Raw genomic sequence first — 144,179 nt, forward strand, 5'->3', positions numbered from 1 at the left:
ATGTCGACTTAAGTACAAGAGGACTGAAACTCTCACTTTCTATGATTTGTACCTCTCCTGGGAGTCCAGTTTTAGATTCCGATGCTTCACTTCTGGTTTACTGTATCCCTTGGACTTTCTTATTGTCGATGAAACACAGAAATTGCGTCCGAGTTTAATACAAATGGCACAATACCGACTTAATACAAGAGGAGTGACACTCTAACTTTCTATGATTTGAACCTGTGAGTCCAGTTTTAGATTCCGATGCTTCACTTCAGGTTTACTGTATATCTTGGACCTTCTTATTGACGATGAAACACAAAAATTGCATCCGAGTTTAATACAAATGGCACAATACCGACTTAAGTACAAGAGGAGTGAACTCAAACTTTCAATTATTTGAACCTCTCCTGTGAGTCCAGTTTTAGATGCCGATGCTTCACTTCAGGGTTACTGTATATCTTGGACCTTCTTATTGACGATGAAACACAGAAATTGCATCCGAATTTAATACAAATGGCACAATGCCGACTTAAGTCCAAGAGGACTGACACTCTCACTTTCTATGATTTGAATCCCTCCTGTGAGTCCAGTTTTAGATTCCGAAGCTTCACTTCGGGTTTTCTGTATACCTTGCACCTTCTGATTGACGATGTAACACAGAAATTGCATCGGAATTAAATTCAAAAGGCACAATGCCTACTTAAGTAAAAGAGGACAGACACTCTCACTTTCTATGATTTGAACCATCCTGTGAGTCCAGTTTTAGATTCCGATGCTTCACTTCAGGTTTACTGTATACCTTAGACCTTCTTACTGACGATGAAACACAGAAATTGCATCTGAATTAAATTCAAAAGGCACAATGCCGACTTAAGTACAACAGGACTGACACTCTAACCTCTTACGATTTCAACCTCTCCTGTAGGTCCAGTTTTAGATTCCGATGCTTCACTTCAGGTTTACTGTATCCCTTGGAACTTCTGATTGACGATGAAACACAGAGTTTGCATCCGAATTTAATACAAAAGGCACAATGCCGACGTAATTACAAGAGGGCAGACACTCTAACTTTCTATGATTTGAACCTCTCCTGTGACTCCAGTTTTAGATTCCGATGCTTCACTTCAGGTTTACTGTGTCCCTTGGACCTTATTATTGACGAAGAAACACAGAAATTGCATCCGAATTTAATACAAAAGGCACACTACCGACTTAAGTACAAGAGGAGTGACACTCTAACTTTCTATGATTTGAACCCCTCCTGTGAGTCCAGTTTTAGATTCCGATGCTTCACTTCAGGGTTACTGTATATCTTGGACCTTCTTATTGACGATGAAACACAGAAATTGCATCCGAATTTAATACAAATGGCACAATGCCGACTTAAGTCCAAGAGGACTGACACTCTCACTTTCTATGATTTGAATCCCTCCTGTGAGTCCAGTTTTAGATTCCGAAGCTTCACTTCGGGTTTTCTGTATACCTTGCACCTTCTGATTGACGATGTAACACAGAAATTGCATCGGAATTTAATACAAAAGGCACAATGCCGACTTAAGTAAAAGAGGACAGACCCTCTAACTTTCTATGATTCGAACCTCTCCTGTGAGTCCAGTTTTAGATTCTGATGCTTCACTTAAGGTTTCCTGTATCCCTTGTACCTTCTTATTGTCGATGAAACACAGAAATTGCATCCGAGTTTAATACAAATGGCACAATACCGACTTAAGTACAAGAGGAGTGACACTCTGACTTTCTATGATTTGAACCTGTGAGTCCAGTTTTAGATTCCGATGCTTCACTTCAGGTTTACTGTATATCTTGGACCTTCTTATTGACGATGAAACACAAAAATTGCATCCGAGTTTAATACAAATGGCACAATACCGACTTAAGTACAAGAGGACTGACACTCTAACTTTCTCTGATTTGAACCTCTCCTGTGAGTCCAGTTTTAAATACCGATGCTTCACTTCAGGTTTACTGTATACCTTGCACCTTCTTATTGAAAATTGAAACATAGAAATTGCTTCGGAATGTAATACAAAAGTCACAATGCCGACGTAAGTAAAAGAGGTCTGACACTCTAACTTTCTATGATTTGAACCTCTCCTGTGAGTGCAGTTTTACATTCCGATGCTTCACTTCAGGTAACAGTATCCCTTGGAATTTCTTATTAACGATGAAACACAGAAATTGCATCCGAATTTAATACAAATGGCACAATGTCGACTTAAGTACAAGAGGACTGACACTCTCACTTTCTATGATTTGTACCTCTCCTGTGAGGCCAGTTTCAGATTCCGATGCTTCACTTCAGGTTTCCTGTATACCTTGCACCTTCTCATTGACGATGAAACACAGAAATTTTATCCGAATTTAATACAAGAGGCTCAATGCCGACTTAAGTACATGAGGACTGACATTCTAACTTTCTATGATTTGAACCACTCCTGAGAGTCCAGTTTTAGATTCCGATGCTTCACTTCTGGTTTACTGTATCCCTTGGACTCTCTTATTGTCGATGAAACACAGAAATTGCATCCGAGTTTAATACAAATGGCACAATACCGACTTAAGTACAAGAGGAGTGAAACTCTAACTTTCTATGATTTGAACCTCTCCTGTGAGTCCAGTTTTAGATTCCGATGTTTCACTTCAGGTTTAGAGTATCCCTTGGACCTTCTTATTGACTATGAAACACAGGAATTGCATCCGAATTTAATACAAATGCCACAATGCCGACCTAAGTACAAGAGGACTGACACTCTAACTTTCTATGATTTGTACCTCTCCTGTGAATCCAGTATTAAATACCGATGCTTCACTTCAGGTTTACTGTATACCTTGCACCTTCTTATTGACGATGAAACATAGAAAATGCATCGGAATTTAATACAAAAGCCACAATGCCGACGTAAGTAAAAGAGGCCTGACAATCTAACATACTATGATTTGAACCTTTACTGTGAGTCCAGTTTCAGATTCTGATGCTTCACATCAGGTATACTGTATCCCTTGGACCTTCTTATTAACGATGAAACACAGAAATAGCATCCGAATTTATACAAATGGCACAATGTCGACTTAAGTACAAGAGGACTGAAACTCTCACTTTCTATGATTTGTACCTCTCCTGGGAGTCCAGTTTTAGATTCCGATGCTTCACTTCTGGTTTACTGTATCCCTTGGACTTTCTTATTGTCGATGAAACACAGAAATTGCGTCCGAGTTTAATACAAATGGCACAATACCGACTTAATACAAGAGGAGTGACACTCTAACTTTCTATGATTTGAACCTGTGAGTCCAGTTTTAGATTCCGATGCTTCACTTCAGGTTTACTGTATATCTTGGACCTTCTTATTGACGATGAAACACAAAAATTGCATCCGAGTTTAATACAAATGGCACAATACCGACTTAAGTACAAGAGGAGTGAACTCAAACTTTCAATTATTTGAACCTCTCCTGTGAGTCCAGTTTTAGATGCCGATGCTTCACTTCAGGGTTACTGTATATCTTGGACCTTCTTATTGACGATGAAACACAGAAATTGCATCCGAATTTAATACAAATGGCACAATGCCGACTTAAGTCCAAGAGGACTGACACTCTCACTTTCTATGATTTGAATCCCTCCTGTGAGTCCAGTTTTAGATTCCGAAGCTTCACTTCGGGTTTTCTGTATACCTTGCACCTTCTGATTGACGATGTAACACAGAAATTGCATCGGAATTTATTACAAAAGGCACAATGCCGACTTAAGTAAAAGAGGACAGATCCTCTAACTTTCTATGATTCGAACCTCTCCTGTGAGTCCAGTTTTAGATTCTGATGCTTCACTTCAGGTTTCCTGTATCCCTTGTACCTTCTTATTGTCGATGAAACACAGAAATTGCATCCGAGTTTAATACAAATGGCACAATACCGACTTAAGTACAAGAGGAGTGACACTCTAACTTTCTATGATTTGAACCTGTGAGTCCAGTTTTAGATTCCGATGCTTCACTTCAGGTTTACTGTATATCTTGGACCTTCTTATTGACGATGAAACACAGAAATTGCATCCGAATTTAATACAAAAGGCACAATGCCGACTGAAGTACAAGAGGACTGACACTCTCACTTTCTATGATTTGAACCTCTCCTGTAAGTCCAGTTATAGTTTCCGATGCTTCACTTCAGGTTTACTGTATACCTTGCACCTTCTTATTGACGATGAAACACAGAAATTGTATCCGAATTTAATACAAAAGTCTCAATGCCGACTTAAGTACAAGAGGACTGACATTCTAACTTTCTATGATTTGAACCTCTACTGTGAGTCCAGTTTTAGATTCTGATGCTTCACTTCAGGTTTACTGTATCCCTTGGACCTTCTTATTGACTATGAAACACAGAAATTGCATCCGAATTTAATACAAAAGGCACAATGCCGACTGAAGTACAAGAGGACTGACACTCTCACTTTCTATGATTTGAACCTCTCCTGTAAGTCCAGTTATAGTTTCCGATGCTTCACTTCAGGTTTACTGTATACCTTGCACCTTCTTATTGACGATGAAACACAGAAATTGCATCGGAATTAAATTCAAAAGGCACAATGCCTACTTAAGCAAAAGAGGACAGACACTCTCACTTTCTATGATTTGAACCATCCTGTGAGTCCAGTTTTAGATTCCGATGCTTCACTTCAGGTATACTGTATCCCTTGGAATTTCTTATTAACGATGAAACACAGAAATTGCATCCGAATTTAATAGAAATGGCACAATGTCGACTTAAGTACAAGAGGACTGACACTCTCACTTTCTATGATTTGTACCTCTCCTGTGAGGCCAGTTTCAGATTCCGATGCTTCACTTCAGGTTTCCTGTATACCTTGCACCTTCTTATTGACGATGAAACACAGAAATTTTATCCGAATTTAATACAAAAGGCTCAATGCCGACTTAAGTACAAGAGGACTGACATTCTAACTTTCTATGATTTGAACCACTCCTGAGAGTCCAGTTTTAGATTCCGATGCTTCACTTCTGGTTTACTGTATCCCTTGGACTCTCTTATTGTCGATGAAACACAGAAATTGCATCCGAGTTTAATACAAATGGCACAATACCGACTTAAGTACAAGAGGAGTGAAACTCTAACTTTCTATGATTTGAACCTCTCCTGTGAGTCCAGTTTTAGATTCCGATGTTTCACTTCAGGTTTAGAGTATCCCTTGGACCTTCTTATTGACTATGAAACACAGGAATTGCATCCGAATTTAATACAAATGCCACAATGCCGACCTAAGTACAAGAGGACTGACAATCTAACATTCTATGATTTGAACCTTTACTGTGAGTCCAGTTTCAGATTCTGATGCTTCACATCAGGTATACTGTATCCCTTGGACCTTCTTATTAACGATGAAACACAGAAATTGCATCCGAATTTATACAAATGGCACAATGTCGACTTAAGTACAAGAGGACTGAAACTCTCACTTTCTATGATTTGTACCTCTCCTGGGAGTCCAGTTTTAGATTCCGATGCTTCACTTCTGGTATACTGTATCCCTTGGACTTTCTTATTGTCGATGAAACACAGAAATTGCGTCCGAGTTTAATACAAATGGCACAATACCGACTTAATACAAGAGGAGTGACACTCTAACTTTCTTTGATTTGAACCTGTGAGTCCAGTTTTAGATTCCGATGCTTCACTTCAGGTTTACTGTATTTCTTGGACCTTCTTATTGACGATGAAACACAAAAATTGCATCCGAGTTTAATACAAATGGCACAATACCGACTTAAGTACAAGAGGAGTGAACTCAAACTTTCAATTATTTGAACCTCTCCTGTGAGTCCAGTTTTAGATGCCGATGCTTCACTTCAGGGTTACTGTATGTCTTGGACCTTCTTATTGACGATGTAACACAGAAATTGCATCCGAATTTAATACAAATGGCACAATGCCGACTTAAGTCCAAGAGGACTGACACTCTCACTTTCTATGATTTGAATCCCTCCTGTGAGTCCAGTTTTAGATTCCGAAGCTTCACTTCGGGTTTTCTGTATACCTTGCACCTTCTGATTGACGATGTAACACAGAAATTGCATCGGATTATAATACAAAAGGCACAATGCTGACTTAAGTAAAAGAGGACAGACCCTCTAACTTTCTATGATTCGAACCTCTCCTGTGAGCCCAGTTTTAGATTCTGATGCTTCACTTCAGGTTTCCTGTATCCCTTGGACTTTCTTATTGTCGATGAAACACAGAAATTTCATCCGAGTTTAATACAAATGGCACAATACCGACATAAGTACAAGTGGAGTGACACTCTAACTTTCTATGATTTGAACCTCTCCTGTGAGTCCAGTTTTAGATTCCGATGCTTCACATCAGGTATACTGTATATCTTGGACCTTCTTATTGCCGATGAAACACAGAAATTGCATCCGAATTTAATACAAATGGCACAATGACGACTTAAGTACAAGAGGACTGACACTCTCACTTTCTATGATTTGAATCCCTCCTGTGAGTCCAGTTTTAGATTCCGATGTTTCACTTCTGGTTTAGAGTATCCCTTGGACCTTCTTATTGACTATGAAACACAGGAATTGCATCCGAATTTAATACAAATGCCACAATGCCGACTTAAGTACAAGAGGACTGACACTCTAACTTTCTATGATTTGTACCTCTCCTGTGAGTCCAGTTTTAAATACCGATGCTTCACTTCAGGTTTACTGTATACCTTGCACCTTCTTATTGACGATGAAACATAGAAATTGCGTCGGAATTTAAAACAAAAGCCACAATGCCGACGTAAGTAAAAGAGGCCTGACACTCTAACATTCTATGATTTGAACCTTTCCTGTGAGTCCAGTTTCAGATTCCGATGCTTCACTTCAGGTATACTGTATCCCTTGGACCTTCTTATTAACGATGAAACACAGTAATTGCATCCGAATTTAATACAAATGGCACAATGTCGACTTAAGTACAAGAGGACTGACACTCTCACTTTCTATGATTTGTACCTCTCCTGGGAGTCCAGTTTTAGATTCCGATGCTTCACTTCAGGTTTCCTGTATACCTTGCACCTTCTTATTGACGAGGAAACACAGAAATTGTATCCGAATTTAATACAAAAGTCTCAATGCCGACTTAAGTACAAGAGGACTGACATTCTAACTTTCTATGATTTGAACCTCTCCTGAGAGTCCAGTTTTAGATTCCGATGCTTCACTTCTGGTTTACTGTATCCCTTGGACTTTCTTATTGACTATGAAACACAGAAATTGCATCCGAATTAAATACAAAAGGCACAATGCCGACTTAAGTACAAGAGGACTGACACTCTCACTTTCTATGATTTGAACCTCTCCTGTAAGTCCAGTTATAGTTTCTGATGCTTCACTTCAGGTTTTTCTGTATACCTTGCACCTTCTTATTGACGATGAAACACAGAAATTGCATCGGAATTAAATTCAAAAGGCACAATGCCTACTTAAGTAAAAGAGGACAGACACTCTCACTTTTTATGATGTGAACCATCCTGTGAGTCCAGTTTTAGATTCCGATGCTTCACTTCAGGTTTACTGTATACCTTAGACCTTCTTACTGACGATGAAACACAGAAATTGCATCTGAATTAAATTCAAAAGGCACAATGCCGACTTAAGTACAACAGGACTGACACTCTAACCTCTTACGATTTCAACCTCTCCTGTCGGTCCAGTTTTAGATTCCGATGCTTCACTTCAGGTTTACTGTATCCCTTGGAACTTCTGATTGACGATGAAACACAGAGTTTGCATCCGAATTTAATACAAAAGGCACAATGCCGACGTCAGTACAAGAGGACAGACACTCTAACTTTCTATGATTTGAACCTCTCCTGTGACTCCAGTTTTAGATTCCGATGCTTCACTTCAGGTTTACTGTGTCCCTTGGACCTTATTATTGACGATGAAACACAGAAATTGCATCCGAATTTAATACAAAAGGCACACTACCGACTTAAGTACAAGAGGAGTGACACTCTAACTTTCTATGATTTGAACCTCTCCTGTGAGTCCAGTTTTAGATTCCGATACTTCACTTCAGGTATACTGTATCCCTTGGACTTTCTTATTAACGATGAAACACAGAAATTGCATCCGAATTTAATACAAATGGCACAATGTCGACTTAAGTACAAGAGGACTGACACTCTCACTTTCTATGATTTGTACCTCTCCTGTGAGGCCAGTTTCAGATTCCGATGCTTCACTTCTGGTTTACTGTATCCCTTGGACTCTCTTATTGTCGATGAAACACAGAAATTGCATCCGAGTTTAATACAAATGGCACAATACCGACTTAAGTGCAAGAGGAGTGAAACTCTAACTTTCTATGATTTGAACCTCTCCTGTGAGTCCAGTTTTAGATTCCGAAGTTTCACTTCAGGTTTAGAGTATCCCTTGGACCTTCTTATTGACTATGAAACACAGGAACTGCATCCGAATTTAATACAAATGCCACAATGCCGACCTAAGTACAAGAGGACTGACACTCTAACTTTCTATGATTTGTACCTCTCCTGTGAGTCCAGTTTTAAATACCGATGCTTCACTTCAGGTTTACTGTATCCCTTGGACCTTCTTATTAACGATGAAACACAGAAATTGCATCCGAATTTATACAAATGGCACAATGTCGACTTAAGTACAAGAGGACTGACACTCTCACTTTCTATGATTTGTACCTCTCCTGGGAGTCCAGTTTTAGATTCTGATGCTTCACTTCTGGTTTACTGTATCCCTTGGACTTTCTTATTGTCGATGAAACACAGAAATTGCGTCCGAGTTTAATACAAATGGCACAATACCGACTTAATACAAGAGGAGTGACACTCTAACTTTCTATGATTTGAACCTGTGAGTCCAGTTTTAGATTCCGATGCTTCACTTCAGGTTTACTGTATATCTTGGACCTTCTTATTGACGATGAAACACAAAAATTGCATCCGAGTTTAATACAAATGGCACAATACCGACTTAAGTACAAGAGGAGTGACACTCAAACTTTCAATTATTTGAACCTCTCCTGTGAGTCCAGTTTTAGATGCCGATGCTTCACTTCAGGGTTACTGTATATCTCGGACCTTCTTATTGACGATGAAACACAGAAATTGCGTCCGAATTTAATACAAATGGCACAATGCCAACTTAAGTCCAAGAGGACTGACACTCTCACTTTCTATGATTTGAATCCCTCCTGTGAGTCCAGTTTTAGATTCCGAAGCTTCACTTCGGGTTTTCTGTATACCTTGCACCTTCTGATTGACGATGTAACACAGAAATTGCATCGGAATTTAATACAAAAGGCACAATGCCGACTTAAGTAAAAGAGGACAGACCCTCTAACTTTCTATGATTCGAACCTCTCCTGTGAGTCCAGTTTTAGATTCTGATGCTTCACTTCAGGTTTCCTGTATCCCTTGTACCTTCTTATTGTCGATGAAACACAGAAATTGCATCCAAGTTTAATACAAATGGCACAATACCGACTTAAGTACAAGAGGACTGACACTCTAACTTTCTCTGATTTGAACCTCTCCTGTGAGTCCAGTTTTAAATACCGATGCTTCACTTCAGGTTTACTGTATACCTTGCACCTTCTTATTGAAAATTGAAACATAGAAATTGCTTCGGAATGTAATACAAAAGCCACAATGCCGACGTAAGTAAAAGAGGTCTGACACTCTAACTTTCTATGATTTGAACCTCTCTTGTGAGTGCAGTTTTAGATTCCGATGCTTCACTTCAGGTATACTGTACCTCTTGGACTTTCTTATTAACGATTAAATACAGAAATTGCATCCGAATTTAATACAAATGGCACAATGTCGACTTAAGTACAAGAGGACTGACTCTCTCACTTTCTATGATTTGTACCTCTCCTGTGAGTAAAGTTCTAGATTCCGATGCTTCACTTCAGGTTTCCTGTATACCTTGCACCTTCTTATTGACGATGAAACACAGAAATTGTATCCGAATTTAATACAAAAGTCTCAATGCCGACTTAAGTACAAGAGGACTGACATTCTAACTTTCTATGATTTGAACCTCTCCTGAGAGTCCAGTTTTAGATTCCGATGCTTCACTTCTGGTTTACTGTATCCCTTGGACTTTCTTATTGTCGATGAAACACAGAAATTGTATCCGAGTTTAATACAAATGGCACAATACCGACATAAGTACAAGTGGAGTGACACACTAACTTTCTATGATTTGAACCTCACCTGTGAGTCCAGGTTTAGATTCCGATGCTTCACTTCAGGTTTACTGTATTACTTGGACCTTCTTATTGACGATGAAACACAGAAATTGCATCCGAATTTAATACAAATGGCACAATGCCGACTTAAGTACAAGAGGACTGACACTCTCACTTTCTATGATTTGAATCCCTCCTACGAGTCCAGTTTTAGATTCCGATGTTTCACTTCAGGTTTAGAGTATCCCTTGGACCTTCTTATTGACTATGAAACACAGGAATTGCATCCGAATTTAATACAAATGCCACAATGCCGACTTAAGTACAAGAGGACTGACACTCTAACTTTCTATGATTTGTACCTCTCCTGTGAGTCCAGTTTTAAATACCGATGCTTCACTTCAGGTTTACTGTATACCTTGCACCTTCATATTGACGATGAAACATAGAAATTGCATCGGAATTTAATACAAAAGCCACAATGCCGACGTAAGTAAAAGAGGCCTGACACTCTAACATTCTATGATTTGAACCTTTCCTGTGAGTCCAGTTTCAGATTCCGAATCTTCACTTCAGGTATACTGTATCCCTTGGACCTTCTTATTAACGATAAAACACAGAAATTGCATCCGAATTTAATACAAATGGCACAATGTCGACTTAAGTACAAGAGGACTGACACTCTCACTTTCTATGATTTGTACCTCTCCTGGGAGTCCAGTTTTAGATTCCGATGCTTCACTTCAGGTTTCCTGTATACCTTGCACCTTCTTATAGACGAGGAGACACAGAAATTGTATCCGAATTTAATACAAAAGTCTCAACGCCGACTTAAGTACAAGAGGACTGACATTCTAACTTTCTATGATTTGAACCTATCCTGAGAGTCCAGTTTTAGATTCCGATGCTTCACTTCTGGTTTACTGTATCCCTTGGACTTTCTTATTGTCGATGAAACACAGAAATTGCATCCGAGTTTAATACAAATGGCACAATACCGACATAAGTACAAGTGGAGTGACACTCTAACTTTCTATGATTTGAACCTCCTCTGTGAGTCCAGTTTTAGATTCCTATGCTTCACTTCAGGTTTACTGTATATTTTGGACCTTCTTATTGACGATGAAACACAGAAATTTCATCCGAATTTAATACAAATGGCACAATGCCGACTTAAGTACAAGAGGACTGACACTCTCACTTTCTATGATTTGAATCCCTCCTGTGAGTCCAGTTTTAGATTCCGATGCGTCACTTCAAGATTACTGTATACCTTGCACCTTCTTATTGACGATGAAACACAGAAATTCAATCGGAATTAAATTCAAAAGGCACAATGCCTACTTAAGTACAAGAGAACTGACACTCTCACTTTCTATGATTTGTACCTCTCCTGTGAGTAAAGTTCTAGATTCCGATGCTTCACTTCAGGTTTCCTGTATACCTTGCACCTTCTTATTGACGATGAAACACAGAAATTGTATCCGAATTTAATACAAAAGTCTCAATGCCGACTTAAGTACAAGAGGACTGACACTCTTACTTTCTATGATTTGAATCCCTCCTGTGAGTCCAGTTTTAGATTCCGAGGCGTCTCTTCGGGTTTTCTGTATAACTTGCACCTTCTGATTGACGATGTAACACAGAAATTGCATCGGAATTTAATACAAAAGGCACAATGCCGACTTAAGTAAAAGAGGACAAACCCTCTAACTTTCTATGATTTGAACCTCTCCTGTGAGTCCAGTTTTAAATACCGATGCTTCACGTCAGGATTACTGTATACCTTGCACCTTCTTATTGAAAATTGAAACATAGAAATTGCATCGGAATTTAATACAAAAGCCACAATGCCGACATAAGTAAAAGAGGCCTGACACTCTAACTTTCTATGATTTGAACCTCTCCTGTGAGTCCAGTTTTAGATGCCGATGCTTCACTTCAGGTATGCTGTATCCCTTGGACCTTCTTATTAACGATGAAACACAGAAATTGCATCCGAATTTAATACAAATGGCACAATGTCGACTTAAGTACAAGAGGACTGACACTCTCACTTTCTATGAATTGTACCTCTCCTGTGAGTCCAGTTTTAGATTCCGATGCTTCACTTCAGGTTTCCTGTATACCTTGCACCTTCTTATTGACGATGAAACACAGAAATTGTATCCGAATTTAATACAAAAGGCTCAATGCCGACTTAAGTACAAGACTACTGACATTCTAACTTTCTATGATTTGAACCTCTCCTGAGAGTCCAGTTTTAGTTTCCGATGCTTCACTTCTGGTTTACTGTATCCCTTGGACTTTCTTATTGTCGATGAAACACAGAAATTGCATCCGAGTTTAATACAAATGGCACAATACCGACATAAGTACAAGAGGAGTGACACTCTAACTTTCTATGATTTGAACCTCACCTGTGAGTCCAGTTTTAGATTCCGATGCTTCTCTTCAGGTTTACTGTATATCTTGGACCTTCTTATTGACGATGAAACACAGAAATTGCATCCGAATTTAATACAAATGGCACAATGCCGACTTAAGTACAAGAGGACTGACACTCTCACTTTCTATGATTTGAATCCCTCCTGTGAGTCCAGTTTTAGATTCCGATAGTTCACTTCGGGTTTACTGTATACCTTGCAGCATCTGATTGACGATGAAACACAGAAATTGCATCGGAATTTAATACAAAAGTCACAATGCCGACTTTAGTAAAAGAGGACTGACACTCTAACATTCTATGATTTGAACCTCTATTGCGAGTCCAGTTTTAGATTCCGTTGCTTCACTGAAGGTTTACTGTATCCCTTGGACCTTCTTATTGACGATGAAGCACCGAAATTGCATCCGAATTTAATACAAAAGGCACAATACCGACTTAAGTGCAAGAGGAGTGACACTCTAACTTTCTATGATTTGAATCTCTCCTGTGAGTCTAGTTTTAGATTCCGATTCTTCACTTCAGGTTGACTGTATCCTTTGGACGTTCTTATTGGCGATGAAACACAGACATTGCATCGTAATTAAATTCAAAAGGCACAATGCCGACTTATGTACAAGAGCTCTGACACTCTCACTTTCTATGATTTGAACCTCTCCTGTAAGTCCAGTTTTAGATTCCGATGCTTCACCTCAGGGTTACTGTATACCTTGCACCTTCTTATTGACGATGAAACACAGAAATTCAATCGGAATTAAATTCAAAACCCACAATGCCTACTTAAGTAATAGAGGACAGACACTCTCACTTACTATGATTGGAACCTCTCCTGTGAGTCCAGTTTTAGATTCCGATGCTTCACTTCAGGTTTACTGTATCTCTTGGACCCTCTTATTGACGATGAAACACAGGTATTGCATCGGAATTAAATTCAAAAGGCACAATGCCGACTTAAGTACAACAGTTTTGACACTCTAACCTTCTATGATTTCAACCTCTCCTGTAGGTCCAGTTTTAGATTCCAGTGCTTCACTTCAAGTTTACTGTATACCTTGGACCTTCATATTGACGATGAAACACAGAAATTGCATCCGAATTAATACAAAAGGCACAATACAGACCTAAGTACAAGAGGACAGACACTCTAACTTTCTATGATTTGAACCTCTCCTGTGAGTCCAGTTTTAGATTCCGATGCTTCACTTCAGGTTTACTGTGTCCCGTGGACCTTCTTATTGACGATGAAACACAGAAATTGCATCCCAATTTAATACAAAAGGCACAATACCGACTTAAGTACAAGAGGAGTGACACTCTAACTTTCAATGATTTGAACCTCTCCTGTGAGTCCAGTTTTAGATTCCGATGTTTCACTTCAGTTTTAGTGTATCCCTTGGACCTTCTTAACAACTATGAAACACAGGAATTGCATCCGAATTGAATACAAATGGCACAATGCCGTCTTAAGTACAAGAGGACTGACACTCTAACTTTCTATGATTTGAACCTCTCCTGTGAGTCCAGTTTTAGATTCCAATGCTTCACTTCAAGTTTACTGTATACCTTGCTCCTTCTTATTGACGATGAAACATGGAAATTGCATCGGAATTTAATACAAACGCCACTATGCCGACGTAAGTAAAAGAGGCCTGACATTCTAACTTTCTATGATTCGAACCTCTCCTGAAAGTCCAGTTTTAGATTCCGATGCTTCACTTCTGGTTTACTGTATCCCTTGTACTTTCTTATTGTCGATGAAACACAGAAATTGCATCCGAGTGTAATACAAATGGCACAATACCGACTTAAGTACAAGAGGAGTGACACTCTAACTTTCTATGATTTGAACCTGTGAGTCCAGTTTTAGATTCCGATGCTTCACTTCACGTTTACTGTATATCTTGGACCTTCTTACTGACGATGAAACACAGAAATTGCATCCGAATTTAATACAAATGGCACAATGCCGACTTAAGTACAAGAGGACTGACACTCTCACTTTCTATGATTTGAATCGCTCCTGTGAGTCCAGTTTTAGATTCCGAAGCTTCACTACGGGTTTTCTGTATAACTTGCACCTTCTGATTGACGATGTAACACAGAAATTGCATCGGAATTTAATACAAGAGGCACAATGCCGACTTAAGTAAAAGAGGACAGACCCTCTAACTTTCTATGATTTGAACCTCTCCTGTGAGTCCAGTTTTAGATTCCGATGTTTCACTTCAGGTTTAGTGTATCCCTTGGACCTTCTTAACGACAATGAAACACAGGAATTGCATCCGAATTTAATACAAATGGCACAATGCCGACGTAAGTAAAAAGGCCTGACACTCTAACTTTCTATGATTTGAACCTCTCCTGTGAGTCCAGTTTTAGATTCCGATGCTTCACTTCAGGTATACTGTATCCCTTGGACCTTCTTATTAACGATGAAACACAGAAATAGCATCCGAATTTAATACAAATGGCACAATGTCGACTTAAGTACAAGAGGACTGACACTCTCATTTTCTATGAATTGTACCTCTCCTGTGAGTCCAGTTTTAGATTCCGATGCTTCACTTCAGGTTTCCTGTATACCTTGCACCTTCTTATTGACGATGAAACACAGAAATTGTATCCGAATTTAATACAAAAGGCTCAATGCCGACTTAAGTACAAGACTACTGACATTCTAACTTTCTATGATTTGAACCTCTCCTGAGAGTCCAGTTTTAGATTCCGAAGCTTCACTTCTGGTTTACTGGATCCCTTGGACTTTCTTATTGTCGATGAAACACAGAAATTGCATCCGAGTTTAATACAAATGGCACAATACCGACATAAGTAAAAGAGGAGTGACACTCTAACTTTCTATGATTTGAACCTCACCTGTGAGTCCAGTTTTAGATTCCGATGCCTCACTTCAGGTTTACTGTATATCTTGGACCTTCTTATTGGCGATGAAACACAGAAATTGCATCCGAATTTAATACAAATGGCACAATGCCGACTTAAGTGCAAGAGGAGTGACACTCTAACTTTCTATGATTTGAATCTCTCCTGTGAGTCTAGTTTTAGATTCCGATTCTTCACTTCAGGTTTACTGTATCCTTTGGACGTTCTTTTTGGCGATGAAACACGGACATTGCATCGTAATTAAATTCAAAAGGCACTATGCCGACCTAAGTAGAAGAGGACTAACACTCTCACTTTCTATGATTTGAACCTCTTCTGTGAGTCCAGTTTTAGATTCCGATGCTTCACTTCAGGTTTACTGTATACCTTGCACCTTCTTATTGACGATGAAACCCAGAAATTGCATCGGAATTAAATTCAAAAGGCACAATGCCGACCTAAGTACAAGAGGACTGACACTCTCACTTTCTATGATTTGAACCTCTCCTGTAAGTCCAGTTTTAGATTCCGATGCTTCACTTCAGGTTTACTGTATCCCTTGGACCTTCTAATTGACGATGAAACACAGAGTTTGCATCCGAATTTAATACAAGAGGTACAATGCCGACTTAAGTACAAGAGGACTGACACTCTAACTTACTATGATTTGAACCTCTCCTGTGAGTCCAAGTTTAGATTCCGATGCTTCACTTCATGTTTACTGTATCCCTTAGACCTTCTTATTGACGATGACACACAGATATTGCATCCGAATTTAATACAAAAATCACAATGGCGACTTAAGTACAAGAGGACTGACACTCTCACTTTCTATGATTTGAACCTCGCCTGTGAGTCCAGTTTCAGATTCCGATGCTTCACTTCAGGTTTACTGTATCCCTTGGACCTTCTTATTGACGATGAACCACAGAGATTGCATCGAAATTAAATTCAAAAGGCACAATGCCGACTTAAGTACAAGAGGACTGATACTCTAACTTTCTATGATTTGAACCTCTCCTGTGAGGTCAGATTTAGATTCCGAAGCTTCACTTCAGGTTTACTGTATCCCTAGGACCTTCTTATAGACGATAAAACACAGAAATTGCATCCGAATATAATACAAATGTGACAATGCCGACTTAAGTAAAAGAGGACTGACATTCTAAATTTCTATGATTTGAACCTCTCCTGAGAGTCCAGTTTTAGATTCTGATGCTTCACTTCTGGTTTACTGTATCCCTTGGACTTTCTTATTGACGATGAAACACAGAAATTACATCCGAGTTTAATAGAAATGGCACAATACCGACTTAAGTACAAGAGGAGTGACACTTTAACTTTCTATGATTTGAACCTCTCCTGTGAGTCCAGTTTTAGATTCCGATGCTTCACTTCAGGTTTACTGTATATCTTGGACCTTCCAAATGACGATGAAACACAGAGTTTCCATCCGAATTTAATACAAAAGGTACAATGCCGACTTAAGTACAAGAGAACTGACACTCTAACTTTCTATGATTTAAACCTCTCCTGTGAGTCCAGGTTTAGATTCCGATGCTTCACTTCACGTTTACTGTATCCCTTGGACCTTCTTATTGACGATGAAACACAGATATTGCATCCGAATTAAATACAAAAATCAAAATGGCGACTTAAGTACAAGAGAACTGACACTCTCACTTTCTATGATTTGAACCTCTCCTGTGAGTCCAGTTTTAGATTCCGATGTTTCACTTCAGGTTTAGTGTATCCCTTGGACCTTCTTAACGACTATGAAACACAGGAATTGCATCCGAATTTAATACAAATGGCACAATGCCGACTTAAAAACAAGAGGACTGACACTCTCACTTTCTATGAATTGTACCTCTCCTGTGAGTCCAGTTTTAGATTCCGATGCTTCACTTCAGGTATACTGTATCCCTTGGACCTTCTTATTAACGATGAAACACAGAAATTTCATCCGAATTTAATACAAATGGCACAATGTCGACTTAAGTACAAGAGGACTGACACTCTCACTTTCTATGAATTGTACCTCTCCTGTGAGTCCAGTTTTAGATTATGATGCTTCACTTCAGGTTTCCTGTATACCTTGCACCTTCTTATTGACGATGAAACACAGAAATTGTATCCGAATTTAATACAAAAGGCTCAATGCCGACTTAAGTACAAGACTACTGACATTCTAACTTTCTATGATTTGAACCTCTCCTGAGAGTCCAGTTTTAGATTCCGATGCTTCACTTCTGGTTTACTGTTTCCCTTGGACTTTCTTATTGTCAATGAAACACAGAAATTGCATCCGAGTTAAATACAAATGGCACAATACCGACATAAGTACAAGAGGAGTGACACTCTAACTTACTATGATTTGAACCTCTCCTGTGAGTCCAGTTTTAGATTCCGATGCTTCACTTCAGGTTTACTGTATATCTTGGACCTTCTTATTGACGATGAAACACAGAAATTGCATCCGAATTTAATACAAATGGCACAATGCCGACTTAAGTACAAGAGGACTGACACTCTCACTTTCTATGATTTGAATCCCCCCTGTGAGTCCAGTTTTAGATTCCGATAGTACATTTCGGGTTTACTGTATACCTTGCAACATCTGATTGACGATGAAACACAGAAATTGCATCGGAATTTAATACAAAAGGCACAATGCCGACTTAAATAAAAGAGGACCGACCCTCTAAATTTCTATGATTTGAACCTCTCCTGTGAGTCCAGTTTTAGATTCTGATGCTTCACTTCAGGTTTACTGTATCCCTTCGACCTTCTTATTGACGATGAAACACAGAAATTGCTTCCGCATTTAATACAAAAGGTACAATGCCGGCTTAAGTAAAAGAGGACTGATACCCTAACATTCTATGATTTGAACCTCTATTGCGAGTCCAGTTTTAGATTACGATGCTTCACTGAAGGTTTACTGTACCCCTTGGACCTTCTTATTGACGATGAAGCACCGAAATTGCATCCGAATTTAATACAAAAGGCACAATACCGACTTAAGTGCAAGAGGAATGACACTCTAACTTTCTATGATTTGAATTTCTCCTGTGAGTCTAGTTTTAGATTCCGATTTTTCACTTCAGGTTTACTCTATCCTTTGGACGTTCTTATTCGCGATGAAACACAGACATTGCATCGTAATTAAATTCAAAAGGCACTATGCCGACCTAAGTAGAAGAGGACTAACACTCTCACTTTCTATGATTTGAACCTCTTCTGTGAGTCCAGTTTTAGATTCCGATGCTTCACATCAGGTTTACTGTATACCTTGCACCTTCTTATTGACGATGAAACCCAGAAATTGCATCGGAATTAAATTCAAAAGGCACAATGCCGACCTAAGTACAAGAGGACTGACACTCTCACTTTCTATGATTTGAACCGCTTCTGTGAGTCCAGTTTTAGATTCCGATGCTTCACTTCAGGTTTACTGTATCCCTTGGACCTTCTAATTGACGATAAAACACAGAGTTTGCATCCGAATTTAATACAAGAGGTACATTGCCGACTTAAGTACAAGACGACTGACACTCTAACTTTCTATGATTTGAACCTCTCCTGTGAGTACAGGTTTAGATTCCGATGCTTCACTTCAGGTTTACTGTATCCCTTAGACCTTCTTATTGACGATGAAACACAGATATTGCATCCGAATTTAATACAAATATCACAATGGCGACATAAGTACAAGAGGACTGACACTCTCACTTTCTATGATTTGAACCTTACCTGTGAGTCCAGTTTCAGATTCCGATGCATCACTTCAGGTTTACTGTATCCCTTGGACCTTCTTATTGACGATGAACTACAGAGATTGCATCGAAATTAAATTCAGAAGGCACAATGCCGACTTAAGTACAAGAGGACTGATACTCTAACTTTCTATGATTTGAACCTCTCCTGTGAGGTCAGATTTAGATTCCGAAGCTTCACTTCAGGTTTACTGTGTCCCTAGGACCTTCGTATAAACGATAAAACACAGAAATTGCATCCGAATTTAATACAAATGGCACAATGCCGACTTAAGTACAAGAGGACTGACATTCTAACTTTCTATGATTTGAACCTCTCCTGAGAGTCCAGTTTGAGATTCCGATGCTTCACTTCTGGTTTGTTGTATCCCTTGGACTTTCTTATTGACGATGAAACACAGAAATTCCATCCGAGTTTAATAGAAATGGCACAATACCGACTTAAGTACAAGAGGAGTGACACTCTAACTTTCTATGATATGAACCTCTCCTGTGAGTCCAGTTTTAGATTCCGATGCTTCACTTCAGGTTTACTGTATATCTTGGACCTTCTTATTGACGAAGAAACACAGAAATTGCATCCGAATTTAATACAAATGGCACAATGCCGACTTAAGTACAAGAGGACTGACACTCTCACGTTTTATGATTGGAGTCCCTCCTGTGAGTCCAGTTTTAGATTCCAATGCTTCACTTCGGGTTTACTGTATACCTTGCAACTTCTGATTGACGATGAAACACTGAAATTGCATCGGAATTTAATACAAAAGGCACAATGCCGACTTAAGTAAAAGAGGACAGACCCTCTAACTTTCTATGATTTGAACCTCTCCTGTGAGTCCAGTTTTAGATTCTGATGCTTCACTTCAGGTTTGCTGTATCCCTTCGACCTCATTATTGACGATGAAACACAGAAATTGCATCCGAATTTAATACAAAAGGCACAATGCCGACTTAAGTAAAAGAGGACTGACACTCTAACTTTCTATGATTTGAACCTCTATTGCGAGTCCAGTTTTAGATTCCGATGCTTCACTTAAGTTTTACTGTATCCCTTGGACCTGCTTATTGACGATGAAACACCGAAATTGCATCCGAATTTAATACAAAAGGCACTATACCGACTTAAGTACAAGAGGAGTGACACTCTAGCTTTCTATGATTTGAATCTCTCCTGTGAGTCCAGTTTTAGATTCCGATGCTTCACTTCAGGTTTACTGTATCCCTTGGACCTTCCAAATGACGATGAAACACAGAGTTTCCATCCGAATTTAATACTAAAGGTACAATGCCGACTTAAGTACAAGAGAACTGACACTCTAACTTTCTATGATTTAAACCTCTCCTGTGAGTCCAGGTTTAGATTCCGATGCTTCACTTCACGTTTACTGTATCCCTTGGACCTTCTTATTGACGATGAAACACAGATATTGCATCCGAATTAAATACAAAAATCAAAATGGCGACTTAAGTACAAGAGAACTGAAACTCTCACTTTCTATGATTTGAACCTCTCCTGTGAGTCCAGTTTTAGATTCCGATGTTTCACTTCAGGTTTAGTGTATCCCTTGGACCTTCTTAACGACTATGAAACACAGGAATTGCTTCCGAATTTAATACAAATGGCACAATGCCGACTTAAGTACAAGAGGACTGACACTCTCACTTTCTACGAATTGTACCTCTCCTGTGAGTCCAGTTTTAGATTCCGATGCTTCACTTCAGGTATACTGTATCCCTTGGACCTTCTTATTAACGATGAAACACAGAAATTTCATCCGAATTTAATACAAATGGCACAATGTCGACTTAAGTACAAGAGGACTGACACTCTCACTTTCTATGAATTGTACCTCTCCTGTGAGTCCAGTTTTAGATTCCGATGCTTCACTTCAGGTTTCCTGTATACCTTGCACCTTCTTATTGACGATGAAACACAGAAATTGTATCCGAATTAAATACAAAAGGCTCAATGCCGACTTAAGTACAAGACTACTGACATTCTAACTTTCTATGATTTGAACCTCTCCTGAGAGTCCAGTTTTAGATTCCGATGCTTCACTTCTGGTTTACTGTATCCCTTGGACTTTCTTATTGTCAATGAAACACAGAAATTGCATCCGAGCTTAATACAAATGGCACAATACCGCCATAAGTACAAGAGGAGTGACACTCTAACTTACTATGATTTGAACCTCTCCTGTGAGTCCAGTTTTAGATTCCGATGCTTCACTTCAGGTTTACTGTATACCTTGCACGTTCTTATTGACGATGAAACCCAGAAATTGCATCGGAATTAGATTCAAAAGGCACAATGCCGACCTAAGTACAAGAGGACTGACACTCTCACTTTCTATGATTTGAACCGCTCCTGTGAGTCCAGTTTTAGATTCCGATGCTTCACTTCAGGTTTACTGTATCCCTTGGACCTTCTCATTGACGATAAAACACAGAGTTTGCATCCGAATTTAATACAAGAGGTACAATGCCGACTTAAGTACAAGACGACTGACACTCTAACTTTCTATGATTTGAACCTCTCCTGTGAGTACAGGTTTAAATTCCGATGCTTCACTTCAGGTTTACTGTATCCCTTAGACCTTCTTATTGACGATGAAACACAGATATTGCATCTGAATTTAATACAAATATCACAATGGCGACTTAAGTACAAGAGGACTGACACTCTCACTTTCTATGATTTGAACCTTACCTGTGAGTCCAGTTTCAGATTCCGATGCATCACTTCAGGTTTACTGTATCCCTTGGACCTTCTTACTGACGATGAGCCACAGAGATTGCATCGAATTTAAATTCAAAAGGCACAATGCCGACTTAAGTACAAGAGGACTGATACTCTAACTTTCTATGATTTGAACCTCTCCTGTGAGGTCAGATTTAGATTCCGAAGCTTCACTTCAGGTTTACTGTATCCCAAGGACCTTCTTATAAACGATAAAACACAGAAATTGTATCCGAATTTAATACAAATGGCACATTGCCGACTTAAGTACAAGAGGGCTGACATTCTAACTTTCTATGATTTGAACCTCTCCTGAGAGTCCAGTTTGAGATTCCGATGCTTCACTTCTGGTTTGTTGTATCCCTTGGACTTTCTTATTGACGATGAAACACAGAAATTCCATCCGAGTTTAATAGAAATGGCACAATACCGACTTAAGTACAAGAGGAGTGACACTCTAACTTTCTATGATATGAACCTCTCCTGTGAGTCCAGTTTTAGATTCCGATGCTTCACTTCAGGTTTACTGTATATCTTGGACCTTCTTATTGACGAAGAAACACAGAAATTGCATCCGAATTTAATACAAATGGCACAATGCCGACTTAAGTACAAGAGGACAGACACTCTCACGTTTTATGATTTGAGTCCCTCCTGTGAGTCCAGTTTTAGATTCCAATGCTTCACTTCGGGTTTACTGTATACCTTGCAACTTCTGATTGACGATGAAACACAGAAATTGCATCGGAATTTAGTACAAAAGGCACAATGCCGACTTAAGTAAAAGAGGACAGACCCTCTAACTTTCTATGATTTGAACCCCTCCTGTGAGTCCAGTTTTAGATTCTGATGCTTCACTTCAGGTTTGCTGTATCCCTTCGACCTCATTATTGACGATGAAACACAGAAATTGCATCCGAATTTAATACAAAAGGCACAATGCCGACTTAAGTAAAAGAGGACTGACACTCTAACATTCTATGATTTGAACCTCTATTGCGAGTCCAGTTTTAGATTCCGATGCTTCACTTAAGTTTTACTGTATCCCTTGGACCTTCTTATTGACGATGAAACACCGAAATTGCATCCGAATTTAATACAAAAGGCACTATACCGACTTAAGTACAAGAGGAGTGACACTCCAGCTTTCTATGATTTGAATCTCTCCTGTGAGTCCAGTTTTAGATTCCGATGCTTCACTTCAGGTTTACTGTATCCCTTGGACGTTCTTATTGGCGATGAAACACAGACATTGCATCCGAATATAATACAAAAATCAAAATGGCGACTTAAGTACAAGACGACTGACACTCTCATTTTCTATGATATGAACCTCTCCTGTGAGTCCAGTTTTAGATTCCGATGCTTCACTTCAGGTTTACTGTATCTCTAGGACTTTCGTGTTGACGATGAACCACCGAAATTGCATCGGAATTAAATTCAAAAGGCACAATGCCGACGTAAGTACAAGAGGACTGACACTCTAACTTTCTATGATTTGAACCTCTCCTGTGAGTCCAGTTTTAGATTCTGATGCTTCACTTCAGGTATACTGTATCCCTTGGACATTCTTATTAACGATGAAACACAGAAATTGCATCCGAATTTAATACAAATGGCACAATGTCGACTTAAGTACAAGAGGAGTGACACTCCAACTTTCTATGATTTGAATATCTGCTGAGAGTCCAGTTTTAGATTCCGATGCTTCACTTCAGGTTTACTGTACCCCTTGGACGTTCTTATTGGCGATGTAACACAGACATTGCATCGCAATTAAATTCAAAAGGCACAATGCCGACCTAAGTAGAAGAGGACTAACACTCTCACTTTCTATGAATTGAACCTCTTCTGTGGGTCCAGTTTTAGATTCCGATGCTTCACTTCAGGTTTACGGTATACCTTGCACCGTCTTATTGACGATGAAACACAGAAATTGCATCCGAATTTAATACAAAAGTACATTGCCGAGTTAAGTACAGGAGGACTGACACTCTAACTTTCTATAATTTGAACCTCTCCTGTGAGTCCAGGTTTAGATTCCGATGCTTCACTTCAGGTTTACTTTATCCCTTGGACGTTCTTATTGACGATGAAACACAGATATTGCATCCGAATTTAATACAAATATCACAATGGCGACTTAAGTACAAGAGGACTGACACTCTCACATTCTATGATTTGAACCTCTCCTGTGAGTCCAGTTTTAGATTCCGATGCTTCACTTCAGGTTTACTGTATCCCTTGGACCTTCTTATTGACGATGAACCACAGAAATTGCATCGAAATTAAATTGAAAAGGCACAATATCGACCTAAGTAGAAGAGGACTGACACTCTCACATTCTATGATTTGAACCTCTCCTGTGAGTCCAGTTTTAGATTCCGATGCTTCACTTCATGTTTACTGTATCCCTTGGACCTTCTTATTGACGATGAAACACAGAGTTTGCATCCGAATTTAATACAAAAATCACATTGCCGACTTAAGTACAAGAGGACTGACACTCTAACTTTCTATGATTTGAACCTCTCTGGTGAGTCCAGTTTTAGATTCCGATGCTTCACTTCAGGTATACTGTATCAATTGGACATTCTTATTAACGATGAAACACAGAAATTGCATCCGAATTTAATACAAATGGCACAATGTCGACTTAAGTACAAGAGGAGTGACACTCCTACTATCTATGATTTGAATATCTCCTGTGAGTCCAGTTTTAGATTCCGAAGCTTCACTTCAGGTTTACTGTATCCCATGGACGTTCTTATTGGCGATGGAACACAGACATTGCATCGGAATTAAATTCAAAAGGCACAATGCCGACCTAAGTAGAAGAGGACTAACACTCTCACTTTCTATGATTTGAACCTCTTCTGTGAGTCCAGTTTCAGATTCCGATGCTTCACTTCAGGTTTACTGTATACCTTGCACCGTCTTATTGACGATGAAACACAGAAATTGCATCCGAATTTAAGACAAAGTACAATGCCGACTTAAGTACAAGAGGACTGACACTCTAACTTTCTATGATTTGAACCTCTCCTGTGAGGTCAGATTTATATTCCGATGCTTCACTTGAGGTTTACTGTATCCCTTGGACCCTCTTATTGACGATAAACCACAGAGATTGCATCGAAATTAAATTCAAAAGGCACAATGCCGACTTAAGTACAATAGGACTGATACTCTAACTTTCTATGATTTGAACCTCTCCTGTGAGTCCAGTTTTAGATTCCGATGCTTCACTTCTGGTTTACTGTATCCCTTGGACTTTCTTATTGACGATGAAACACAGAAATTCCATCCGAGTTTAATAGAAATGGCACAATACCGACTTAAGTACAAGAGGAGTGACACTCTAACTTTCTATGATATGAACCTCTCCTGTGAGTCCAGTTTTAGATTCCGATGCTTCACTTCAGGTTTACTGTATATCTTGGACCTTCTTATTGACGAAGAAACACAGAAATTGCATCCGAATTTAATACAAATGGCACAATGCCGACTTAAGTACAAGAGGACTGACACTCTCACGTTTTATGATTTGAGTCCCTCCTGTGAGTCCAGTTTTAGATTCCAATGCTTCACTTCGGGTTTACTGTATACCTTGCAACTTCTGATTGACGATGAAACACAGAAATTGCATCGGAATTTAATACAAAAGGCACAATGCCGACTTACGTAAAAGAGGACAGACCCTCTAACTTTCTATGATTTGAACCTCTCCTGTGAGTCCAGTTTTATTTTATGATGCTTCACTTCAGGTTTGCTGTATCCCTTCGACCTCATTATTGACGATGAAACACAGAAATTGCATCCGAATTTAATACAAAAGGCACAATGCCGACTTAAGTAAAAGAGGACTGACACTCTAACATTCTATGTTTTGAACCTCTATTGCGAGTCCAGTTTTAGATTCCGATGCTTCACTTAAGTTTTACTGTATCCCTTGGACCTTCTTATTAACGATGAAACACCGAAATTGCATCCGAATTTAACACAAAAGGCACTATACCGACTTAAGTACAAGAGGAGTGACACTCTAGCTTTCTATGATTTGAATCTCTCCTGTGAGTCCAGTTTTAGAATCCGATGCTTCACTTCAGGTTTACTGTATCCCTTGGACGATCTTATTGGCGATGAGACACAGACATTGCATCCGAATTTAATACAAAAATCAAAATGGCGACTTAAGTACAAGACGACTGACACTCTCATTTTCTATGATATGAACCTCTCCTGTGAGTCCAGTTTTAGATTCCGATGCTTCACTTCAGGTTTACTGTATCCCTGGGACTTTCGTGTTGACGATGAACCACCGAAATTGCATCGGAATTAAATTCAAAAGGCACAATGCCGACTTAAGTACAAGAGGACTGACACTCTAACTTTCTATGATTTGAACCTCTCCTGTGAGTCCAGTTTTAGATTCCGATGCTTCACTTCAGGTATACTGTATCCCTTGGACATTCTTATTAACGATGAAACACAGAAATTGCATCCGAATTTAATACAAATGGCACAATGTCGACTTAAGTACAAGTGGAGTGACACTCCAACTTTCTATGATTTGAATATCTCCTGTGAGTCCAGTTTCAGATTCCGATGCTTCACTTCAGGTTTACTGTAACCCTTGGACGTTCTTATTGGCGATGAAACACAGACATTGCATCGGAATAAAATTCAAAAGGCACAATGCCGACCTAAGTAGAAGAGGACTAACACTCTCACTTTCTATGATTTGAACCTCTTCTGTGGGTCCAGTTTTAGATTCCGATGCTTCACTTCAGGTTTACGGTATACCTTGCACCGTCTTATTGACAATGAAACACAGAAATTGCATCCGAATTTAATACAAAAATCACAATGCCGACTTAAGTACAAGAGGACTGACACTCTAATTTTCTATGATTTGAACCTCTCCTGTGAGTCCAGTTTTAGATTCCGATGCTTCACTTCAGGTATACTGTATCCCTTGGACATTCTTATTTACGATGAAACACAGATATTGCATCCGAATTTAATACAAATGGCACAATGTCGACTTAAGTACAAGAGGAGTGACACTCGAACTCTCTATGATTTGAATATCTCCTGTGAGTCCAGTTTTAGATTCCGATGCTTCACTTCAGGTTTACTGTTTCCCTTGGACGTTCATATTGGCGATGGAACACAGACATTGCATCGGAATTAAATTCAAAAGGCACAATGCAGACCTAAGTAGAAGAGGACTAACACTCTCACATTCTATGATTTGAACCTCTTCTGTGAGTCCAGTTTCAGATTCCGATGCTTCACTTCAGGTTTACTGTATACCTTGCACCGTCTTATTGACGATGAAACACAGAAATTGCATCCGAATTTAATACAAAGTACAATGCCGACTTAAGTACAAGAGGACTGACACTCTAACTTTCTATAATTTGAACCTCTCCTGTGAATCCAGGTTTAGATTCCGATGCTTCACTTCAGGTTTACTTTATCCCTTGGACCTTCTTATTGACGATGAAACACAGATATTGCATCCGAATTTAATACAAAAATCACAATGGCGACTTAAGTACAAGAGGACTGACACACTCACTTTCTATGATTTGAACCTCTCCTGTGAGTCCAGTTTTAGATTCCGATGCTTCACTTCAGGTTTACTGTATCCCTTGGACTTTCTTATTGACGATGAACCACAGACATTGCATCGAAATTAAATTGAGAAGGCACAATGCCGACTTAAGTACAAGAGGACTGACACTCTAACTTTCTATGATTTGAACCTCTCCTGTGAGGTCAGATTTATATTCCGATGCTTCACTTGAGGTTTACTGTATCCCTTGGACCTTCTTATAGACGATAAAACTAAGAAATTGCATCCGAATTTAATACAAATGGCACAATGCCGACTTAAGTACAAGAGGACTGACATTCAAACTTTCTATGATTTAAACCTCTCCTGAGAATCCAGTTTTAGATTCCGATGCTTCACTTCTGATTTACTCTATCCCTTGGACTTTCTTATTGTCGATGAAACACAGAAATTGCATCCGAGTTTAATACAAATGGCACAATACCGACTTAAGTACAAGAGGAGTGACACTCTAACTTTCTATGATTTGAACCTCTCCTGTGAGTCCAGTTTTAGATTCCGATGCTTCACTTCAGGTTTACTGTATATCTTGGACCTACTTATTGACGAAGAAACACAAAAATTGCATCCGAGTTTAAAACAAATGGCACAATACCGACTTAAGTAGAAGAGGAGTGACACTCAAAATTTCTATTATTTGAACCTCTCCTGTGAGTCCAGTTTTAGAATCCGATGCTTCACTTCAGGTTTACTGTATATCTTGGACCTTCTTATTGACGATGAAACACAGAAATTGCATGCGAATTTAATACAAATGGCACAATGCCGACTTCAGTGCAAGAGGACTGACACTCTCACTTTCTATGATTTGAATCCCTCCTGTGAGTCTAGTTTTAGATTCCGATGCTTCACCTCTGGTTTACTGTATCCTTTGGACTTTCTTATTGCCGATGAAACACAGAAATTTCATCCGAGTTTAATACAAATGGCATAATACCGACTTAAGTACAAGAGGAGTGACATTCTAACTTTCTATGATTTGAACCTCTCCTGTGAGTCCAGTTTTAGATTCTGATGCTTCACCTCAGGTTTACTGTATTCCTTGGACCTTCTTATTGACTATGAAACACAGATATTGCATCGGAATTTAATACAAAAGGCACAATGCCGACTTAAGTACAAGAGGACTGACACTCTCACTTTCTATGATTTGAACCTCTCCTGTGAGTCCAGTTTTAAATAACGATGCTTCACTTCAGGTTTCCTGTATACCTTGCACCTTCTTATCGAAAATTGAAACATAGAAATTGCATCGGAATTTAATACAAAAGCCACAATGCCGACGTAAGTAAAAGAGGCCTGACACTCTAACTCTCTATGATTTGAACCTCTCCTGTGAGTCCAGTTTTAGATTCCGATGCTTCACTTCAGGTATACTGTATCCCTTGGACCTTCTTACTAACGATGGATCACAGATATTGCATCCGAATTTAATACAAAAATCGCAATGGCGACTTAAGTACAAGAGGACTGACACTCTCACTTTCTATGATTTGAACCTCTCCTGTGAGTCCAGTTTTAGATTCCGATGCTTCACTTCAGGTTTACTGTATATCTTGGACCTTCTTATTGACGATGAACCACAGAGATTGCATCGAAATTAAATTCAAAAGGCACAATGCCGACTTAAGTACAAGAGGAGTGACACTCTAACTTTCTATGATTTGAACCCCTCCTGTGAGTCCAGTTTCAGATTCCGATGCTTCACTTCAGGTTTACTGTATATCTTGGACCTTCTTATTGACGATGAAACACAGAAATTGTATCCGAATTTAATACAAAAGGCTCAATGCCGACTTAAGTACAAGAGGACTGATATTCAAACTTTCTATGATTTGAATCTCTCCTGAGAGTCCAGTTTTAGGTTCCGACGCTTCACTTCTGGTTTACTGTATCCCTTCGACCTTCTTATTGACGATGAAACACAGAAATTGCATCCGAATTTAATACAAAAGGCACAATACCGACCTAAGTAGAAGAGGACTAACACTCTCACTTTCTATGATTTGAACATCTTCTGTGGGTCCAGTTTTAGATTCCGATGCTTCACTTCAGGTTTACTGTATACCTTGCACCTTCTTATTGACGATGAATCACAGAAATTGCATTGGAATTAAATTCAAAAGGCATAATCCCGACCTAAGTACAAGAGGACTGACACTCTCACTTTCTATGATTTGAACCTGTCCTGTGAGTCTAGTTTTAGATTCCGATGCTTCACTTCAGGTTTACTGTATATCTTGGACCTTCTTATTGACGATGAAACACAGCAATTGCATCCGAATGTAATACAAATGGCACAATGCCGACTTAAGTACAAGAGGACTGACACTCTCACTTTCTATGATTTGAATCCCTCCTGTGAGTCCAGTTTTAGATTCCGATGGTTCACTTCGGGTTTACTGTATACCTTGCAACTTCTCATTGACGATGAAACACAGAAATTGCATCGGAATGTAATACAAAAGGCACATTGCCGACTTAAGGAAAAGAGGACCGACCCTCTACCTTTCTATGATTTGAACCTCTCCTGTGAGTCCAGTTTTAGATTCTGATGCTTCACTTCAGGTTTACTGTATATAAAATAAATAAAATAAAATAAAATAAAATGAAATATTAATTATTTTTATCTGTCTGATTAGCTCTCCTATGAGTCGTCAGGTTTTGATTATTCGGTATCAGACGCTTGACAATGGCTTTTTCGTAAAGGCAATGTTACTCGTAGTTGACCGTGAAATAAAACTGAAATAATCGGACTTCGTAATTAAATCGTTTCCAAAGACTGCTGCGGTAGGTGCGGACTCATAATCTAAATCTCAATATTACAATAATTTGCCAGCCATGCCAAAACGTCGTACAGAGGTGATTGTCTACCAAACAAAAAATTACACAGTTAGTTAAATCAGATATATTCAATGAATAAGCCTACAGTTCATAATCCTACTTACTTTTATAAATATAAATTCTTTACAGAATCGAGTGCCTAGTATGGTTGCAATTTTCTATATCATGAAATATGGCGGTGTGCCAGACAATAAACTAAAATACGTGCTTCTCGAACCACTTCAACGAGAGCTCTCCCTTTTTTTTTTAATCAAACATACGAGTAACGTAAATGTACTTTTGTTTTATCAGCGACACAGCGCTACAGTTGTGTGCCATAGGCTTTATTTATTTGTCACTGATTATTTATTTAATTAATATCTCGCGTTTCCGAGGAAACTCACGCTCGGCATGCAAATGTGCCTTTATATTGCCCCCTGAATTGCGAGGCGAAAGGACACACCTGCAGGCGAGCAATTCACCTAAAGTCACAAGAAAATCTAAGTTATCTACAACTATTTACATGACTTACATTATACTGTATATTATATACAAAATTTGAATGACACGCGTGCGCCGAAAAAGTTCTTATGTTGGCAAAACAGAGTGCGCGCATGCGCAGAAGCGTCTGTGTAACTACGGCACTGCCGTTATTTCGTAAATTTAGATCACGCGGCACAGTATTGCAGTTCATATTGTTCGTGTGCGCGCGCATTTCTTAGTCGTTGCACAAAGAAAATATTCCACCAAGATTACATATGAAGACTACATTCTATGACAGGTAACTTAGTTTTAAAATTACAATATTTGTTATAATACAACTTTAGATTGTTGAATGTTCTTAGTTACATAGCATTGCAATGAAATGCTTCAACGAAAAACGTTCTGTTGTTTCAGGTGCGTTGACCTATACACATGGTGTCGTTATCACAGTTCATATTCATCTGCTTTTATCATTTAAAATACATTTACCTTTGGAGAAGTCTATAATGCAGTCCTTCTCGCTCATAATATCTATTCCTAATATGCAATTAGTCACAAGGTTTTGTACAACCAGGAATGGCCATTGTACGGTTCCATTACCTATTTTAACGTTTACAAAAACTTGCTTCGTAACCCTACATGACTTATTACCTAGTGCAGTAGTTATTTTACAGTTTTGGGCAGGAAACTCAGGCACAGGTTCCAATTCACACATCTTTTTATAAAAATTAAAAGATAAAACGCTCACAGCTGCACCTGTATCTAGGATAATAGTAGTTGGAATCCCACCTACTACACCAGTAGTGGATGCTAAAACAATTTCATTTGTGTTTAAACGACATTGTGTACTGTCTTGTAAAAGTTCATCTGATATATTGTCATTGTGGTTGTATCTTATAAATAAAACAGGTAGCTTTTGTTTAGAATTATTAGGCACATCAATATTTTGTTGTTCAAGTGTGGTGTCAAATAACTGATTAACATTGAAGTCGCCCCCCAAGGATTCTTCAGCCACGACCTGGGGCAAAGTAGTGACTGTTTCTAGTTTGTTGGATTATCATTTGTACTAGGTACTGACACAGATTGAGGTTGTGCATCAGGTGTCATTTCTATTATATTCACATTCGGATATTGCCTATTATGATCTCCAAACTTTTGCGGTTGTTGTTGCTGTTGCGCATTATAACTTACCTGTCGGTCGTAAGGTATGCTCCAATTTTGACCTGGTGGCTGCTGTGGTAAAGCAGAGTTTGAATGAAAGTACTGATCGTTACGAGTCCAACCTTGATGCTGTCTTGGCTCGTAGTTATTATTATTTCTATTTCTGTTTGTGTTTTTGTTATTACCTTTGTATCCGTTGTTACCGTTGCAGTTATTACCGCGGTGCCTTTTGTATGGATTGCCGCATGAAATGTTATTACTGTTGTAACTATTGTTCGTATTGGAATACGCGTGTTGATTTTGATTTCCGTACTGAGACGGCATGTGAGTTTGCTGTTTTTGTTGTACCGCGTATCCAACTGTGGGCGCGCCAGAATTGTGTTGGCAAGCCTGCATGTTTTGCATACCACTAGTGTAAACATTGTGGCTGCTGTTTTGCCGCGCGAAGCGCTGATCTTCAAGTAACATGTCAACCGAATCTAAAGCTGTTAAAAAATAATCTGAATCGTCATCCGGGATATGTAGAAGTTTTTCCTTAATGTTGAAAGGCAATTTGGCCTTCAACGCTCGGAGTATATCACGTGTTGCGACTGGTTCGTCTAAAAAATGTCCCATGTTCAAGTATTTTTCAAAATATCTGCGTAAGTTACCATTTTTACTGTTAAAAGTTTCAGGTTCTAAAATTTGTCTCCTGAGTCGCTCCTGGACGGATTGCGACCAGAATTTGTTCAGAAAGGCACGCTCAAACTCACTGTACGTGGTACATACGTCAGCTTGACTGTATGCCCAGACAGCTGCATCGCCTTGGATGTAACCGACAATATATGAAATCTTTTTCCGGTCACTCCAAGTGCGTGGAAATGCGTTACTAAAAGATTTAAGAAAAATCACCGGATGAATGGTTCGTTTCTCTGGGATAAAAGCCTGAAATTGCCTGTGTTTTATTAAGCTTTCGTCTTCCTTTGCATTATGATATGGATTTGTTCCACTGTAATTACTGCAATGCTCAGCTGGCGAGTAATTACGATAATGTTGCTGTGGTTTACCATGATAATAGCTTGTGTTTGTGGTTGCACGTCGTGGTATGTGTTGTAGTCGTGGTGTGTTTTGTTCTTGTGTGTTTGTGGTGTGCGGTATGTGTGCGTCATACTCGAATGTATATTGGTTTCTGAACTGTACATTTTGACTGATATTTTCGTTACATTCAGACTGTGGTTGATCGGTGAATTGTCTCATGGGTGCAGTGACGGATTGTACTGCGTCACTAATCAGCTGTTTGTTATTAGTGATGTATTCCGCTACGGAGTCGTGCACAATTGTTGGTAAATTTTCACGTATGCATCTATCAAAATGTTTGTCTTTGTTCTCTACCCAATCATGAAATTCTTTATTAATATTTTGAAAATGAGCTGTGGCATCAGATTGTAAGATGTCAGTCAGGTGTTGTTCAACATCGTCAAATTTATTCTGCACGTCAGTAATTCGTTTTTCAAGGTTGTCGTGTACTGAAGGATATGTTTGAATTTGTTCAGTAAGAGCTTCACACGTGACATTAAGGTTTTTTAATTGTTTCTCTAAAAGTGCTACGTCATTTGTAGTCTTTTCCTGTCTCGTATTAAGCTTGGAAAATTTCGTACTGAGTTCAGTCATCTGTTCGGTCAGTGTGGCGTCTATAAGTTCCACACGTTTACACAAAGTGTCATTACATGCCTTGATTGCTATGAGATCAGATTTAATTTCGTCATTTTGTGTCTTTAACTGTTCATTTTGTGTCTTTAAGGTTGCCATGTTTTCCGCGTTCTGCATCCTTAAGGTTGCCATATTTTCTGCGTTTTGTTTCATTAGCATTTGTAACATGTTGGCAATGTTTACTGTTTGCAAGGTCTCTGCCCCCGCCGCGTCATTAGACGTGACGTCATGTATTAACATGGGCTCTGACTGAGACTTTGAAATTTTTGTGGTGGACGGCCTATTGTCAAAATTTCCGTTGACACTTGCGTCAATATTTGATGTATCGTCACTACCGGTTGCTGTCGTAAAGTCATTTTCTAACATTTGTCTCTCGTCCGAGTCGGATTGCGTCTGAATAGTACGTCTTTGCTGTTCCATTTTTGCGTATTGTTTTCTAGTTATTACCATGCCACACGTGCTATATATTTCAAGAAATTAATGTTTGACACTGGTTTTAAAATAAAATGCAGTTGAGCATGAATCGGTCGTAGCAACAATGGCTGTCTGTTAATTTAAAAATATAAACTGAATTTGAGATTATTGGTAATGGCTGCTGGCCATGTTACATGATATCGTACAGAAGTCGGCCATATTGTACACTCGTGTATTGGTATTGCTGCATACGTTATTGTTTAAGGAAAAATACTGAGAATGGAATTTATCACTGAAACTGTTATGCGGAAAAGAAACACTACAGAATTTTACTGAAAAGCTAATACACTGAATTATACGTCTGGTCAAGCCTGCTAATGCAAAGATGCTGCGTCTTACCTTATTTTGCTGGAAGCTTCTTTGCGTCTTCCCGCAAAATTTTATAATTGGCAAATATCTTCTGATTTTTTTTCATTTCTCATATAGTCAAGTCCAGGACCAGAAGGTTGATTTTTCACATGAAACAAAGAGAACAATGTAACAAATGACAAAATAACAAGTCCGACACGCAGTCGCCAATATAAAATAAATAAAATAAAATAAAATAAAATGAAATATTAATTATTTTTATCTGTCTGATTGGCTCTCCTATGAGTCGTCAGGTTTTGATTATTCGGTATCAGACGCTTGACAATGGCTTTTTCGTAAAGGCAATGTTACTCGTAGTTGACCGTGAAATAAAACTGAAATAATCGGACTTCGTAATTAAATCGTTTCCAAAGACTGCTGCGGTAGGTGCGGACTCATAATCTAAATCTCAATATTACAATAATTTGCCAGCCATGCCAAAACGTCGTACAGAGGTGATTGTCTACCAAACAAAAAATTACACAGTTAGTTAAATCAGATATATTCAATGAATAAGCCTACAGTTCATAATCCTACTTACTTTTATAAATATAAATTCTTTACAGAATCGAGTGCCTAGTATGGTTGCAATTTTCTATATCATGAAATATGGCGGTGTGCCAGACAATAAACTAAAATACGTGCTTCTCGCACCACTTCAACGAGAGCTCTCCCTTTTTTTTTTAATCAAACATACGAGTAACGTAAATGTACTTTTGTTTTATCAGCGACACAGCGCTGCAGTTGTGTGCCATAGGCTTTATTTATTTGTCACTGATTATTTATTTAATTAATATCTCGCGTTTCCGAGGAAACTCACGCTCGGCATGCAAATGTGCCTTTATATGTATCCCTTCGACCTTCTTATTGACGATGAAACACAGAAATTGCATCCGAATTTAATACAAAAGGCACAATGCCGACTTAAGTAAAAGAGGACTGACATTCTAACATTCTATGATTTGAACCTCTATTGCGAGTCCAGTTTTAGATTCCGATGCTTCACTGAAGGTTTACTATATCCGTTGGACCTTCTTATTGACGATGAAGCACCGAAATTGCATCCGAATTTAATACAAAAGGCACAATACCGACTTAAGTACAAGAGGAGTGACACTCTAACTTTCTATGATTTGAATCTCTCCTGTGAGTCCAGTTTTAGATTCCGATGCTTCACTTCAGGTTTACTGTATCCCTTGGACGTTCTTATTGGCGATGAAACACAGACATTGCATTGGAATTAAATTCAAAAGGCACATTGCCGACCTAAGTAGAAGAGGACTAACACTCTCACTTTCTATGATTTGAACATCTTCTGTGAGTCCAGTTTTAGATTCCGATGCTTCACTTCAGGTTTACTGTATACCTTGCACCTGCTTATTGACGATGAAACACAGAAATTGCATTGGAATTAAATTCAAAAGGCACAATCCCGACCTAAGTACAAGAGGACTGACACTCTCACTTTCTATGATTTGAACCTCTCCTGTGAGTCCACTTTTAGATTCCGATTCTTCACTTCTGGTTTACTGTATCCCTTGGACCTTCTAATTGACGATGAAACACAGAGTTTGCATCCGAATTTTATACAAAAGGTACAATGCCGTCTTAAGTACAAGAGGACTGACACTCTAACTTTCTATGATTTGAACCTCTCCTGTGAGTCCTGGTTTAGATTCCAATGCTTCACTTCAGGTTTACTGTATCCCTTAGACCTTCTTATTGACGATGAAACACAGATATTGCATCCGAATTTAATACAAAAATCGCAATGGCGAGTTAAGTACAAATGGACTGACACTCTCACTTTCTATGAATTGAACCTCTCCTGTGAGTCCACTTTCAGATTCCGATGCTTCACTTCAGGTTTACTGTATCCCTTAGACCTTCTTATTGACGATGAACCACAGAGATTGCATCGAAATTAAATTCAAAAGGCACAATACCGACTTAAGTACAAGAGGAGTGACACTCTAACTTTCTATGATTTGAACATCTTCTGTGAGTCCAGTTTTAGATTCCGATGCTTCACTTCAGGTTTACTGTATCCCTTGGACGTTGTTATTGGCGATGAAACACAGACATTGCATCGGAATTAAATTCAAAAGGCACAATGCCGACCTAAGTAGAAGAGGACTAACACTCTCACTTTCTATTATTTGAACCTATTCTGTGAGTCTAGTTTTAGATTCCTGATGCTTCACTTCAGGTTTACTGTATACCTTGCACCTTCTTATTGACGATGAAACATAGAAATTGCATCGGAATTAAATTCAAAAGGCACAATGCCGACCTAAGTACAAGAGGACTGACATTCTAATATTCTATGATTTGAACCTCTCCTGTGAGTCCAGTTTTAGATTCCGATGCTTCACTTCAGGTTTACTTTACCCCTTGGACCTTCTAATTGACGATAAAACACAGAGTTTGCATCCGAATTTAATACAAAAGGTACAATGCCGACTTAAGTACAAGAGGACTGACACTCTAACTTTCTATGATTTGAACCTCTCCTGTGAGTCCAGGTTTAGATTTCGATGCTTCACTTCAGGTTTACTGTATCCCTTAGACCTTCTTATTGACGATGAATAACTGATATTGCATCCGAATTTAATACAAAAATCGCAATGGCGACTTAAGTACAAGAGGACTGACACTCTCACTTTCTATGATTTGAACCTCTCCTGTGAGTCCAGTTTTAGATTCCGATGTTTCACTTCAGGTTTACTGTATTCCTTGGACCTTCTTATTGACGATGAAACACAGAGATTGCATCGAAATTAAATTCAAAAGGCACAATGCCGACTTAATTACAAGAGGACTGATACTGTAACTTTCTATGATTTGAATCTCTCCTGTGAGTCCAGTTTCAGATTTCGAAGCTTCACTTCAGGTTTACTGTATATCTTGGACCTTCTTATTGACGATGAAACACAGAAATTGTTTCCGAATTTAATACAAAAGGCTCAATGCCCACTTAAGTACAAGAGGACTGACATTCTAACTTTCTATGATTTGAACCTCTCCTGAGACTCCAGTTTTAGATTCCGAAGCTTCACTTCTGGTTTACTGTATCCCTTGGACTTTCTTATTGTCAATGAAACACAGAAATGGCATCCGAGTTTAATACAAATGGCACAATACCGACTTAAGTACAAGAGGAGTGACACTCTAACTTTCTATGATTTGAACCTCTCCTGTGAGTCTAGTTTTGGATTCCGATGCTTCACTTCAGGTTTACTGTATATCTTGGACCTTCTTATTGACGATGAAACACAGAAATTGCATCCGAATTTAATAAAAATGGCACAATGCCGACTTAAGTACAAGAGGACTGGCACTCTCACTTTCTATTATTTGAATCCCTCCTGTGAGTCCAGTTTTAGATTCCGATGGTTCACATCTGGTTTACTGTATACCGTTCAACTTCTCATTGACGATGAAACACAGAAATTGAATCGGAACTTAATACAAAAGGCACATTGCTGACTTAAGTAAAAGAGGACCGACCCTCTAACTTTCTATGATTTGAACCTCTCCTGTGTGTCCAGTTTGAGATTCTGATGCTTCACTTCAGGTTTACTGTATCCCTTCGACCTTCTTATTGACGATGAAACACAGAAATTGCATCCGAATTTAATACAAAAGGCACAATGCCGACTTAAGTAAAAGAGGACTGACACTCTAACATTCTATGATTTGCACCTCTATTGGGAGTCCAGTTTTAGATTCCGATGCTTCACTGAAGGTTTACTGTATCACTTGGACCTTCTTATTGACGATGAAGCACCGAAATTGCATCAGAATTTAATACAAAAGGCACAATACCGACTTAAGTACAAGAGGAGTGATACTCTAACTTTCTATGATTTGAATCTCTAATGTGAGTCCAGTTTTAGATTCCGATGCTTCACTTCAGGTTTACTGTATCCCTTGGACGTTCTTATTGGCGATGAAACACAGACATTGCATCGGAATTAAATTAAAAACGCACAATGCCGACCTAAGTAGAAGAGGACTGACACTCTAACTTTCTATGATTTGAACCTCTCCTGTGAGTCCAGGATTAGATTCCGATGCTTCACTTCAGGTTTACTGTATCCCTTAGACCTTCATATTGACGATGAAACACAGATATTGCATCCGAATTTAATACAAAAATCGCAATGGCGAGTTAAGTACAAGAGGACTGACACTCTCACTTTCTATGATATGAACCTCTCCTGTGAGTCCAGTTTTAGATTCCGATGCTTCACTTCAGGTTTACTGTATCCCTTGGACCTTCTTATTGACGATAAACCACAGAGATTGCATCGAAATTAAATTCAAAAGGCACAATGCCGACTTAAGTACAAGAGGACTGATACTCTAACTTTCTATGATTTGAACCTCTCCAGTGAGTCCAGTTTTCGATTCCGATGCTTCACTTCAGGTTTACTGTATCCCTTGGACCTTCTTATAGACAATAAAACACAGAAATTGCATCCGAATTTAATACAAATGGCACAATGCCGACTTAAGTACAAGAGGACTGACATTCTAACTTTCTATGATTTGAACCTCTCCTGAGAGTCCGGTTTAGGATTCCGATGCTTCACTTCTGGTTTACTGTATCCCTTGGACTTTCTTATTGACGATGAAACACAGAAATTCCATCCGCGGTTAATAGAAATGGCACAATACCGACTTAAGTACAAGAGGAGTGACACTCTCACGTTATATGATTTGAGTCACTCCTGTGAGTCCAGTTTTAGATTCCAATGCTTCACTTCAGATTTACTGTATACCTTGCACCTTCTTATTGACGATGAAACACAGAAATTGCATCGGAATTTAATACAAAAGGCACAATGCCGACTTAAGTAAAAGAGGACAGACCCTCTAACTTTCTACGATTTGAACCTCTCCTGTGAGTCCAGTTTTAGATTCTGATGCTTCACTTCAGGTTTGCTGTATCCCTTCGACCTTCTTATTGACGATGAAACACAGAAATTGAATCGGAATTAAATTCAAAAGCACAATGCCGACCTAAGTACAAGAGGACTGACTCTCTCACTTTGTATGATTTGAACCTCTCCTGTGAGTCCAGTTTTAGAATCCGATGCTTCACTTGAGGTTTACTGTATCCCTTGGACCTTCCAATTGACGATGAAACACAGAGTTTGCATCCGAATTTAGTACAAAAATCACAATGGCGACTTAAGTACAAGAGGACTGACACTCTAACTTTCTATGATTTGAACCTCTCCTGTGAGTCCAGTTTTAGTTTCCGATGCTTCTCTTCAGGTTTACTGTATCCCTTGGACGTTCTTATTGGCGATGAAACACAGACATTGCATCGGAATTAAATTCAAAAGGCACAATGCCGACGTAAGTAGAAGAGGACTAACACTCTCACTTTCTATTATTTGAACCTATTCTGTGAGTCCAGTTTTAGATTCCGATGCTTCACTTCAGATTTACTGTATACCTTGCACCTTCTTATTGACGATGAAACACAGAAATTGCATCGGAATTAAATTCAAAATGCACAATGCCGACCTAAGTACAAGAGGACTGACACTCTAATATTCTATGATTTGAACCTCTCCTGTGAGTCCAGTTTTAGATTCCGATGCTTCACTTCAGGTTTACTTTATCCCTTGGACCTTCTAATTGACGATGAAACACAGAGTTTGCATCCGAATTTAATACAAAAGTTACAATGCCGACTTAAGTACAAGAGGACTGACACTCTAACTTTCTATGATTTGAACCTCTCCTGTGAGTCCAGGTTTACATTACGATGCTTCACTTCAGGTTTACTGTATCCCTTAGACCTTCTTATTGACGATGAATAACAGATATTGCATCCGAATTTAATACAAAAATCGCAATGGCGACTTAAGTACAAGAGGACTGACACTCTCACTTTCTATGATTTGAACCTCTCCTGTGAGTCCAGTTTTAGATTCCGATGATTCACTTCAGGTTTACTGTATCCCTTGGACCTTCTTATTGACGATGAAACACAGAGATTGCATCGAAATTAAATTCAAAAGGCACAATGCCGACTTAAGTACAAGAGGACTGAAACTGTAACTTTCTATGATTTGAACCTCTCCTGTGAGTCCAGTTTCAGATTCCGAAGCTTCACTTCAGGTTTACTGTATATCTTGGACCATCTTATTGACGATGAAACACAGAAATTGTTTCCGAATTTAATGCAAAAGGCTCAATGCCCACTTAAGTACAAAAGGACTGACATTCTAACTTTCTATGATTTGAACCTCTCCTGCGACTCCAGTTTTAGATTCCGATGCTTCACTTCTGGTTTACTGTATCCCTTGGACTTTCTTATTGTCGATGAAACACAGAAATGGCATCCGAGTTTAATACAAATGGCACAATACCGCCATAAGTACAAGAGAAGTGACACTCTAACTTTCTATGATTTGAACGTCTCCTGTGAGTCTAGTTTTGGATTCCGATGCTTCACTTCAGGTTTACTGTATATCTTGGACCTTCTTATTGACGATGAAACACAGAAATTGCATCCGAATGTAATAAAAATGGCACTATGCCGACTTAAGTACAAGAGGACTGGCACTCTCACTTTCTATGATTTGAATCCCTCCTGTGAGTCCAGTTTTATATTCCGATGGTTCACTTCGGGTTTACTGTATACCGTTCAACTTCTGAATGACGATGAAACACAGAAATTCCATCGAAACTTAATACAAAAGGCACATTGCCGACTTAAGTAAAAGAGGACCGACCCTCTAACTTTCTATGATTTGAAACTCTCCTGTGAGTCCAGTTTGAGATTCTGATGCTTCACTTCAGGTTTACTGTATCCCTTCGACCTTCTTATTGACGATGAAACACAGAAATTGCATCCGAATTTAATACAAAAGGCACAATGCCGACTAAAGTAAAAGAGGACTGACACTCTAACATTCTATGATTTGCACCTCTATTGCGAGTCCAGTTTTAGATTCCGATGCTTCACTGAAGGTTTACTGTATCACTTGGACCTTCTTATTGACGATGAAGCACCGAAATTGCATCCGAATTTTATACAAAAGGCAGAATACCGAGTTAAGTACTAGAGGAGTGATACTCTAACTTTCTATGATTTGAATCTCTCCTGTGAGTCCAATTTTAGATTCCGATGCTTCACTTCAGGTTTACTGTATCCCTTGGACGTTCTTATTGGCGATGAAACACAGACATTGCATTGGAATTAAATTCAAAAGGCACAATGCCGACCTAAGTAGAAAAGGACTAACACTCTCACTTTCTATGATTTGAACCTCTTCTGTGAGTCCAGTTTCAGATTCCGATGCTTCACTTCAGGTTTACTGTATACCTTGCACCTTCTTATTGACGATGAAACACAGAAATTGCATCGGAATTAAATTCAAAAGGCACAATGCCGACCTAAGTAGAAGAGGACTAACACTCTCACTTTCTATTATTTGAACCTATTCTGTGAGTCAAGTTTTAGATTCCGATGCTTCACTTCAGATTTACTATATACCTTGCACCTTCTTATTGACGATGAAACACAGAATTTGCATCGGAATTAAATTCAAAAGGCACAATGCCGACCTAAGTACAAGAGGACTGACACTCTAATATTCTATGATTTGAACCTCTCCTGTGAGTCCAGTTTTAGATTCCGATGCTTCACTTCAGGTTTACTTTATCCCTTGGACCTTCTAATTGACGATGAAACACAGAGTTTGCATCCGAATTTAATACAAAAGGTACAATTCCGACTTAAGTACAAGAGGACTGACACTCTAACTTTCTATGATTTGAACCTCTCCTGTGAGTGCAGGTTTAGATTACGATGCTTCACTTCAGGTTTACTGTATCCCTTAGACCTTCTTATTGACGATGAATAACAGATATTGCATCCGAATTTAATACAAAAATCGCAATGGCGACTTAAGTACAAGAGGACTGACACTCTCACTTTCTATGATTTGAACCTCTCCTGTGAGTCCAGTTTTAGATTCCGATGTTACACTTCAGGTTTACTGTATCCCTTGGACCTTCTTATTGACGATGAAACACAGAGATTGCATCGAAAATAAATTCAAAAGGCACAATGCCGACTTAAGTACAAGAGGACTGATACTGTAACTTTCTATGATTTGAACCTCTCCTGTGAGTCCAGTTTCAGATTCCGAAGCTTCACTTCAGGTTTACTGAATATCTTGGACCTTCTTATTGACGATGAAACACAGAAATTGTTTCCGAATTTAATACAAAAGGCTCAATGCCCACTTAAGTACAAGAGGACTGACATTCTAACTTTCTATTATTTGAACCTCTCCTGAGACTCCAGTTTTAGATTCCGATGCTTCACTTCTGGTTTACTGTATCCCTTGGACTTTCTTATTGTCGATGAAACACAGAAATGGCATCCGAGTTTAATACAAATGGCACAATACCGACTTAAGTACAAGAGGAGTGACACTCTAACTTTCTATGATTTGAACCTCTCCTGTGAGTCTAGTTTTGGATTCCGATGTTTCACTTCAGGTTTACTGTATATCTTGGACCTTCTTATTGACGATGAAACATAGAAATTGCATCCGAATTTAATAAAAATGGCACAATGCCGACTTAAGTACAAGAGGACTGGCACTCTCACTTTCTATGATTTGAATCCCTCCTGTGAGTCCAGTTTTAGATTCCGATGGTTCACTTCGGGTTTACTGTATACCGTTCAACTTCTGATTGACGATGAAACACAGAAATTCCATCGGAACTTAATACAAAAGGCACATTGCCGCCTTAAGTAAAAGAGGACCGACCCTCTAACTTTCTATGATTTGAACCTCTCCTGTGAGTCCAGTTTGAGATTCTGATGCTTCACTTCAGGTATACTGTATCCCTTCGACCTTCTTATTGACGATGAAACACAGAAATTGCATCCGAATTTAATACAAAAGGCACAATGCCGACTTAAGTAAAAGAGGACTGACACTCTAACATTCTATGATTTGCACCTCTATTGCGAGTCCAGTTTTAGATTCCGATGCTTCACTGAAGGTTTACTGTATCACTTGGACCTTCTTATTGACGATGAAGCACCGAAATTGCATCCGAATTTAATACAAAAGGCAGAATACCGACTTAAGTACTAGAGGAGTGATACTCTAACTTTCTATGATTTGAATCTCTCCTGTGAGTCCAATTTTAGATTCCGATGCTTCACTTCAGGTTTACTGTATCCCTTGGACGTTCTTATTGGCGATGAAACACAGACATTGCATTGGAGTTAAATTCAAAAGGCACAATGCCGACCTAAGTAGAAAAGGACTAACACTCTCACTTTCTATGATTTGAACCTCTTCTGTGAGTCCAGTTTCAGATTCCGATGCTTCACTTCAGGTTTACTGTATACCTTGCACCTTCTTATTGACGATGAAACACAGAAATTGCATCGGAATTAAATTCAAAAGGCACAATGCCGACCTAAGTAGAAGAGGACTAACACTCTCACTTTCTATTATTTGAACCTATTCTGTGAGTCAAGTTTTAGATTCCGATGCTTCACTTCAGATTTACTATATACCTTGCACCTTCTTATTGACGATGAAACACAGAATTTGCATCGGAATTAAATTCAAAAGGCACAATGCCGACCTAAGTACAAGAGGACTGACACTCTAATATTCTATGATTTGAACCTCTCCTGTGAGTCCAGTTTTAGATTCCGATGCTTCACTTCAGGTTTACTTTATCCCTTGGACCTTCTAATTGACGATGAAACACAGAGTTTGCATCCGAATTTAATACAAAAGGTACAATGCCGACTTAAGTACAAGAGGACTGACACTCTAACTTTCTATGATTTGAACCTCTCCTGTGAGTCCAGGTTTAGATTACGATGCTTCACTTCAGGTTTACTGTATCCCTTAGACCTTCTTATTGACGATGAATAACAGATATTGCATCCGAATTTAATACAAAAATCGCAATGGCGACTTAAGTACAAGAGGACTGACACTCTCACTTTCTATGATTTGAACCTCTCCTGTGAGTCCAGTTTTAGATTCCGATGTTTCACTTCAGGTTTACTGTATCCCTTGGACCTTCTTATTGACGATGAAACACAGAGATTGCATCGAAAATAAATTCAAAAGGCACAATGCCGACTTAAGTACAAGAGGACTGATACTGTAACTTTCTATGATTTGAACCTCTCCTGTGAGTCCAGTTTCAGATTCCGAAGCTTCACTTCAGGTTTACTGTATATCTTGGACCTTCTTATTGACGATGAAACACAGAAATTGTTTCCGAATTTAATACAAAAGGCTCAATGCCCACTTAAGTACAAGAGGACTGACATTCTAACTTTCTATTATTTGAACCTCTCCTGAGACCCAGTTTTAGATTCCGATGCTTCACTTCTGGTTTACTGTATCCCTTGGACTTTCTTATTGTCGATGAAACACAGAAATGGCATCCGAGTTTAATACAAATGGCACAATACCGACTTAAGTACAAGAGGAGTGACACTCTAACTTTCTATGATTTGAACCTCTCCTGTGAGTCTAGTTCTGGATTCCGATGCTTCACTTCAGGTTTACTGTATATCTTGGACCTTCTTATTGACGATGAAACACAGAAATTGCATCCGAATTTAATAAAAATGGCACAATGCCGACTTAAGTACAAGAGGACTGGCACTCTCACTTTCTATGATTTGAATCCCTCCTGTGAGTCCAGTTTTAGATTCCGATGGTTCACTTCAGGTTTACTGTATACCGTTCAACTTCTGATTGACGATGAAACACAGAAATCCCATCGGAACTTAATACAAAAGGCACATTGCCGCCTTAAGTAAAAGAGGACCGACCCTCTAACTTTCTATGATTTGAACCTCTCCTGTGAGTCCAGTTTGAGATTCTGATGCTTCACTTCAGGTATACTGTATCCCTTCGACCTTCTTATTGACGATGAAACACAGAAATTGCATCCGAATTTAATACAAAAGGCACAATGCCGACTTAAGTAAAAGAGGACTGACACTCTAACATTCTATGATTTGCACCTCTATTGCGAGTCCAGTTTTAGATTCCGATGCTTCACTGAAGGTTTACTGTATCACTTGGACCTTCTTATTGACGATGAAGCACCGAAATTGCATCCGAATTTAATACAAAAGGCAGAATACCGACTTAAGTACTAGAGGAGTGATACTCTAACTTTCTATGATTTGAATCTCTCCTGTGAGTCCAATTTTAGATTCCGATGCTTCACTTCAGGTTTACTGTATCCCTTGGACGTTCTTATTGGCGATGAAACACAGACATTGCATTGGAATTACATTCAAAAGGCACAATGCCGACCTAAGTAGAAGAGGACTAACACTCTCACTTTCTATGATTTGAACCTCTTCTGTGAGTCCAGTTTCAGATTCCGATGCTTCACTTCAGGTTTACTGTATACCTTGCACCTACTTATTGACGATGAAACACAGAAATTGCATCGGAATTAAATTCAAAAGGCACAATGCCGACCTAAGTAGAAGAGGACTAACACTCTCACTTTCTATTATTTGACCTATTCTGTGAGTCAAGTATTAGATTCCGATGCTTCACTTCAGATTTACTGTATACCTTGCACCTTCTTATTGACGATGAAACGCAGAATTTGCATTGGAATTAAATTCAAAAGGCACAATGCCGACCTAAGTACAAGAGGACTGACACTCTAATATTCTATGATTTGAACCTCTCCTGTGAGTCCAGTTTTAGATTCCGATGCTTCACTTCAGGTTTACTTTATCCCTTGGACCTTCTAATTGACGATGAAACACAGAGTTTGCATCCGAATTTAATACAAAAGGTACAATGCCGACTTAAGTACAAGAGGACTGACACTCTAATTTTCTATGATTTGAACCTCTCCTGTGAGTCTAGTTTTGGATTCCGATGCTTCACTTCAGGTTTACTGTATATCTTGGACTTTCTTATTGACGATGAAACACAGAAATTGCATCCGAATTTAATAAAAATGGCACAATGCCGACTTAAGTACAAGAGGACTGGCACTCTCACTTTCTATGATTTGAATCCCTCCTGTGGGTCCAGTTTTAGATTCCGATGGTTCACTTCGGGTTTACTGTATACCGTTCAACTTCTGATTGACGATGAAACACAGAAATTGAATCGGAACTTAATACAAAAGGCACATTGCCGACTTACGTAAAAGAGGACCGACCCTCTAACTTTCTATGATTTGAACCTCTCCTGTGTGTCCAGTTTGAGATTCTGATGCTTCACTTCAGGTTTACTGTATCAGTTCGACCTTCTTATTGACGATGAAACACAGAAATTGCATCCGAATTTAAAACCAAATGTACAATGCCGACTTAAGTAAAAGAGGACTGACACTCTAACATTCTATGATTTGCACCTCTATTGGGAGTCCAGTTTTAGATTCCGATGCTTCACTGAAGGTTTGCTGTATCACTTGGACCTTCTTATTGACGATGAAGCACCGAAATTGCATCCGAATTTAATACAAAAGGCACAATACCGACTTAAGTACAAGAGGAGTGATACTCTAACTTTCTATGATTTGAATCTCTCCTGTGAGTCCAGTTTTAGATTCCGATGCTTCACTTCAGGTTTACTGTATCCCTTGGACGTTCTTATTGGCGATGAAACACAGACATTGCATCGGAATTAAATTCAAAACGCACAATGCCGACCTAAGTAGAAGAGGACTGACACTCTAACTTTTTATGATTTGAACCTCTCCTGTGAGTCCAGGATTAGATTCCGATGCTTCACTTCAGGTTTACTGTATCCCTTAGACCTTCATATTGACGATGAAACACAGATATTGCATTCGAATTTAATACAAAAATCGCAATGGCGAGTTAAGTACAAGAGGACTGACACTCTCACTTTCTTTGATATGAACCTCTCCTGTGAGTCCAGTTTTAGATTCCGATGCTTCACTTCAGGTTTACTGTATCCCTTGGACCTTCTTATTTACGATAAACCACAGAGATTGCATCGAATTTAAATTCAAAAGGCACAATGCCGACTTAAGTACAAGAGGACTGATACTCTAACTTTCTATGATTTGAACCTCTCCAGTGAGTCCAGTTTTAGATTCCGATGCTTCACTTCAGGTTTACTGTATCCCTTGGACCTTCTTATAGACAATAAAACACAGAAATTGCATCCGAATTTAATACAAATGGCACAATGCCGACTTAAGTCCAAGAGGACTGACATTCTAACTTTCTATGATTTGAACCTCTCCTGAGAGTCCGGTTTAGGATTCCGATGCTTCACTTCTGGTTTACTGTATCCCTTGGACTTTCTTATTGACGATGAAACACAGAAATTCCATCCGCGGTTAATATAAATGGCACTATACCGACTTAAGTAGAAGAGGAATGACACTCTCACGTTCTATGATTTGAGTCACTCCTGTGAGTCCAGTTTTAGATTCCAATGCTTCACTTCAGATTTACTGTATACCTTGCACCTTCTTATTGACGATGAAACACAGAAATTGCATCGGAATTTAATACAAAAGGCACAATGCCGACTTAAGTAAAAGAGGACAGACCCTCTAACTTTCTACGATTTGAACCTCTCCTGTGAGTCCAGTTTTAGATTCTGATGCTTCACTTCAGGTTTGCTGTATCCCTTCGACCTTCTTATTGACGATGAAACACAGAAATTGAATCGGAATTAAATTCAAAAGCACAATGCCGACCTAAGTACAAGAGGACTAACACTCTCACTTTCTATTATTTGAACCTATTCTGTGAGTCCAGTTTTAGATTCCGATGCTTCACTTCAGATTTACTGTATACCTTGCGCCTTCTTATTGACGATGAAACAAAGAAATTGCATCGGAATTAAATTCAAAATGCACAATGCCGACCTAAGTACAAGAGGACTGACACTCTAATATTCTATGATTTGAACCTCTCCTGTGAGACCAGTTTTAGATTCCGATGCTTCACTTCAGGTTTACTTTATCCCTTGGACCTTCTAATTGACGATGAAACACAGAGTTTGCATCCGAATTTAATACAAAAGGTACAATGCCGACTTAAGTACAAGAGGACTGACACTCTAACATTCTATGATTTGAACCTCTCCTGTGAGTCCAGGTTTAGATTACGATGCTTCACTTCAGGTTTACTGTATCCCTTAGACCTTCTTATTGACGATGAATAACAGATATTGCATCCGAATTTAATACAAATATCGCAATGGCGACTTAAGTACAAGAGGACTGACACTCTCACTTTCTATGATTTGAACCTCTCCTGTGAGTCCAGTTTTAGATTCCGATGTTTCACTTCAGGTTTACTGTATCCCTTGGACATTCTTATTGACGATGAAACACAGAGATTGCATCGAAATTAAATTCAAAAGGCACAATACCGACTTAAGTACAAGAGGAGTGACACTCTGACTTTCTATGATTTGAACCTTTCCTGTGAGTCTAGTTTTGGATTCCGATGCTTCACTTCAGGTTTACTGTATATCTTGGACCTTCTTATTGACGATGAAACACAGAAATTGCATCCGAATTTAATAAAAATGGCACTATGCCGACTTAAGTACAAGAGGACTGGCACTCTCACTTTCTATGATTTGAATCCCTCCTGTGAGTCCAGTTTTAGATTCCGATGGTTCACTTCGGGTTTACTGTATACCGTTCAACTTCTGAATGACGATGAAACACAGAAATTCCATCGAAACTTAATACAAAAGGCACATTGCCGACTTAAGTAAAAGAGGACCGACCCTCTAACTTTCTATGATTTGAAACTCTCCTGTGAGTCCAGTTTGAGATTCTGATGCTTCACTTCAGGTTTACTGTATCCCTTCGACCTTCTTATTGACGATGAAACACAGAAATTGCATCCGAATTTAATACAAAAGGCACAATGCCGACTTAAGTAAAAGAGGACTGACACTCTAACATTCTATGATTTGCACCTCTATTGCGAGTCCAGTTTTAGATTCCGATGCTTCACTGAAGGTTTACTGTATCACTTGGACCTTCTTATTGACGATGAAGCACCGAAATTGCATCCGAATTTAATACAAAAGGCAGAATACCGACTTAAGTACTAGAGGAGTGATACTCTAACTTTCTATGATTTGAATCTCTCCTGTGAGTCCAATTTTAGATTCCGATGCTTCACTTCAGGTTTACTGTATCCCTTGGTCATTCTTATTGGCGATGAAACACAGACATTGCATTGGAATTAAATTCAAAAGGCACAATGCCGACCTAAGTAGAAGAGGACTAACACTCTCACTTTCTATGATTTGAACCTCTTCTGTGAGTCCATTTTCAGATTCCGATGCTTCACTTCAGGTTTACTGTATACCTTGCACCTTCTTATTGACGATGAAACACAGAAATTGCATCGGAATTAAATTCAAAAGGCACAATGCCGACCTAAGTAGAAGAGGACTAACACTCTCACTTTCTATTATTTGAACCTATTCTGTGAGTCAAGTTTTAGATTCCGATGCTTCACTTCAGATTTACTGTATACCTTGCACCTTCTTATTGACGATGAAACACAGAATTTGCATCGGAATTAAATTCAAAAGGCACAATGCCGACCTAAGTACAAGAGGACTGACACACTAATATTCTATGATTTGAACCTCTCCTGTGAGTCCAGTTTTAGATTCCGATGCTTCACTTCAGGTTTACTTTATCCCTTGGACCTTCTAATTGACGATGAAACACAGAGTTTGCATCCGAATTTAATACAAAAGGTACAATGCCGACTTAAGTACAAGAGGACTGACACTCTAACTTTCTATGATTTGAAGCTCTCCTGTGAGTCCAGGTTTAGATTACGATGCTTCACTTCAGGTTTACTGTATCCCTTAGACCTTCTTATTGACGATGAATAACAGATATTGCATCCGAATTTAATACAAAAATCGCAATGGCGACTTAAGTACAAGAGGACTGACACTCTCACTTTCTATGATTTGAACCTCTCCTGTGAGTCCAGTTTTAGATTCCGATGTTTCACTTCAGGTTTACTGTATCCCTTGGACCTTCTTATTGACGATGAAACACAGAGATTGCATCGAAAATAAATTCAAAAGGCACAATGCCGACTTAAGTACAAGAGGACTGATACTGTAACTTTCTATGATTTGAACCTCTCCTGTGAGTCCAGTTTCAGATTCCGAAGTTTCACTTCAGGTTTACTGTATATCTTGGACCTTCTTATTGACGATGAAACACAGAAATTGTTTCCGAATTTAATACAAAAGGCTCAATGCCCACTTAAGTACAAGAGGACTGACATTCTAACTTTCTATGATTTGAACCTCTCCTGAGACTCCAGTTTTAGATTCCGATGCTTCACTTCTGGTTTACTGTACCCCTTGGACTTTCTTATTGTCGATGAAACACAGAAATGGCATCCGAGTTTAATACAAATGGCACAATACCGACTTAAGTACAAGAGGAGTGACACTCTAACTTTCTATGATTTGAACCTCTCCTGTGAGTCTAGTTTTGGATTCCGATGCTTCACTTCAGGTTTACTGTATCACTTGGACCTTCTTATTGACGATGAAGCACCGAAATTGCATCCGAATTTAATACAAAAGGCAGAATACCGACTTAAGTACTAGAGGAGTGATACTCTAACTTTCTATGATTTGAATCTCTCCTGTGGGTCCAATTTTAGATTCCGATGCTTCACTTCAGGTTTACTGTATCCCTTGGACATTCTTATTGGCGATGAAACACAGACATTGCATTGGAATTAAATTCAAAAGGCACAATGCCGACCTAAGTAGAAGAGGACTAACACTCTCACTTTCTATGATTTGAACCTCTTCTGTGAGTCCATTTTCAGATTCCGATGCTTCACTTCAGGTTTACAGTATACCTTGCACCTTCTTATTGACGATGAAACACAGAAATTGCATCGGAATTAAATTCAAAAGGCACAATGCCGACCTAAGTAGAAGAGGACTAACACTCTCACTTTCTATTATTTGAACCTATTCTGTGAGTCAAGTTTTAGATTCCGATGCTTCACTTCAGATTTACTGTATACCTTGCACCTTCTTATTGACGATGAAACACAGAATTTGCATCGGAATTAAATTCAAAAGGCACAATGCCGACCTAAGTACAAGAGGACTGACACACTAATATTCTATGATTTGAACCTCTCCTGTGAGTCCAGTTTTAGATTCCGATGCTTCACTTCAGGTTTACTTTATCCCTTGGACCTTCTAATTGACGATGAAACACAGAGTTTGCATCCGAATTTAATACAAAAGGTACAATGCCGACTTAAGTACAAGAGGACTGACACTCTAACTTTCTATGATTTGAAGCTCTCCTGTGAGTCCAGGTTTAGATTACGATGCTTCACTTCAGGTTTTCTGTATCCCTTAGACCTTCTTATTGACGATGAATAACAGATATTGCATCCGAATTTAATACAAAAATCGCAATGGCGACTTAAGTACAAGAGGACTGACACTCTCACTTTCTATGATTTGAACCTCTCCTGTGAGTCCAGTTTTAGATTCCGATGTTTCACTTCAGGTTTACTGTATCCCTTGGACCTTCTTATTGACGATGAAACACAGAGATTGCATCGAAAATAAATTCAAAAGGCACAATGCCGACTTAAGTACAAGAGGACTGATACTGTAACTTTCTATGATTTGAACCTCTCCTGTGAGTCCAGTTTCAGATTCCGAAGCTTCACTTCAGGTTTACTGTATATCTTGGACCTTCTTATTGACGATGAAACACAGAAATTGTTTCCGAATTTAATACAAAAGGCTCAATGCCCACTTAAGTACAAGAGGACTGACATTCTAACTTTCTATGATTTGAACCTCTCCTGAGACTCCAGTTTTAGATTCCGATGCTTCACTTCTGGTTTACTGTATCCCTTGTACTTTCTTATTGTCGATGAAACACAGAAATGGCATCCGAGTTTAATACAAATGGCACAATACCGACTTAAGTACAAGAGGAGTGACACTCTAACTTTCTATGATTTGAACCTCTCCTGTGAGTCTAGTTTTGGATTCCGATGCTTCACTTCAGGTTTACTGTATATCTTGGACCTTCTTATTGACGATGAAACACAGAAATTGCATCCGAATTTAATAAAAATGGCACAATGCCGACTTAAGTACAAGAGGACTGGCACTCTTACTTTCTATGATTTGAATCCCTCCTGTGAGTCCAGTTTTAGATTCCGATGGTTCACTTCGGGTTTACTGTATACCGTTCAACTTCTGATTGACGATGAAACACAGAAATTCCATCGGAACTTAATACAAAAGGCACATTGCCGACTTAAGTAAAAGAGGACCGACCCTCTAACTTTCTATGATTTGAACCTCTCCTGTGAGTCCAGTTTGAGATTCTGATGCTTCACATCAGGTTTACTGTATCCCTTCGACCTTCTTATTGACGATGAAACACAGAAATTGCATCCGAATTTAATACAAAAGGCACAATGCCGATTTAAGTAAAAGAGGACTGACACTCTAACATTCTATGATTTGCACCTCTATTGCGAGTCCAGTTTTAGATTCCGATGCTTCACTGAAGGTTTACTGTATCACTTGGACCTTCTTATTGACGATGAAGCACCGAAATTGCATCCGAATTTAATACAAAAGGCAGAATACCGACTTAAGTACTAGAGGAGTGATACTCTAACTTTCTATGATTTGAATCTCTCCTGTGAGTCCAATTTTAGATTCCGATTCTTCACTTCAGGTTTACTGTATCCCTTGGACGTTCTTATTGGCGATGAAACACAGACATTGCATTGGAATTAAATTCTAAAGGCACAATGCCGACCTAAGTAGAAGAGGACTAACACTCTCACTTTCTATGATTTGAACCTCTTCTGTGGGTCCAGTTTAGGTTTCCGATGCTTCACTTCAGGTTTACTGTATACCTTGCACCTTCTTATTGACGATGAAACACAGAAATTGCATCGGAATTAAATTCAAAAGGCACAATGCCGACCTAAGTAGAAGAGGACTAACACTCTCACTTTCTATTATTTGAACCTATTCTGTGAGTCAAGTATTAGATTCCGATGATTCACTTCAGATTTACTGTATACCTTGCACCTTCTTATTGACGATGAAACACAGAATTTGCATCGGAATTAAATTCAAAAGGCACAATGCCGACCTAAGTACAAGGGGACTGACACTCTAATATTCTATGATTTGAACCTCTCCTGTGAGTCCAGTTTTAGATTCCGATGCTTCACTTCAGGTTTACTTTATCCCTTGGACCTTCTAATTGACGATGAAACACAGAGTTTGCATCCGAATTTAATACAAAAGGTACAATGCCGACTTAAGTACAAGAGGACTGACACTCTAACTTTCTATGATTTGAACCTCTCCTGTGAGTCCAGGTTTAGATTACGATGCTTCACTTCAGGTTTACTGTATCCCTTAGACCTTCTTATTGACGATGAATAACAGATATTGCATCCGAATTTAATACAAAAATCGCAATGGCGACTTAAGTACAAGAGGACTGAGACTCTCACTTTCTATGATTTGAACCTCTCCTGTGAGTCCAGTTTTAGATTCCGATGTTTCACTTCAGGTTTACTGTATCCCTTGGACCTTCTTATTGACGATGAAACACAGAGACTGCATCGAAAATAAATTCAAAAGGCACAATGCCGACTTAAGTACAAGAGGACTGATACTGTAACTTTCTATGATTTGAACCTCTCCTGTGAGTCCAGTTTCAGATTCCGAAGCTTCACTTCAGGTTTACTGTATATCTTGGACCTTCTTATTGACGATGAAACACAGAAATTGTTTCCGAATTTAATACAAAAGGCTCAATGCCCACTTAAGTACAAGAGGACTGACATTCTAACTTTCTATGATTTGAACCTCTCCTGTGACTCCAGTTTTAGATTCCGATGCTTCACTTCTGGTTTACTGTATCCCTTGGACTTTCTTATTGTCGATGAAACACAGAAATGGCATCCGAGTTTAATACAAATGGCACAATACCGACTTAAGTACAAGAGGAGTGACACTCTAACTTTCTATGATTTGAACCTTTCCTGTGAGTCTAGTTTTGGATTCCGATGCTTCACTTCAGGTTTACTGTATATCTTGGACCTTCTTATTGACGATGAAACACAGAAATTGCATCCGAATTTAATAAAAATGGCACAATGCCGACTTAAGTACAAGAGGACTGGCACTCTCACTTTCTATGATTTGAATCCCTCCTGTGAGTCCAGTTTTAGATTCCGATGGTTCACTTCGGGTTTACTGTATACCGTTCAACTTCTGATTGACGATGAAACACAGAAATTCCATCGGAACTTAATACAAAAGGCACATTGCCGACTTAAGTAAAAGAGGACCGACCCTCTAACTTTCTATGATTTGAACCTCTCCTGTGAGTCCAGTTTGAGATTCTGATGCTTCACTTCAGGTTTACTGTATCCCTTCGACCTTCTTATTGACGATGAAACACAGAAATTGCATCCGAATTTAATACAAAAGGCACAATGCCGACTTAAGTAAAAGAGGACTGACACTCTAACATTCTATGATTTGAACCTCTCCTGTGAGTCCAGTTTTAGATTCCGATGCTTCACTGAAGGTTTACTGTATCACTTGGACCTTCTTATTGACGATGAAGCACCGAAATTGCATCCGAATTTATTACAAAAGGCAGAATACCGACTTAAGTACAAGAGGACTGACACTCTAATATTCTATGATTTGAACCTCTCCTGTGAGTCCAGTTTTAGATTCCGATGCTTCACTTCAGGTTTACTGTATCCCTTCGACCTTCTTATTGACGATGAAACACAGAAATTGCATCCGAATTTAATACAAAAGGCACAATGCCGACTTAAGTACAAGAGGACTGACACTCTAACTTTCTATGATTTGAACCTCTCCTGTGAGTCCAGGTTTAGATTACGATGCTTCACTTCAGGTTTACTGTATCCCTTAGACCTTCTTATTGACGATGAATAACAGATATTGCATCCGAATTTAATACAAAAATCGCAATGGCGACTTAAGTACAAGAGGACTAACACTCTCACTTTCTATGATTTGAACCTCTCCTGTGAGTCCAGTTTTAGATTCCGATGTTACACTTCAGGTTTACTGTATCCCTTGGACCTTCTTATTGACGATGAAACACAGAGATTGCATCGAAAATAAATTCAAAAGGCACAATGCCGACTTAAGTACAAGAGGACTGATACTGTAACTTTCTATGATTTGAACCTCTCCTGTGAGTCCAGTTTCAGATTCCGATGCTTCACTTCAGGTTTACTGTATCCCTTGGACGTTCTTATTGGCGATGAAACACAGACATTGCATTGGAATTAAATTCAAAAGGCACAATGCCGACCTAAGTAGAAGAGGACTAACACTCTCACTTTCTATGATTTGAACCTCTTCTGTGAGTCCAGTTTCAGATTCCGATGCTTCACTTCAGGTTTACTGTATACCTTGCACCTTCTTATTGACGATGAAACACAGAAATTGCATCGGAATTAAATTCAAAAGGCACAATGCCGACATAAGTAGAAGAGGACTAACACTCTCACTTTCTATTATTTGAACCTATTCTGTGAGTCAAGTATTAGATTCCGATGCTTCACTTCAGATTTACTGTATACCTTGCACCTTCTTATTGACGATGAAACACAGAATATGCATCGGAATTAAATTCAAAAGGCACAATGCCGACCTAAGTACAAGAGGACTGACACTCTAATATTCTATGATTTGAACCTCTCCTGTGAGTCCAGTTTTAGATTCCGATGCTTCACTTCAGGTTTACTTTATCCCTTTTACCTTCTAATTGACGATGAAACACAGAGTTTGCATCCGAATTTAATACAAAAGGTACAATGCCGACTTAAGTACAAGAGGACTGACACTCTAACTTTCTATGATTTGAACCTCTCCTGTGAGTCCAGGTTTAGAGTACGATGCTTCACTTCAGGTTTACTGTATCCCTTAGACCTTCTTATTGACGATGAATAACAGATATTGCATCCGAATTTAATACAAAAATCGCAATGGCGACTTAAGTACAAGAGGACTGACACTCTCACTTTCTATGATTTGAACCTCTCCTGTGAGTCCAGTTTTAGATTCCGATGTTTCACTTCAGGTTTACTGTATCCCTTGGACTTTCTTATTGACGATGAAACACAGAGATTGCATCGAAAATAAATTCAAAAGGCACAATGCCGACTTAAGTACAAGAGGACTGATACTGTAACTTTTTATGATTTGAACCTCTCCTGTGAGTCCAGTTTCAGATTCCGAAGCTTCACTTCAGGTTTACTGTATATCTTGGACCTTCTTATTGACGATGAAACACAGAAATTGTTTCCGAATTTAATACAAAAGGCTCAATGCCCACTTAAGTACAAGAGGACTGACATTCTAACTTTCTAAGATTTGAACCTCTCCTGTGATTCCAGTTTTAGATTCCGATGCTTCACTTCTGGTTTACTGTATCCCTTGGACTTTCTTATTGTCGATGAAACACAGAAATGGCATCCGAGTTTAATACAAATGGCACAATACCGACATAAGTACAAGAGGAGTGACACTCTAACTTTCTATGATTTGAACCTCTCCTGTGAGTCTAGTTTTGGATTCTGATGCTTCACTTCAGGTTTACTGTATATCTTGGACCTTCTTATTGATGATGAAACACAGAAATTGCATCCGAATTTAATAAAAATGGCACAATGCCGACTTAAGTACAAGAGGACTGGCACTCTCACTTTCTATGATTTGAATCCCTCCTGTGAGTCCAGTTTTAGATTCAGGTGGTTCACTTCGGGTTTACTGTATACCGTTCAACTTCTGATTGACGATGAAACACAGAAATTCCATCGGAACTTAATACAAAAGGCACATTGCCGACTTAAGTAAAAGAGGACCGACCCTCTAACTTTCTATGATTTGAACCTCTCCTGTGAGTCCAGTTTGAGATTCTGATGCTTCACTTCAGGTTTACTGTATCCCTTCGACCTTCTTATTGACGATGAAACACAGAAATTGCATCCGAATTTAATACAAAAGGCACAATGCCGACTTAAGTAAAAGAGGACTGACACTCTAACATTCTATGATTTGAACCTCTCCTGTGAGTCCAGTTTTAGATTCCGATGCTTCACTGAAGGTTTACTGTATCACTTGGACCTTCTTATTGACAATGAAGCACCGAAATTGCATCCGAATTTAATACAAAAGGCAGAATACCGACTTAAGTACAAGAGGAGTGATACTCTAACTTACTATGATTTGAATCTCTCCTGTGAGTCCTGTTTTAGATTCCGATGCTTCACTTCAGGTTTACTGTATCCCTTGGACGTTCTTTTTGGCGATGAAACACAGACATTGCATCGGAATTAAATTCAAAAGGCACAATGCCGACTTAAGTAGAAGAGGACTAACACTCTCACTTTCTATGATTTGAACCTCTTCTGTGAGTCCAGTTTCAGATTCCGATGATTCACTTCAGGTTTACTGTATACCTTGCACCTTCTTATTGACGATGAAACACAGAAATTGCATCGGAATTAAATTCAAAAGGCACAATGCCGTCCTAAGTAGAAGAGGACTAACACTCTCACTTTCTATTATTTGAACCTATTCTGTGAGTCCAGTTTTAGATTCCGATGCTTCACTTCAGATTTACTGTATACCTTGCACCTTCTTATTGACGATGAAACACAGAAATTGCATCGGAATTAAATTCAAAAGGCACAATGCCGACCTAAGTACAAGAGGACTGACACTCTAATATTCAATGATTTGAACCTCTCCTGTGAGTCCAGTTTTAGATTCCGATGCTTCACTTCAGGTTTACTTTATCCCTTGGACCTTCTAATTGACGATGTAACACAGAGTTTGCGTCCGAATTTAATACAAAAGGTACAATGCAGACTTAAGTACAAGAGGACTGACACTCTAACTTTCTATGATTTGAACCTCTCCTGTGAGTCCAGGTTTAGATTACGATGCTTTACTTCAGGTTTACTGTATCCCTTAGACCTTCTTATTGACGATGAATAACAGATATTGCATCCGAATTTAATACAAAAATCGCAATGGCGACTTAAGTACAAGAGGACTGACACTCTCACTTTCTATGATTTGAACCTCTCCAGTTAGTCCAGTTTTAGATTCCGATGTTTCACTTCAGGTTTACTGTATCCCTTGGACCTTCTTATTGACGTTGAAACACAGAGATTGCATCGAAATTAAATTCAAAAGGCACAATGCCGACTTAAGTACAAGAGGACTGATACTGTAACTTTCTATGATTTGAACCTCTCCTGTGAGTCCAGTTTCAGATTCCGAAGCTTCACTTCAGGTTTACTGTATATCTTGGACCTTCTTATTGAAGATGAAACACAGAAATTGTTTCCGAATTTAAAACAAAAGGCTCAATGCCCACTTAAGTACAAGAGGACTGACATTCTAACTTTCTATGATTTGAATCTCTCCTGAGACTCCAGTTTTAGATTCCGAAGCTTCACTTCTCGTTTACTGTATCCCTTGGACTTTCTTATTGTCGATGAAACACAGAAATGGCATCCGAGTTTAATACAAATGGCACAATACCGACTTAAGTACAAGAGGAGTGACACTCTAACTTTCTATGATTTGTACCTCTCCTGTGAGTCTAGTTTTGGATTCCGATGCTTCACTTCAGGTTTACTGTATATCTTGGACCTTCTTATTGACAATGAAACACAGAAATTGCATCCGAATTTAATAAAAATGGCACAATGCCGACTTAAGTACAAGAGGACTGGCACTCTCACTTTCTATGATTTGAATCCCTCCTGTGAGTCCAGTTTTAGATTCCGATGGTTCACTTCGGGTTTACTGTATACCGTTCAACTCCTGATTGACGATGAAACACAGAAATTCCCTCGGAACTTAATACAAAAGGCACATTGCCGACTTAAGTAAAAGAGGACCGACCCTCTAACTTTCTATGATTTGAACCTCTCCTGTGAGTCCAGTTTGAGATTCTGATGCTTCACTTCAGGTTTACTGTATCCCTTCGACCTTCTTATTGACGATGAAACACAGAAATTGCATCCAAATTTAATACAAAAGGCACAATGCCGACTTAAGTAAAAGAGGACTGACACTCTAACATTCTATGATTTGCACCTCTATTGCGAGTCCAGTTTTAGATTCCGATGCTTCACTGAAGGTTTACTGTATCACTTGGACCTTCTTATTGACGATGAAGCACCGAAATAGCATCCGAATTTAATACAAAAGGCAGAATACCGACTTAAGTACAAGAGGAGCGATACTCTAACTTTCTATGATTTGAATCTCTCCTGTGAGTCCAGTTTTAGATTCCGATGCTTCACTTCAGGTTTACTGTATCCCTTGGACGTTCTTATTGGCGATGAAACACAGACATTGCATCGGAATTAAATTCAAAAGGCACAATGCCGACCTAAGTAGAAGAGGACTAACACTCTCACTTTCTATGATTTGAACCTCTTCTGTGAGTCCAGTTTCAGATTCCGATGCTTCACTTCAGGGTTACAGAATACCTTGCACCTTCTTATTGACGATGAAACACAGAAATTGCATCGGAATTAAATTCAAAAGGCACAATGCCGACCTAAGTACAAGAGGCTGACACTCTCACTTTCTATGATTTGAACCTCTCCTGTGAGTCCAGTTTTAGATTCCGATGCTTCACTTCAGGTTTACTGTATCCCTTGGACCTTCTAATTGACGATGAAACACAGAGTTTGCATCCGAATTTAATACAAAAGGTACAATGCCGACTTAAGTACATGAGGACTGACACTCTAACTTTCTATGATTTGAACCTCTCCTGTGAGTCCTGGATTAGATTCCGATGCTTCACTTCAGGTTTACTGTATCCCTTAGACCTTCATATTGACGATGAAACACAGATATTGCATCCGAATTTAATACAAAAATCGCAATGGCGAGTTAAGTACAAGAGGACTGACACTCTCACTTTCTATGATATGAACCTCTCCTGTGAGTCCAGTTTTAGATTCCGATGCTTCACTTCAGGTTTACTGTATCCCTTGGACCTTCTTATTGACGATAAACCACAGAGATTGCATCGAAATTAAATTCAAAAGGCACAATGCCGACTTAAGTACAAGAGGACTGAAACTGTAACTTTCTATGATTTGAACCTCTCCTGTGAGTCCAGTTTCAGATTCCGAAGCTTCACTTCAGGTTTACTGTATATCTTGGACCATCTTATTGACGATGAAACACAGAAATTGTTTCCGAATTTAATGCAAAAGGCTCAATGCCCACTTAAGTACAAAAGGACTGACATTCTAACTTTCTATGATTTGAACCTCTCCTGCGACTCCAGTTTTAGATTCCGATGCTTCACTTCTGGTTTACTGTATCCCTTGGACTTTCTTATTGTCGATGAAACACAGAAATGGCATCCGAGTTTAATACAAATGGCACAATACCGCCATAAGTACAAGAGAAGTGACACTCTAACTTTCTATGATTTGAACGTCTCCTGTGAGTCTAGTTTTGGATTCCGATGCTTCACTTCAGGTTTACTGTATATCTTGGACCTTCTTATTGACGATGAAACACAGAAATTGCATCCGAATGTAATAAAAATGGCACTATGCCGACTTAAGTACAAGAGGACTGGCACTCTCACTTTCTATGATTTGAATCCCTCCTGTGAGTCCAGTTTTATATTCCGATGGTTCACTTCGGGTTTACTGTATACCGTTCAACTTCTGAATGACGATGAAACACAGAAATTCCATCGAAACTTAATACAAAAGGCACATTGCCGACTTAAGTAAAAGAGGACCGACCCTCTAACTTTCTATGATTTGAAACTCTCCTGTGAGTCCAGTTTGAGATTCTGATGCTTCACTTCAGGTTTACTGTATCCCTTCGACCTTCTTATTGACGATGAAACACAGAAATTGCATCCGAATTTAATACAAAAGGCACAATGCCGACTAAAGTAAAAGAGGACTGACACTCTAACATTCTATGATTTGCACCTCTATTGCGAGTCCAGTTTTAGATTCCGATGCTTCACTGAAGGTTTACTGTATCACTTGGACCTTCTTATTGACGATGAAGCACCGAAATTGCATCCGAATTTTATACAAAAGGCAGAATACCGAGTTAAGTACTAGAGGAGTGATACTCTAACTTTCTATGATTTGAATCTCTCCTGTGAGTCCAATTTTAGATTCCGATGCTTCACTTCAGGTTTACTGTATCCCTTGGACGTTCTTATTGGCGATGAAACACAGACATTGCATTGGAATTAAATTCAAAAGGCACAATGCCGACCTAAGTAGAAAAGGACTAACACTCTCACTTTCTATGATTTGAACCTCTTCTGTGAGTCCAGTTTCAGATTCCGATGCTTCACTTCAGGTTTACTGTATACCTTGCACCTTCTTATTGACGATGAAACACAGAAATTGCATCGGAATTAAATTCAAAAGGCACAATGCCGACCTAAGTAGAAGAGGACTAACACTCTCACTTTCTATTATTTGAACCTATTCTGTGAGTCAAGTTTTAGATTCCGATGCTTCACTTCAGATTTACTATATACCTTGCACCTTCTTATTGACGATGAAACACAGAATTTGCATCGGAATTAAATTCAAAAGGCACAATGCCGACCTAAGTACAAGAGGACTGACACTCTAATATTCTATGATTTGAACCTCTCCTGTGAGTCCAGTTTTAGATTCCGATGCTTCACTTCAGGTTTACTTTATCCCTTGGACCTTCTAATTGACGATGAAACACAGAGTTTGCATCCGAATTTAATACAAAAGGTACAATTCCGACTTAAGTACAAGAGGACTGACACTCTAACTTTCTATGATTTGAACCTCTCCTGTGAGTCCAGGTTTAGATTACGATGCTTCACTTCAGGTTTACTGTATCCCTTAGACCTTCTTATTGACGATGAATAACAGATATTGCATCCGAATTTAATACAAAAATCGCAATGGCGACTTAAGTACAAGAGGACTGACACTCTCACTTTCTATGATTTGAACCTCTCCTGTGAGTCCAGTTTTAGATTCCGATGTTACACTTCAGGTTTACTGTATCCCTTGGACCTTCTTATTGACGATGAAACACAGAGATTGCATCGAAAATAAATTCAAAAGGCACAATGCCGACTTAAGTACAAGAGGACTGATACTGTAACTTTCTATGATTTGAACCTCTCCTGTGAGTCCAGTTTCAGATTCCGAAGCTTCACTTCAGGTTTACTGAATATCTTGGACCTTCTTATTGACGATGAAACACAGAAATTGTTTCCGAATTTAATACAAAAGGCTCAATGCCCACTTAAGTACAAGAGGACTGACATTCTAACTTTCTATTATTTGAACCTCTCCTGAGACTCCAGTTTTAGATTCCGATGCTTCACTTCTGGTTTACTGTATCCCTTGGACTTTCTTATTGTCGATGAAACACAGAAATGGCATCCGAGTTTAATACAAATGGCACAATACCGACTTAAGTACAAGAGGAGTGACACTCTAACTTTCTATGATTTGAACCTCTCCTGTGAGTCTAGTTTTGGATTCCGATGTTTCACTTCAGGTTTACTGTATATCTTGGACCTTCTTATTGACGATGAAACATAGAAATTGCATCCGAATTTAATAAAAATGGCACAATGCCGACTTAAGTACAAGAGGACTGGCACTCTCACTTTCTATGATTTGAATCCCTCCTGTGAGTCCAGTTTTAGATTCCGATGGTTCACTTCGGGTTTACTGTATACCGTTCAACTTCTGATTGACGATGAAACACAGAAATTCCATCGGAACTTAATACAAAAGGCACATTGCCGCCTTAAGTAAAAGAGGACCGACCCTCTAACTTTCTATGATTTGAACCTCTCCTGTGAGTCCAGTTTGAGATTCTGATGCTTCACTTCAGGTATACTGTATCCCTTCGACCTTCTTATTGACGATGAAACACAGAAATTGCATCCGAATTTAATACAAAAGGCACAATGCCGACTTAAGTAAAAGAGGACTGACACTCTAACATTCTATGATTTGCACCTCTATTGCGAGTCCAGTTTTAGATTCCGATGCTTCACTGAAGGTTTACTGTATCACTTGGACCTTCTTATTGACGATGAAGCACCGAAATTGCATCCGAATTTAATACAAAAGGCAGAATACCGACTTAAGTACTAGAGGAGTGATACTCTAACTTTCTATGATTTGAATCTCTCCTGTGAGTCCAATTTTAGATTCCGATGCTTCACTTCAGGTTTACTGTATCCCTTGGACGTTCTTATTGGCGATGAAACACAGACATTGCATTGGAGTTAAATTCAAAAGGCACAATGCCGACCTAAGTAGAAAAGGACTAACACTCTCACTTTCTATGATTTGAACCTCTTCTGTGAGTCCAGTTTCAGATTCCGATGCTTCACTTCAGGTTTACTGTATACCTTGCACCTTCTTATTGACGATGAAACACAGAAATTGCATCGGAATTAAATTCAAAAGGCACAATGCCGACCTAAGTAGAAGAGGACTAACACTCTCACTTTCTATTATTTGAACCTATTCTGTGAGTCAAGTTTTAGATTCCGATGCTTCACTTCAGATTTACTATATACCTTGCACCTTCTTATTGACGATGAAACACAGAATTTGCATCGGAATTAAATTCAAAAGGCACAATGCCGACCTAAGTACAAGAGGACTGACACTCTAATATTCTATGATTTGAACCTCTCCTGTGAGTCCAGTTTTAGATTCCGATGCTTCACTTCAGGTTTACTTTATCCCTTGGACCTTCTAATTGACGATGAAACACAGAGTTTGCATCCGAATTTAATACAAAAGGTACAATGCCGACTTAAGTACAAGAGGACTGACACTCTAACTTTCTATGATTTGAACCTCTCCTGTGAGTCCAGGTTTAGATTACGATGCTTCACTTCAGGTTTACTGTATCCCTTAGACCTTCTTATTGACGATGAATAACAGATATTGCATCCGAATTTAATACAAAAATCGCAATGGCGACTTAAGTACAAGAGGACTGACACTCTCACTTTCTATGATTTGAACCTCTCCTGTGAGTCCAGTTTTAGATTCCGATGTTTCACTTCAGGTTTACTGTATCCCTTGGACCTTCTTATTGACGATGAAACACAGAGATTGCATCGAAAATAAATTCAAAAGGCACAATGCCGACTTAAGTACAAGAGGACTGATACTGTAACTTTCTATGATTTGAACCTCTCCTGTGAGTCCAGTTTCAGATTCCGAAGCTTCACTTCAGGTTTACTGTATATCTTGGACCTTCTTATTGACGATGAAACACAGAAATTGTTTCCGAATTTAATACAAAAGGCTCAATGCCCACTTAAGTACAAGAGGACTGACATTCTAACTTTCTATTATTTGAACCTCTCCTGAGACCCAGTTTTAGATTCCGATGCTTCACTTCTGGTTTACTGTATCCCTTGGACTTTCTTATTGTCGATGAAACACAGAAATGGCATCCGAGTTTAATACAAATGGCACAATACCGACTTAAGTACAAGAGGAGTGACACTCTAACTTTCTATGATTTGAACCTCTCCTGTGAGTCTAGTTTTGGATTCCGATGCTTCACTTCAGGTTTACTGTATATCTTGGACCTTCTTATTGACGATGAAACACAGAAATTGCATCCGAATTTAATAAAAATGGCACAATGCCGACTTAAGTACAAGAGGACTGGCACTCTCACTTTCTATGATTTGAATCCCTCCTGTGAGTCCAGTTTTAGATTCCGATGGTTCACTTCAGGTTTACTGTATACCGTTCAACTTCTGATTGACGATGAAACACAGAAATCCCATCGGAACTTAATACAAAAGGCACATTGCCGCCTTAAGTAAAAGAGGACCGACCCTCTAACTTTCTATGATTTGAACCTCTCCTGTGAGTCCAGTTTGAGATTCTGATGCTTCACTTCAGGTATACTGTATCCCTTCGACCTTCTTATTGACGATGAAACACAGAAATTGCATCCGAATTTAATACAAAAGGCACAATGCCGACTTAAGTAAAAGAGGACTGACACTCTAACATTCTATGATTTGCACCTCTATTGCGAGTCCAGTTTTAGATTCCGATGCTTCACTGAAGGTTTACTGTATCACTTGGACCTTCTTATTGACGATGAAGCACCGAAATTGCATCCGAATTTAATACAAAAGGCAGAATACCGACTTAAGTACTAGAGGAGTGATACTCTAACTTTCTATGATTTGAATCTCTCCTGTGAGTCCAATTTTAGATTCCGATGCTTCACTTCAGGTTTACTGTATCCCTTGGACGTTCTTATTGGCGATGAAACACAGACATTGCATTGGAATTACATTCAAAAGGCACAATGCCGACCTAAGTAGAAGAGGACTAACACTCTCACTTTCTATGATTTGAACCTCTTCTGTGAGTCCAGTTTCAGATTCCGATGCTTCACTTCAGGTTTACTGTATACCTTGCACCTACTTATTGACGATGAAACACAGAAATTGCATCGGAATTAAATTCAAAAGGCACAATGCCGACCTAAGTAGAAGAGGACTAACACTCTCACTTTCTATTATTTGACCTATTCTGTGAGTCAAGTATTAGATTCCGATGCTTCACTTCAGATTTACTGTATACCTTGCACCTTCTTATTGACGATGAAACGCAGAATTTGCATTGGAATTAAATTCAAAAGGCACAATGCCGACCTAAGTACAAGAGGACTGACACTCTAATATTCTATGATTTGAACCTCTCCTGTGAGTCCAGTTTTAGATTCCGATGCTTCACTTCAGGTTTACTTTATCCCTTGGACCTTCTAATTGACGATGAAACACAGAGTTTGCATCCGAATTTAATACAAAAGGTACAATGCCGACTTAAGTACAAGAGGACTGACACTCTAATTTTCTATGATTTGAACCTCTCCTGTGAGTCTAGTTTTGGATTCCGATGCTTCACTTCAGGTTTACTGTATATCTTGGACTTTCTTATTGACGATGAAACACAGAAATTGCATCCGAATTTAATAAAAATGGCACAATGCCGACTTAAGTACAAGAGGACTGGCACTCTCACTTTCTATGATTTGAATCCCTCCTGTGGGTCCAGTTTTAGATTCCGATGGTTCACTTCGGGTTTACTGTATACCGTTCAACTTCTGATTGACGATGAAACACAGAAATTGAATCGGAACTTAATACAAAAGGCACATTGCCGACTTACGTAAAAGAGGACCGACCCTCTAACTTTCTATGATTTGAACCTCTCCTGTGTGTCCAGTTTGAGATTCTGATGCTTCACTTCAGGTTTACTGTATCAGTTCGACCTTCTTATTGACGATGAAACACAGAAATTGCATCCGAATTTAAAACCAAATGTACAATGCCGACTTAAGTAAAAGAGGACTGACACTCTAACATTCTATGATTTGCACCTCTATTGGGAGTCCAGTTTTAGATTCCGATGCTTCACTGAAGGTTTGCTGTATCACTTGGACCTTCTTATTGACGATGAAGCACCGAAATTGCATCCGAATTTAATACAAAAGGCACAATACCGACTTAAGTACAAGAGGAGTGATACTCTAACTTTCTATGATTTGAATCTCTCCTGTGAGTCCAGTTTTAGATTCCGATGCTTCACTTCAGGTTTACTGTATCCCTTGGACGTTCTTATTGGCGATGAAACACAGACATTGCATCGGAATTAAATTCAAAACGCACAATGCCGACCTAAGTAGAAGAGGACTGACACTCTAACTTTTTATGATTTGAACCTCTCCTGTGAGTCCAGGATTAGATTCCGATGCTTCACTTCAGGTTTACTGTATCCCTTAGACCTTCATATTGACGATGAAACACAGATATTGCATTCGAATTTAATACAAAAATCGCAATGGCGAGTTAAGTACAAGAGGACTGACACTCTCACTTTCTTTGATATGAACCTCTCCTGTGAGTCCAGTTTTAGATTCCGATGCTTCACTTCAGGTTTACTGTATCCCTTGGACCTTCTTATTTACGATAAACCACAGAGATTGCATCGAATTTAAATTCAAAAGGCACAATGCCGACTTAAGTACAAGAGGACTGATACTCTAACTTTCTATGATTTGAACCTCTCCAGTGAGTCCAGTTTTAGATTCCGATGCTTCACTTCAGGTTTACTGTATCCCTTGGACCTTCTTATAGACAATAAAACACAGAAATTGCATCCGAATTTAATACAAATGGCACAATGCCGACTTAAGTCCAAGAGGACTGACATTCTAACTTTCTATGATTTGAACCTCTCCTGAGAGTCCGGTTTAGGATTCCGATGCTTCACTTCTGGTTTACTGTATCCCTTGGACTTTCTTATTGACGATGAAACACAGAAATTCCATCCGCGGTTAATATAAATGGCACTATACCGACTTAAGTAGAAGAGGAATGACACTCTCACGTTCTATGATTTGAGTCACTCCTGTGAGTCCAGTTTTAGATTCCAATGCTTCACTTCAGATTTACTGTATACCTTGCACCTTCTTATTGACGATGAAACACAGAAATTGCATCGGAATTTAATACAAAAGGCACAATGCCGACTTAAGTAAAAGAGGACAGACCCTCTAACTTTCTACGATTTGAACCTCTCCTGTGAGTCCAGTTTTAGATTCTGATGCTTCACTTCAGGTTTGCTGTATCCCTTCGACCTTCTTATTGACGATGAAACACAGAAATTGAATCGGAATTAAATTCAAAAGCACAATGCCGACCTAAGTACAAGAGGACTAACACTCTCACTTTCTATTATTTGAACCTATTCTGTGAGTCCAGTTTTAGATTCCGATGCTTCACTTCAGATTTACTGTATACCTTGCGCCTTCTTATTGACGATGAAACAAAGAAATTGCATCGGAATTAAATTCAAAATGCACAATGCCGACCTAAGTACAAGAGGACTGACACTCTAATATTCTATGATTTGAACCTCTCCTGTGAGACCAGTTTTAGATTCCGATGCTTCACTTCAGGTTTACTTTATCCCTTGGACCTTCTAATTGACGATGAAACACAGAGTTTGCATCCGAATTTAATACAAAAGGTACAATGCCGACTTAAGTACAAGAGGACTGACACTCTAACATTCTATGATTTGAACCTCTCCTGTGAGTCCAGGTTTAGATTACGATGCTTCACTTCAGGTTTACTGTATCCCTTAGACCTTCTTATTGACGATGAATAACAGATATTGCATCCGAATTTAATACAAATATCGCAATGGCGACTTAAGTACAAGAGGACTGACACTCTCACTTTCTATGATTTGAACCTCTCCTGTGAGTCCAGTTTTAGATTCCGATGTTTCACTTCAGGTTTACTGTATCCCTTGGACATTCTTATTGACGATGAAACACAGAGATTGCATCGAAATTAAATTCAAAAGGCACAATACCGACTTAAGTACAAGAGGAGTGACACTCTGACTTTCTATGATTTGAACCTTTCCTGTGAGTCTAGTTTTGGATTCCGATGCTTCACTTCAGGTTTACTGTATATCTTGGACCTTCTTATTGACGATGAAACACAGAAATTGCATCCGAATTTAATAAAAATGGCACTATGCCGACTTAAGTACAAGAGGACTGGCACTCTCACTTTCTATGATTTGAATCCCTCCTGTGAGTCCAGTTTTAGATTCCGATGGTTCACTTCGGGTTTACTGTATACCGTTCAACTTCTGAATGACGATGAAACACAGAAATTCCATCGAAACTTAATACAAAAGGCACATTGCCGACTTAAGTAAAAGAGGACCGACCCTCTAACTTTCTATGATTTGAAACTCTCCTGTGAGTCCAGTTTGAGATTCTGATGCTTCACTTCAGGTTTACTGTATCCCTTCGACCTTCTTATTGACGATGAAACACAGAAATTGCATCCGAATTTAATACAAAAGGCACAATGCCGACTTAAGTAAAAGAGGACTGACACTCTAACATTCTATGATTTGCACCTCTATTGCGAGTCCAGTTTTAGATTCCGATGCTTCACTGAAGGTTTACTGTATCACTTGGACCTTCTTATTGACGATGAAGCACCGAAATTGCATCCGAATTTAATACAAAAGGCAGAATACCGACTTAAGTACTAGAGGAGTGATACTCTAACTTTCTATGATTTGAATCTCTCCTGTGAGTCCAATTTTAGATTCCGATGCTTCACTTCAGGTTTACTGTATCCCTTGGTCATTCTTATTGGCGATGAAACACAGACATTGCATTGGAATTAAATTCAAAAGGCACAATGCCGACCTAAGTAGAAGAGGACTAACACTCTCACTTTCTATGATTTGAACCTCTTCTGTGAGTCCATTTTCAGATTCCGATGCTTCACTTCAGGTTTACTGTATACCTTGCACCTTCTTATTGACGATGAAACACAGAAATTGCATCGGAATTAAATTCAAAAGGCACAATGCCGACCTAAGTAGAAGAGGACTAACACTCTCACTTTCTATTATTTGAACCTATTCTGTGAGTCAAGTTTTAGATTCCGATGCTTCACTTCAGATTTACTGTATACCTTGCACCTTCTTATTGACGATGAAACACAGAATTTGCATCGGAATTAAATTCAAAAGGCACAATGCCGACCTAAGTACAAGAGGACTGACACACTAATATTCTATGATTTGAACCTCTCCTGTGAGTCCAGTTTTAGATTCCGATGCTTCACTTCAGGTTTACTTTATCCCTTGGACCTTCTAATTGACGATGAAACACAGAGTTTGCATCCGAATTTAATACAAAAGGTACAATGCCGACTTAAGTACAAGAGGACTGACACTCTAACTTTCTATGATTTGAAGCTCTCCTGTGAGTCCAGGTTTAGATTACGATGCTTCACTTCAGGTTTACTGTATCCCTTAGACCTTCTTATTGACGATGAATAACAGATATTGCATCCGAATTTAATACAAAAATCGCAATGGCGACTTAAGTACAAGAGGACTGACACTCTCACTTTCTATGATTTGAACCTCTCCTGTGAGTCCAGTTTTAGATTCCGATGTTTCACTTCAGGTTTACTGTATCCCTTGGACCTTCTTATTGACGATGAAACACAGAGATTGCATCGAAAATAAATTCAAAAGGCACAATGCCGACTTAAGTACAAGAGGACTGATACTGTAACTTTCTATGATTTGAACCTCTCCTGTGAGTCCAGTTTCAGATTCCGAAGTTTCACTTCAGGTTTACTGTATATCTTGGACCTTCTTATTGACGATGAAACACAGAAATTGTTTCCGAATTTAATACAAAAGGCTCAATGCCCACTTAAGTACAAGAGGACTGACATTCTAACTTTCTATGATTTGAACCTCTCCTGAGACTCCAGTTTTAGATTCCGATGCTTCACTTCTGGTTTACTGTACCCCTTGGACTTTCTTATTGTCGATGAAACACAGAAATGGCATCCGAGTTTAATACAAATGGCACAATACCGACTTAAGTACAAGAGGAGTGACACTCTAACTTTCTATGATTTGAACCTCTCCTGTGAGTCTAGTTTTGGATTCCGATGCTTCACTTCAGGTTTACTGTATCACTTGGACCTTCTTATTGACGATGAAGCACCGAAATTGCATCCGAATTTAATACAAAAGGCAGAATACCGACTTAAGTACTAGAGGAGTGATACTCTAACTTTCTATGATTTGAATCTCTCCTGTGGGTCCAATTTTAGATTCCGATGCTTCACTTCAGGTTTACTGTATCCCTTGGACATTCTTATTGGCGATGAAACACAGACATTGCATTGGAATTAAATTCAAAAGGCACAATGCCGACCTAAGTAGAAGAGGACTAACACTCTCACTTTCTATGATTTGAACCTCTTCTGTGAGTCCATTTTCAGATTCCGATGCTTCACTTCAGGTTTACAGTATACCTTGCACCTTCTTATTGACGATGAAACACAGAAATTGCATCGGAATTAAATTCAAAAGGCACAATGCCGACCTAAGTAGAAGAGGACTAACACTCTCACTTTCTATTATTTGAACCTATTCTGTGAGTCAAGTTTTAGATTCCGATGCTTCACTTCAGATTTACTGTATACCTTGCACCTTCTTATTGACGATGAAACACAGAATTTGCATCGGAATTAAATTCAAAAGGCACAATGCCGACCTAAGTACAAGAGGACTGACACACTAATATTCTATGATTTGAACCTCTCCTGTGAGTCCAGTTTTAGATTCCGATGCTTCACTTCAGGTTTACTTTATCCCTTGGACCTTCTAATTGACGATGAAACACAGAGTTTGCATCCGAATTTAATACAAAAGGTACAATGCCGACTTAAGTACAAGAGGACTGACACTCTAACTTTCTATGATTTGAAGCTCTCCTGTGAGTCCAGGTTTAGATTACGATGCTTCACTTCAGGTTTTCTGTATCCCTTAGACCTTCTTATTGACGATGAATAACAGATATTGCATCCGAATTTAATACAAAAATCGCAATGGCGACTTAAGTACAAGAGGACTGACACTCTCACTTTCTATGATTTGAACCTCTCCTGTGAGTCCAGTTTTAGATTCCGATGTTTCACTTCAGGTTTACTGTATCCCTTGGACCTTCTTATTGACGATGAAACACAGAGATTGCATCGAAAATAAATTCAAAAGGCACAATGCCGACTTAAGTACAAGAGGACTGATACTGTAACTTTCTATGATTTGAACCTCTCCTGTGAGTCCAGTTTCAGATTCCGAAGCTTCACTTCAGGTTTACTGTATATCTTGGACCTTCTTATTGACGATGAAACACAGAAATTGTTTCCGAATTTAATACAAAAGGCTCAATGCCCACTTAAGTACAAGAGGACTGACATTCTAACTTTCTATGATTTGAACCTCTCCTGAGACTCCAGTTTTAGATTCCGATGCTTCACTTCTGGTTTACTGTATCCCTTGTACTTTCTTATTGTCGATGAAACACAGAAATGGCATCCGAGTTTAATACAAATGGCACAATACCGACTTAAGTACAAGAGGAGTGACACTCTAACTTTCTATGATTTGAACCTCTCCTGTGAGTCTAGTTTTGGATTCCGATGCTTCACTTCAGGTTTACTGTATATCTTGGACCTTCTTATTGACGATGAAACACAGAAATTGCATCCGAATTTAATAAAAATGGCACAATGCCGACTTAAGTACAAGAGGACTGGCACTCTTACTTTCTATGATTTGAATCCCTCCTGTGAGTCCAGTTTTAGATTCCGATGGTTCACTTCGGGTTTACTGTATACCGTTCAACTTCTGATTGACGATGAAACACAGAAATTCCATCGGAACTTAATACAAAAGGCACATTGCCGACTTAAGTAAAAGAGGACCGACCCTCTAACTTTCTATGATTTGAACCTCTCCTGTGAGTCCAGTTTGAGATTCTGATGCTTCACATCAGGTTTACTGTATCCCTTCGACCTTCTTATTGACGATGAAACACAGAAATTGCATCCGAATTTAATACAAAAGGCACAATGCCGATTTAAGTAAAAGAGGACTGACACTCTAACATTCTATGATTTGCACCTCTATTGCGAGTCCAGTTTTAGATTCCGATGCTTCACTGAAGGTTTACTGTATCACTTGGACCTTCTTATTGACGATGAAGCACCGAAATTGCATCCGAATTTAATACAAAAGGCAGAATACCGACTTAAGTACTAGAGGAGTGATACTCTAACTTTCTATGATTTGAATCTCTCCTGTGAGTCCAATTTTAGATTCCGATTCTTCACTTCAGGTTTACTGTATCCCTTGGACGTTCTTATTGGCGATGAAACACAGACATTGCATTGGAATTAAATTCTAAAGGCACAATGCCGACCTAAGTAGAAGAGGACTAACACTCTCACTTTCTATGATTTGAACCTCTTCTGTGGGTCCAGTTTAGGTTTCCGATGCTTCACTTCAGGTTTACTGTATACCTTGCACCTTCTTATTGACGATGAAACACAGAAATTGCATCGGAATTAAATTCAAAAGGCACAATGCCGACCTAAGTAGAAGAGGACTAACACTCTCACTTTCTATTATTTGAACCTATTCTGTGAGTCAAGTATTAGATTCCGATGATTCACTTCAGATTTACTGTATACCTTGCACCTTCTTATTGACGATGAAACACAGAATTTGCATCGGAATTAAATTCAAAAGGCACAATGCCGACCTAAGTACAAGGGGACTGACACTCTAATATTCTATGATTTGAACCTCTCCTGTGAGTCCAGTTTTAGATTCCGATGCTTCACTTCAGGTTTACTTTATCCCTTGGACCTTCTAATTGACGATGAAACACAGAGTTTGCATCCGAATTTAATACAAAAGGTACAATGCCGACTTAAGTACAAGAGGACTGACACTCTAACTTTCTATGATTTGAACCTCTCCTGTGAGTCCAGGTTTAGATTACGATGCTTCACTTCAGGTTTACTGTATCCCTTAGACCTTCTTATTGACGATGAATAACAGATATTGCATCCGAATTTAATACAAAAATCGCAATGGCGACTTAAGTACAAGAGGACTGAGACTCTCACTTTCTATGATTTGAACCTCTCCTGTGAGTCCAGTTTTAGATTCCGATGTTTCACTTCAGGTTTACTGTATCCCTTGGACCTTCTTATTGACGATGAAACACAGAGACTGCATCGAAAATAAATTCAAAAGGCACAATGCCGACTTAAGTACAAGAGGACTGATACTGTAACTTTCTATGATTTGAACCTCTCCTGTGAGTCCAGTTTCAGATTCCGAAGCTTCACTTCAGGTTTACTGTATATCTTGGACCTTCTTATTGACGATGAAACACAGAAATTGTTTCCGAATTTAATACAAAAGGCTCAATGCCCACTTAAGTACAAGAGGACTGACATTCTAACTTTCTATGATTTGAACCTCTCCTGTGACTCCAGTTTTAGATTCCGATGCTTCACTTCTGGTTTACTGTATCCCTTGGACTTTCTTATTGTCGATGAAACACAGAAATGGCATCCGAGTTTAATACAAATGGCACAATACCGACTTAAGTACAAGAGGAGTGACACTCTAACTTTCTATGATTTGAACCTTTCCTGTGAGTCTAGTTTTGGATTCCGATGCTTCACTTCAGGTTTACTGTATATCTTGGACCTTCTTATTGACGATGAAACACAGAAATTGCATCCGAATTTAATAAAAATGGCACAATGCCGACTTAAGTACAAGAGGACTGGCACTCTCACTTTCTATGATTTGAATCCCTCCTGTGAGTCCAGTTTTAGATTCCGATGGTTCACTTCGGGTTTACTGTATACCGTTCAACTTCTGATTGACGATGAAACACAGAAATTCCATCGGAACTTAATACAAAAGGCACATTGCCGACTTAAGTAAAAGAGGACCGACCCTCTAACTTTCTATGATTTGAACCTCTCCTGTGAGTCCAGTTTGAGATTCTGATGCTTCACTTCAGGTTTACTGTATCCCTTCGACCTTCTTATTGACGATGAAACACAGAAATTGCATCCGAATTTAATACAAAAGGCACAATGCCGACTTAAGTAAAAGAGGACTGACACTCTAACATTCTATGATTTGAACCTCTCCTGTGAGTCCAGTTTTAGATTCCGATGCTTCACTGAAGGTTTACTGTATCACTTGGACCTTCTTATTGACGATGAAGCACCGAAATTGCATCCGAATTTATTACAAAAGGCAGAATACCGACTTAAGTACAAGAGGACTGACACTCTAATATTCTATGATTTGAACCTCTCCTGTGAGTCCAGTTTTAGATTCCGATGCTTCACTTCAGGTTTACTGTATCCCTTCGACCTTCTTATTGACGATGAAACACAGAAATTGCATCCGAATTTAATACAAAAGGCACAATGCCGACTTAAGTACAAGAGGACTGACACTCTAACTTTCTATGATTTGAACCTCTCCTGTGAGTCCAGGTTTAGATTACGATGCTTCACTTCAGGTTTACTGTATCCCTTAGACCTTCTTATTGACGATGAATAACAGATATTGCATCCGAATTTAATACAAAAATCGCAATGGCGACTTAAGTACAAGAGGACTAACACTCTCACTTTCTATGATTTGAACCTCTCCTGTGAGTCCAGTTTTAGATTCCGATGTTACACTTCAGGTTTACTGTATCCCTTGGACCTTCTTATTGACGATGAAACACAGAGATTGCATCGAAAATAAATTCAAAAGGCACAATGCCGACTTAAGTACAAGAGGACTGATACTGTAACTTTCTATGATTTGAACCTCTCCTGTGAGTCCAGTTTCAGATTCCGATGCTTCACTTCAGGTTTACTGTATCCCTTGGACGTTCTTATTGGCGATGAAACACAGACATTGCATTGGAATTAAATTCAAAAGGCACAATGCCGACCTAAGTAGAAGAGGACTAACACTCTCACTTTCTATGATTTGAACCTCTTCTGTGAGTCCAGTTTCAGATTCCGATGCTTCACTTCAGGTTTACTGTATACCTTGCACCTTCTTATTGACGATGAAACACAGAAATTGCATCGGAATTAAATTCAAAAGGCACAATGCCGACATAAGTAGAAGAGGACTAACACTCTCACTTTCTATTATTTGAACCTATTCTGTGAGTCAAGTATTAGATTCCGATGCTTCACTTCAGATTTACTGTATACCTTGCACCTTCTTATTGACGATGAAACACAGAATATGCATCGGAATTAAATTCAAAAGGCACAATGCCGACCTAAGTACAAGAGGACTGACACTCTAATATTCTATGATTTGAACCTCTCCTGTGAGTCCAGTTTTAGATTCCGATGCTTCACTTCAGGTTTACTTTATCCCTTTTACCTTCTAATTGACGATGAAACACAGAGTTTGCATCCGAATTTAATACAAAAGGTACAATGCCGACTTAAGTACAAGAGGACTGACACTCTAACTTTCTATGATTTGAACCTCTCCTGTGAGTCCAGGTTTAGAGTACGATGCTTCACTTCAGGTTTACTGTATCCCTTAGACCTTCTTATTGACGATGAATAACAGATATTGCATCCGAATTTAATACAAAAATCGCAATGGCGACTTAAGTACAAGAGGACTGACACTCTCACTTTCTATGATTTGAACCTCTCCTGTGAGTCCAGTTTTAGATTCCGATGTTTCACTTCAGGTTTACTGTATCCCTTGGACTTTCTTATTGACGATGAAACACAGAGATTGCATCGAAAATAAATTCAAAAGGCACAATGCCGACTTAAGTACAAGAGGACTGATACTGTAACTTTTTATGATTTGAACCTCTCCTGTGAGTCCAGTTTCAGATTCCGAAGCTTCACTTCAGGTTTACTGTATATCTTGGACCTTCTTATTGACGATGAAACACAGAAATTGTTTCCGAATTTAATACAAAAGGCTCAATGCCCACTTAAGTACAAGAGGACTGACATTCTAACTTTCTAAGATTTGAACCTCTCCTGTGATTCCAGTTTTAGATTCCGATGCTTCACTTCTGGTTTACTGTATCCCTTGGACTTTCTTATTGTCGATGAAACACAGAAATGGCATCCGAGTTTAATACAAATGGCACAATACCGACATAAGTACAAGAGGAGTGACACTCTAACTTTCTATGATTTGAACCTCTCCTGTGAGTCTAGTTTTGGATTCTGATGCTTCACTTCAGGTTTACTGTATATCTTGGACCTTCTTATTGATGATGAAACACAGAAATTGCATCCGAATTTAATAAAAATGGCACAATGCCGACTTAAGTACAAGAGGACTGGCACTCTCACTTTCTATGATTTGAATCCCTCCTGTGAGTCCAGTTTTAGATTCAGGTGGTTCACTTCGGGTTTACTGTATACCGTTCAACTTCTGATTGACGATGAAACACAGAAATTCCATCGGAACTTAATACAAAAGGCACATTGCCGACTTAAGTAAAAGAGGACCGACCCTCTAACTTTCTATGATTTGAACCTCTCCTGTGAGTCCAGTTTGAGATTCTGATGCTTCACTTCAGGTTTACTGTATCCCTTCGACCTTCTTATTGACGATGAAACACAGAAATTGCATCCGAATTTAATACAAAAGGCACAATGCCGACTTAAGTAAAAGAGGACTGACACTCTAACATTCTATGATTTGAACCTCTCCTGTGAGTCCAGTTTTAGATTCCGATGCTTCACTGAAGGTTTACTGTATCACTTGGACCTTCTTATTGACAATGAAGCACCGAAATTGCATCCGAATTTAATACAAAAGGCAGAATACCGACTTAAGTACAAGAGGAGTGATACTCTAACTTACTATGATTTGAATCTCTCCTGTGAGTCCTGTTTTAGATTCCGATGCTTCACTTCAGGTTTACTGTATCCCTTGGACGTTCTTTTTGGCGATGAAACACAGACATTGCATCGGAATTAAATTCAAAAGGCACAATGCCGACTTAAGTAGAAGAGGACTAACACTCTCACTTTCTATGATTTGAACCTCTTCTGTGAGTCCAGTTTCAGATTCCGATGATTCACTTCAGGTTTACTGTATACCTTGCACCTTCTTATTGACGATGAAACACAGAAATTGCATCGGAATTAAATTCAAAAGGCACAATGCCGTCCTAAGTAGAAGAGGACTAACACTCTCACTTTCTATTATTTGAACCTATTCTGTGAGTCCAGTTTTAGATTCCGATGCTTCACTTCAGATTTACTGTATACCTTGCACCTTCTTATTGACGATGAAACACAGAAATTGCATCGGAATTAAATTCAAAAGGCACAATGCCGACCTAAGTACAAGAGGACTGACACTCTAATATTCAATGATTTGAACCTCTCCTGTGAGTCCAGTTTTAGATTCCGATGCTTCACTTCAGGTTTACTTTATCCCTTGGACCTTCTAATTGACGATGTAACACAGAGTTTGCGTCCGAATTTAATACAAAAGGTACAATGCAGACTTAAGTACAAGAGGACTGACACTCTAACTTTCTATGATTTGAACCTCTCCTGTGAGTCCAGGTTTAGATTACGATGCTTTACTTCAGGTTTACTGTATCCCTTAGACCTTCTTATTGACGATGAATAACAGATATTGCATCCGAATTTAATACAAAAATCGCAATGGCGACTTAAGTACAAGAGGACTGACACTCTCACTTTCTATGATTTGAACCTCTCCAGTTAGTCCAGTTTTAGATTCCGATGTTTCACTTCAGGTTTACTGTATCCCTTGGACCTTCTTATTGACGTTGAAACACAGAGATTGCATCGAAATTAAATTCAAAAGGCACAATGCCGACTTAAGTACAAGAGGACTGATACTGTAACTTTCTATGATTTGAACCTCTCCTGTGAGTCCAGTTTCAGATTCCGAAGCTTCACTTCAGGTTTACTGTATATCTTGGACCTTCTTATTGAAGATGAAACACAGAAATTGTTTCCGAATTTAAAACAAAAGGCTCAATGCCCACTTAAGTACAAGAGGACTGACATTCTAACTTTCTATGATTTGAATCTCTCCTGAGACTCCAGTTTTAGATTCCGAAGCTTCACTTCTCGTTTACTGTATCCCTTGGACTTTCTTATTGTCGATGAAACACAGAAATGGCATCCGAGTTTAATACAAATGGCACAATACCGACTTAAGTACAAGAGGAGTGACACTCTAACTTTCTATGATTTGTACCTCTCCTGTGAGTCTAGTTTTGGATTCCGATGCTTCACTTCAGGTTTACTGTATATCTTGGACCTTCTTATTGACAATGAAACACAGAAATTGCATCCGAATTTAATAAAAATGGCACAATGCCGACTTAAGTACAAGAGGACTGGCACTCTCACTTTCTATGATTTGAATCCCTCCTGTGAGTCCAGTTTTAGATTCCGATGGTTCACTTCGGGTTTACTGTATACCGTTCAACTCCTGATTGACGATGAAACACAGAAATTCCCTCGGAACTTAATACAAAAGGCACATTGCCGACTTAAGTAAAAGAGGACCGACCCTCTAACTTTCTATGATTTGAACCTCTCCTGTGAGTCCAGTTTGAGATTCTGATGCTTCACTTCAGGTTTACTGTATCCCTTCGACCTTCTTATTGACGATGAAACACAGAAATTGCATCCAAATTTAATACAAAAGGCACAATGCCGACTTAAGTAAAAGAGGACTGACACTCTAACATTCTATGATTTGCACCTCTATTGCGAGTCCAGTTTTAGATTCCGATGCTTCACTGAAGGTTTACTGTATCACTTGGACCTTCTTATTGACGATGAAGCACCGAAATAGCATCCGAATTTAATACAAAAGGCAGAATACCGACTTAAGTACAAGAGGAGCGATACTCTAACTTTCTATGATTTGAATCTCTCCTGTGAGTCCAGTTTTAGATTCCGATGCTTCACTTCAGGTTTACTGTATCCCTTGGACGTTCTTATTGGCGATGAAACACAGACATTGCATCGGAATTAAATTCAAAAGGCACAATGCCGACCTAAGTAGAAGAGGACTAACACTCTCACTTTCTATGATTTGAACCTCTTCTGTGAGTCCAGTTTCAGATTCCGATGCTTCACTTCAGGGTTACAGAATACCTTGCACCTTCTTATTGACGATGAAACACAGAAATTGCATCGGAATTAAATTCAAAAGGCACAATGCCGACCTAAGTACAAGAGGCTGACACTCTCACTTTCTATGATTTGAACCTCTCCTGTGAGTCCAGTTTTAGATTCCGATGCTTCACTTCAGGTTTACTGTATCCCTTGGACCTTCTAATTGACGATGAAACACAGAGTTTGCATCCGAATTTAATACAAAAGGTACAATGCCGACTTAAGTACATGAGGACTGACACTCTAACTTTCTATGATTTGAACCTCTCCTGTGAGTCCTGGATTAGATTCCGATGCTTCACTTCAGGTTTACTGTATCCCTTAGACCTTCATATTGACGATGAAACACAGATATTGCATCCGAATTTAATACAAAAATCGCAATGGCGAGTTAAGTACAAGAGGACTGACACTCTCACTTTCTATGATATGAACCTCTCCTGTGAGTCCAGTTTTAGATTCCGATGCTTCACTTCAGGTTTACTGTATCCCTTGGACCTTCTTATTGACGATAAACCACAGAGATTGCATCGAAATTAAATTCAAAAGGCACAATGCCGACTTAAGTACAAGAGGACTGATACTCTAACTTTCTATGATTTGAACCTCTCCTGTGAGTCCAGTTTTAGATTCTGATGCTTCACTTCAGGTTTACTGTATCCCTTGGACCTTCTTATAGACAATAAAACACAGAAATTGCATCCGAATTTAATACAAATGGCACAATGCCGACTTAAGTACAAGAGGACTGACATTCTAACTTTCTATGATTTGAACCTCTCCTGAGAGTCCGGTTTTAGATTCCGATGCTTCACTTCTGGTTTACTGTATCGCTTGGACTTTCTTATTGACGATGAAACACAGATATTCCATCCGCGGTTAATAGAAATGGCACAATACCGACTTAAGTACAAGAGGAGTGACACTCTCACGTTCTATGATTTGAGTCACTCCTGTGAGTCCAGTTTTAGATTCCAATGCTTCACTTCGGGTTTACTGTATACCTTGCAACTTCTGATTGACGATGAAACACAGAAATTGCATCGGAATTTAATACAAAAGGCACAATGCCGACTTAAGTCAAAGAGGACAGACCCTCTAACTTTCTACGATTTGAACCTCTCCTGTGAGTCCAGTTTTAGATTCTGATGCTTCACTTCAGGTTTGCTGTATCCCTTGGACTTTCTTGCTGACGATGAACCACCGAAATTGCATCGGAATTAAATTCAAAAGGCACAATGCCGACTTAAGTACAAGAGGACTGACACTCTAACTTTCTATGATTTGAACCTCTCCTGTGAAGTCAGATTTAGATTCTGATGCTTCACTTCAGGTTTACTGTATCCCTTGGACCTTCTTATAGACAATAAAACACAGAAATTGCATCCGAATTTAATACAAATGGCACAATGCCGACTTAAGTACAAGAGGACTGACTCTCTCACTCTCTATGATTTGAACCTCTCCTGTGAGTCCAGTTTTAGATTCCGATGCTTCACTTCAGGTTGACTGTATCCCTTGGACCTTCTTATTGACGATGAAACACAGAAAATGCATCCGAATTTAATACAAACGGCAAAATGCCGACTTAAGTACAAGAGGGCTGAAACTCTCACTTTCTATGATTCGAACCTCTCCTGTGAGATCAGTTTTAGATTCCGATGCTTCACTTCAGGTTTACCGTATCCCTTGGACCTTCTTATTGACGATAAAACACAGAAATCGCATCGGAATTAAATTCAAAATGTACAATGCCGACCTAAGTAGAAGAGGACTGACACTCTCACTTCCTATGATTTGAACCTCTCCTGTGAGTCCAGTTTTAGATTCCGATGCTTCACTTCTGGTTTACTGTATCCCTTGGCCTTTCTTATTGTCGATGAAACACAGAAATTGCATCCGAGTTTAATACAAAAGGCACATTACCGACTTAAGTACAACAGGAGTGACACTCTAACTTTCTATGATTTGAACCTCTCCTGTGAGTCCAGTTTTAGTTTCCGATGCTTCACTTCAGGTTTACTGTAGATCTTGGACCTTCTTACTGACGATGAAACACAGAAATTGCATCCGAATTTAATACAAAAGGCACAATGCCGACTTAAGTAAAAGAGGACCGACCCTCTAACTTTCTATTATTTGAACCTCTCCTGTGAGTCCAGTTTTAGATTCTGATGCTTCAATTCAGGTTTACTGTATCCCTTGGACCTTCTTATTGACGATGAAACACAGAAATTGCATCCGAAATTAATACAAAAGGCACAATGCCGACTTAAGCAAAAGAGGACTGACACTCTAACTTTCTATGATTTGAACCTCAATTGCGAGTCCAGTTTTAGATTCCGATGCTTCACTGAAGGTTTACCGTATCACATGGACCTTCTTATTGACGATGAAGCACCGAAATTGCATCCGAATTTAATACAAAAGGCACAATACCGACTTAAGTACAAGAGGAGTGACACTCTAACTTTCTATGATTTGAATCTCTCCTGTGAGTCCAGTTTCAGATTCCGATGCTTTACTTCAGGTTTACTGTATATCTTGGACCTTCTTATTGACGATGAAACACAGAAATTGCATCCGAATTTAATACAAATGGCACAATGCCGACTTAAGTACAAGAGGACTGACACTCTCACGTTCTATGATTTGAGTCCCTCCTGTGAGTCCAGTTTTAGATTCCAATGCTTCACTTCGGGTTTACTGTATACCTTGCAACTTCTGATTGACGATGAAACACAGAAATTGCATCGTAAATTAATACAAAAGGCACAATGCGGACTTAAGTAAAAGAGGACAGACCCTCTAACTTTCTACGATTTGAACCTCTCCTGTGAGTCCAGTTTTAGATCTGATGCTTCACTTCAGGTTTGCTGTATCCCTTCGACCATCTTATTGACGATGAAACACAGAAATTGCATCCGAATTTAATACAAAAGGCACAATGCCGACTTAAGTAAAAGAGGACTGTCACTCTAACATTCTGTGATTTGAACCTCTATTGCGAGACCAGTTTTAGATTCCGATGCTTCACTTAAGTTTTACTGTATCCCTTGGACCCTCTTATTGACGATGAAACACCGAAATTGCATCCGAATTTAATACAAAAGGCACAATACCGACCTAAGTAGAAGAGGACTAACACTCTCACTTTCTATGATTTGAACCTCTTCTGTGAGTCCAGTTTTAGATTCCGATGCTTCACTTCAGGTTTACTGTATACCTGGCACCTTCTTATTGACGATGAAACACAGAAATTGCATCTGAATTAAATTCAAAAGGCACAATGCCGACCTAAGTACAAGAGGACTGACACTCTTACTTTGTATGATTTGAACCTCTCCTGTGAGTCCAGTTTTAGAATCCGATGCTTCACTTCAGGTTTACTGTATCCCTTGGACCTTCGAATTGACGATGAAACACAGAGTTTGCATCTGAATTTAATACAAAAGGTACAATGCCGACTTAAGTACAAGAAAACTGACACTCTAACTTTCTATGATTTGAACCTCTTCTGTGAGTCCAGGTTTAGATTCCGATGCTTCACTTCACGTTTACTGTATCCCTTGGACCTTCTTATTGACGATGAAACACAGATATTGCATCCGAATTTAATACAAAAATCACAATGGCGACTTAAGTACAAGAGGACTGACACTCTCACTTTCTATGAAATGAACCTCTCCTGTGAGTCCAGTTTTAGATTCCGATGCTTCACTTCAGGTTTACTGTATCTCTTGGACTTTCTTGTTGACGATGAACCACCGAAATTGCATCAGAATTAAATTCAAAAGGCACAATGCCGACTTAAGTACAAGAGGACTGACACTCTCACTTTCTATGATTTGAACCACTCCTGTGAGTCCACTTTTAGATTCCGACGCTTCACTTCAGGTTGACTGTATCCCTTGGACCTTCTTATTGACGATGAAACACAGAAAATGCATCCGAATTTAACACAAACGGCACAATGCCGACTTAAGTACAAGAGGGCTGAAACTCTCACTTTCTACGATTCGAACCTCTCCTGTGAGATCAGTTTTAGATTCCGATGCTTCACTTCAGGTTTACCGTATCCCTTGGACCTTCTTATTGACGATGAACCACCGAAATTGCATCGGAATTCAATTCAAAAGGCACAATGCCGACTTAAGTACAAGAGGACTGACACTCTAACTTTCTATGATTTGAGCCTCTCCTGTGAAGTCAGATTTAGATTCTGATGCTTCACTTCAGGTTTACTGTATCCCTTGGACCTTCTTATAGACAATAAAACACAGAAATTGCATCCGAATTTAATACAAATGGCACAATGCCGACTTAAGTACAAGAGGACTGACACTCTCACTTTCTATGATTTAAACCTCTCCTGTGAGTCCAGTTTTAGATTCCGATGCTTCACTTCAGGTTTACTTTATCCCTTGGACCTTCTAATTGACGATGAAACACAGAGTTTGCATCCGAATTTAATACAAAAGGTACAATGCCGACTTAAGTACAAGAGGACTGACACTCTAACTTTCTATGATTTGAACCTCTCCTGTGAGTCCAGGTTTAGATTACGATGCTTCACTTCAGGTTTACTGTATCCCTTAGACCTTCTTATTGACGATGAATAACAGATATTGCATCCGAATTTAATACAAAAATCGCAATGGCGACTTAAGTACAAGAGGACTGACACTCTCACTTTCTATGATTTGAACCTCTCCTGTGAGTCCAGTTTTAGATTCCGATGCTTCACTACAGGTTTACTGTTTACCTTGCACCTTCTTATTGACGATGAAACACAGAAATTGTATCCGAATTTAATAGAAAAGGCACAATGCCGACTTAAGTACAAGAGGACTGACATTCTAACTTTCTATGACTTGAACCTCTCCTGAGAGTCCAGTTTTAGATTCAATTGCTTCACTTCTGGTTTACTGTATCCCTTGGCCTTTCTTATTGTCGATGAAACACAGAAATTGCATCCGAGTTTAATACAAATGGCACATTACCGACTTAAGTACAACAGGAGTGACACTCTAACTTTCTATGATTTGAACCTCTCCTGTGAGTCCAGTTTTAGATTCCGCTGCTTCACTTCAGGTTTACTGTATATCTTGGACCTTCTTACTGACGATGAAACACAGAAATTGCATCCGAATTTAATACAAATGGCACAATGCCGACTAAAGTACAATAGGACTGACACTCTCACTTTCTATGATTTGAATCCCTCCTGTGAGTCCAGTTTAAGATTCCGATGCTTCACTTGGGGTTTACTGTATACCTTGCAACTTCTGATTGACGATGAAACACAGAAATTGCATCGGAATTTAATACAAAACGCACAATGCCGACTTAAGTAAAAGAGGACCGACCCTCTAACTTTCTATGATTTGAACCTCTCCTGTGAGTCCAGTTTTAGATTCTGATGCTTCAATTCAGGTTTACTGTATCCCTTCGACCTTCTTATTGACGATGAAACACAGAAATTGCATCCGAAATTAATACAAAAGGCACAATGCCGACTTAAGTAAAAGAGGACTGACACTCTAACTTTCTATGATTTGAACCTCTATTGCGAGTCCTGTTTTAGATTCCGATGCTTAACTGGAAGTTTACTGTATCACATGGACCTTCTTATTGACGATGAAGCACCGAAATTGCATCCGAATTTAATACAAAAGGCACAATACCGACTTAAGTACAAGAGGAGTGACACTCTAACTTTCTATGATCTGAATCTCTCCTGTGAGTCCAGTTTCAGATTCCGATGCTTCACTTCAGGTTTACTGTATATCTTGGACCATCTTATTGACGATGAAACACAGAAATTGCATCCGAATTTAATACAAATGGCACAATGCCGATTTAAGTACAAGAGGACTGACACTCTCACGTTCTATGATTTGAGTCCCTCCTGTGAGTCCTGTTTTAGATTCCAATGCTTCACTTCGGGTTTACTGTATACCTTGCAACTTCTGATTGACGATGAAACACAGAAATTGCATCGTAAATTAATACAAAAGGCACAATGCCGACTTAAGTAAAAGAGGACAGACCCTCTAACTTTCTACGATTTGAACCTCTCCTGTGAGTCCAGTTTTAGATTCTGATGCTTCACTGCAGGTTTGCTGTATCCCTTCGACCTTCTTATTGACGATGAAACACAGTAATTGCATCCGAATTTAATACAAATTCGGAATGCCGACTTAAGTAAAAGAGGACTGTCACTCTAACATTCTATGATTTGAACCTCTATTGCGAGACCAGTTTTGGATTCCGATGCTTCACTTAAGTTTTACTGTATCCCTTGGGCCCTCTTATTGACGATGAAACACCGAAATTGCATCCGAATTTAATACAAAAGGCACAATACCGACTTAAGTACAAGAGGACTGGCACTTTAACTTTCTATGATTTGAATCTCTCCTGTGAGTCCAGGTTTAGATTCCGATGCTTCACTTCAGGTTTACTGTATCCCTTGGACGTTCTTATTGGCGATGAAACACAGACATTGCATCGGAATTAAATTCAATGGCGCAATGCCGACCTAAGTAGAAGAGGACTAACACTCTCACTTTCTATGATTTGAACCTCTTCTGTGAGTCCAGTTTTAGATTCCGATGCTACACTTCAGGTTTACTGTATACCTGGCACCTTCTTATTGACGATGAAACACAGAAATTGCATCCAAACTTAATACAAAAGGCACAATGCCGACTTGAGTAAAAGAGGACTGAGACTCTAACATTCTATGATTTGAACCTCTATTGCGAGTCCAGTTTTAGATTCCGATGCTTCACTGAAGGTTTACTGTATCCCTTGGACCTTCTTATTGACGATGAAGCACCGAAATTGCATCCGAATTTAATACAAAAGGCACAATACCGACTTAAGTACAAGAGGAGTGACACCCTAACTTTCTATGATTTGAATCTCTCCTGTGAGTCCAGTTTTAGATTCCGATGCTGCACTTCAGGTTTACAGTATCCCTTGGACGTTCTTATTGGCGATGAAACACAGACATTGCATAGGAATTAAATTCAAAAGGCGCAATGCCGACCTAAGTAGAAGAAGACTAACACTCTCACTTTCTATGATTTGAACCTCTTATGTCAGTCCAGTTTTAGATTCCGATGCTTCACTTCAGGTTTACTGTATACCTTGCACATTCTTATTGACGATGAAACACAGAAATTGCATCGGAATTAAATTCAAAAGGCACAATGCCGATCTAAGTACAAGAGGACTGACACTCTCACTTTCTATGATTTGAACCTCTCCTGTGACTCCAGTTTTAGATTCCAATGCTTCACCTAAGGTTTACTGTATCCCTTGGACCTTCTAATTGACGATGAAACACAGAGTTTGCATCCGAATTTAATAAAAAAGGTACAATGCCGACTTAAGTACAAGAGGACTAATACTCTAACTTTCTATGATTTGAACCTCTCCTGTGAGTCCAGGTTTAGATTCCGATGCTTCACTTCAGGTTTACTGTATCCCTTAGACCTTCATATTGACGATGAAACACAGATATTGCATCCGAATGTAATACAAAAATCACAATGGCGAGTTAAGTACAAGAGGACTGACACTCTCACTTTCTATGATATGAACCTCTCCTGTACGATCAGTTTTAGATTCCGATGCTTCACTTCAGGTTTACCGTATCCCTTGGACCTTCTTATTGACGATAAAACACAGAAATCGCATCGGAATTAAATTCAAAATGTACAATGCCGACCTAAGTAGAAGAGGACTGACACTCTCACTTTCTAGGATTAGAACCTCTCCTGTGAGTCCAGTTTTAGATTCCGATGCTTCACTTAATGTTTACTGTATCCCTTGGACCTTCTTATTGACGATGAAACACAGAGTTTGCATCCGAATTTAATACAAAAATCACTATGCCGACTTAAGTACAAGAGGACTGACACTCTAACTTTCTATGATTTGAACCTCTCCTATGAGTCCAGTTTTAGATTCCGATGCTTCCCTTCAGGTATACTGTATCCCTTGGACCTTCTTATTAACGATAACACATAGAAATTGCATTCGAATTTAATACAAATGGCACAATGTCGACTTAAGTACAAGAGGACTGACACTCTCACTTTCTATGATTTGTACCTCTCCTGTGAGTCCAGTTTTAGATTCCGATGCTTCACTTCAGGTTTACTGTATACCTTGCACCTTCTTATTGACGATGAAACACAGAAATAGTATCCGAATTTAATACAAAAGGCACAATGCCGACTTAAGTACAAGAGGACTGACATTCTAACTTTCTATGATTTGAACCTCTCCTGAGAGTCCAGTTTTAGATTCCGATGCTTCACTTCTGGTTTACTGTATACATTGGACTTTCTTATTGTCGATGTAACACAGAAATTGCATCCGAGTTTAATACAAATGGCACAATACCGACTTAAGTACAACAGGAGTGACACTCTAACTTTCTATGATTTGAACCTCTCCTGTGAGTCCAGTTTTAGATTCCGATGCTTCACTTCAGGTTTACTGTATATCTTGGACCTTCTTACTGACGATGAAACACAGAAATTGCATCCGAATTTAATACAAATGGCACAATGGCGACTTAAGTACAAGAGGACTGACACTCTCATTTTCTATGATTTGAATCCCTCGTGTGAGTCCAGTTTCAGATTCCGATGCTTCACTTCGGGTTTACTGTATACCTTGCAACTTCTCATTGACGATGAAACACAGAAATTGCATCGGAATTTAATACAAAAGGCACAATGCCGACTTAAGTAAAAGAGGACCGACCCTCTAACTTTCTAAGATTTGAACCTCTCCTGTGAGTCCAGTTTTAGATTCTGATGCTTCACTTCAGGTTTACTGTATCCCTTCGACCTTCATATTGACCATGAAACACAGAAATTGCATCCGAATTTAATACAAAAGGCACAATGCAGACTTAAGTAAAAGAGGACTGACACTCTAACATTCTATGATTTGAACCTCTATTGCGAGTCCAGTTTTAGATTCCGATGCTTCACTGTAGGTTTACTGTATCCCTTGGACCTTCTTATTGACTATGAAACACAGGAAGTGCATCCGAATTTAATACAAAACTCACAATACCGACTTAAGTACAAGAGGAGTGACACTCTAACTTTCTATGATTTGAATCTCTCCTGTGAGTCCAGTTTTAGATTACGATGCTTCGCTTCATGTTTACTGTATCCCTTGGACGTTCTTATTGGCGATGAAACACAGACATTGCATCGGAATTAAATTCAAAAGGCACAATGCCGACCTAAGTAGAAGAGGACTGACACTCTAACTTTCTAAGATTTGAACCTCTCCTATGAGTCCAGGTGTAGATTCCGATGCTTCACTTCAGGTTTACTGTATCCCTTAAACCTTCGATTGACGATGAAACACAGATATTGCATCCGAATTTAATACAAAAATCGCAATGGCGTGTTAAGTACAAGAGGACTGACTCTCTCACTTTCTATGATATGAACCTCTCCTGTGAGTCCAGTTTTAGATTCCGATGCTTCACTTCAGGTTTACTGTATCCCTTGGACCTTCTTATTGACGATCAACGACAGAGATTGCATCGAAATTAAATTCAAAAGGCACAATGCCGACTTAAGTACAAGAGGACTGATACTCTAACTTTCTATGATTTGGACCTCTCCTGTGAGTCCAGTTTTAGATTCCGATGCTTCACTTCAGGTTTACTGTATCCCTTGGACCTTCTTATAGACGCAAAAACACAGAAATTGCATCCGAATTTAATACAAATGGCACAATGCCGACTTAAGTACAGGAGGACTGACATTCTAACTTTCTATGATTTGAACCTCTCCTGAGAGTCCAGTTTTAGATTCCGATGCTTCACTTCTGGTTTACTGTATCCCATGGACTTTCTTATTGACGATGAAACACAGAAATTCCATCCGAGTTTAATAGAAATGGCACAATACTGACTTAAGGACAAGAGGAGTGACACTCTCACATTCTATGATTTGTACCTCTCCTGTGAGTCCAGTTTTAGATTCCGATGCTTCACTTCAGGTTTACTGTATACCTTGCACCTTCTTATTGACGATGAAACACAGAAATTGTATCCGAATTTAATACAAAAGGCACAATGCCGACTTAAGTACAAGAGGACTGACATTCTAACTTTCTATGATTTGACCTCTACTGAGAGTCCAGTTTTAGATTCCGATGCTTCACTTCTGGTTAACTGTAACCCTTGGACATTCTTATTGTCGATGAAACACAGAAATTGCATCCGAGTTTAATACAAATGGCACAATACCGACTTAAGTACAACAGGAGTGACACTCTAACTTTCTATGATTTGAACCTCTCCTGTGAGTCCAGTTTTAGATTCCGATGCTTCACTTCAGGTTTACTGTATATCTTGGACCTTCTTACTGACGATGAAACACAGAAATTGCATCCGAATTTAATTCAAATGGCACAATGCCGACTTAAGTACAAGAGGACTGACACTCTCACTTTCTATGATTTGAATCCCTCCTGTGAGTCCAGTTTTAGATTCCGATGCTTCACTTCGGGTTTACTGTATACCTTGCAACTTGTGATTGACGATGAAACACAGAAATTGCATCGGAATTTAATACAAAAGGCACAATGCCGACTTAAGTAAAAGAGGACCGACCCTCTAACTTTCTATGATTTGAACCTCTCCTGTGAGTCCAGTTTTAGATTCTGATGCTTCACTTCAGGTTTAGTGTATCCCTTCGACCTTCTTATTGACGATGAAACACAGAAATTGCATCCGAATTTAATTCCAAAGGCACAATGCCGACTTCAGTAAAAGAGGACTGACACTCTAACATTCTATGATTTGAACCTCAATTGCGAGTCCAGTTTTAGATTCCGATGCTTCACTTAAGGTTTACTGTATCCCTTGGACGTTCTTATTGGCGATGAAACACAGACATTGCATCGGAATTAATTTAAAAATGCACAATGCCGACCTAAGTAGAAGAGGACTAACACTCTCACTTTCTATGATTTGAACCTCTTCTGTGAGTCCAGTTTTAGATTCGAATGCTTCACTTCAGGTTTACTGTATCCCTTGGACCTTCTAATTGACGATGAAACACAGAGTTTGCATCCGAATTTAATACAAAAGGTACAATGCCGACTTAAGTACAAGAGGACTGACTCTCTAACTTTCTAAGATTTGAACCTCTCCTATGAGTGCAGGTTTAGATTCCGATGCTTGACTTCAGGTTTACTGTATCCCTTAGACCTTCATATTGACGATGAAACACAGATATTGCATCCGAATTTAATACAAAAATCAAATGGCGAGTTAAGTACAAGAGGACTGACACTCACACTTTCTATGATATGAACCTCTCCATTGAGTCCAGTTTTAGATTCCGATGCTTCACTTCAGGTTTACTGTATCCCTTGGACCTTCTTATTGACGATGAACCACAGAGATTGCATCGAAATTAAATTCAAAAGACACAATGCCGACTTAAGTACAAGAGGACTGATACTCTAACTTTCTATGATTTGAATCTCTCCTGTGAGTCCAGTTTTAGATTCCGATGCTTCACTTCAGGTTTACTGTATCCCTTGGACCTTCTTATAGACGATAATACACAGAAATTGCATCCGAATTTAATACATATGGCACAATGCCGACTTAAGTACAAGAGGACTGACATTCTAACTTTCTATGATTTGAACCTCTCCTGAGAGACCAGTTTTAGATTCCGATGCTTCACTTCTGGTTTACTGTATCCCATGGACTTTCTTATTGACGATGAAACACAGAAATTCCATCCGAGTTTAATAGAAATGGCACAATACTGACTTAAGGACAAGAGGAGTGACACTCTAACTTTCTATGATTTGAACCTCTCCTGTGAGTCCAGTTTCAGATTCCGATGCTAAACTTCAGGTTTACTGTATATCTTGGACCTTCTTATTGACGAGGAAACACAGAAATTGCATCCTAATTTAATACAAATGGCACAATGCCGACTTAAGTACAATAGGACTGACACTCTCAAGTTCTATGATTTGTGTCCCTCCTGTGAGTCCATTTTTAGATTCCAATGCTTCACTTCGGGATTACTGTATACCTTGCAACTTGTGATTGACGATGAAACACAGAAATTGCATCGGAATTTAATACAAAGGGCACAATGCCGACTTAAGTAAAAGAGGACAGACCCTCTAACTTTCTACGATTTGAACCTCTCCTGTGAGTCCAGTTTTAGATTCCGATGCTTCACTTCAGGTTTACTGTATACCGTGCACCTTCTTATGGACGATGAAACACAGAAATTGCATCATAATTAAATTCAAAAGGCACAATGCCGACCTAAGTACAAGAGGACTGACACTCTCACTTTGTATGATTTGAACCTCTCCTGTGAGTCCAGTTTTAGAATCCGATGCTTCACTTCAGGTTTACTGTGTCCCTTGGACCTTCCAATTGACGATGAAACACAGAGTTTGCATCCGAATTTAATACAAAAGGTACAATGCCGACTTACGTACAAGAGAACTGACACTCTAACTTTCTATGATATGAACCTCTCCTGTGAGTCCACGTTTAGATTCCGATGCCTCACTTCACGTTTACTGTATCCCTTGGACCTTCTTATTGACGATGAAACACAGATATTGCATCCGAATTTAATACAATAATCACAATGGCGACATAAGTACAAGAGGACAGACACTCTCACTTTCTATGATATGAACCTATCCTGTGAGTCCAGTTTTAGATTCCGATGCTTCACTTCAGGTTTACTGTATCCCTTGGACTTTCTTGTTGACGATGAACCACCGAAATTGCATCGGAATTAAATTCAAAAGGCACAATGCCGACTTAAGTACAAGAGGACTGACACTTTAACTTTCTATGATTTGAACCTCTCCTGTGAAGTCAGATATAGATTCCGATGCTTCACTTCAGGTTTACTGTATCCCTTGGACCTTCTTATTGACGATGAAACACAGAAAATGCATCCGAATTTAATACAAACGGCACAATGCCGACTTAAGTACAAGAGGGCTGAAACTCTCACTTTCTATGATTCGAACCTCTCCTGTGAGATCAGTTTTAGATTCCGATGCTTCACTTCAGGTTTACCGTATCCCTTGGACCTTCTTATTGACGATGAAACACAGAGTTTGCATCCGAATTTAATACAAAAATCACTATGCCTACTTAAGTAGAAGAGGATTGACATTCTAACTTTCTATGATTTGACCTCTCCTGAGAGTCCAGTTTTAGATTCCGATGCTTCACTTCTGGATTACTGTATCCCTTGGACTTTCTTATTGTCGATGAAACACAGAAATTGCATCCGAGTTTAATACGAATGGCACAATACCGACTTAAGTACAACAGGAGTGACACTCTAACTTTCTATGATTTCAACCTCTCCTGTGAGTCCAGTTTTAGATTCCGATGCTTCACTTAAGGTTTACTGTATACCTTGCACCTTCTTATTGACGATGAAACACAGAAATTGTATCCGAATTTAATACAAAAGGCACAATGCCGACTTAAGTACAAGAGGACTGACATTCTAACTTTCTATGATTTGACCTCTCCTGTGAGTCCAGGTTTAGATTCCGATGCTTCACTTCAGGTTTACTGTATCCCTTGGACCTTCTTATTGACGATGAACCACAGAAATTGCATCGAAATTAAATTACAAAAGGCACAATGCCGACTTAAGTACAAGAGGACTGACACTCTAACTTTCTATGATTTGAACCTCTCCTGTGAGGTCAAATTTAGATTCCAATGCTTCACTTCAGGTTTACTGTATCCCTTGGACCTTCTTATAGATGATAAAACACAGCAATTGCATCCGAGTTTAATACAAATGGCACAATACCGACTTAAGTACAAGAGGAGTGACACTCTAACTTTCTATCATTTGAACCTGTATTGCGAGTCCAGTTTTAGATACCGATGCTTCACTTAAGGTTTACTGTATCCCTTGGACCTTCTTATTGACGATAAAACACAGATATTGCATCCGAGTTTAATACAAATGGCACAATACCGACTTAAGTACAACAGGAGTGACACTCTAACTTTCTATGATTTGAACCTCTCCTGTGAGTCCAGTTTTAGATTCCGATGCTTCACTTCAGGTTGACTGTATCCCTTGGACCTTCCAATTGACGATGAAACACAGAGTTAGCATCCGAATTTCATACAAAAGGTTCAATGCCGACTTAAGTACAAGAGGACTGACACCCTAACTTTCTATGAATTGAACCTCTCCTGTGAGTCCAGGCTTAGATTCCGATGCTTCACTTCACGGTTACTGTATCCCTTGGACCTTCTCATTGACGATGAAACACAGATATTGCATCCGAATTTAATACAAAAATCACAATGGCGATTTAAGTACAAGAGGACTGACACTCTCACTTTCTATGATATGAACCTCTCCTGTGAGTCCAACTTTAGATTCCGATGCTTCACTTCAGGTTTACTGTATCCCTTGGACTTTCTTGTTGACGATGAACCACCGAAATTGCATCAGAATTAAATTCAAAAGGCACAATGCCGACTTAAGTACAAGAGGACTGACACTCTAACTTTCTATGATTTGATCCTCTAATGTGTGGTCAGATTTAGATTCCGATGCTTCACTTCAGGTTTACTGTAACCCTTGGACCTTCTTATTGACGATAAAACACAGAAATTGCATCCGAATTTAATACAAACGGCACAATGCCGACTTAAGTACAAGAGGACTGACTCTCTCACTTTCTATGATTTGAACCTCTCCTGTGAGTCCAGTTTTAGATTCCGATGCTTCACTTCAGGTTTACTGTATCCCTTGGACCTTCTTATAGATGATAAAACACAGAAATTGCATCCGAGTTTAATACAAATGGCACAATACCGACTTAAGTACAAGAGGAGTGACACTCTCACTTTCTATCATTTGAACCTGTATTGCGAGTCCAGTTTTAGATACCGATGCTTCACTTAAGGTTTACTGTATCCCTTGGACCTTCTTATTGACGATAAAACACAGATATTGCATCCGAGTTTAATACAAATGGCACAATACCGACTTAAGTACAACAGGAGTGACACTCTAACTTTCTATGATTTGAAACTCTCCTGTGAGTCCAGTTTTAGATTCCGATGCTTCACTTCAGGTTGACTGTATCCCTTGGACCTTCCAATTGACGATGAAACACAGAGTTAGCATCCGAATTTCATACAAAAGGTTCAATGCCGACTTAAGTACAAGAGGACTGACACCCTAACTTTCTATGAATTGAACCTCTCCTGTGAGTCCAGGTTTAGATTCCGATGCTTCACTTCACGGTTACTGTATCCCTTGGACCTTCTCATTGACGATGAAACACAGATATTGCATCCGAATTTAATACAAAAATCACAATGGCGATTTAAGTACAAGAGGACTGACACTCTCACTTTCTATGATATGAACCTCTCCTGTGAGTCCAGTTTTAGATTCCGATGCTTCACTTCAGGTTTACTCTATCCCTTGGACTTTCTTGTTGACGATGAACCACCGAAATTGCATCAGAATTAAATTCAAAAGGCACAATGCCGACTTAAGTACAAGAGGACTGACACTCTAACTTTCTATGATTTGATCCTCTAATGTGTGGTCAGATTTAGATTCCGATGCTTCACTTCAGGTTTACTGTAAACCTTGGACCTTCTTATTGACGATAAAACACAGAAATTGCATCCGAATTTAATACAAACGGCACAATGCCGACTTAAGTACAAGAGGACTGACACTCTCACTTTCTATGATTTGAACCTCTCCTGTGAGTCCAGTTTTAGATTCCGATGCTTCACTTCAGGTTGACGGTATCCCTTGGACCTTCCTGTTGACGATGAAACACAGAAATTGCATCCGAATTTAATCCAAAATTCACAATACCGACTTAAGTACAAGAGGGGTGACACTCTCACTTTCTATGATTTGAATCTCTCCTGTGGGTCCAGTTTTAGATTCCGATGCTTCACATCAGATTTACTGTATCCCTTGGACGCTCTTATTGACGATGAAACACAGAAATTGCATCGAAATTAAATTAAAAAGGCACAATGCCGACCTATGTAGAAGAGGACTAACACTCACTTTCTATGATTTGAACCTCTCCTGTGAGTCCAGTTTCAGATTCCGATGCTTCACTTCAGGTTTACTGTATCCCTTGGACCTTCTTATTGACGATGAATCACAGAAATTGCATCCGAATTTAATACAAAAATCACAATGGCGACTTAAGTACAAGAGGACTGACACTCTAACTTTCTATAATTTGAAACTCTGCTGTGAGTCCAGTATTAGATTCCGATGCTTCACTTCAGGTTTACTGTATGCTTTGGACCTTCTTATTGACGATGAAACACAGAAATTGCATCGGAATTAAATTCAAAACGCACAATCCCGACTTAAGTAAAAGAGGACTGACACTCTCAAATTCTATGATTTGAACCTCTCCTGTGAGTCCAGTTTTAAATTCCGATGCTTCACTTCAGGTTTACTGTATCCCTTGGACCTTCTTATTGACGCTGAAACACAGAAATTGCATCCGAATTTAATACAAATGGCACAATGTCGACTTAAGTACAATAGGACTGACACTCTCACTTTTTGATTTGAACATCTCCTGTGAAGTCAGTTTTAGATTCCGATTCTTCACTTCAGGTTCACTGTATACCTTGGACCTTGTTATTGCCGATAAAACACAGAAACTGCATCGGAATTTAATACAAAACGCACAATACCGACGTAAGTACAAGAGGAGTTACACTCTAACTTTCTATGATTTGAACCTCTCCTGTGAGTCCAGTTTTAGCTTCCGATGTTTCACTTCAGGTTTAATGTATCCCTTGGACCTTCTTATTGACTATGAAACACAGGAATTGCATCCGAATTTAATACAAATGGCACAATGCCGACTTAAGTACAAGAGGACTGACACTCTCACTTTCTATGATTTGAACCTCTCCTGTGGGTCCAGTTTTAAATTCCGATGCTTCACTTCAGGTTTACTGTATACCTTGCACCTTCTTATTGACAATGAAACACAGAAATTGCATCGGAATTAAATTCAAAGGGCACAATTCCGACTTAATTACAAGTGGACTGACACTCTCACTTTCTATGATTTGAACCTCTCCTGTGAGTCCAGTTTTAGAATCCGATGCTTCACTTAAGGCTTACTGTATCCCTTGGGCCTTCCAATTGACGATGAAACACAGATATTGCATCCGAATTTAATACAAAAATCACAATGGCGATATAAGTACAAGAGGACTGACACTCTGACTTTCAATGATTTGAACCTCTCCTGTGAGTCCAGTTTTAGATTCCGATGCTTCACTTCAGGTTTACTGTATCCCTTGGACCTTCTTATTGACGATGAAATACAGAGTTTGCATCCGAATTTAATACAAAAATCACAATGCCGACTTAAGTACAAGAGGACTGACACTATAACTTTCTATGATTTGAATCTCTCCTGTGAGTCCAGTTTTAAATTCCGATGCTTCACTTCAGGTTTACTGTATCCCTTGGGGCTTCTTATTGAAGATGAAACACAGAAATTGCATCGGAATGAAATTCAAAAGGCACAGTTCTGACATATGTAGAAGAGGACTGACACTCCCACTTTCTATGATTTGAACCTCTCCTGTGAGTCCAGTTTTAGATTCCGATGCTTCACGTCAGGTTTACTGTATACCTTGGACCTTCTTATTTACGATGAGACACAGAAATTGCATCCGAATTTAATACAAATATCACAATACCGACTTAAGTACAAGAGGACTGACACTCTCACTTTCTATGATTCGAACCACTCCTGTGACGTCAGTTTTAGATTCCGATGCTTCACTTCAGGTTTACTGTATACCTTGGACCTTCTTATTGAAGATAAAACACAGAAATTGCATCCGAATTTAATGCAAAAGCCACAATACCGACTTAAGTACAAGAGGAGTGACACTCTAACTTTCTATGATTTGAACCGCTCCTGTGAGTCCAGTTTTAGATTCCGATGTTTCACTTCAGGTTTAGTGTATCCCTTGGACCATCTTATTGATTATGAGACACAGGAATTGCATCCGAATTTAATACAAATAGCACAATGCCGACTTAAGTACAAGAGGACTGACAATCTCACTGTCTATGATTTGAACCTCTCCTGTGAGTACAGTTTTAAATTCCGATCCTTCAATTCAGGTTTACTGTATACCTTGCACCTTGTTATTGACGATGAAACATAGAAATTGCATCGGAATTTAATACAAATGGCACAATGCCGACTTAAGTACAAGACGACTGACACTCTCACTTTCTATTATTTGAACCTCTCCTGTGAGTCCAGTTTTAGATTGCGATGCTCCACTTTGGGTTTACTGTATACCTTGCACCTTCTGATTGACGATGAAACACAGAAATTGCATCGGAATTTAATACAAAAGGCACAATGCCAACTTAAGTAAAAGAGGACAGACAGTCTAACTTTCTATGATTTGAACCTCTCCTGTGAGTCCAGTTTTAGATTCCGATGCTTCACTTGAGGTTTACTGTATCCCTTGGACCTTCTTATTGACGATAAAACACAGAAATTTGCATCCGAATTTAATACAAATGGCACAATGCCGTCTTAAGTAAAAGAGGACTGCCACTCTAACATTCTATGATTTGAACCTCTCCTGCGAGTCCAGTTTTAGATTCCGATGCTTCACTTAAGGTTTACTGTATCACTTGGACCTTCTTATTGACGATGAACCACAGAAATTGCATCCGAATTTAATCCAATATTCACAATACCGACTTAAGTAAAAGAGGACTGACACCCTAACTTTCTATGAATTGAACCCCTCCTGTGAGTCCATGTTTAGATTCCGATGCTTCACTTCACGTTTACTGTATACCTTGGACCTTCTTATTGACGATGAAACACAGATATTGCATCCGAATTTAATACAAAAATCACAATGGCGATTTAAGTACAAGAGGACTGACACTCTCACTTTCTATGATATGAACCTCTCCTGTGAGTACAGTTTTAGATTCCGATGCTTCACTTCAGGTTTACTGTATCCCTTGGACCTTCTTATAGACGATAAAACAAAGAAATTGCATCAGAATTAAATTCCAAAGGCACAATGCCGACTTAAGTACAAGAGGACTGGCACTCTAACTTTCTATGATTTGAACCTCTCCTGTGTGGTCAGATTTAGATTCCGATGCTTCACTTCAGGTTTACTGTATCCCTAGGACCTTCTTATTGACGATAAAACACAGAAATTGCATCGGAATGAAATTCAAATGATACAATTCCGACTTAATTACAAGAGGACTGACACTTTCACTTTCTATGATTTGAACCTCTCCTGTGAGTCCAGTTTTAGAATCCGATGCTTCACTTAAGGTTTACTGTATCCCTTGGACCTTCCAATTGACGATGAAACACAGATATTGCATCCGAATTTAATACAAAAATCACAATGGCGATTTAAGTACAAGAGGACTGACACTCTCACTTTCAATGATTTGATCCTCTCCTGTGAGCCCAGTTTTAGATTCCGATGCTTCACTTCAGGTTTACTGTATCCCTTGGACCTTCTTATTGACGATGAAACACAGAGTTTGCATCCGAATTTAATACAAAAATCACAATGGCGATTTAAGTACAAGAGGACTGACACTCTCACTTTCTATGATATGAACCTCTCCTGTGAGTCCAGTTTTAGATTCCGATGCTTCACTCAGGTTTACTGTATCCCTTGGACCTTCTTACAGACGATAAGACAAAGAAATTGCATCAGAATTAAATTCAAAAGGCACAATGCCGACTTAACTACAAGAGGACTGACACTCTCACTTTCTATGATTTGAACCTCTCCTGTGAGTCCAGTTTTAGCTTCCTATGGTTCACTTCAGGTTTAGTGTATTCCTTGGACCTTCTTATTGACTATGAAACACAGGAATTGCATCCGAATTTAATACAAATGGCACAATGCCGACTTAAGTACAAGAGGACTGACACTCTCACTGTCTATGATTTGAACCTCTCCTGTGGGTCCAGTTTTAAATTCCGATGCTTCACTTCAGGTTTACTGTATACCTTGCACCTTCTTATTGACGATGAAACACAGAAATTGCATCGGAATTAAATTCAAATGATACAATTCCGACTTAATTACAAGAGGACTGACACTTTCACTTTCTATGATTTGAACCTCTCCTGTGAGTCCAGTTTTAGAATCCGATGCTTCACTTAAGGTTTACTGTATCCCTTGGACCTTCCAATTGACGATGAAACACAGATATTGCATCCGAATTTAATACAAAAATCACAATGGCGATTTAAGTACAAGAGGACTGACACTCTCACTTTCAATGATTTGATCCACTCCTGTGAGCCCAGTTTTAGATTCCGATGCTTCACTTCAGGTTTACTGTATCCCTTGGACCTTCTTATTGACGATGAGACACAGAGTTTGCATCCGAATTTAATACAAAAATCACAATGCCGACTTAAGTACAAGAGGACTGACACTATAACTTTCTATGATTTGAATCTCTCCTGTGAGTCCAGTTTTAAATTCCGATGCTTCACTTCAGGTTTACTGTATCCCTTGGGCCTTCTTATTGAAGATGAAACACAGAAATTGCATCGGAATGAAATTCAAAAGGCACAATTCCGACCTAAGTAGAAGAGGACTGACACTCTCACTTTCTATGATTTGAACCTCCCCTGTGAGTCCAGTTTTAGATTCCGATGCTTCACGTCAGGTTTACTATATACCTTGGACCTTCTTATTTACGATGAGACACAGAAATTGCATCCGAATTTAATACAAATATCACAATACCGACTTACGTACAAGAGGACTGACACTCTCACTTTCTATGATTCGAACCACTCCTGTGACGTCAGTTTTAGATTCCGATGCTTCACTTCAGGTTTACTGTATCCCTTGGACCTTCTTATTGACGATAAAACACAGAAATTGCATCCGAATTTAATACAAAAGGCACAATACCGACTTAAGTACAAGAGGAGTGACACTCTAACTTTCTATGTTTTGTACCTCTCCTGTGAGTCCAGTTTTAAATTCCGATCCTTCACTTCAGGTTTACTGTATACCTTGCACCTTCTTATTGACGATGAAACACGGAAATTGCATCGGAATTTAATACAAATGGCACAATGCCGACTTAAGTACAAGAGGACTGACACTCTTACTTTCTATGATTTGAACCTCTCGTGTGAGTCCAGTTTTAGATTGCGATGCTCCACTTCGGGTTTACTGTATACCTTGCACCTTCTGATTGACGATGAAACACAGAAATTGCATCGGAATTAAATTAAAAAGGCACAATGCCGACTTAAGTAGATGGGGACTAACACTCTCACTTTCTATGATTTGAACCTCTCCTGTGAGTCCAGTTTTAGATTCCGATGCTTCACTTCCGGTTTGCTGTATCCCTTGGACCTTCTTATTGACGATGAAACACAGATATTGCATCGGAATCAAATTCAAAACGCACAATCCCGACTTAAGTACAAGAGGACTGACACTCTCACTTTCTATGATTTGAACCTCTGCTGTGTGTCCAGTTTCAAATTTCGATGCTTCACTTCAGGTTTACTGTATCCCTTGGACCCTCTTATTGACGATGAAACACAGAATTTGCATCCGAATTTAATACAAAAGGCACAATGCCGACTTAAGTACAATAGGACTGACACACTCACTTTCTATGATTTGAACCTCTCCTGTGAAGTCAGTTTTAGATTCCGATGCTTCACTTCAGGTTCACTGTATCCCTTGGACATTCTTATTGACGATAAAACACAGAAAATGCATCGGAATTTAATACAAAACGCACAATACCGACTTAAGTACAAGAGGAGTTACACTCTAACTTTCAATGATTTGAACCTCTCCTGTGAGTCTAGTTTTAGATTCCGATGTTTCACTTCAGGTTTAGTGTATCCCTTGGACCTTCTTATTGACTATGAATCACAGGAATTGATTCCGAATTTATCACAAATGGCACAATGCCGACTTAAGTACAACAGGACTGACACTCTCACTTTCTATGATTTGAACCTCTCCTGTGTGTCCAGTTTCAAATATCGATGCTTCACTTCAGGTTTACTGTATCCCTTGGACCTTCTTATTGACGATGAAACACAGAAGTTGCAACGGAATTTAATACAAAAGGCACAATGCCAACTTAAGTAAAAGAGGACAGACAGTCTAACTTTCTATGATTTGAACCTCTCCTGTGAGTCCAGTTTTAGATTCTGATGCTTCACTTCAGGTTTACTGTATCCCTTGGACCTTCTTGTTGACGATGAAACACAGAAATTTGCATCCGAATTTAGTACAAATGGCACAATGTCGACTTAAGTACAAGAGGACTGACACTCTCACTTTCTATGATATGAACCTCTCCTGTTAGTCCAGTTTTGGATTCCGATGCTTCACTTCAGGTTTACTGTATACCTTGCACTTTCTTATTGACCATGAAACACAGAAATTGCATCCTAATTTAATACAAAAGGCACAATGCCGACTTAAGTACAAGAGGACTTACATTCTAATTTTCTATGATTTGGACCTCTCCTGTGAGTCCAGTTTTAGATTCCGATGCTTCACTTCAGGTTTACTGTACTTCTTGGACTTTCTTATTGACGATGAAACACAGAAATTGCATCCGAATTTAATACAAATGGCACAATACCGACTTGAGTACAAGAGGAGTGACACTCTAACTTTCTATGATTTGAACCTTTCCTGTGAGTCCAGTTTTAGATTCCGATGCTTCACTTCAGGTTTACTGCTTACCTTGGACCTTCTTATTGATGATGAAACACAGAAATTGCATCGGAATTAAATTCAAAACGCACAATCCCGACTTAAGTAAAAGAGGACTGACACTCTCACTTTCTATGATTTGAACCTCTCCTGTGAAGTCAGTTTTAGATTCCGATGCTTCACTTCAGGTTCACTGTATCCCTTGGACCTTCTTATTGACGATAAAACACAGAAACTGCATCGGAATTTAATACAAAACGCACAATACCGACTTAAGTACAAGAGGAGTTACACTCAAACTTTCTATGATTTGAACCTCTCCTGTGAGTCCAGTTTTAGATTCCGATGCTTCACCTCAGGTTTACTGTATCCCTTGGACCTTCTTGTTGACGATGAAACACAGAAATAGCATCTTAATTAAATTCAAAACGCACAATGCCGACTTAAGTAAAAGAGGTCTGACACTCTCACTTTCTATGATTTGAACCTCTCCTGTGAGTCCAGTTTTAGATTCCGATGCTTCACTTCAGGTTTACTGTATCCCTTGGACCCTCTTATTGACGATGAAACACAGAAATTGCATCCGAATTTAATACAAATGGCACAATGCCGACTTAAGTACTAGAGGACTGACTCTCATACTTTCTATGATTTGAACCTCTCCCGTGAGTCCAGTTTTAGATTCCGATGCTTCACTTCAGGTTTACTGTATCCCTTGGACCTTCTTATTGACGATGAAACACCGAAATTGCATCGGAATTAAATTCAAAAGGCTCAATGCCGACTTAAGTACTAGAGGACTGACACTCTCACTTTCTATGATTTGAACCTTTCCTATGAGTCCAGTTTTAGATTCCGATGCTTCACTTCAGGTTTACTGTATCCCTTGGACCTTTTAATTGACGATGAAACACAGAGTTTGCATACGAATTTAATACAAAAGGTACAATGCCGACTTAAGTGCAAGAGGACTGACACTCTAACTTTCTATGATTTGAACCTCTCCTGTGAGTCCAGTTTTAGATTCCTTTGCTTCACTTCAGGTTACTAAATACCTTGGACCTTCTTATTGACGATGAAACACAGAAATTGTATCGGAATTAAATTCAAACCGCACAATGCCGACTTAAGTACAAGAGGACTGACACTCTCACTTTCTATGATTTGATCCTCTCCTGTGAGTCCAGTTATAGATTCCAAAGCTTCACTTCAGGTTTACTGTATCCCTTGGACCTTCGTATTGACGATGAAACACAGAAATTGCATCCGAATTTAATACAAAAATTACAATGGCGACTTAAGTACAAGAGGACTGACACTCTCACTTTCTATGATTTGAACATCTCCTGTGAGTCCAGTTTTAGATTCCGATGCTTCACTTCAGGTTTACTGTATCCCTTGGACCTTCTTATTACCGATGAAACATAGAAATTGCATCGAAATTAAATTCAAACCGCACAATGCCGACTTAAGTAAAAGAGGACTGACACTCTAACTTTCTATGATTTGAAACTCTGCTGTGAGTCCAGTATTAGATTCCGATGCTTCACTTCAGGTTTACTGTATGCTTTGGACCTTCTTATTGACGATGAAACACAGAAATTGCATCGGAATTAAATTCAAAAGGCACAATGCCGACTTAAGTACAAGAGGAATGACACTCTAACTTTCAATGATTTAAACCACTCATGTGAGTCCAGTTTTAGACTCTGATGCTTCACTTCAGGTTTACTGTATCACTTGGACCTTTGTATTGACGATGAAACACAGAGTTTGCAACCGAATTTAATACAAAAGGCACAATGCCGACTTAAGTACTAGAGGACTGACTCTCATACTTTCTATGATTTGAACCTCTCCCGTGAGTCCAGTTTTAGATTCCGATGCTTCACTTCAGGTTTACTGTATCCCTTGGACCTTCTTATTGACGATGAAACACCGAAATTGCATCCGAAATTAATACAAAAGTCACAATGGTGACTTAAGTACAAGTGGACTGACACTCTCACATTCTATGATTTGAACCACTCCTGTGAGTCCAGTTTTAGATTCCGATGCTTCACTTCAGGTTTACTGTATCCCTTGGACCTTCTTACTGACGATGAAACACAGAAATTGCATCCGAATTTAATACAAATGGCACAATGACGACTTAAGTACAAGAGGACTGACACTCTCACTTTCTATGATTCGAACCTCTCCTGTGAGGTCAGATTTAGATTCCGATGCTTCACTTCAGGTTTACTGTATCCCTTGGACCGTCTTGTTGACGATAAAACACAGAAATCGCATCCGAAATTAATACAAATAGCACAATGCCGTCTTAAGTAAAAGAGGACTGACGCTCTAACGTTCTGTGATTTGAACCTCTCCTGCGAGTCCACTTTTAGATTCCGATGCGTCACTTAAGGTTTACTGTATCCCTTGGACCTTCTTATTGACGATGAAACACAGAAATTGCATCCGAATTTAATACAAATGGCACAATACCGTCTTGAGTACAAGAGGAGTGACACTCTAACATTCGATGAATGGAACCTCTCCTGTGAGTCCAGTTTTAGATTCCGATGCTTCACTTCAGGTTTACTGTATATCTTGGGCCTTCTTATTGACGATGAAACACAGAAATTGCATCCGAATTTAATACAAAACTCACAATACCGACTTAAGTACAAGAGGAGTGACACTCTAACTTTCTATGATTTGAATCACTCCTGTGAGTCCAGTTTTAGATTCCGATACTTCACGTCAGTTTTACTGTATCCCTTGGATGTTATTATAGACGATGAAACACAGAAATTGCATCGGAATTAAATTCAAAAGGCACAATGCCGACCTAAGTAGAAGAGGACTAACACTCTCACCTTCTATGATTTGAACCTCTCCTGTAACTCCAGTTTTAGACTCCGATGCTTCACTTCAGGTTTCCTGTATACCTTGCACCTTCTTATTGACGATGAAACACAGAAATTGCATCGGAATTAAATTCAAAAGGCTCAATGCCGACTTAAGTACTAGAGGACTGACACTCTCACTTTCTATGATTTGAACCTCTCCTGTGAGTCCAGTTATAGATTCCGATGCTTCACTTCAGGTTTTACTGTATCCCTTGGACCTTCTAATTGACGATGAAACACAGAGTTTGCATCCGAATTTAATACAAAAGGTAGAATGCCGACTTAAGTGCAAGAGGACTGACACTTTAACTTTGTATGATTTGACCCTCTCCTGTGAGTCCAGTTTTAGATTCCTTTGCTTCACTTCAGGTTACTGTATACCTTGGACCTTCTTATTGACGATGAAACACAGAAATTACATCCGAATTTCATACAAAAATTGCAATGGCGACTTAAGTACATGAGGACTGACACTCTCACTTTCCATGATTTGAACATCTCCTGTGAGTCCAGTTTTAGATTCCGATTCTTCACTTCAGGTTTACCTTATCCCTTGGACCTTCTTATTGACGATGAAACACAGAAATTGTATCGGAATTAAATTCAAACCGCACAATGCCGACTTAAGTAAAAGAGGACTGACACTCTCACTTTCTATGATTGGAAACTCTGCTGTGAGTCCAGTTTTAGATTCCGATGCTTCACTTCAGGTTTACTGTATCCCTTGGACCTTCTTATTGATGATGAAACACAGAAATTGCATCCGAAATTAATACAAAAGTCACAATGGTGACTTAAGTACAAGTGGACTGACACTCTCACATTCTATGATTTGAACCTCTCCTGTGAGTCCAGTTTTAGATTCCGATGCTTCACCTCAGGTTTACTGTATCTCTTGGACCTTCTTACTGACGATGAAACACTGAAATTGCATCCGAAATTAATACAAATGGCACAATGACGACTTAAGTACAAGAAGACTGACACTCTCACTTTCTATGATTCGAACCTCTCCTGTGAGGTCAGATTTCGATTCCGATGCTTCACTTCAGGTTTACTGTATCCCTTGGACCTTCTTGTTGACGATAAAACACAGAAATCGCATCCGAAATTAATACAAATAGCACAATGCCGTCTTAAGTAAAAGAGGACTGACGCTCTAACATTCTGCGATATGAACCTCTCCTGCGAGTCCAGTTTTAGATTCCGATGCGTCACTGAAGGTTTACTGTATCCCTTGGACCTTCTTATTGACGATGAAACACAGAAATTGCATCCGAATTTAATACAAAAGGCACAATGCCGACTTAAGTACAAGAGGACTTACATTCTAACTTTCTATGAAATGAACCTCTTCTGTGAGTCCAGTTTTAGATTCCGATGCTTCACTTCAGGTTTACTGTACCCCTTGGACTTTCTTATTGACGATGAAACACAGAAATTGCATCCGAATTTAATACAAACAGCACAATACCGACTTGAGTACAAGAGGAGTGACACTCTAACATTCGATGATTTGAACCTCTCCTGTGAGTCCAGTTTTAGATACCGATGCTTCACTTCAGGTTTACTGTATACCTTGGGCCTTCTTATTGACGATGAAACACAGAAATTGCATCCGAATTTAATACAAAACTCACAATACCGACTTAAGTACAAGAGGAGTGACACTCTAACTTTCTATGATTTGAACCTCTCCTGTGAGTCCAGTTTTAGATTCCGATGCTTCACTTCAGGTTTACTGTATACCTTGGGCCTTCTTATTGACGATGAAACACAGAAATTGCATCCGAATTTAATACAAAACTCACAATACCGACTTAAGGACAAGAGGAGTGACACTCTAACCTTCTATGATTTGAATCACTCCTGTGAGTCCTGTTTTAGATTCCGATGCTTCACTTCAGGTTTACTGTATCCCTTGGACGTTCTTATAGACGATGAAACACAGAAATTGCATCGGAATTAAATTCAAAAGGCACAATGCCGACCTAAGTAGAAGAGGACTAACACCCTCACTTTCTATGATTTGAACCTCTCCTGTGAGTCCAGTTTTAGATTCAGATGCTTCACTTCAGGTTTACTGTATCCCTTGGCCCTTCTTGTTGACGATAAAACACAGAAATCGCATCCGAAATTAATACAAATAGCACAATGCCGTCTTAAGTAAAAGAGGACTGACGCTCTAACATTCTGTGATTTGAACCTCTCCTGCGAATATAGTTTTAAATTCCGATGCTTCACTTAAGGTTTACTGTATCCCTTGGACCTTCTTATTGACAATGAAACACAGAAATTGCATCCTAATTTAATACAAAAGGCACATTACCGACTTAAGTAGGAGCGGAGTGACACTCTAACTTTCTATGATTTGAATCTCTCCTGTGAGTCCAGTTTTAGATTCCGATGCTTCACTTCTGGTTTACTGTATCCCTTGGACCTTCTTATTGACGTTGAAACACAGAAATTGCATCGGAATTAAATTCAAAACACACAATGCCGACTTAAGTAAAAGATGACTGACACTCTCACTTTCTTTGTTTTGAACCTCTCCTGTGAGTCCAGTTTTAGATTCCGATGTTTCACTTCAGGTTTACTGTATCCCTTCGACCTTCTTATTGACGATGAAACACAGAAATTGCATCGTATTTAAATTCAAAAGGCACAATGCCGACTTAAGTACAAGAGGACTGACACTCTAACTTACTATGATTTGAACCGTTCCAGTGAGTCCAGTTTTAGATTCCGATGCTTCATTTCAGGTTTACTGTTTCCCTTGGACCTTCTTATTGACGATTAAACACAGAGTTTGCATTCGAATTTAATACAAAAGGCACAATGGCGACTTAAGTACAAGGGGACTGACACTCTCACTTTCTATAATTTGAACCTATCCTGTGAGTCCAGTTTTAGATTCCGATGTTTCACTTCAGGTTTATTGTATCCCTTGGACCTTCTTATTGACCATGAAACACAGAAATTGCATCCGAATTTAATACAAATGGCACAATGCCGACTTAAGTACAAGAGCACTGACACTCTCACTTTCCATGATTCGAACTTCTCCTGTGAGGTCAGATTTAGATTCCGATGCTTCACTTCAGGTTTACTGTATACCTTGAACCTTCTTATTGACGATGAAAAACAGAAATTGCATCGGAATTAAATTCAAAAGGCACAATTCCGACTTAATTACAAGAGGACTGACACTCTCACTTTCTATGATTTGAACCTCTCCTGTGAGTCCAGTTTTAGATTCCGATGCTTCACTTCAGGTTTACTGTATCCCTTGGACCTTCTAATTGACGATGAAACACAGAGTTGGCATCCGAATTTAATACAAAAGGTACATTGCCGACTTAAGTACAAGAGGACTGACACTCTAACTTTCTATGATTTGAACCTCTCCTGTGAGTCCAGTTTTAGATTCCGATGCTTCACTTCAGGTTTACTGTATCCCTTTGACCTTCGTATTGACGATGAAACACAGAAATTCCATCCGAATTTAATACAAAAATCACAATGGCGACTTAAGTACAAGAGAACTGACACTCTCACTTTCTATGTTTCGAACATCTCCTGTGAGTCCAGTTTTAGATTCCGATGCTTCACTTCAGGTTTCCTGTATCCCTTGGACCTTCTTATTGACGATGAAACATAGAAATTGCATCGGAATTAAATTCAAACCGCACAATGCCGACTTAAGTAAAAGAGGACTGACACTCTCACTTTCTATGATTTGAAACTCTGGTGTGAGTCCAGTATTAGATTCCGATGCTTCACTTCAGGTTTACTGTATCCCTTGGATCTTCTTATTGACGATGAAACACAGAAATTGCATCGGAATTAAAATCAAAAGGCAGAATGCCGATATAAGTACAAGAGGACTGACACTCTAACTTTCTATGATTTTAACCTTTCCTGTGTGTCCAGTTTTAGATTCTGATGCTTCACTTCAGGTTTACTGTATCCCTTGGACCTTTGTATTGTCGATGAAACACAGAGTTTGCACCCGAATTTAATACAAAAGGCACAATGCCGACTTAAGTACCAGAGGACTGACACTCTAACTTTCTATGATTTGAACCTCTCCCGTGAGTCCAGTTTTAGATTCCGATGCTTCACTTCAGGTTTACTGTATCCCTTGGACCTTCTTATTGACGATGAAACACAGAAATTGCATCCGAAATTAATACAAAAGTCACAATGGTGACTTAACTACAAGAGGACTGACACTCTCACTTTCTATGATTTGAACCTCTCCTGTGAGTCCAGTTTTAGATTCCGATGCTTCACCTCAGGTTAACTGTCTCTGTTGGACCTTCTTATTAACGATGAAACACAGAAATTGCATCCGAATTCAATACAAATGGCACAACGCCAATTAAGTACAAGAGGACTGACACTCACACTTTCTATGATTCGAACCTCTGCTGTGAGGTCAGATTTAGATTCCGATGCTTCACTTCAGGTTTACTGTATCCCTTGGACCTTCTTGTTGACGATAAAACAGAGAAATCGCATCCGAAATTAATACAAATAGCACAATGCCGTCTTATGTAAAAGAGGACTGACGCTCTAACATTCTGTGATTTGAACCTCTCCTGCGAATCCAGTTTTAAATTCCGATGCTTCACTTAAGGTTTACTGTATCCCTTGGACCTTCTTATTGACAATGAAACACAGAAATTGCATCCTAATTTAATACAAAAGGCACATTACCGACTTAAGTAGGAGCGGAGTGACACTCTAACTTTCTATGATTTGGATCTCTCCTGTGAGTCCAGATTTAGATTCCGATGCTTCACTTCAGGTTTACTGTATCCCTTGGACGTTCTTATTGACGATGAAACACAGAAATTGCTTCGGAATTAAATTCAAAAGGCACAGTGCCGACCTAAGTAGAAGACGACTAACACTCTCACTTTGTATGATTTGAACCTCACCTGTGAGTCCAGTTTTAGATTCCGATGCTTCACTTCGGGGTTACTGTATACCTTGCACCTTCTTATTGACGATTAAACACAGAAATTGAATCGGAATTAAATTCAAAAGGCACAATGCCGACTTAAGTACAAGAGGACTGACATTCTCACTCTCTATGATTTGAACCTCTCCTGTGAGCCCAGTTTTACGTTCCGATGCTTCACTTCAGGTTTACTTTATCCCTTTGACCTTCTTATTGACGATGAAACACAGAAATTGCATCCGAATGAAATACAAAAGGCACAATGCCGACTTAAGTACAAGAGGACTGACACTCTAACTTTTTATGATTTGAACCTCTCCTGTGAGTCCAGTTTTAGATTCCGATGCTTTACTTCAGGTTTACTGTATCACTTGGATCTTCTTATTGACGATTAAACACAGAAACTGCATCCGAATTTAATACAAAAGGCACAATGGCGACTTAGGTACAAGAGGACTGACACTCTAACTTTCTATGATTTGAACTTCTCCTGTGAGTCCAGTTTTAGATTCCGATGCTTCACTTCAGGTTTACTGTATCCGTCGGACCTTCTTATTGACGATGAAACACAGACATTGCATCCGAAATTAATACAAAAGTCACAATGGTGTCTTAAGTACAAGAGGACTGACACTCTCACTTTCTATGATTTGAACCTCTCCTGTGAGTCCAGTTTTAGATTCCGAAGCTTCACCTCAGGTTTACTGTATCCCTTGGAACTTCTTATTGACGATGAAACACAGAAATTGCATCCGAATTTAATACAAAAATCACAATGGCGACTCAAGTACAAGAGGACTGACACTCTCACTTTCAATGTTTCGAACATCTCCTGTGAGTCCAGTTTTAGATTCCGATGCTTCACTTCAGGTTTCCTGTATCCCTTGGACCTTTTGTATTGACGATGAAACATAGAAATTGCATCGGAATTAAATTCAAACCGCACAATACCGACTTAAGTAAAAGAGGACTGACACTCTCACTTTCTATGATTTGAAACTCTGCTGTGAGTCAAGTATTAGATTCCGATGCTTCACTTCAGGTTTACTGTATCCCTTGGACCTTCTTATTGACGATGAAACACAGAAATTGCATCGGAATTAAAATCAAAAGGCACAATGCCGACATAAGTACAAGAGGACTGACACTCTAACTTTCTATGATTTGAACCTTTCCTGTGTGTCCAGTTTTAGATTCTGATGCTTCACTTCAGGTTTACTGTATCCCTTGGACCTTTGTATTGTCGATGAAACACAGAGTTTGCACCCGAATTTAATACAAAAGGCACAATGCCGACTTAAGTACTAGAGGACTGACACTCTAACTTTCGATGATTTGAACCTCTCCCGTGAGTCCAGTTTTAGATTCCGATGCTTCACTTCAGGTTTACTGTATCCCTTGGACCTTCTTATTACGATGAAACACAGAAATTGCATCCGAAATTAATACAAAAGTCACAATGGTGACTTAACTACAAGAGGACTGACACTCTCACTTTCTATGATTTGAACCTCTCCTGTGAGTCCAGTTTTAGATTCCGATGCTTCACTTCAGGTTTACTGTATCCGTCGGACCTTATTATTGACGATGAAACACAGAAATTGCATCCGAAATTAATACAAAAGTCACAATGGTGTCTTAAGTACAAGAGGACTGACACTCTCACTTTCTATGATTTGAACCTCTCTTGTGAATCCAGTTTTAGATTCCGATGCTTCACCTCAGGTTTACTGTATCCCTTGGACCTTCTAATTTACGATGAAACACAGAAATTGCATCCGAATTTAATACAACAATCACAATGGCGGCTAAAGTACAAGAGGACTGACACTCTCACTTTCTATGATTTGCACCTCTCCTGTGAGTCCAGTTTTAGATTTCGATGCTTCACTTCAGCTTTACTGTATCCCTTGGACCTTCTAATTGACGATGAAACACAGATTTGGCATCCGAATTTAATACAAAAGGTACATTGCCGACTTAAGTACAAGAGGACTGACACTCTAACTTTCTATGATTTGAACCTCTCCTGTGAGTCCAGTTTTAGATTCCGATGCTTCACTTCAGGTTTACTGTATCCCTTTGACCTTCGTATTGACGATGAAACACAGAAATTGCATCCGAATTTAATACAAAAATCACAATGGCGACTTAAGTACAAGAGGACTGACACTCTCACTTTCTATGTTTCGAACATCTCCTGTGAGTCCAGTTTTAGATTCCGATGCTTCACTTCAGGTTTCCTGTATCCCTTGGACCTATTTATTGACGATGAAATATAGAAATTGCATCGGAATTAAATTCAAACCGCACAATGCCGACTTAAGAAAAAGAGGACTGACACTCACATTTTCTATGATTTGAAACTCTGCTGTGAGTCCAGTATTAGATTCCGATGCTTTACTTCAGGTTTACTGTATCCCTTGGACCTTCTTATAGACGATGAAACACAGAAATTGCATCGGAATTAAAATCAAAAGGCACAATGCCGACATAAGTACATGAGGACTGACACTCTAACTTTCTATGATTTGAACCTTTCCTGTGTGTCCAGTTTTAGATTCTGATGCTTCACTTCAGGTTTACTGTATCCCTTGGACATTTGTATTGTCGATGAAACACAGAGTTTGCACCCTAATTTAATACAAAAGGCACATTGCCGACTTAAGTACTAGAGGACTGACACTCTAACTTTCTATGATTTGAAACTCCCCCGTGAGTCCAGTTTTAGATTCCGATGCTTCACTTCAGGTTTACTGTATCCCTTGGACCTTCTTATTGACGATGAAACACAGAAATTGCATCCGAAATTAATACAAAAGTCACAATGGTGACTTAACTACAAGAGGACTGACACTCTCACTTTCTATGATTTGAACCTCTCCTGTGAGTCCAGTTGTAGGTTCCGATGCTTCACCGCAGGTTTACTGTATCTGTTGGACCTTCTTATTGACGATGAAACACGGAAATTGCATCCGAATTTAATACAAATGGCACAATGCCGACTTAAGTACAAGAGGACTGACACTCTCACTTTCTATGATTCGAACCTCTCCTGTGAGGTCAGATTTAGATTCCGATGCTTCACTTCAGGTTTACTGTATCCCTTGGACCTTCTTGTTGACGATAAAACACAGAAATCGCATCCGAAATTAATACAAATAGCACAATGCCGTCTTAAGTAAAAGAGGACTGACGCTCTAACATTCTGTGATTTGAACCTCACCTGCGAATCCAGTTTTAGATTCCGATGCTTCACTTAAGGTTTACTGTATCCCTTGGACGTTCTTATTGACGATGAAACAAAGAAATTGCTTTAAAATTAAATTCAAAAGGCACAGTGCCGACCTAAGTAGAAGACGACTAACACTCTCACTTTCTATGATTTTAACCTCTCCTGTGAGTCCAGTTTTAGATTCCGATGCTTCACTTCGGGGTTACTGTATACCTTGCACCTTCTTGTTGACGATTAAACACAGAAATTGCATCGGAATTAAATTCAAAAGGCACAATGCCGACTCAAGTACAACAGGACTGACATTCTCACTCTCTATGATTTGATCCTCTCCTGTGAGTCCAGTTTTACATTCCGATGCTTCACTTCAGGTTTACTGTATCCCTTTGACCTTCTTATTGACGATGAAACACAGAAATTGCATCCGAACTTAATACAAAAGGTACAATGCCGACTTAAGTACAAGAGGACTGACACTCTAACTTTCTATGATTTGCACCTCTCCTGTGAGTCCAGTTTTAGATTCCGCTGCTTCACTTCAGGTTTACTGTATCCCTTGGACCTTCTTATTGACGATTAAACACAGAAACTGCATCCGAATTTAATACACAAGGCACAATGGCGACTTAAGTACAAGAGGACTGACACTCTAACTTTCTATGATTTGAACCTCTCCTGTGAGTCCAGATTTAGATTCCGATGCTTCACTTCAGGTTTACTGTATCCGTCGGACCTTCTAATTGACGATGAAACACAGAAATTGCATCCGAATTTAATACAAAAATCACAATGGCGGCTTAAGTACAAGAGGACTGACACTCTCACTTTCTATGATTTGCACCTCTCCTGTGAGTCCAGTTTTAGATTCCGATGCTTCACTTCAGGTTTACTGTATCCCTTGGACCTTCTTATTGACGATGAAACACAGAAATTGCGTCCGAATTTAATACAAAAATCACAATGGCGGCTTAAGTACAAGAGGACTGACACTCTCACTTTCTATGATTTGAACATCTCCTGTGAGTCCAGTTCTAGATTCCGATGCTTCACTTCAGGTTTACCTTATCCCTTGGACCTTCTTATTGACGATGAAACACAGATATTGCATCGGAATTAAATTTAAAACGCACAATTTCCACTTAAGTAAAAGAGGACTGACACTCTCACTTTCTATGATTTGAATCTCTCCTGTGAGTCCAGTTTTAGATTCCGATGCTTCACTTCAGGTTTTCTGTATCCCTTGGACCTTCTTATTGACAATGAAACACAGAAATAGCATCGGAATTAAATTCAAAAGGCACAATGCCGACTTAAGTACAATAGGACTGACACTCTAACTTTTTATGATTTGAACCTCTCCTGTGAGTCCAGTTTTAGAATTCCGATGCTTCACTTCAGGTTTACTGTATCCCTTGGACCTTCTTATTGACGATGAAACAGAGTTTGCATCCGGATTTAATTCAAAAGGCACAATGCCGACTTAAGTACAAGAGGACTGACACTCTAACTTTCTTTGATTTGAACCTCTCCTGTGAGTCCAGTTTTAGATTCTGATGCTTTACTTCAGGTTTACTGTATCCCTTGGACCTTCTTATTGACGATGAAAACAGAAATTGCATCCGAATTTAATACAAAAGGCACAATGGCAACTTAAGTACAAGAGGACTGACACTCTCACTTTCTATGATTTGAACCTCCCCTGTGAGTCCAGTTTTAGATTCCGATGCTTCACTTCAGGTTTACTCTATCCCTTGGACCTTCTTATTGACGACGAAACACAGAAATTGCATCCGAATTTAATACAAATGGCACATTGCCGACTTAAGTACAAGAGGACTGACACTCTCACTTTCTATGATTCGAACCTCTCCTGTGAGGTCAGATTTAGATTCCGATGCTACACTTCGGGTTTACTGTATACCTTGCACCTTCTTATTGACGATGAAACACAGAAATTGCATCGGAATTAAATTCAAAAGGCACAATGCCGTCTTAAGTACAAGAATACTGACACTCTAACATTCTATGATTGGCACCTCTCCTGTGAGTCCAGTTTTAGATTCCGATGCTTCACTTCAGGTTTACTGTATCCCATGGAAATTCTTATTGACGATGAAACACAGAAATTGCATCCGAATTAAATTCAAAATGCACAATGCCGACTTAAGTGCAAGAGATTTGACACTCTAACTTTATATGATTTGAACTTCTCCAGTGAGTCAGGTTTTAGATTCCGATGCTTCACTTCAGGTTTACTGTTTCCCTTGGACCTTCTTTTTGACGATGAAACACAGAGTTTGCATCCGAAATTAATACAAAAGGCACAATGCCGACTTAATTACAAGAGGACAGACACTCTTACTTTCTATGATTTGCACCTCTCCAGTGAGTCCAGTTTTAGATTCCGATGCTTCACTTCAGGTTTACTGTATCCCTTGTACCTTCTTATTGACGATCAAACACAGAAATTGCATCCGAATTTAATACAAAAGGCACAATGGCGACTTAAGTACAAGGGGACTGACACTCTCACTTTCTATGATTTGAACCTATCCTGTGAGTCCAGTTTTAGATTCTGATGCTTCACTTCAGGTTTACTGTATCCCTTGGACTTTCTTATTGACGATGAAACACAGAAAATGCATCCGAATTTAATACAAATGGCACAATGTCGACTTAAGTACAAGGGCACAGACACTCTCACTTTCCATGATTCGAACTTCTCCTGTGAGGTCAGATTTAGATTCCGGTGATTCACTTCAGGTTTACTGTATACCTTGCACCTTCTTATTGACGATGAAACACGGAAATTGCATCCGAATTTAATACAAATGGCACAATGCCGACTTAAGTACAAGAGGACTGACACTCTCACTTTCTATGATTCGAACCTCTCCTGTGAGGTCAGATTTAGATTCCGATGCTTCACTTCAGGTTTACTGTATACCTTGCACCTTCGTATTGACGATGAAACACAGAAATAGCATCGGAATTAAATTCAAAAGGCACAATGCCGTCTTAAGTACAAGAATACTGACACTCTAACTTTCTATGATTTGCACCTCTCCTGTGAGTCCAGTTTTAGATTCCGATGCTTCACTTCATTTTTACTGTATCCCTTGGACCTTCTTATTGACGTTGAAACACAGAAATTGCATCGGATTTAAATTCAAAACGCACAATGCCGACTTAAGCAAAAGAGGACTGACACTCTCACTTTCTTTGTTTTGAACCTCTCATGTGAGTCCAGTTTTAGATTCCGATGCTTCACTTCAGGTTTACTGTATCTCTTTGACCTTCTTATTGACGATGAAACACAGAAATTGCATCAGAATTAAATTCAAAAGGCACAATGCCGACTTAAGTACAAGAGGACTGACACTCTAACTTTCTATGATTTGAACTTCTCCAGTGAGTCCAGTTTTTGATTCCGATGCTTCACTACAGGTTTACTGTTTCCCTTGGACCTTCTTATTGACGATGAAACACAGAGTTTGCATCCGAATTTAATACAAATGGCACAATGCCGACTTAATTACAAGAGGACTGACACTCTAACTTTCTATGATTTGAACCTCTCCTGTGAGTCCAGTTTTAGATTCCGATGCCTCACTTCAGGTTTACTGTATCCCTTGGACCTTCTTATTGACGATGAAACACAGATATTGCATCCGAATTTAATACAAATGGCACAATGCCGACTTAAGTACAAGGGGACTGACACTCTCACTTTCTATGATTCGAACCTCTCCTGTGAGGTCAGATTTAGATTCCGATGCTCCATTTCAGGTTTACTGTATCCCTAGGACCTTCTTATTGACGATGAAACACAGAAATTGCATCGGAATTAAATTCAAAACGCACAATGCCGACTTAAGCAAAAGAGGCCTGACACTCTCACTTTCTTTGTTTTGAAAGTCTCCTGTGAGTCCAGTTTTAGATTCCGATGCTTCACATCAGGTTTACTGTAACCCTTTGACCTTCTTATTGACGATGAAACACAGAGCTTGCATCCGGATTTAATACAAAAGGCACAATGCCGACTTAAGTACAAGAGGTCTGGCACTCTAACTTTCTATGATTTGAACCTCTCCTGTGAGTCCAGTTTTAGATTCCGATGCTTTACTTCAGGTTTACTGTATCCCTTGGACCTTCTTATTGACGATGAAAACAGAAATTGCATCCGAATTTAATACAATAGGCACAATGGCGGCTTAAGTACAAGCGGACTGACACTCTCACTTTCTATGATTTGAACATCTCCTGTGAGTCCAGTTCTAGATTCCGATGCTTCACTTAAGGTTTACTGTATCCCTTGGACCTTTTTATTGACAATGAAACACAGAAATAGCATCGGAATTAAATTCAAAAGGCACAATGCCGACTTAAGTACAAGAGGACTGACACTCTAACTTTTAATGATTTGAACCTCTCCTGTGAGTCCAGTTTTAGATTCCGATGCTTCACTTCAGGTTTACTGTATCCCTTGGACCTTCTTATTGACGATGAAACACAGCGTTTGCATCCGGAATTAATACAAAAGGCACAATGCCGACTTAAGTACAAGAGGGCTGACACTCTAACTTTCTATGATTTGAACCTCTCCTGTGAGTCCAGTTTTAGATTCCGATGCTTTACTTCAGGTTTACTGTATCTGTTGGACTTTCTTGTTGACGATAAAACACAGAAATCGCATCCGACATTAATACAAATAGCACAATGCCGTCTTAAGTTAAAGAGGACAGACGCTCTAACATTCTGTGATTTGAACCTCTCCTGCGAGTCCAGTTTTAGATTCCGATGCTTCACTTAAGGTTTACTGTATCCCTTTGACCTTCTTATTGACGATGAAACACAGAAATTGCATCCGAATTTAATACAAAAGGCACATTACCGACTTAAGTACAAGCAGAGTGACACTCTAACTTTCTATGATTTGAATCTCTCCTGTGAGTCCAGTTTTGTATTCCGATGCTTCACTTCAGGTTTACTGTATCCCTTGGACGTTCTTATTGACAATGAAGCACAGAAATTGCTTCGGAATTAAATTCAAAAGGCACAGTGATGACCTAAGTAGGAGACGACTAACACTCTCACTTTCTATGATTTGAACCTCTCCTGTGAGTCCAGTTTTAGATTCCGATGCTTCACTTCAGGGTTACTGTATACCTTGGACCTTCTTATTGACGATTAAACACAGAAATTGCATCGGAATTAAATTCAAAAGGCACAATGCCGACTTAAGTACAAGAGGACTGACACTCTCACTTTCTATGAATTGAACCTCTCCTGTGAGTCCAGTTTTACATTCCGATGCTTCACTTCAGGTTTACTGTATCCCTTGGACCTTCTTTTTGACGATGAAACACAGAAACTGCATCCGAATTTAATACAAAAGGTACAATGCCGACTTAAGTACAAGAGGACTGACACTCTAACTTTCTATGATTTGCACCTCTCCTGTGAGTCCAGTTTTAGATTCCGATGCTTCACTTCAGGTTTACTGTATCCCTTGGACCTTCTTATAGACGATGAAACACAGAAATTGCATCCGAAATTAATACAAAAGTCACAATGGTGACTTAAGTACAAGAGGACTGACACTCTCACTTTCTATGATTTGAACCTCTCCTGTGAGTCCAGTTTTAGATTCCGATGCTTCACCTCAGGTTTACTGTATCTGTTGGACCTTCGTATTGATGATGAAACACAGAAATTGCATCCGAATTTAATACAAATGGCACAATGCCGACTTAAGTACAAGAGGACTGACACTCTCACTTTCTATGATTCGAACCACTCCTGTGAGGTCAGATTTAGATTACGATGTTTCACTTCAGGTTTACTGTATCCCTTGGACTTTCTTGTTGACGATAGAACACAGAAATCGCATCCGAAATTAATACAAATAGCACAATGCCGTCTTAAGTAAAAGGGGACTGACGCTCTAACATTCTGTGATTTGAACCTCTCCTGCGAGTCCAGTTTTAGATTCCGATGGTTCACTTAGGGTTTACTGTATCCCTTTGACCTTCTTATTGACGATGAAACACAGAAATTGCATCCGAATTTAATACAAAAGGCACATTACCGACTTAAGTACAAGCGGAGTGGCACTCTAACTTTCTATGATTTGAATCTCTTTTGTGAGTCCAGTTTTGGATTCCGATGCTTCACTTCAGGTTTACTGTATCCCTTGGACGTTCTTATTGACGATGAACCGCAGATATTGCTTCGGAATTAAATTCAAAAGGCACAGTGCCGACCTAAGTAGAAGACGACTAACACTCTCACTTTCTATGACTTCAACCTCTCCTGTGAATCCAGTTTTACTTTCCGATGCTTCACTTCAGGTTTACTGTATCTGTTGGACCTTCGTATTGATGATGAAACACAGAAATTGCATCAGAATTTAATACAAATGGCACAATGCCGACTGAAGTACAAGAGGACTGACACTCTCACTTTCTATGATTCGAACCTCTCCTGTGAGGTCAGATTTAGATTACGATGTTTCACTTCAGGTTTACTGTATCCCTTGGACTTTCTTGTTGACGATAAAACACAGAAATCGCATCCGAAATTAATACAAATAGCACAATGCCGTCTTAAGTAAAAGGGGACTGACACTCTAACATTCTGTGATTTGAACCTCTCCTGCGAGTCCAGTTTTAGATTCCGATGGTTCACTTAGGGTTTACTGTATCCCTTTGACCTTCTTATTGACGATGAAACACAGAAATTGCATCCGCATTTAATACAAAGGCACATTACCGACTTAAGTACAAGCGGAGTGACACTCTAACTTTCTATGATTTGAATCTCTCCTGTGAGTCCAGTTTTGGATTCCGATGCTTCACTTCAGGTTTACTGTATCCCTTGGACGTTCTTATTGACGATGAAGCACAGAAATTACTTCGGAATTAAATTCAAAAGGCACAATGCTGACCTAAGTAGAAGACGACTAACACACTCAGTTTCTATGACTTGAACCTCTCCTGTGAGTCCAGTTTTAGATTCCGATGCTTCACTTCAGGGTTACTGTATACCTTGCACCTTCTTATTGACGATTAAACACAGAAATTGCATCGGAATTAAATTCAAAAGGCACAATGCCGACTTAAGTACAAGAGGACTGACACTCTCACTTTCTATGAATTGAACCTCTCCTGTGAGTCCAGTTTTACATTCCGATGCTTCACTTCAGGTTTACTGTATCCCTTGGACCTTCTTTTTGACGATGAAACACAGAAACAGCATCCGAATTTAATACAAAAGGTACAATGCCGACTTAAGTACAAGAGGACTGACACTCTAACTTTCTATGATTTGCACCTCTCCTGTGAGTCCAGTTTTAGATTCCGATGCTTCACTTCAGGTTTACTGTATCCCTTGGACCTTCTTATTGACGATGAAACACAGAAATTGCATCCGAATTTAATACAAAAATCACAATGGCGACTTTAGTACAAGAGGACCGACAATCTCACTTTCTATGATTTGAATATCTCCTGTGAGTCCAGTTTTAGATTCCAATGCTTCACTTCAGGTTTACTGTATCCCTTGGACCTTCTTATAGACGATGAAACACAGAAATTGCATCCGAAATTAATACAAAAGTCACAATGGTGACTTAAGTACAAGAGGACTGACACTCTCACTTTCTATGATTTGAACCTCTCCTGTGAGTCCAGTTTTAGATTCCGATGCTTCACCTCAGGTTTACTGTATCTGTTGGACCTTCGTATTGATGATGAAACACAGAGATTGCATCCGAATTTAATACAAATGGCACAATGCCGACTTAAGTACAAGAGGACTGACACTCTCACTTTCTATGATTCGAACCTCTCCTGTGAGGTCAGATTTAGATTACGATGTTTCACTTCAGGTTTACTGTATCCCTTGGACTTTCTTGTTGACGATAGAACACAGAAATCGCATCCGAAATTAATACAAATAGCACAATGCCGTCTTAAGTAAAAGGGGACTGACGCTCTAACATTCTGTGATTTGAACCTCTCCTGCGAGTTAAGTTTTAGATTCCGATGGTTCACTTAGGGTTTACTGTATCCCTTTGACCTTCTTATTGACGATGAAACACAGAAATTGCATCCGAATTTAATACAAAAGGCACATTACCGACTTAAGTACAAGCGGAGTGGCACTCTAACTTTCTATGATTTGAATCTCTTTTGTGAGTCCAGTTTTGGATTCCGATGCTTCACTTCTGGTTTACTGTATCCCTTGGACGTTCTTATTGACGATGAACCGCAGAAATTGCTTCGGAATTAAATTCAAAAGGCACAGTGCCGACCTAAGTAGAAGACGACTAACACTCTCACTTTCTATGACTTCAACCTCTCCTGTGAATCCAGTTTTACATTCCGATGCTTCACTTCAGGTTTACTGTATCTGTTGGACCTTCGTATTGATGATGAAACACAGAAATTGCATCCGAATTTAATACAAATGGCACAATGCCGACTTAAGTACAAGAGGACTGACACTCTCACTTTCTATGATTCGAACCTCTCCTGTGAGGTCAGATTTAGATTACGATGTTTCACTTCAGGTTTACTGTATCCCTTGGACTTTCTTGTTGACGATAAAACACAGAAATCGCATCCGAAATTAATACAAATAGCACAATGCCGTCTTAAGTAAAAGGGGACTGACACTCTAACATTCTGTGATTTGAACCTCTCCTGCGAGTCCAGTTTTAGATTCCGATGGTTCACTTAGGGTTTACTGTATCCCTTTGACCTTCTTATTGACGATGAAACACAGAAATTGCATCCGAATTTAATACAAAGGCACATTACCGACTTAAGTACAAGCGGAGTGACACTCTAACTTTCTATGATTTTAATCTCTCCTGTGAGTCCTGTTTTGGATTCCGATGCTTCACTTCAGGTTTACTGTATCCCTTGGACGTTCTTATTGACGATGAAGCACAGAAATTACTTCGGAATTAAATTCAAAAGGCACAATGCCGACCTAAGTAGAAGACGACTAACACACTCAGTTTCTATGACTTGAACCTCTCCTGTGAGTCCAGTTTTAGATTCCGATGCTTCACTTCAGGGTTACTGTATACCTTGCACCTTCTTATTGACGATTAAACATAGAAATTGCATCGGAATTAAATTCAAAAGGCACAATGCCGACTTAAGTACAAGAGGACTGACACTCACACTTTCTATGATTTGAACCTCTCCTGTGAGTCAAGTTTTACATTCCGATGCTTCACTTCAGGTTTACTGTATCCCTTGGACTTTCTTACTGACGATGAAACACAGAAATTGCATCCGAATTTAATACAAAAATCGCAATGGCGACTTTAGTACAAGAGGACCGACAATCTCACTTTCTATGATTTTAATATCTCCTGTGAGTCCAGTTTTAGATTCCAATGCTTCTCTTCAGGATTACTGTACCCCTTGGACCTTCTTATAGACGATGAAACACAGAAATTGCATCCGAAGTTAATACAAAAGTCACAATGGTGACTTAAGTACAAGAGGACTGACACTCTCACTTTCTATGATTTGAACCTCTCCTGTGAGTCCAGTTTTAGATTCCGATGCTTCACCTCAGGTTTACTGTATCTGTTGGACCTTCGTATTGATGATGAAACACAGAAATTGCATCCGAATTTAATACAAATGGCACAATGCCGACTTAAGTACAAGAGGACTGACACTCTCACTTTCTATGATTCGAACCTCTCCTGTGAGGTCAGATTTAGATTACGATGTTTCACTTCAGGTTTACTGTATCCCTTGGACTTTCTTGTTGACGATAAAACACAGAATCCGCATCCGAAATTAATACAAATAGCACAATGCCGTCTTAAGTAAAAGAGGACTGACGCTCTAACATTCTGTGATTTGAACCTCTCCTGCGAGTCCAGTTTTAGATTCCGATGGTTCACTTAGGGTTTACTGTATCCCTTGGACCTTCTTACTGACGATGAAACACAGAAATTGCATCGGAATTTAATACAAAAGGCACATTACCAACTTAAGTACAAGCGGAGTGACACTCTAACTTACTATGATTTGAATCTCTCCTGTGAGTCCAGTTTTAGATTCCGATGCTTCACTTCAGGTTTACTGTATCCCTTGGACGTTCTTATTGACGATGAAACACAGAAATTGGTTCGGAATTAAATTCAAAAGGCACAGTGCCGACCTAAGTAGAAGACGACTAACTCTCTCACTTTCTATGATTTGAACCTCTCCTGTGAATCCAGTTTTAGATTCCGATGCTTCACTTCAGGGTTACTGTATACCTTGCACCTTCTTATTGACGATTAAACACAGAAACTGCATCGGAATTAAATTCAAAAGGCACAATGCCGACTTAAGTAAAAGAGGACTGACACTCTCACTTTCTATGATTTGAGCCTCTCCTGTGAGTCCAGTTTTACATTCCGATGCTTCACTTCAGGTTTACTGTATCCCTTGGACCTTCTTATTGACGATGAAACACAGAAATTGCAACCGAATTTAATACAAAAGGTACAATGCCGACTTAGGTACAAGAGGACTGACACTCTAACTTTCTATGATTTGCACCTCTCCTGTGAGTCCAGTTTTAGATTCCAATGCTTCACTTTAGGTTTACTGTATCCCTTGGACCTTCTTATTGACGATGAAACACAGAAATTGCATCCGAATTTAATACAAAAGGCCCAATGGCGACATAAGTACAAGGGGACTGACACTCTCACTTTCTATGATTTGAACCTATCCTGTGAGTCCAGTTTTAGATTCTGATGCTTCACTTCAGGTTTACTGTATCCCTTGGACCTTCTTATTGACGATGAAACACAGAAATTGCATCCGAAATTAATCCAAAAGTCACAATGGTGACTTAAGTACAAGAGGACTGACACTCTCACTTTCTATGATTTGCACCTCTCCTGTGAGTCCAGTTTTAGATTCCAATGCTTCACTTCAGGTTTACTGTATCCCTTGGACCTTCTTATTGACGATGAAACACAGAAATTGCATCCGAATTTAATACAAAAGGCCCAATGGCGACATAAGTACAAGGGGACTGACACTCTCACTTTCTATGATTTGAACCTATCCTGTGAGTCCAGTTTTAGATTCTGATGCTTCACTTCAGGTTTACTGTATCCCTTGGACCATCTTATTGACGATGAAACACAGATATTGCATCGGAATTAAATTTAAAACACACAATGCCGACTTAAGTAAAAGAGGAGTGACACTCTAAATTTCTATGATTTGAACCTCTCCTGTGAGTCCAGTTTTAGATTCCGATGCCTCACTTCTGGTTTACTGCATCCCTTGGACCTTCTTATTGACAATGAACCACAGAAATAGCACCGGAATTAAATTCAAAATGCACAATGCCGACTTAAGTACAGGAGGACTGACACTCTAACTTTCTATGATTTGTACCTCTCCTGTGAGTCCACTTTTAGATTCCGATGCTTCACTTCAGGTTTACTGTATCCCTTGGACCTTCTTATTTACGATGAAACACAGAGTTTGCATCCGAATTTAATACAAAAGGCATAATGCCGACTTAAGTACAAGAGGACTGACAGTCTAACTTTCTATGATTTACACCTCTCCTGTGAGTCCAGTTTTAGATTCCGATGCTTTACTTCAGGTTTACTGTATCTGTTGGACTTTCTTGTTGACGATAAAACACAGAAATCGCATCCGACATTAATACAAATAGCACAATGCCGTCTTAAGTTAAAGAGGACAGACGCTCTAACATTCTGTGATTTGAACCTCTCCTGCGAGTCCAGTTTTAGATTCCGATGCTTCACTTAAGGTTTACTGTATCCCTTTGACCTTCTTATTGACGATGAAACACAGAAATTGCAGCCGAATTTAATACAAAAGGCACATTACCGACTTAAGTACAAGCAGAGTGACACTCTAACTTTCTATGATTTGAATCTCTCCTGTGAGTCCAGTTTTGGATTCCGATGCTTCACTTCAGGTTTACTGTATCCCTTGGACGTTCTTATTGACAATGAAGCACAGAAATTGCTTCGGAATTAAATTCAAAAGGCACAGTGCCGACCTAAGTAGGAGACGACTAACACTCTCACTTTCTATGATTTGAACCTCTCCTGTGAGTCCAGTTTTAGATTCCGATGCTTCACTTCAGGGTTACTGTATACCTTGGACCTTCTTATTGACGATTAAACACAGAAATTGCATCGGAATTAAATTCAAAAGGCACAATGCCGACTTAAGTACAAGAGGACTGACACTCCCACTTTCTATGAATTGAACCTCTCCTGTGAGTCCAGTTTTACATTCCGATGCTTCACTTCAGGTTTACTGTATCCCTTGGACCTTCTTTTTGACGATGAAACACAGAAACTGCATCCGAATTTAATACAAAAGGTACAATGCCGACTTAAGTACAAGAGGACTGACACTCAAACTTTCTATGATTTGCACCTCTCCTGTGAGTCCAGTTTTAGATTCCGATGCTTCACTTCAGGTTTACTGTATCCCTTGGACCTTCTTATTGACGATGAAACACAGAAATTGCATCCGAATTTAATACAAAAATCACAATGGCGACTTTAGTACAAGAGGACCGACAATCTCACTTTCTATGATTTGAATATCTCCTGTGAGTCCAGTTTTAGATTCCAATGCTTCACTTCAGGTTTACTGTATCCCTTGGACCTTCTTATAGACGATGAAACACAGAAATTGCATCCGAAATTAATACAAAAGTCACAATGGTGTCTTAAGTACAAGAGGACTGACACTCTCACTTTCTATGATTTGAACCTCTCCTGTGAGTCCAGTTTTAGATTCCGATGCTTCACCTCAGGTTTATTGTATCTGTTGGACCTTCGTATTGATGATGAAACACAGAAATTGCATCCGAATTTAATACAAATGGCACAATGCCGACTTAAGTACAAGAGGACTGACACTCTCACTTTCTATGATTCGAACCTCTCCTGTGAGGTCAGATTTAGATTACGATGTTTCACTTCAGGTTTACTGTATCCCTTGGACTTTCTTGTTGACGATAAAACACAGAAATCGCATCCGAAATTAATACAAATAGCACAATGCCGTCTTAAGTAAAAGGGAACTGACGCTCTAACATTCTGTGATTTGAACCTCTCCTGCGAGTCCAGTTTTAGATTCCGATGGTTCACTTAGGGTTTACTGTATCCCTTTGACCTTCTTATTGACGACGAAACACAGAAATTGCATCCGAATTTAATACAAAAGGCACATTACCGACTTAAGTAAAAGCGGAGTGACACTCTAACTTTCTATGATTTGAATCTCTTTTGTGAGTCCAGTTTTGGATTCCGATGCTTCACTTCAGGTTTACTGTATCCCTTGGACGTTCTTATTGACGATTAAGCGCAGAAATTGCTTCGGAATTAAATTCAAAAGGCACAGTGCCGACCTAAGTAGAAGACGACTAACACTCTCACTTTCTATGACTTCAACCTCTCCTGTGAGTCCAGTTTTACATTCCGATGCTTCACTTCAGGTTTACTGTATCTGTTGGACCTTCGTATTGATGATGAAACACAGAAATTGCATCCGAATTTAATACAAATGGCACAATGCCGACTTAAGTACAAGAGGACTGACACTCTCACTTTCTATGATTCGAACCTCTCCTGTGAGGTCAGATTTAGATTACGATGTTTGACTTCAGGTTTACTGTATCCCTTGGACTTTCTTGTTGACGATAAAACACAGAAATCGCATCCGAAATTAATACAAATAGCACAATGCCGTCTTAAGTAAAAGGGGACTGACGCTCTAACATTCTGTGATTTGAACCTCTCCTGCGAGTCCAGTTTTAGATTCCGATGGTTCACTTAGGGTTTACTGTATCCCTTTGACCTTCTTATTGACGATGAAACACAGAAATTGCATCCGAATTTAATACAAACGCACATTACCGACTTAAGTACAAGCGGAGTGTCACTCTAACTTTCTATGATTTGAATCTCTCCTGTGAGTCCAGTTTTGGATTCCGATGCTTCACTTCAGGTTTACTGAATCCCTTGGACGTTCTTATTGACGATGAAGCACAGATATTACTTCGGAATTAAATTCAAAAGGCACAATGCCGACCTAAGTAGAAGACGACTAACACTCTCACTTTCTATGACTTGAACCTCTCCTGTGAGTCCAGTTTTAGATTCCGATGCTTCACTTCAGGGTTACTGTATACCTTGCACCTTCTTATTGACGATTAAACACAGAAATTGCATCGGAATTAAATTCAAAAGGCACAATGCCGACTTAAGTACAAGAGGACTGACACTCACACTTTCTATGATTTGAACCTCTCCTGTGAGTCAAGTTTTACATTCCGATGCTTCACTTCAGGTTTACTGTATCCCTTGGACCTTCTTACTGACGATGAAACACAGAAATTGCATCCGAATTTAATACAAAAATCACAATGGCGACTTTAGTACAAGAGGACCGACAATCTCACTTTCTATGATTTGAATATCTCCTGTGAGTCCAGTTTTAGATTCCAATGCTTCTCTTCAGGTTTACTGTACCCCTTGGACCTTCTTATAGACGATGAAACACAGAAATTGCATCCGACGTTAATACAAAAGTCACAATGGTGACTTAAGTACAAGAGGACTGACACTCTCACTTTCTATGATTTGAACCTCTCCTGTGAGTCCAGTTTTAGATTCCGATGCTTCACCTCAGGTTTACTGTATCTGTTGGACCTTCGTATTGATGATGAAACACAGAAATTGCATCCGAATTTAATACAAATGGCACAATGCCGACTTAAGTAAAAGAGGACTGACACTCTCACTTTCTATGATTCGAACCTCTCCTGTGAGGTCAGATTTAGATTACGATGTTTCACTTCAGGTTTACTGTATCCCTTGGACTTTCTTGTTGACGATAAAACACAGATTCCGCATCCGAAATTAATACAAATAGCACAATGCCGTCTTAAGTAAAAGAGGACTGACGCTCAAACATTCTGTGATTTGAACCTCTCCTGCGAGTCCAGTTTTAGATTCCGATGGTTCACTTAGGGTTTACTGTATCCCATGGACCTTCTTACTGACGATGAAACACAGAAATTGCATCGGAATTTAATACAAAAGGCACATTACCGACTTAAGTACAAGCGGAGTGACACTCTAACTTACTATGATTTGAATCTCTCCTGTGAATCCAGTTTTAGATTCCGATGCTTCACTTCAGGTTTACTGTATCCCTTGGACGTTCTTATTGACGATGAAACACAGGAATTGGTTCGGAATTAAATTCAAAAGGCACAGTGCCGACCTAAGTAGAAGACGACTAACTCTCTCACTTTCTATGATTTGAACCTCTCCTGTGAGTCCAGTTTTAGATTCCGATGCTTCACTTCAGGGTTACTGTATACCTTGCACCTTCTTATTGACGAATAAACACAGAAATTGCATCGGAATTAAATTCAAAAGGCACAATGCCGACTTAAGTACAAGAGGACTGACACTCTCACTTTCTATGATTTGAGCCTCTCCTGTGAGTCCAGTTTTACATTCCGATGCTTCACTTCAGGTTTACTGTATCCCTTGGACCTTCTTATTGACGATGAAACACAGAAATTGCAACCGAATTTAATACAAAAGGTACAATGCCGACTTAGGTACAAGAGGACTGACACTCTAACTTTCTATGATTTGCACCTCTCCTGTGAGTCCAGTTTTAGATTCAAATGCTTCACTTCAGGTTTACTGTATCCCTTGGACCTTCTTATTGACGATGAAACACAGAAATTGCATCCGAATTTAATACAAAAGGCCCAATGGCGACATAAGTACAAGGGGACTGACACTCTCACTTTCTATGATTTGAACCTATCCTGTGAGTCCAGTTTTAGATTCTGATGCTTCACTTCAGGTTTACTGTATCCCTTGGACCTTCTTATTGACGATGAAACACAGAAATTGCATCCGATATTAATCCAAAAGTCACAATGGTGACTTAAGTACAAGAGGACTGACACTCTCACTTTCAATGAATTGCACCTCTCCTGTGAGTCCAGTTTTAGATTCCAATGCTTCACTTCAGGTTTACTGTATCCCTTGGACCATCTTATTGACGATGAAACACAGATATTGCATCGGAATTAAATTTAAAACACACAATGCCGACTTAAGTAAAAGAGGAGTGACACTCTAACTTTCTATGATTGGAACCTCTCCTGTGAGTCCAGTTTTAGATTCCGATGCTTCACTTCTGGTTTACTGCATCCCTTGGACCTTCTTATTGACAATGAACCACAGAAATAGCACCGGAATTAAATTCAAAATGCACAATGCCGACTTAAGTACAGGAGGACTGACACTCTAACTTTCTATGATTTGTACCTCTCCTGTGAGTCCACTTTTAGATTCCGATGCTTCACTTCAGGTTTACTGTATCCCTTGGACCTTCTTATTTACGATGAAACACAGAGTTTGCATCCGAATTTAATACAAAAGGCATAATGCCGACTTAAGTAGAAGAGGACTGACAGTCTAACTTTCTATGATTTACACCTCTCCTGTGAGTCCAGTTTTAGATTCCGATGCTTCACTTCAGGTTTACTGTATCCCTTGGACCTTCTTATTGACGATGAAACACGAGGTTGCATCCGAATTTAATACAAAAGGCACAATGCCGACTTATTTACAAGAGGACTGACACTCTAACTTTCTATGATTTGAACCTCTCCTGTGAGTCCAGTTTTAGTTTCCGATGCTTCACTTCAGGTTTACTGTATCCCTTGGACCTTCTTATTGACGATGAAACACAGAATTTGCATCCGAATTTAATACAAAAATCACAATGGCGACTTTAGTACAAGAGGACCGACAATCTCACGTTCTATGATTTGAATATCTCCTGTGAGTCCAATTTTAGATTCCAATGCTTCACTTCAGGTTTACTGTATCCCTTGGACCTTCTTATAGACGATGAAACACAGAGATTGCATCCGAAATTAATACAAAAGTCACAATGGTGACTTAAGTACAAGAGGACTGACACTCTCACTTTCTATGATTTGAACCTCTCCTGTGAGTCCAGTTTTAGATTCCGATGCTTCACCTCAGGTTTACTGTATCTGTTGGACCTTCGTATTGATGATGAAACACAGAAATTGCATCCGAATTTAATACAAATGGCACAATGCCGACTTAAGTACAAGAGGACTGACACTCTCACTTTCTATGATTCGAACCTCTCCTGTGAGGTCAGATTTAGATTACGATGTTACACTTCAGGTTTACTGTATCCCTTGGACTTTCTTGTTGACGATAAAACACAGAAATCGCATCCGAAATTAATACAAATAGCACAATGCCGTCTTACGTAAAAGGGGACTGACGCTCTAACATTCTGTGATTTGAACCTCTCCTGCGAGTACAGTTTTAGATTCCGATGGTTCACTTAGGGTTTACTGTATCCCTTTGACCTTCTTATTTACGATGAAACACAGAAATTGCATCCGAATTTAATACAAAGGCACATTACCGACTTAAGTAAAAGCGGAGTGACACTCTAACTTTCTATGATTTGAATCTCTCCTGTGAGTCCAGTTTTGGATTCCGATGCTTCACTTCAGGTTTACTGTATCCCTTGGACGTTCTTATTGACGATTAAGCGCAGAAATTGCTTCTGAATTAAATTCAAAAGGCACAGTGCGGACCTAAGTAGAAGACGACTAACACTCTCACTTTCTATGACTTCAACCTCTCCTGTGAGTCCAGTTTTACATTCCGATGCTTCACTTCAGGTTTACTGTATCTGTTGGACCTTCGTATTGATGATGAAACACAGAAATTGCATCCGAATTTAATACAAATGGCACAATGCCGACTTAAGTACAAGAGGACTGACACTCTCACTTTCTATGATTCGAACCTCTCCTGTGAGGTCAGATTTAGATTACGATGTTTGACTTCAGGTTTACTGTATCCCTTGGACTTTCTTGTTGACGATAAAACACAGAAATCGCATCCGAAATTAATACAAATAGCACAATGCCGTCTTAAGTAAAAGGGGACTGACGCTCTAACATTCTGTGATTTGAACCTCTACTGCGAGTCCAGTTTTAGATTCCGATGGTTCACTTAGGGTTTACTGTATCCCTTTGACCTTCTTATTGACGATGAAACACAGAAATTGCATCCGAATTTAATACAAAGGCACATTACCGACTTAAGTACAAGCGGAGTGACACTCTAACTTTCTATGATTTGAATCTCTCCTGTGAGTCCAGTTTTGGATTCCGATGCTTCACTTCAGGTTTACTGAATCCCTTGGACGTTCTTATTGACGATGAAACACAGAAATTGGTTCGGAATTAAATTCAAAAGGCACAGTGCCGACCTAAGTAGAAGACGACTAACTCTCTCACTTTCTATGATTTGAACCTCTCCTGTGAGTCCAGTTTTAGATTCCGATGCTTCACTTCAGGGTTACTGTATACCTTGCACCTTCTTATTGACGATTAAACACAGAAATTGCATCGGAATTAAATTCAAAAGGCACAATGCCGACTTAAGTACAAGAGGTCTGACACTCTCACTTTCTATGATTTGAGCCTCTCCTGTGAGTCCAGTTTTACATTCCGATGCTTCACTTCAGGTTTACTGTATCCCTTGGACCTTCTTATTGACGATGAAACACAGAAATTGCAACCGAATTTAATACAAAAGGTACAATGCCGACTTAGGTACAAGAGGACTGACACTCTAACTTTCTATGATTTGCACCTCTCCTGTGAGTCCAGTTTTAGATTCAAATGCTTCACTTCAGGTTTACTGTATCCCTTGGACCTTCTTATTGACGATGAAACACAGAAATTGCATCCGAATTTAATACAAAAGGCCCAATGGCGACATAAGTACAAGGGGACTGACACTCTCACTTTCTATGATTTGAACCTATCCTGTGAGTCCAGTTTTAGATTCTGATGCTTCACTTCAGGTTTACTGTATCCCTTGGACCTTCTTATTGACGATGAAACACAGAAATTGCATCCGATATTAATCCAAAAGTCACAATGGTGACTTAAGTACAAGAGGACTGACACTCTCACTTTCAATGAATTGCACCTCTCCTGTGAGTCCAGTTTTAGATTCCAATGCTTCACTTCAGGTTTACTGTATCCCTTGTACCATCTTATTGACGATGAAACACAGATATTGCATCGGAATTAAATTTAAAACACACAATGCCGACTTAAGTAAAAGAGGAGTGACACTCTAACTTTCTATGATTTGAACCTCTCCTGTGAGTCCAGTTTTAGATTCCGATGCTTCACTTCTGGTTTACTGCATCCCTTGAACCTTCTTATTGACAATGAACCACAGAAATAGCACCGGAATTAAATTCAAAATGCACAATGCCGACTTAAGTACAGGAGGACTGACACTCTAACTTTCTATGATTTGTACCTCTCCTGTGAGTCCACTTTTAGATTCCGATGCTTCACTTCAGGTTTACTGTATCCCTTGGACCTTCTTATTTACGATGAAACACAGAGTTTGCATCCGAATTTAATACAAAAGGCATAATGCCGACTTAAGTACAAGAGGACTGACAGTCTAACTTTCTATGATTTACACCTCTCCTGTGAGTCCAGTTTTAGATTCCGATGCTTCACTTCAGGTTTACTGTATCCCTTGGACCTTCTTATTGACGATGAAACACGAGGTTGCATCCGAATTTAATACAAAAGGCACAATGCCGACTTATTTACAAGAGGACTGACACTCTAACTTTCTATGATTTGAACCTCTCCTGTGAGTCCAGTTTTAGGTTCCGATGCTTCACTTCAGGTTTACTGTATCCCTTGGACCTTCTTATTGACGATGAAACACAGAATTTGCATCCGAATTTAATACAAAAATCACAATGGCGACTTTAGTACAAGAGGACCGACAATCTCACGTTCTATGATTTGAATATCTCCTGTGAGTCCAGTTTTAGATTCCAATGCTTCACTTCAGGTTTACTGTATCCCTTGGACCTTCTTATAGACGATGAAACACAGAAATTGCATCGGAATTAAATTCAAAAGGCACAATGCCGACTTAAGTACAAGAGGACTGACACTCCCACTTTCTATGAATTGAACCTCTCCTGTGAGTCCAGTTTTACATTCCGATGCTTCACTTCAGGTTTACTGTATCCCTTGGACCTTCTTTTTGACGATGAAACACAGAAACTGCATCCGAATTTAATACAAAAGGTACAATGCCGACTTAAGTACAAGAGGACTGACACTCAAACTTTCTATGATTTGCACCTCTCCTGTGAGTCCAGTTTTAGATTCCGATGCTTCACTTCAGGTTTACTGTATCCCTTGGACCTTCTTATTGACGATGAAACACAGAAATTGCATCCGAATTTAATACAAAAATCACAATGGCGACTTTAGTACAAGAGGACCGACAATCTCACTTTCTATGATTTGAATATCTCCTGTGAGTCCAGTTTTAGATTCCAATGCTTCACTTCAGGTTTACTGTATCCCTTGGACCTTCTTATAGACGATGAAACACAGAAATTGCATCCGAAATTAATACAAAAGTCACAATGGTGTCTTAAGTACAAGAGGACTGACACTCTCACTTTCTATGATTTGAACCTCTCCTGTGAGTCCAGTTTTAGATTCCGATGCTTCACCTCAGGTTTATTGTATCTGTTGGACCTTCGTATTGATGATGAAACACAGAAATTGCATCCGAATTTAATACAAATGGCACAATGCCGACTTAAGTACAAGAGGACTGACACTCTCACTTTCTATGATTCGAACCTCTCCTGTGAGGTCAGATTTAGATTACGATGTTTCACTTCAGGTTTACTGTATCCCTTGGACTTTCTTGTTGACGATAAAACACAGAAATCGCATCCGAAATTAATACAAATAGCACAATGCCGTCTTAAGTAAAAGGGAACTGACGCTCTAACATTCTGTGATTTGAACCTCTCCTGCGAGTCCAGTTTTAGATTCCGATGGTTCACTTAGGGTTTACTGTATCCCTTTGACCTTCTTATTGACGACGAAACACAGAAATTGCATCCGAATTTAATACAAAAGGCACATTACCGACTTAAGTAAAAGCGGAGTGACACTCTAACTTTCTATGATTTGAATCTCTTTTGTGAGTCCAGTTTTGGATTCCGATGCTTCACTTCAGGTTTACTGTATCCCTTGGACGTTCTTATTGACGATTAAGCGCAGAAATTGCTTCGGAATTAAATTCAAAAGGCACAGTGCCGACCTAAGTAGAAGACGACTAACACTCTCACTTTCTATGACTTCAACCTCTCCTGTGAGTCCAGTTTTACATTCCGATGCTTCACTTCAGGTTTACTGTATCTGTTGGACCTTCGTATTGATGATGAAACACAGAAATTGCATCCGAATTTAATACAAATGGCACAATGCCGACTTAAGTACAAGAGGACTGACACTCTCACTTTCTATGATTCGAACCTCTCCTGTGAGGTCAGATTTAGATTACGATGTTTGACTTCAGGTTTACTGTATCCCTTGGACTTTCTTGTTGACGATAAAACACAGAAATCGCATCCGAAATTAATACAAATAGCACAATGCCGTCTTAAGTAAAAGGGGACTGACGCTCTAACATTCTGTGATTTGAACCTCTCCTGCGAGTCCAGTTTTAGATTCCGATGGTTCACTTAGGGTTTACTGTATCCCTTTGACCTTCTTATTGACGATGAAACACAGAAATTGCATCCGAATTTAATACAAACGCACATTACCGACTTAAGTACAAGCGGAGTGTCACTCTAACTTTCTATGATTTGAATCTCTCCTGTGAGTCCAGTTTTGGATTCCGATGCTTCACTTCAGGTTTACTGAATCCCTTGGACGTTCTTATTGACGATGAAGCACAGATATTACTTCGGAATTAAATTCAAAAGGCACAATGCCGACCTAAGTAGAAGACGACTAACACTCTCACTTTCTATGACTTGAACCTCTCCTGTGAGTCCAGTTTTAGATTCCGATGCTTCACTTCAGGGTTACTGTATACCTTGCACCTTCTTATTGACGATTAAACACAGAAATTGCATCGGAATTAAATTCAAAAGGCACAATGCCGACTTAAGTACAAGAGGACTGACACTCACACTTTCTATGATTTGAACCTCTCCTGTGAGTCAAGTTTTACATTCCGATGCTTCACTTCAGGTTTACTGTATCCCTTGGACCTTCTTACTGACGATGAAACACAGAAATTGCATCCGAATTTAATACAAAAATCACAATGGCGACTTTAGTACAAGAGGACCGACAATCTCACTTTCTATGATTTGAATATCTCCTGTGAGTCCAGTTTTAGATTCCAATGCTTCTCTTCAGGTTTACTGTACCCCTTGGACCTTCTTATAGACGATGAAACACAGAAATTGCATCCGACGTTAATACAAAAGTCACAATGGTGACTTAAGTACAAGAGGACTGACACTCTCACTTTCTATGATTTGAACCTCTCCTGTGAGTCCAGTTTTAGATTCCGATGCTTCACCTCAGGTTTACTGTATCTGTTGGACCTTCGTATTGATGATGAAACACAGAAATTGCATCCGAATTTAATACAAATGGCACAATGCCGACTTAAGTAAAAGAGGACTGACACTCTCACTTTCTATGATTCGAACCTCTCCTGTGAGGTCAGATTTAGATTACGATGTTTCACTTCAGGTTTACTGTATCCCTTGGACTTTCTTGTTGACGATAAAACACAGAATCCGCATCCGAAATTAATACAAATAGCACAATGCCGTCTTAAGTAAAAGAGGACTGACGCTCAAACATTCTGTGATTTGAACCTCTCCTGCGAGTCCAGTTTTAGATTCCGATGGTTCACTTAGGGTTTACTGTATCCCATGGACCTTCTTACTGACGATGAAACACAGAAATTGCATCGGAATTTAATACAAAAGGCACATTACCGACTTAAGTACAAGCGGAGTGACACTCTAACTTACTATGATTTGAATCTCTCCTGTGAATCCAGTTTTAGATTCCGATGCTTCACTTCAGGTTTACTGTATCCCTTGGACGTTCTTATTGACGATGAAACACAGGAATTGGTTCGGAATTAAATTCAAAAGGCACAGTGCCGACCTAAGTAGAAGACGACTAACTCTCTCACTTTCTATGATTTGAACCTCTCCTGTGAGTCCAGTTTTAGATTCCGATGCTTCACTTCAGGGTTACTGTATACCTTGCACCTTCTTATTGACGAATAAACACAGAAATTGCATCGGAATTAAATTCAAAAGGCACAATGCCGACTTAAGTACAAGAGGACTGACACTCTCACTTTCTATGATTTGAGCCTCTCCTGTGAGTCCAGTTTTACATTCCGATGCTTCACTTCAGGTTTACTGTATCCCTTGGACCTTCTTATTGACGATGAAACACAGAAATTGCAACCGAATTTAATACAAAAGGTACAATGCCGACTTAGGTACAAGAGGACTGACACTCTAACTTTCTATGATTTGCACCTCTCCTGTGAGTCCAGTTTTAGATTCAAATGCTTCACTTCAGGTTTACTGTATCCCTTGGACCTTCTTATTGACGATGAAACACAGAAATTGCATCCGAATTTAATACAAAAGGCCCAATGGCGACATAAGTACAAGGGGACTGACACTCTCACTTTCTATGATTTGAACCTATCCTGTGAGTCCAGTTTTAGATTCTGATGCTTCACTTCAGGTTTACTGTATCCCTTGGACCTTCTTATTGACGATGAAACACAGAAATTGCATCCGATATTAATCCAAAAGTCACAATGGTGACTTAAGTACAAGAGGACTGACACTCTCACTTTCAATGAATTGCACCTCTCCTGTGAGTCCAGTTTTAGATTCCAATGCTTCACTTCAGGTTTACTGTATCCCTTGGACCATCTTATTGACGATGAAACACAGATATTGCATCGGAATTAAATTTAAAACACACAATGCCGACTTAAGTAAAAGAGGAGTGACACTCTAACTTTCTATGATTGGAACCTCTCCTGTGAGTCCAGTTTTAGATTCCGATGCTTCACTTCTGGTTTACTGCATCCCTTGGACCTTCTTATTGACAATGAACCACAGAAATAGCACCGGAATTAAATTCAAAATGCACAATGCCGACTTAAGTACAGGAGGACTGACACTCTAACTTTCTATGATTTGTACCTCTCCTGTGAGTCCACTTTTAGATTCCGATGCTTCACTTCAGGTTTACTGTATCCCTTGGACCTTCTTATTTACGATGAAACACAGAGTTTGCATCCGAATTTAATACAAAAGGCATAATGCCGACTTAAGTAGAAGAGGACTGACAGTCTAACTTTCTATGATTTACACCTCTCCTGTGAGTCCAGTTTTAGATTCCGATGCTTCACTTCAGCTTTACTGTATCCCTTGGACCTTCTTATTGACGATGAAACACGAGGTTGCATCCGAATTTAATACAAAAGGCACAATGCCGACTTATTTACAAGAGGACTGACACTCTAACTTTCTATGATTTGAACCTCTCCTGTGAGTCCAGTTTTAGTTTCCGATGCTTCACTTCAGGTTTACTGTATCCCTTGGACCTTCTTATTGACGATGAAACACAGAATTTGCATCCGAATTTAATACAAAAATCACAATGGCGACTTTAGTACAAGAGGACCGACAATCTCACGTTCTATGATTTGAATATCTCCTGTGAGTCCAATTTTAGATTCCAATGCTTCACTTCAGGTTTACTGTATCCCTTGGACCTTCTTATAGACGATGAAACACAGAGATTGCATCCGAAATTAATACAAAAGTCACAATGGTGACTTAAGTACAAGAGGACTGACACTCTCACTTTCTATGATTTGAACCTCTCCTGTGAGTCCAGTTTTAGATTCCGATGCTTCACCTCAGGTTTACTGTATCTGTTGGACCTTCGTATTGATGATGAAACACAGAAATTGCATCCGAATTTAATACAAATGGCACAATGCCGACTTAAGTACAAGAGGACTGACACTCTCACTTTCTATGATTCGAACCTCTCCTGTGAGGTCAGATTTAGATTACGATGTTACACTTCAGGTTTACTGTATCCCTTGGACTTTCTTGTTGACGATAAAACACAGAAATCGCATCCGAAATTAATACAAATAGCACAATGCCGTCTTACGTAAAAGGGGACTGACGCTCTAACATTCTGTGATTTGAACCTCTCCTGCGAGTACAGTTTTAGATTCCGATGGTTCACTTAGGGTTTACTGTATCCCTTTGACCTTCTTATTTACGATGAAACACAGAAATTGCATCCGAATTTAATACAAAGGCACATTACCGACTTAAGTAAAAGCGGAGTGACACTCTAACTTTCTATGATTTGAATCTCTCCTGTGAGTCCAGTTTTGGATTCCGATGCTTCACTTCAGGTTTACTGTATCCCTTGGACGTTCTTATTGACGATTAAGCGCAGAAATTGCTTCTGAATTAAATTCAAAAGGCACAGTGCGGACCTAAGTAGAAGACGACTAACACTCTCACTTTCTATGACTTCAACCTCTCCTGTGAGTCCAGTTTTACATTCCGATGCTTCACTTCAGGTTTACTGTATCTGTTGGACCTTCGTATTGATGATGAAACACAGAAATTGCATCCGAATTTAATACAAATGGCACAATGCCGACTTAAGTACAAGAGGACTGACACTCTCACTTTCTATGATTCGAACCTCTCCTGTGAGGTCAGATTTAGATTACGATGTTTGACTTCAGGTTTACTGTATCCCTTGGACTTTCTTGTTGACGATAAAACACAGAAATCGCATCCGAAATTAATACAAATAGCACAATGCCGTCTTAAGTAAAAGGGGACTGACGCTCTAACATTCTGTGATTTGAACCTCTCCTGCGAGTCCAGTTTTAGATTCCGATGGTTCACTTAGGGTTTACTGTATCCCTTTGACCTTCTTATTGACGATGAAACACAGAAATTGCATCCGAATTTAATACAAAGGCACATTACCGACTTAAGTACAAGCGGAGTGACACTCTAACTTTCTATGATTTGAATCTCTCCTGTGAGTCCAGTTTTGGATTCCGATGCTTCACTTCAGGTTTACTGAATCCCTTGGACGTTCTTATTGACGATGAAACACAGAAATTGGTTCGGAATTAAATTCAAAAGGCACAGTGCCGACCTAAGTAGAAGACGACTAACTCTCTCACTTTCTATGATTTGAACCTCTCCTGTGAGTCCAGTTTTAGATTCCGATGCTTCACTTCAGGGTTACTGTATACCTTGCACCTTCTTATTGACGATTAAACACAGAAATTGCATCGGAATTAAATTCAAAAGGCACAATGCCGACTTAAGTACAAGAGGTCTGACACTCTCACTTTCTATGATTTGAGCCTCTCCTGTGAGTCCAGTTTTACATTCCGATGCTTCACTTCAGGTTTACTGTATCCCTTGGACCTTCTTATTGACGATGAAACACAGAAATTGCAACCGAATTTAATACAAAAGGTACAATGCCGACTTAGGTACAAGAGGACTGACACTCTAACTTTCTATGATTTGCACCTCTCCTGTGAGTCCAGTTTTAGATTCAAATGCTTCACTTCAGGTTTACTGTATCCCTTGGACCTTCTTATTGACGATGAAACACAGAAATTGCATCCGAATTTAATACAAAAGGCCCAATGGCGACATAAGTACAAGGGGACTGACACTCTCACTTTCTATGATTTGAACCTATCCTGTGAGTCCAGTTTTAGATTCTGATGCTTCACTTCAGGTTTACTGTATCCCTTGGACCTTCTTATTGACGATGAAACACAGAAATTGCATCCGATATTAATCCAAAAGTCACAATGGTGACTTAAGTACAAGAGGACTGACACTCTCACTTTCAATGAATTGCACCTCTCCTGTGAGTCCAGTTTTAGATTCCAATGCTTCACTTCAGGTTTACTGTATCCCTTGTACCATCTTATTGACGATGAAACACAGATATTGCATCGGAATTAAATTTAAAACACACAATGCCGACTTAAGTAAAAGAGGAGTGACACTCTAACTTTCTATGATTTGAACCTCTCCTGTGAGTCCAGTTTTAGATTCCGATGCTTCACTTCTGGTTTACTGCATCCCTTGAACCTTCTTATTGACAATGAACCACAGAAATAGCACCGGAATTAAATTCAAAATGCACAATGCCGACTTAAGTACAGGAGGACTGACACTCTAACTTTCTATGATTTGTACCTCTCCTGTGAGTCCACTTTTAGATTCCGATGCTTCACTTCAGGTTTACTGTATCCCTTGGACCTTCTTATTTACGATGAAACACAGAGTTTGCATCCGAATTTAATACAAAAGGCATAATGCCGACTTAAGTACAAGAGGACTGACAGTCTAACTTTCTATGATTTACACCTCTCCTGTGAGTCCAGTTTTAGATTCCGATGCTTCACTTCAGGTTTACTGTATCCCTTGGACCTTCTTATTGACGATGAAACACGAGGTTGCATCCGAATTTAATACAAAAGGCACAATGCCGACTTATTTACAAGAGGACTGACACTCTAACTTTCTATGATTTGAACCTCTCCTGTGAGTCCAGTTTTAGGTTCCGATGCTTCACTTCAGGTTTACTGTATCCCTTGGACCTTCTTATTGACGATGAAACACAGAATTTGCATCCGAATTTAATACAAAAATCACAATGGCGACTTTAGTACAAGAGGACCGACAATCTCACGTTCTATGATTTGAATATCTCCTGTGAGTCCAGTTTTAGATTCCAATGCTTCACTTCAGGTTTACTGTATCCCTTGGACCTTCTTATAGACGATGAAACACAGAAATTGCATCCGAAATCAATACAAAAGTCACAATGGTGACTTAAGTACAAGAGGACTGACACTCTCACTTTCTATGATTTGAACCTCTCCTGTGAGTCCAGTTTTAGATTCCGATGCTTCACCTCAGGTTTACTGTATCTGTTGGACCTTCGTATTGATGATGAAACACAGAAATTGCATCCGAATTTAATACAAATGGCACAATGCCGACTTAAGTACAAGAGGACTGACACTCTCACTTTCTATGATTCGAACCTCTCCTGTGAGGTCAGATTTAGATTACGATGTTACACTTCAGGTTTACTGTATCCCTTGGACTTTCTTGTTGACGATAAAACACAGAAATCGCATCCGAAATTAATACAAATAGCACAATGCCGTCTTACGTAAAAGGGGACTGACGCTCTAACATTCTGTGATTTGAACCTCTCCTGCGAGTACAGTTTTAGATTCCGATGGTTCACTTAGGGTTTACTGTATCCCTTTGACCTTCTTATTTACGATGAAACACAGAAATTGCATCCGAATTTAATACAAAGGCACATTACCGACTTAAGTAAAAGCGGAGTGACACTCTAACTTTCTATGATTTGAATCTCTCCTGTGAGTCCAGTTTTGGATTCCGATGCTTCACTTCAGGTTTACTGTATCCCTTGGACGTTCTTATTGACGATTAAGCGCAGAAATTGCTTCTGAATTAAATTCAAAAGGCACAGTGCGGACCTAAGTAGAAGACGACTAACACTCTCACTTTCTATGACTTCAACCTCTCCTGTGAGTCCAGTTTTACATTCCGATGCTTCACTTCAGGTTTACTGTATCTGTTGGACCTTCGTATTGATGATGAAACACAGAAATTGCATCCGAATTTAATACAAATGGCACAATGCCGACTTAAGTACAAGAGGACTGACACTCTCACTTTCTATGATTCGAACCTCTCCTGTGAGGTCAGATTTAGATTACGATGTTTGACTTCAGGTTTACTGTATCCCTTGGACTTTCTTGTTGACGATAAAACACAGAAATCGCATCCGAAATTAATACAAATAGCACAATGCCGTCTTAAGTAAAAGGGGACTGACGCTCTAACATTCTGTGATTTGAACCTCTCCTGCGAGTCCAGTTTTAGATTCCGATGGTTCACTTAGGGTTTACTGTATCCCTTTGACCTTCTTATTGACGATGAAACACAGAAATTGCATCCGAATTTAATACAAAGGCACATTACCGACTTAAGTACAAGCGGAGTGACACTCTAACTTTCTATGATTTGAATCTCTCCTGTGAGTCCAGTTTTGGATTCCGATGCTTCACTTCAGGTTTACTGAATCCCTTGGACGTTCTTATTGACGATGAAACACAGAAATTGGTTCGGAATTAAATTCAAAAGGCACAGTGCCGACCTAAGTAGAAGACGACTAACTCTCTCACTTTCTATGATTTGAACCTCTCCTGTGAGTCCAGTTTTAGATTCCGATGCTTCACTTCAGGGTTACTGTATACCTTGCACCTTCTTATTGACGATTAAACACAGAAATTGCATCGGAATTAAATTCAAAAGGCACAATGCCGACTTAAGTACAAGAGGTCTGACACTCTCACTTTCTATGATTTGAGCCTCTCCTGTGAGTCCAGTTTTACATTCCGATGCTTCACTTCAGGTTTACTGTATCCCTTGGACCTTCTTATTGACGATGAAACACAGAAATTGCAACCGAATTTAATACAAAA

The sequence above is a fragment of the Schistocerca serialis genome, chromosome 11 (assembly GCF_023864345.2).
Source record: "Schistocerca serialis cubense isolate TAMUIC-IGC-003099 chromosome 11, iqSchSeri2.2, whole genome shotgun sequence".
Taxonomy (NCBI): domain Eukaryota; kingdom Metazoa; phylum Arthropoda; class Insecta; order Orthoptera; family Acrididae; genus Schistocerca; species Schistocerca serialis.